Raw genomic sequence first — 139,743 nt, 5'->3', positions numbered from 1 at the left:
TTTTGATTTTGTAGAGACAGGGTTTTGCCATGTTGCCCAGTCTGGTCTCAAACTCCTGAACTCAAAGCAAGCAGCCTGCCTGATCCTCCCACAGTGCTGGGATTATAGGCATGCACCAACGCACCTGACCTCCAACAGTTAATTTTTCTTTTCTTTGAGACGGAGTCTTACACTGTTGCCTGGGCTGGAGTGCAGTGGTGTGATCTTGGCTCACTGCAACCTCCACCTTCCAACTTCAAGCGATTCTCCTGCCTCAGCCTCCCAAGTAGCTGGGATTACAGGCACATGCTACCACGTCCGGCTAATTTTTTTATATTTTTAATAGAGATGGGGTTTCATTATGTTGGCCAGGCTGGCCTTGAACGCCTGACCTCGTGATCCACCTGTCTCAGCCTCCCAAAAGTGCTGGGATTATAGGCGTGCGCCACAGTGCCCAGCCTCCAATAGTTAATTTGTTAATTTTTCAACCCTCACTCCTTTCCCTCCCTCCCACCTTTTGTAGTCTCCACTGTCCATTATTCCAATCTTTGTGTCCATGTATATCTGCTGTTTAGCTTCCACTTATAAGTGAGAATATGTGGTATTTGACTTTCTGTTTCACTTAGGATAATGGCCTCCAGTTCCATCCGTGTTGGTGCAAAAGACATGATTCCATCCTTTTTTATGGCTGTGTACTATTCCATGGTAGATATGTACCACATTTTCTTTTTTTTTTACTGTAAGTTCCAGGGTACATGTGCAGGATGTGCAGGTTTCTTACATAGGTAAACATGTGCCATGGTGGTTTGCTGCACCTATCAACCCATCACCTAGGTAGTAAGCCGAACATGCATTTGCTATTTTTCCTAATGGTCTCCCTTTCCCTACCCACCCCCACAACCCCGCCACAACAGGCCCAGTGTGTGCTGTTCCCCTCCCCATGTCCATGTGTTCTCATTGTGCAGCTCCCATTTATAAGTGAGAACATGTGGTGGTTGGTTTTCTGTTCCTATGTTAGTTTGCTAAGGATAATGGCTTCCAGCGCCATCCATGTCCCTGCAAAGGACATGATCCTGTTCCTTTTTATGGCTGTGTAGTATTCCACGGTGTATATGTACATTTTCTTTATCCAGTCTATCCATGATGGGCATTTGGATTGAGTCCATGTCTTTGCTATTATGAATAGTCCTGCAGTGAACATACACATGCATGTATCTTTGTAATATAACGACTTACATTCTTTTGGGTATATACCCAGTAAGGGATTGCTAGGTCAAATGGTATTTCTGGTTTTAGATCTTTGAGGAATCGTCATACCGTCTTCATAATGGTTCAACTAATTTACATTCCCAATAACAGTGTAAAAGCATTCCTATTTCTCCACAGCCTTGCCTGCATCTATTGTTTCTTGACTTTTTTTTTTTTTTAAGACAGAGTCTCACTCTGTCCTCCAGGCTGGATGGAGTGCAGTGGCACAATCTTGGCTCACTGCAAGCTCTGGCTCCTGGGTTCACACCATTCTCCTGCCTCAGCCTTCTGAGTAGCTGGGACTACAGGTGCTCGCCACCATGCCCGGCTAATTTTTTGTATTTTTAGTAGAGACAGGGTTTCACCTTGTTAGCCAGGATCGTCTCGATCTCCTGACCTTGTGATCCGCCCGCCTCGGCCTCCCAAAGTGCTGATATTACAGGTGTGAGCCACCACGCCCAGCCTCTTGACTTTCTTTGAGACAGAGTCTAACTCTGTTGCCCGGGCTGGAGTGCAGTGGCACGATCTAAGCTCACTGCAACCTCTACCTCCTGGGTTCAAGTGATTCTCCTGCCTCAGCCTCCAGAGTAGCTGGGATTACATGTACCTGCCACCACACCCAGCTAATTTTTGTATTTATTGTAAAGACGGGGTTTCACTGTGTTGGCCAGGCTGGTCTCGAACTCCTGACCTCGTGATCCACCTGCCTCAGCCTCCCAAAGTGCTGGGATTAAAAGAGTGAGCCACTGCGCTTGGCTGTTTCTTGACTTTCTAATAATGGCCATTCTGACTGGTGTGAGATGGTATCTCATTGTTGTTTTGATTTGCATTTCTCAATCATCAGTGATGTTGAGCTTTTTTTTCATATGTTCGTTGGTTACATGAATGTCTTCTTTTGAGAAGTGTCTGTTCATGTCCTTTGTCCACTTTTTAAGGTTTTTTTCCCTGTAAATTTAAGTTCCTTATAGCCTCTGGATGTTAGACTTTTGTCAGATTGATAGATTGCAAAAATGTTCTCCCACTCTGTAGGTTGTCTGTTCACTCTGAGGATAGTTTCTTTGGCTGTGCAGAAGCTCTTTGGTTTAATTAGATCCCATTTGTCAATGTTTGCTTTTGCTGCATTACTTTTGGCAATTTCATGATGAAATTTTTGTAGATATAGACCACATTTTCTTTATCCTCCATTCATCCATGGACACTTAGGTTGATTCCATATCTTTGCTATTGTGAACAGTGCTGCAATAAACATACAAGTGCAGGTGTCTTTTGGATAAAATGATGTCTTTTCCTTTGGGAGGATACTCAGTGGAATCCTGGACTGAATGGTAGTTCTATTTTTAGTTCTTTGAGAAATCTCCATGCTGTTTTCCATACAGGCTGTACTAATTTACATTCCCATCAACAGTGGGTAAGTGGTCCCTTTACTCCGAAACCTCGCCAGCATCTGTTGTTTTTAGACTTTTTAGTAACAGACATTCTGACTGGGGTGAGATGGCACCTCATTGTGGTTTAAATTTACATTTCTCTGATGATTAGTGATGTTGAGCATTTTTTCATATGTTTGTTGGCTGCCTGTATGTCTTCTTTAGAAAAATGTCTCTTCGGGTCCTTTGCTCATTTTTTACATAGGTTTTTTTTTTTTCTTACACTACACAATTCACCCATTTAAGGTATACAATTAAGGCTGGGTGCAGTGGTTCACATCTGTAATTCCAGCACTTTGGGAGACCGAACATGCATTTGCTCAAGGGCCACTTGAGGTCAGGAGTTCAAGACCAGCCTGGCCAACATGATGAAACCCTGTCCCTACTAAAAATATAAAAATTAGCCAGACGTGTTCACTTGACCCCAGGAGGCGGAGGTTGCAGTGAGCCGAGATCACGCCACTGCACTCCAGCTTGGATGACAAAGCGAGACTCTGTCTCAAAAAAAGAAAAAAAGAAATAATTTTTTAAATAAAAAAAAATACAGTACAATTCAGTGGCTTTAAGTATATTTGGAGTTTTACATCTGTTACTATAATCAGTTTTAGGGTATGATTTTTTGAGACAGGATCTCACTCCGTCCAGGCTGGTGGGCAATGGTATGATTTCTGCTCACTGCAAACTCTGTCTCTGGAGCTGAAGTGATCCCCCCACCTCAGCCTCCCAAGTAGCTGAGACTACAGGTGCGAGCCACCAAACCCGGCTAATTTTGTATTTTTTGTAGAGATGGGGATTCACCATGTTGCTTAGGCTGGTCTTAAACTCCTGAGCTCAAGCGATCCACCTGCCTTGGCCTCCCAGATTGTTAGGATTATGAGCATGAGCCACTGCACCTGGCCTGGGCATTTTTCTAATTCCCATAAGTAACCCCTTTACCCATTAAGCAGTCACTTCCCATTCCCCCAGCCACGAATTGACTTTCTGTCTCTGTAGATGTACCTGTTCTGGACATTTCATGTAATAGACTATGTAGCCTTTGTGTCTGGCTTCTTTCACTTGGCATCCTGTTTTCCAGGTTCATCCATCTATAACACGTGTTGGCGCTTCACTCTTCTTTAAGGCTCAATAATATTCCACTGCACGGACGGACCACATTTTGTTTATCCATTCAGCCGCTGATGGGCATTTAGGTTGTTTCGACTTTTTGGCTCTGATGAATAAAGCTGTTGGGATCATGCGAGTTCAAGTTTTCTTTTTTTTTGAGACGGAGTTTCGCTCTGTCGCCCAGGCTGGAGTGCAGTGGCCGGATCTCAGCTCACTGCAAGCTCCGCCTCCCAGCTTTACGCCATTCTCCTGCCTCAGCCTCCCGAGTAGCTGGGACTACAGGCGCCCGCCACCTCGCCCGGCTAGTTTTTTGTATTTTTTAGTAGAGACGGGGTTTCACCGTGTTAGCCAGGATGGTCTGGATCTCCTGACCTTGAGATCCGCCCGTCTAGGCCTCCCAAAGTGCTGGGATTACAGGCTTGAGCCACCGTGCCCGGCCAATTTTTTTTTTTTTTTTTTTTGAGACACAGTCTCGCTCTGTCGCCCAGGCTGGAGTGCTGTGGCGCCATCTAGGCTCACTGCAAGCTCCGCCTCGCGAGTTCGCGCCATTCTCCTGCCTCAGCCTCCTGAGTAGCTGGGACTACAGGTGCTGGCCACCACGCCCGGCTAAGTTTTTGTATTTTTAGTAGAGACGGGGTTTCACCGTGTTAGCCAGGATGGTCTCTATCTCCTGACCTTGTGATGCGCCCGCCTATGTGAGCCACTGCGTGTGGCCCATGTTTTCTCACTTTTAATATAAACAAGAACAAGAACAAATCTTCCTCTGCTCTGCACGGCAGTACAGCATGGCGACTGAGTGGCCCACAGTTCATGGGTTTGAATCCTGGCTCTGCGATCTTGTGCAGGTCACTTAACGTCTCTGTGCCTCAGTTTCCACAGCTGTAAAATGAGGTTAATAATAGTGCCTGTGTCCCAAGGGCTGTTATAAAGATTAAAGAATAGCTGTGGAACACTCAGCATAGGGCCCCAGGAAATGAGAGATCAGTGCTTGCTGAGAAAACACAGGGAGCTCAGTTTAATTACAGGTGGCCTTGGCACTCAGCCTCCAGGCCAGGAAAGGCCCAGGGCACAAGACTCATTTCGAGGGCCAGCGCCACTGCCCAGCTCTGTCTGAGGGAGATGGGCCATGGAAGCAGTGCAAAGGCCCTGGCATCACACACACAGGAACCCCAGGGAAGACCACCCTAATGAGTAAACCTAATGAGCAGTCGCTGGTGGAAGGCAGTCCCCTTGGGTGGGGATAGGCCGAGGATCTTTGGGTAAGAAGTCATCAGTGAATTATAGCAATACAAGAAAGGAAATTAAAAATAAAATAAGGCCAGGTGTGGTGGCTCACCCCTGTAATCCCAGCACTTTGGGAGGCCGAGGCAGGAGGCTCACTTGGGGCCAGGAGTTCGAGACCAGACTGGCCAACACGGCAAAACCCCATTTCTACTAAAAATACAAAAATCAGCTGGGCGTGGTGGCAGGCACCTGTAATCCCAGCTACTCAGGAGGCTAAGGTGGGAGAATCGCTTGAACCCGGGAGGTGGAGGTTGCAGTGAGCTGAGATCATGCCACTGCACTCCAGCCTGGGCAACAGAGCGAGACTCGGTCTCGAAAAAGAAAAAGAAAGAAAGAAAGAAAGAAAGAAGGAAAGAAGGAAAGAAAGGAAAGAAAGGAAAGAAAGGAAAGAAAGGAAAGAAAGAAAGAAAAGAAAAAAAGGCCAGGCACTGTGGCTCATGCCTGTAATCCCAGCACTTTGGGAGGCCGAGGTAGGCGGATCACCTGAGGGCAAGAGTTCAAGACCAGCCTGGCCAACATGGTGAAGCCCCGTCTATACCAAAAATACAAAAATTAGCGGGACGTGGTGGCGGGCCCCTGTATGCCCAGCTACTCGGGAGGCTGAGGAAGGGGAATCGCTTGAACCCAGAGACCTCACCACTGCACTCCAGCGTGGGCAATAGAATGAGACCCTGCCTACCTTAAAAGAAAAAATTTAAATTAAAAAAAGATAATTAAAAAAGAAAAAGCCATCAGCAAAGACCGAAGTGTGACATAAATACATCATCTCCACAGAAGTCCCACAACTCAAACAAACTCAGGTGTGTCACTTGGGGGAAAAATGAGGCTTTTCCAGTCCAGAGGGGCCCACCCCCACCCACCTTGAGAAAAGAAAAATAGCTCAGATCAGTCTGAACTATGCGAAATGTATCAGGCCCAGGGAGACTGTACAGTCAGTAGGGGACTTTGGTCACACACCTCCTCCACCCATGCCCGGGGCAGTGGTTCCTGTCCAGCTGCCTTCCCCATTAGCTTCTCTTTCCTGGAATTTGTGATACAATAGCCAATCAATACCTCCTGTTATCTTTTTTTCAGATCCAGACCTGCAGATACCTTATACTATTTTAATGTAAATTCTTGGTTAACAATTTAGGAACTCTCTCTTCTTTGGTCCTTAAAAATCCACTTGCAGGCTGGGTGTGGTGGCTCATGCCTGTAATCCCAGCACTTTGGGAGGCCGAGGCAGGCAGATTGCCTGAGGTCAGGGGTTTGAGACCAGCCTGGCCAACATGGTGAAATCCCCTCTCTACTAAAAATATAAACATTAGCCGAGCATGGTGGCACATGCCTATAACACCAGCTATTAGGGGGCTGAGGCAGAAGGATCGCTTGAACCTGGGAGGCGGAGTTTGCAGTGAGCAGAGATTGTGCCACTGCACTCCAGCCTGGGCAACAGAGCGAGACTCCATCTCAAAAAAAAACAGCTGGGCAAGGTGGCTAGGGCCTGTAGTCCCAGCTACTAGGGAGGCTGTGGCAGGAGGATCACTCAAGGCCGGGAGCCTGAGAAACTGATGCTGCAGTGAGCCATGATCACACACTGCACTCCAGACTGAGTGACAGAGTGAGACCCTGTCTCACAAAGAAAAAAGTCCACTCGTAATTACAGCTAGTCAAAGGGTTTATTTGGAGCAACTTGAATCCACACTCCCGGGTGGCCATCCTCAAGCTTTAGGCTTCAATAAACTGTGTACTTAATCATATTTTCTGAATCTCATTATTTAAGGCTGACACCCTTTCCAGCGGGCAACCTTGTTTCTAAGCCTAACTTCCTCCATCTATAAAATGGGGATGTTTCAGCCTCCCTCCAGGGTCCCTGTGACAGTTCCATGGAAGGACTTGTCCAAGGGGGATCTTCACGGGGCTTGGCCCAGGTGAGCAGAGCAGTGGCGGTCAGCCTCCTGTTGCAGGCCAGATCTGGCTGTGGCACATGTTTGCTTTGGCCCACAGAGTGTTATTTCAGATGGGAAGTAGTGGCCCACACAGAAGGCCTGGAGATTGCTGTCTAAAGCTCCAGACAGAAGTCCGGATACGTGGCTCCTGGGAGCAACAGCTGGCTGGGGCTGAGGAAGGACACCCCCCCTCCCACAGGGCACTCCCTTCCGGCTCTACTCAAAATACAAAAAGTAACTGGGTGTGGTGACACACACCTGTAATCCCAGCTACTCGGGAGGTTGAGGCAGAGTTATCACCCAGGTGCTGCAACTTATCACCCGCCTGGCCCCCAAAGACACTGAGGTTGGGATCAGGGTGGTTAAGGGCTCTGGCCCCTTCCTAGTTGGGCAAGCAGGGAAGGCCACTCCATGAGGGTCAAGGAAAGCCATTTGGGCCTGTGTGAACTGCAGAGACAGCAAAGTAGGCTGGGGTCGAGGAGGTTAGCTTCCTCTTTGCGGTAAGTGGGAGCCGTTGAGGGTTCTTCAAATGGAGAATGACTTCACTTCTTCCAAAGAGGCCTGAGGGGAAGGTGGTGGGCTGAGCAGAAATAGATGACCAGACAGCAAAATGACACAAAAAAGGTGGCAGTGAAAAGAACAAGAGGTTAAGACTGAGACTGAGTGTTGGGGAGGAAGATAACAGGTCTTAGGATTTTATTTTTTTGAGACAGAGTCTATCTCGCTGTATCACCCAGGCCAGAGCGCAGTGGCACCATCTTGGCTCACTGCAACCTCTGCCTCCCGGGTTGAAGCAATTCTGCCTCAACCTCCCAAGTAGCTGGGATTACAGGCGTGTGTCACCACACTCGGTTAATTTTTGTATTTTGAGTAGAGATGGGGTTTCACCATCTTGGCCAGGCTGGCCTTGAACTCCTGACCTCAGGTGATCCGCCCACCTTAGCCTCCCAAAGTGCTGGGATTACAGGCGTGAGCCACTGTGCCTCACCAGGATTTAAAATTTTAAAATGGAAGGGATTTGGTAGTAGGGAAAGAGGCAGGGATCAGGAAAAGGCAGAACCTGGAAGAAACTGGCCATTCTTTCACATCTTATAGGTCAAATCCAAAAAACAAATAGTTACTCAACAAACAGGTCCTGGGTGCTAGAGGGTCTGCCCTCTCCAGCCCCGAGGTTTGTCTGTGCTATCCCCTACTGTATCCCCAGCACCTACAACAGGGCCTAGCACATAGTAGGTGCTCAATAAACACTGCAAAGTTAATGAATGGCATCTAAGCACTACTGGCTTTGGAGGATTAAAACAAAAAAACCACTTTAGGCTGGGGGCGGTGGCTCATGCCTGTAATCCCAGAACTTTGGGAAATCAAGGTGGGTGGATCACTTGAGGCCAGGAGTTCGAGACCAGCCTGGCCGACATGGTGAAACCCTGTCTCTACTAAATATACAAAAATTAGCTGCATGCCTATAATTCCAGCTACTTTAGGAAGAGTCGCTTGAACTCAGGAGGTGGAGGTTGCAGTGAGCCGAGAATGGGCCACTGCACTGCAGCCTGGGTGACAGAGTGAGGACCCTGTCTCAAACAAACCCACCACTTTTAACTTCTTGTGGGGCACACTCCTTGGAGGGTTCTTTTACCCCCAGATACTCCACCTCAGCTGCCACCTCCTCTCCCTCCCTGGCTGGCTGCTCTTCCGCCCTTTCGCCCTGTTACGTTCTGTCTGCATAGTGCTTCTCACCATCTCACACACTAGATATGTCACATCCTCCTGGAAACCGACTGCCAGTGCCACAAGGGCAGGGATCTTCTGTCTGTTTTGCTCACACCTGTACGTACCCTCAGCATCTGCAAGAGAGATTGGTACCTAGTAGATGTTCAATATTTGCTGAATGAATGAATGAATGAATGAGGCTCTAAAATCCCATTGCTGCCAGGTGCAATGGCTCACGCCTGTAATCCCAGCACTTTGGGAGGCCAAGGCGGGCAGATCACCTAAGGTCAGGAGTTTGAGAACAGCCTGACCAACATGGTGAAACTAAAATACAAAAAATCTACTAAAAATACAAAAATTAGCCGGGCGTGGTGGCGGGCCCCCGTAATCCCAGCTATTCAGGAGGCTGAGGCAGGAGAATTACTTGAACCTAGCAGGCGGAGGCTGTATTGAGCTGAGATTACGGCACTGCACTCCAGCCTGGGGGACAGAGGGCGACTCCGTCTCAAAAAAAAAAAAAAAAAAAAAAAAAAGGGCTGGGTGCAGTGACTCATGCCTGTAATCCCAGCACTTTGGCAGGTCGAGGCGGGTGGATCACAAGGTCAGGAGATTGAGACCATCCTGGCTAACAAGGTGCAAACCCATCTCTATTAAAAATACAAAAATTAGCCGGGTGTGGTGGCGGGCACCTATAGTCCCAGCTACTTGGGAGGCTGAGGTAGGAGAATGGTGTGAACCCGGGAGGCAGAGCTTGCAGTGAGCTGAGATCGCGCCACTGCCTGGGTGACAGAGCAAGATTCCGTCTCAAAAAAAAAAAAAAAAAAAAAAATTCCTATTGCTGTAAGTTCCCCATTCTGAGCTTCTAATTCCAAATGAATGAACAGGATAGTTCAGGCCCTGTGGGGTTAACAGTCCTTTTTTTTTTTTTTTTTTTTTTTTTAAGATAGGATCTCACTCGTTGCTCAGGGTGGAGTGCAGTGGTGTGATCCCAGCTTGCTGAAGCCTCAACCTCCTGGGCTCAAGCAATCCTCCCACCTCAGCCTTCTGAGTAGTTGGGACTACAGGCGGGCACCACCATACTTGACTAATTAAACAAAAATCTATTTTGTAGAATGGGGGTTTCACTGTTTCTTGCCCAGGCTGTTCTCAAACTCCTGGACTCAAGCAATTCCTCTTGCCTTGGCCTCCCAAAGTGCTTGGATTACAGGCGTGAGCCACCGCGTCCTGCCTACAGTCTATTTTTAAGGCATTTTCACCTCTTTCTGTCTCACACAAAACGGACTTGTGATAGATCACAATCAATCTATCAGGAATCCCTGACACCTCCTTTTTTTGAAATTTATCTATTTAGACCACCCCTGATGCCTCCCCAGTCCCTGCCCTAGTCTAATCCACTGCCACTTCCCACCTGGAGGACTGCAGTTGTCCTTGTGGTCTGTTCCTATGCACAGCCAGAGGGATCCCACTGGCAGCAGAACATGCCCTCCCCTGCACAGAGCCCTCAGGAAACAAGCTCAAGTCTTTTCTGTGTTTTTTTTCTTTTTCTTTTCTTTTTTTTGAGACAGAGTCTTGCTCTGTCTGGTCTCCTGCCTCAGCCTCCTGAGTAGCTGGGATTACAGGTGCCCGCTACCATGTCTCAAAAAAAAAAAAAAAGAAAGAAAGAAAGAAAGAAAGAAAAAACCCTCACAGGCCAGGTGCAGTGGCTCACCTGAGCTCAGGAGACCAGCCTGGGCAACATAGTAAAAGCCCGTCTCTACTAAAAATACAAAAATTAGCTGGGCACTGTGACACCAACCTGTAATCCCAACTACTTGGGAGGCTGAGGCACGAGAATCGCTTGAACCCAGGAGGCGGAGGTTGCAGTGAGCTGAGATGGTGTCACTGTACCAGCTTGGATGACAGAGTGAGAGAGTGAGACACTTGCCAGCTTGGGCAACAGAGTGAGACTCTCATCTCAAAAAAAAAGAAAAAGAGCCCTCAGTGGGGCAGGGGTCTGGGGGAAGAGGCGCCAGGATCAGGGTAGGGGCTATGGGGATGGAGGAGGGCTAGATTAGAAACACACTCAGAACTTGGAATGGTAGAGCGGGACCGGCGGTGAGGGTGACAGGGAGAAGCTGGGAGGGTAGGGACTTGGAGGCTGACAGGCTATGGAGGTAAGGGGGACAGGGGTGAGGGCCGCCGCCCAGACGCTCTGCATGTCAGGTGGGGGCAAGGGAGATACAGCCAGGAGGATGGCCGGCCTGAAGTGAGCCCGCACCGTCCAGCACACTGCTAGGCAGGGGCTGTGCCGTGAACTTGGCCAGGACATGGCCAGCACCATAGCTGGGGGACTGTGGCCATGGGAACACCAGCCTCCCTCAGTGTCACTGGGCAAGCCAGACTGGTGACAGCTTCATGAGGTGTGAGCTGGGTCCCCAGACACACTTCCTCTCCCTGTGGACTGCACCTGCAGGCTTCCTGTGGTGGCAGAGTGGAGGCTGTCCAGGGCGTGGTGTGAGCCCATGGGAGAACTATGGGGACAGACACAGCTTGAGACCCTGAGATCCATAGGTGGGTAGGCCAAGACAGTGAGGAGGGTGCAGAGTGACTTATGGAACCCTGGAGGAGAGGCTGGGGGCTTGGATTCCTGGGTCTGAGAAAGGAGGGGGCTGGGCGCCTGGACTCCTGGGTCTGAGGGAGGAAGGATGGAGGCCTGGACTCCTGGGTCTGAGGTGGGAAGGATGGGGCCTGGACTCCTGGTTCTGAGGGAGGAGGGATGGGGGTCTGGACTCCTGGGTCTGAAGGTGGAGGGATGGGGGCCTGGACTCCTGGGTCTGAGGGAGGGGTTGGGGGCCTAGACTCCTGGGTCTGAGAGAGGAGGGGATGGGGACCTGGACTCCTGGGTCTGAGGGAGGAGGGGCTGGGGGCCTGGACTCCTGGGTCTGAGGGCGGAGGGATGGGGGCCTGGACTCCTGGGTCTGAGGGAGGAGGGATGGGGGCCTGGACTCCTGGGTCTGAGGGAGAAGGGATGGGGGTCTGGACTCCTGGGTCTGGGGGAGGAGGGATGGGGGCCTGGACTCCTGGGTCTGAGGGAGGAGGGATGGGGGCGTGGACTCCTGGGTCTGCGGGAGGAGGGGCTGGGACCTGGGCTCCTAGGTCTGAGGGAGGCGGGGCCTGAGGCTGGACACCTGGGTCTATGGGAGGAGAAGTTGGGCTCTTGGACTCCTGCCTGGCTGGCTCCCCAGGGCCTGGCTTCCCCCACAGATCTATAAAGCACAGCGACCCACCCTCCTATGGCAAGGCGCGTCGGGACTAGAGCAGGCCCTTGAAGGCCAGAGGCTTTGAGTACTGGCCTCAGCTGCTGCCTCAGCCACCTTGTTAGTTAATTAATTGCATTAATCACAGTGCCCACCCCCCACAGCGGAAATCCGGGAGCTGGTTTGGGGGGTGAGCAGCGGCTGCAGCAGTCAGGATGTAGGGCTATCTGCGCCTGGATTTCTGCACCTGCCCCCTGGCCTCTAATCTGTGTGTTTTGTTTTGTTTTTTGAGACAGGATCTTGCTTTGTTGCCCAGGGGGGAGTACAGTGGTGTGATCTCAGCTCACTGCAGCCTCAACCTTCCTAGCTCATGCGGATCCTCCCACTTCAGCCTTCCAAGTAGCTGGGACTATAGGTGCACACCATCACCTTTGGCTAATTTTTAAATTTTTTGCAGAGACAGGGTTTCGCCATGTTGCCCAGGCTGGTCTTAAACTCCTGAGCTCAAGTGATCCACCTGCCTGGGCTTCCCAGAGTGCTGGGGTTACAGGCGCGAGCCACCGTGCCCAGCTTCTTGAAAGTCTTTTAGGCCGGGCGCAGTGGCTCAAGCCTGTAATCCCCCCAGCACTTTGGGAGGCCGAGACGGGCGGATCACAAGATCAGGAGATCGAGACCATCCTGGCTAACATGATGAAACCCCGTCTCTGGCCGGGCACGGTGGCTCAAGCCTGTAATCCCAGCACTTTGGGAGGCCGAGGCGGGCGGATCACGAGGTCAGGAGATCGAAACCATCCTGGCTAACATGGTGAAACCCCGTCTCTACTAAAAATACAAAAAACTAGCCGGGCGAGGTAGCGGGCGCCTGTAGTCCCAGCTACTCCGGAGGCTGAGGCAGGAGAATGGCGTGAACCCGGGAGGCGGAGCTTGCGTGAGCTGAGATCCGGCCACTGCACTCCAGCCTGGGTGACAGAGCGAGACTTCGTCTCAAAAAAAAAAAAAAAAGAAAGTCTTTTAATGGTCTCCCTGCTGTCTCTTATCTGTGTCTTCCAGGGTCTCTTCTCTCTCTCTCTGTGTCTAGTTCTTAGGGTCCCTGTCCCTCTGTGTCTCGAATTCCCAGGGTCTCTTTTTGAGACAGCGTCTTGCTCTGTGACCCAGGCTGGAGTGCAGTAGTGCAATCAGGGCTCACGTAGCCTTGAACTCGGTTCAGGGATTCTCCTGTGTCAGCCTCCCAAAGTGCTGGAATTACTGGTATGAGCCACTGTGCCTGGCCTCTGTCACTTTTATCTGTGTCTCCCAGAGTCTCTGGTCTCCGCTCTGTGCCTCTCATATTCTTTGTCTCTTTGTAATGGCTTTATTGAGACATTATTCCCATACCATACGATCTACCCATTTAAAGTGTATAGTTCAGTGGCTTTTGTATATTCAGAGTTGGCCATCCATCACTCGAGCAATTATAGAACATTTTCATTAGCCTGAGAAGATACCCCGTCCCCCTTAGTCACTCTCTTCCTCTTTCCTCTGTATGTCTGACATCTCTGGTCTCTTTCTCCGTCTGGGTCTCCCTATCTCTGGAACCTGGCTCTCTGCCTTGATTCCTGGGGCTCTCCTCTCCCAAGACTTCTGGTCTACGTCTCTAAGGGTGTCTGTTTCTGTCTCTGACCATGGGGTCTCCCTGCCTCCTGGGTCTCCAGTGCCCTGTCTCCCCACACCTTCTCACAGCCTGGCCCATCTCGCTGGGTCCCCACTTCTCCTCCCCCTCCTGCTCCATTTGTCAGCATTGCTGGGACATTAAAAATGTAACAGCATCCCAGGCAGGGGCGGAGGAGCTGGCCCATGTGCCCAGCTCCTTGTCCCCAGCTCCCTGTCTCTCCTGTGTTCATCACTCCCTGTGGCCCACAAATGTCGCTGGCCTTGAGGTCCCCTGTACACTGACCTCCCTGGGTCACAGCACCTCTGCTCTTCCACAGCTGGAGTCTTTGGGGCTCCCTGCCTGTCACCAAACCCCTTTCCTTTTGCTGTCCCTGCCTTCATCTGGTATCTATGTCTATCTCTCTTCCCCCACCCTCCTCTGTCCCAGTCCCATTCCAGTGTCTTTCTGCCTCATCCTGTGATGGTATTTCACCTCCCCTCCATCCTCTGGTTCCATTCCTAGATGTGTCTTTGACCCCATTCCTAAATCTGTGTCTGACCGCTTCCCTCTATTGGCCTCTGTCACCATCCTTGTAGCTCCAGCCTCTCTATATACCCACCCCCCCACTTCTCTGCCCAGTCCCCCTTCCCTAATGAGAGGAGACAGCCAGGCTGCCGTCCCTCTGCTCCCCTCCCCCTCCACTACATGGGGCTGCCTGGCGGACATGGACACATGGATGGGCAGGGAAGAAAGCTGGGGGAGGGGAGCCAGCCCAGCTGGGGGCCCAGGTGGTGCACCCGCATTCCCTGAGGAGGCCAAGCGGTGAAGGCAGTGGAGCTAGAGAGGTATACAGAGAAGGATGGAGAGGAGAGAGAGAGATGGGGAGAGGGGAAGAGAGAAAGAGCTTGGAGAGGGATAGAGAAAGAGAGGGTGAGAAACGAAGAGAGATGAAGAGGGGGAAAGAAAGTGAGGGAATGAGGAAAACAGCGAGGAGGAGGGGAGAGAGAGATTTGGAGTGAGCACATGCCAGGCAGCCAGCCAGTGGACCGCAGAGGCGAAGGATTGGGGTGGGGGGTGGTCAGGAAGGGGGTCGACAGCTCCTTCCCCAGGTGCTGAGAGCTTTCACAGGGAATCAGTGGGGCCTTGGAGCCTTCCGGATGGTCCGCAGGGAAAGGATTGTTATCTCAGTTTTTTTACGAGGGAGGAAATGGAAACTCAGAGGTACTTCCTGGAGCCCACCCAGTAAGGGGCGCTGAAGAACTGGAGCCGGGCTTCCCGGGGACCTGCTGTGAGACCTTGAGAAGGCCGCTTGCCTTTGCTGAGCCTGTTTCCTCATCTGTAAGATGGAAACAAACAGGACCCGTCTCCCAGGGCAAGCTGGAGCCTTGCGTGAGATCATGCACCAAGCCAACAGTAGGCTCAGGGTCTGGTGGGTTCGGAGAATTCACCCAGAGGTGCCAGTTCTGATCTCACCTCTCTATTTCTGCCTGAAGGGAGAGGCAGGGGATTGACGGGGAGTCCCCAGTTCTGGATCAAAGCTGGGAGGCCAGTGAGAGCCATCGTGGGGGAAATGAGGCCAGGGAGGTGGCCGGGGTTCCCCCAAGATCCCCCTGCGCTCTTTTCTGCGGAAACCCTCGGGAAACTCTAGCATCCCAGAGTTTGTCGCTGGGAATACACAGCCGGGTCACCTGCAAGGGGCGGGGCCAGCGCCTCTTTCAAGGGTTCCCTCCCAGCCCCTCCCTCCCCAGGGGGGCCGCTCTCCTCCCCTAGTGGGGTGGATGGAAGGACGCCAGGGGGTCCAAGGCATCCCAATGGGAGGGACGGGGGATAAGGGCGGCGGCTCCACTCGTCCACCTCCTGCTACGGCTCTGAGGACAAAGGCGCCACCAGAGGATAGATAAGGTCCCGAAACCGGGGAGTCCGGAACACCGAGCCGGGAGCGCCCGCCCCGCCCCTCCCTGGCTCAGCGAGAGTGAAACCAGGAAAACTTCCCCGGCGACGTCTCCGTCGCCCTCGACCATTCACAGGGAAAGGGAGGGGGCTTGCAGCCTCTGGGACTCGGGGCCTCCCGTTCTATCCGGGACTCAGGCGACTGAGACTCCAGCCTCAAGACAGAGCCTTCAACCCTTGATCATATCTGGAGCCCAAGAGACGGGGCCAGCAGCTCGCACTTCTATTTGGATCTCAGAAGACGTTCCTCTGCCCACAATTAAGTCTGAAGCCCACGAGATTGAGTCTCCTGTCCCCCCAGTTCTGCCGGGAACCCAGAAGACGAAGCCCCCTGCCCACAATTAAATCCAGAATCTACAAGTTTGATCCTCTCTCGCCCCCAGTTTTACCTATATCCCAGTTAGACGTAGCGCCTAGCCTCCATTCTACCAGGGACCCAGAAGACGGAGCCCCGGCCCCTAATTTTTCTGGAGTCCACGGAGTCAGAGCCTCCAACTCCCTGAGGTTCGGGGTTGGAGCTCCGAGCTCAGGCCCTTCCCCCAAGTCGCCAGAACTCTTATCCTTCGCCCTCCAAGGGACCCGAATCAGGTCCCCTTGTCCTCAGTTCTCTCCGGGCCTCAGACGCCCAAGCGGGGAAGAAGGAAAAATGGGGGAGGGGGTGGTCTCGCCTCTTCCTCCAGATCCTACCGCGGGAGGTGGGGGGAACATTCCCCACATTCCTGAGACGGGTAGAAGAGATAGAGACCCAGATCCGGGTGAACTGCTCGGCGCGGGGTGGGGAGGGGGCGCCAGGCCTTCCTCGGATTTAACCCTTTCGGCGCGGGAATCCGAGAAAGGGGGAGGGGGACAGACAAGCCGGCGTAGGATGGGCAGTTGGATTAAGAAGGATGGGGGTGGTGGTGCGAGAGATGCAGAGAGGAGGGGTCAGAGTCTCCTCGAGAGAATCGGACATGTAGGGGGTCGGAGTCGGGGAGGCCAGTCAGGAAGGGGGCACGCGAGAGGGGACTCGGGGAGCCGGGGGTGGGCGGGGAAGGTGCTTGGTTTCCCCAGTTCGGAAGGTAAGGGAGGAGGGGGTCCGCGCGGGGACAGGGGGCCGTCCGCTCATCTCACCGGTTTTCCGGAGCAGCAGCAGCAGCAGCGGCCACAGCAGCGGCGTCGGCGGAGATCTCGACGGCAGGAGGGCAACGGCCCGGGCCATGGAGGGCCCGGGAGGGGACTGGGCCCTGCTGGAGGCCCGCGGGCCACTCTGTGGGGGCCGATAGGCTGGGCGGGCGAGTAGGTGCCTGTGGGGCTCCGGCTCCGGCTCCGGGCCGGTTCCCGCCGCGCTCTAGCCTCCCTGTTCTGCTCTCCCGGCCCAGCTCTCCCGCCCGGCTCGGCACCCCCGGCCCCTCGCTCAGCTCCGGCGGTTCGAACCCGCTGACGTCACAGGATCCACCCGCTGCTCCCCCGAGCCGAGTCGACCCCGGCTCCGGCCCCGCCCCCTCCTGGCGTTCTGACCCCGCCCCCCGGATTCCACGCCTGCTCCTCCCCGGGATTCCATTCTCGCTCCTCCCCAGGATTCTAAAGTCGCCCCTGCCACAGAATTCTGTCTCCGTCTGCTCCCGGGGCTAAGCCACGCCCCCTAAGGTCTAGCCACGCCCCTCTTAGTAGGTCCCGCGCCCCGCCCCCTGCCCCCAGTCTACAGGCCGCCTCGCCAAGGTCTTGCCACGCCCCCTTAGGACCTTCCAGCCGACTCCGCCTCCCGAGAAGCCCCGCCCCCACCAGCCCCGCCCCTCGCCCTAGCCGTAGTTCGCCCGGTCTCTTAGCTCAGTCCGTCCTGGCCTCAGTTCCGCCCACAGTTCGAATCATGCCCTTCCCTGCCTGCCCGGGTCCTCTCACCACAGTTGCCTGACGGACGTGGGGCCTTACGGTCCTGCCCCCTGCACGTCCTGGTTGTGCGACCTCCCCGCAGGTCGCGCCCATCGCTCTGAGCCTGTCTCCCGTACCCTCGTGCGTTTCTAATCTTTGCCCTGGACTCTAGGTGTCGCTGCACTCGTTTCTTTCTGGATTTCTCTGTCTCTCTTAGGTGTCTTTGTGTCTCTCACTCTCTTTGGGTCTTCCTCTCTGTCCCCTTATTTTTGCCTCTCTTGGTCTTTCGGTCCTCGTGCTTCGGTATCGTTCTGTTTCTGGTCTTCCTTTTTCTTTCTTTCTCTTTCTTTTCTTTCTTTCTTTCTTTCTCTTCCTTTTTTTAAATAAAAGAGAAGGGGCGGGGGGCGGCGGGTGGGTCTCACTGTGTTGCTGAGGCTGGCCTCAAGCGATCCTCCCGTCTCGGCCTCCCAAGATGCTGGGGTTACAGGCATGAGCCACCGCGCCGGCCTGTCTGTCACTGTTTCTGGGTCACTTGGTCCCCATGTCTCTTTCCGTCCTTTGACTCTGTCTCTGTGCCTGTCTCTGTGTGTCTGTCTCTATCTCTGTGTATCTCTGTCTCTGTCGGCCTGTCTCTGTGCTTGTCTCTCTGTCTCTGTGTGCCTCTCTGTCTCTGTGTTTCTCTCTCCGTCTCTATCTCTGCCCCTCTCTATCTCTGTGCTTCTCTGTCTCTGTGTGTCTCTCTCTGTCTCTATCTGCGTCTCTCTGTCCCTGTCTCTGTCTCTGTGTCTCCCTCTCGGCGTCTCTTATCTCTGCGTGCGAGTCTCTCTCGCTGTCTCTCCGTCCCTGCTCTGTTCTCTGCGTCCTTCCCTCCCTACCTCCCTGCACGCCCTGGTCCTCCCCTCCCACACCTGCTCCGCACCGCCTTCTCACCGCAGCCACCCGCCAGGGGGCAGCAGAGCCCGGCCCCCGAGCTGCGGTGGCCCGGCCGGGCTGGGTGGGGCTGGGCTCCAGTCAGGCCTCCGGACCTGGTCCCTCCCCGCGTCCTTGTCCCACTTCCCCTATCTCCCCAGCCTCCTCGCGTCTTTGTGTCTCTCGCTCAGACTCGGGCCCTTTGTCTCTCCCCGGCGGCTCGCCCTCCTCCCTGCCCCCACCTACCTCTTCGCATTCTTTGGGCTGCCCAGGGGGAGCTGGTGAGGCCGCGCCGCGGGGCGGGGTGAGGGCGGGAAGCGGGAGGCCGGGGGAGGGGGTGCCACTGAGCGCCAGCCTGGGCCCAAGTTCCTTCAGGGCCAGTAGGCGCCGAGCTGCTCAGCTGGAGGCAGGTGCTTGGGGGCTTCTTGCCCTAGCAAGAGGACCACCTGGGCTCACCCTCCCTTCTACCTGCCACACACCTGGGCTTTCCTCCCCAGAAGGACTAGGTTTCAAGTATCAGAGGCTGTTATCCCTCCGCGTTCAAGTCTTAGTTATGATACTTTTTATTTTTTTATTTTTTTGAGACGGAGTCTCGCTTTGTCGCCCAGGCTGGAGGGCAGTGGCGCGATCTCGGCTCACTGCAACCTTCGCCTCCTGGGTTCAAGCGATTCTCCCACCTCAGTCTCCTCCTGAGTAGCTGGGATTACAGGCGCGCGCCACCATGTCCGGCTAATTTTTGTATTTTTAGTAGAGACAGGTTTTCACCATGTTGGTCAGGCTGGTCTCAAACTTCTGACCTCGTGATCCACCCGCTTCAGCCTTCCAAAGTGCTGGGATTACAGGCGTGAGCCACCGCGCCTGGCACTTATGATACTATTAATACATGTAGTCAGTGTTTACCATGTGACAGGCACTGATCTAAGTGCACTGCGAATATTGTCTCATATAAGCCATACAGCGCCCTGGGCAATAGGAAACTGAAGCAGAGAGATGAAGTGACTCACTGAGTTACAAAATGGCAGAGCCAGGGCGGGGCGCCGTGGCTGACGCCTGTAATCCCAGCACTTTGGGAGGCGGGGGCCGGTGGATCACTTGAGTTCAGGAGTTCGAGACGAGCCTGGCCAATATAGTGAACCCGTGTCTCTGCTCGGGAGGCGAGGCAGGATAATCGCTTGAACCCAGGAGATGGAGGTTGCAGTGAGCTGAAATCACACGACTGCACTCCAGCCTGGCAACAGAGTGAGACTCCGTCTAAAAAAAATGAAATAAAAATTAAAAATAAATAAAAATAAACAAAATGGCAGAGTCAGAGCTGACTCTTCTAAGCACCTTATTTCTCTTAGTTCCTCACAGGGATCCCATGAAGGGGACACCATGGTGATCCCCACTTCACTGAAAAGTTAACTGAGGCCCAGGGGAGTTATTTGCCCCCAAGCCACCCAGCAAAGATACATAGCAGGCCGGGTGCTTCTTTTGGGCCCGTATGGTCTGTGCTCTTTTTGTTTTTGAGACGGAGTCTGGCTCTGTCGCCCAGGCTGGAGTGCAGTGGTGCAATCAATCTTGGCTCACTGCAACCTCCGTCCCCCAGGTTCAAGTGATTCTCCTGCCTCCGCCTCCTGAGTAGCTGGGATTACAGGTGCGCACCACCACGCCCGGCTAATTTTTGTATTTTTAGTAGATACGGGGTTTCTCCATGTTGGTCAGGCTGGTCTCGAACTCCTGACCTTGTGATCTGCCCGCATTGGCCTCCCAAAGTGCTGGGATTACAGGCATGAGCTACTGCACCTGGCCAGTCTGTGCTCTTAACCTCCATGCCATGTGAGCTCCAGATAGCTTGTGTCTCAGGCTTGGCACAAGCTGGGTGTGAGGATGGCTGGACAAATAGGTGCACACATAATAAATGCATAGCAGCTACTTCTACTTGGGAGGCTGAGGTGGGAGGATCATCTGAGCCCAGGGCGGTTGAGGCTGCAGTGAGCTGTGATTGAGCCACTACACTCCAGCCTGGGAGACAGAGAGTTTGTCTCTAAAATAAATAAATACACAAATAGGCCTGGTGCAGTGGCTCATGTCTGCAATCCCAGCACTTTGGGAGGCCAAGGCTGTCAGATCACTTGAGCTTAGGGGTTTGAGACAAGCCTGGCAGCATGGTAAAACCCCGTCTCTAAAATATATATAATAATAAAATAAAACAGTAAAATAAATAAGCGTGCTTGATTTATGCATTTAATTTTGAGGCAGGGTTGTGCTTTGTCGCCCAGGTTGGAGTGCAGATCTTGGCTCCCTGTAACCTCAAACTTCCCAGCTCAAGGGATCCTCTGCCTCAGCTTCCTGAGTAGCTGGGACTACAGGCATGTGCCACCATGCTTGGTGCATTTTTTTTTTTTTTTTTTTTTTTTGAGACAGAGTCTCTGCTCTGTCGCCCATGCTGGAATGCAGTGGTGCAATCTCGGCTCACTGCAAGCTCTGCCTCCCGGGTTCATGCCATTTTTCTGCCTCAGCCTCCCGAGTAGCTGGGACTACAGGTGCCCGCCACCACACCCAGCTAATTCTTTGTATTTTTAGTAGAGATGAGGTTTCACTGTCTTAGCCAGGATGGTCTCGATCTCCTGACCTCGTGATCCACCCGCCTCGGCCTCCCAAAGTGCTGGGATTACAGGTGTGAGCCACCACGCCTGGCTGCTCAGTGCATTTTTAAATGTTTTGTAGAATTTGATTCTCGCTTTGTTGCCCAGGCTGGTCTTGAACTCCTACCCTCAAGTGATCCTCTCAGCCTCCCAAAGTGCTGGGATTACAGGTGCAAGCCATCGTGCCTGGCAATAAATGTGCTTTAGATCTCTCTGACCTTCTCTCCCCTATCTGAGGCCAGGTTAGTGGGCCAAGACCTCTGGGTTTTAGTGCCAGCCTTGCTACTAACTTGCTTTGCAAAATCCTAGGACCCCTGTTTCTCCATTGAACAAAATAACCAGTCCCCAGGGAATCTTCTTCTAAGAAGTCTCTCCAGCACCTCCTTTCTCCTGGCCTACCAATCAGTGGGTTTAGCTCGCTCCTGCCTGTTCTTTGTGAGCAGGGATGAGCCCAGGAAGAAACCCCCAGGAGGCTGGGCAGGTGGCTCAAGCCTGTAATCCCAGCACTTTGGGAGGCTGAGACAGATGGATCACCTGAGGTCAGGAGTTTGAGACCAGCTTGGCCAACATGGTGAAACCCCGTCTCTACTAAAAATACAAAAAATAGCGGGATGTGGTGGCGGGCGCCTATAATCCCAGCTGCTTGGGAGGCTGAAGCCAGAGAATCGCTTGAACCCGCGAGGCGGAGGTTGCAGTGAGCCAAGACTGCGCCACTGCACTCCAGCCTGGGCGACAGAGCAAGGCGCTGCCAAAAAAATAAAAAAAAAGTCCCAGAGGTGTAGGGTGGAGTTTCACACCCTTGGGTCACAAGCATGAGGCTGAGCACCAAGTTTGTTGACAAATGACTAGGTGGGTTCCACGCCCGCCTGGGGAGTTGACTTTTAGGGTCAAGGAGTCCCAGAGGTGGCACTTCACTGAAGGGCCGTAGCCACTAGGATGTAGGGGCATAGGTAGGACTTCCTGACGGAGCTATGGAGCTGATGTCAAGTATTTTACCTGCCTGGCAACCTCTCCTTTCTTTTAGCAGCAGCAGCCCCCCAACCACTTCCTCCCCTCAGTCTTTTTTTTTTTTTTTTTTTTTTTTTTTTATTAAGACAGGGTCTCACTCTGTCGCTCAGGCTGCAGTGCGGTAACATTACCATGGCTCACGGCAGCCATGACCTCCCTGGCTCGGGATCCTTCCCTGTCAGCTTCCCGAGTAGCTGGGACTACAGGCATGTGCCACTACGCCTGGCTAACTTTTCTATTTTTTTTTGTAGAGATGGGTTTTTGCCTTGTTGCCCAGGCTGGTCTTAAACTCTTGGCCTCAAGCAATTTGCCCGCCTCGGCCTCCCAGAGTGCTGGAATTACAAACATGAGCTACCATACCCGGGTCTTATTCTGAGATAGGGTCACGCTCTGTTGGCCAGACTGCAGTGCAGTGGTGCAACCATGGCTCGTTAAAGCTTCCACCTCCCAGGCTCAAGTGATCCTCCCACTTCACCCTCCCAAGTGGCTGGGACTAGAGGCATTCGCCACTGTGCCAGAATAATCTTTATTTTTATTTTATTTTATGTTTATCTGATACGGAATGTCAATCTGCCCCCCAGGCAGGCTGGAATTCAGTGGTGTGATTTCGGCTCACTGAAACCTCTGCCTTCTGGGTTCAAGTGATTCTGCTGCCTTAGCCTCCCAAGTAGCTGGGACTACAGGTTTGGGCCACGACACCTGGCTATGTTTGCAGTTTTATTAAAGACAGGGTTTCACCATATTGGCCAGGCTGGTCTTGAACTCCTGACCTCAAGTGGTCTGCCCGCCTTAGCCTCCCAAAATGCTGGGATTCCAGTCGTAAGCCACCGCACTCAGCCTCCCAGACTCATCTTTCGACTTTTTTGTAGAGACAGGCTCTCACTAGGTTGCCCAGGCTGGTCTTGAAGTCCTAGGCTCAAGCAATTTTCCTGCCTTGGCCTCCCAAACTGCTGGGATTACAAGCATGAGACATGACTCTTGGCACATATATATATGACTATATATATGAGACTATATATATATAGGCATTTGCAATCAAATATAACCTTATTAATAAAATCTATACTCCCAAAAATCTGTACATGTCTGGGAGATGCACAGAGCTTTGTAAATTTCCAAGGGCAGGGAAAGGAGGTGGTGAAAGCTTTCAGCATTCTTCAGGATGTCCAGGCTTTGAAGAATAGGCAAGTTTTGTCACAGCACAGGATATGGGGAAGGACATTCAAGGTAGGAGGGTGGTGAGAGCAGGAGGGGGGGATGTGTGTGAGGGGCAGTATCTTAGAAGGTCCTGAAGGCCAGCTGAAGGGCGGCTCATGCTCTGGGAACCGCAGAAGGTTAAAGAGTAAGGGTAGTTTACTACCTGCTTGTCTTTACTTCCTGGAACCCCAGATCCTGAGGTTCACTCCTCCCCCTTTCCTATTGCCCTAGGCCTTTGTAATGTAGGCTGGAGTTTCAACCCTTGGGAAGAGGGGTCATACTGAGGTTGGGCCCAGGCTGCCATCTCTATGCAAATTCCCTGGGATGCCATGCAGATGAGGGACCTTATGCAAATGTATGCCCTCCTGGTGGGGCAGGCTGGGACCCTCCACTTATTAACTTGGGGACCAGGTGCTGGATGGAGAACCCTTTCCTCTTCTCTTTCCCTTCCCGCTAACCATCTGTTCACTCGCCATCCAACTACCCAGACCCCAACACCAATGTCTGCCTTTAGAGTGGTATCTCTGTATCTGGTCCCTGCCCTGGACTAAGGGAACATTTGTATTTTATTTTATTTTATTTTATTATTTTATTTTATTTTGTTTTGTTTTTGAGACGGAGTCTCACTCTGTTGCCCAGGCTGGAGTGCAGTGGTGCCATCTCTGCTCACTGCAACCTCCGCCTCCCGGGCTCACGCCATTCTCCTGCCTCAGCCTCCCGAGTAGCTGGAACTACAGGCGTCTGCCACCATGCCAGCTAATTTTTTGTATTTTTAGTAGAGACAGGGTTTCACCATGTTAACCAGGATGGTCTTGATCTCCTGACCTTGTGATCCGCCCGCCTTGGTCTCCCAAAGTGTTGGGATTATAGGCGTGAGCCACTGCGCCCAGCCTATTTATGTATTTATTTAGTTTTGAGACGAAGTCTCGCTCTTGTCCCCCAGGCTAGAGTGCAATGGCACGACCTCGGCTTACTGCAACCTCTGCCTCCCAGGTTCAAGCACTTCTCCTGCCTGAGCCTCCAAAGTAGCTGGGATTACAGGCACCTGCTACCACACCCAGCTAATTTTTGTATTTTTAGTAGAGACGGGGGTTCACCATGTTGGCCAGCCTGGTCTCGAACTCCTCACCTCAGGTGATCTGCCTGCCTCGGCCTCCCAAAGTGCTGGGATTACAGGCGTAAGCCACTGTGCCTGATCTTTATTTGTTTTTTTGAGACAGAGTCTTGCCCTGTCACCTAGGCTGGAATACAGTGGCAGGATCTTGGCTTGCTGCAACCTCCGCCTCCCGGGTTCAAGCAATCCGTGTGTTTCAGCCTCCTGAGTAGCTCGGATTACAGGCGCATGCCACCATGCCTGGCTAATTTTTGTCTTTTTTTTTTTTTTTTTTGGTAGAGATGGGGTTTCGCCATGTTGCCCAGGCTGGTCTTGAACTCCTGACCTCAGGTGATCTTTCTGCCTCGGCCTCCCAAAGTGCTGGGATTACAGGCGTGAGCCACCATACCTGGCCTAAGGCAACCTTTTTGCTTTTCTCTGTGTCTCTTTGTCTTTCCTTAGATAATCACAATAATTAACATGTACTGCACATGGACTCTGTGCCAGGCTTTGTACTAAATACTTCCCTCGTTATCTCGTGAAATTCTCCCCTCCATCCTCTGATCCTCTGTGTGCGTTTGCTGTATATTTTTTTAAGGGAATTTTCAATTCTGCTATATAGGGAACAAGAGCCCTACAAATAAGGACATAGACAGATGAAATGAAGGATGGATATTAAGAGGCAACTCAAGCCGGGCGCGGTGGCTCATGCCTGTAATCCCAGCACTTTGGGAGGCCAAGGCGGGCGGATCATGAGGTCAGGAGATCAAGACCATCCTGGCTAACATGGTGAAACCCTGTCTCTACTAAAAATACAAAAAATCAGCCGGATGTGGTGGCACCTGCCTGTAATCCCAGCTGCTCGGGAGGCTGAGGCAGGAGAATCAGTTGAACTCGGGAGGCAGAGATTGCAGTGAGCCGAGATCGCTCCACTGCACCCCAGCCTGGGCAACTGAGCAAGACTGCCATCTCAAAAAAAAAAAAAAAGGAAGCAACTCATGATACCTGTTAGACATACTAAGAATGTGAACTGAACACAGATGGGAGGGATGCAGGGATCCAGTAAGCTCCAAGCATTCATGTGTCCTGTGGGCAACACCCACTCTGTTCCATGAGTCCTGAGCCCACGACACAGGTAAAAGCTGTGGCTGCCAAGCAGGTGATCAGCCAGCTACAGTCATCTAGCTTCTCATGTTTGCTTTTATTGTTGTTGTTTTGAGCCAGAGTCTCGCCCTGTTGCCCAGGCTGGAGTGCAGTGGCGTGATCTCGGCTCACTGCAACCTCTGCCTCCCGGGTTCAAGCAATTCTCCTGTCTCAGCATCCCCAGTAGCTAGCATTACAGGCATGCCCCCCACCCCCAGCTAATTTTTGTATTTTTAGTAAAGACGGGGTTTCACCATGTTCGCCAGGCTGGTTGAGAACTCCTGACTTCAAGTGATATGCTTGCCTCGACCTCCCAAAGTGCTGGGATTACTGTTTTATTTTATTTTTTGAGATAGGATCTCGCTCTGTCTCCCTGGCTGGAGTGCAGTAGCTGGATCACGGCTCACTGCAGCCTCAACCTCCCGGGCTCAAGGGATTCCCCCACCTCAGCCTCCTGAGTAGCTGGGAATACAGGCGTGTATCACCACATCAGTCTACTTTTTGCATTTTTTGTAGAGACAGGGTCTCCTTTTGTTGCCAGGGCTGGTCTCGAACTCCTGGGCTCAAGTAATCCTCCTGCCTTGGCCTTCCAAAGTGCTGGGATTACAGGCCTGAACCACTATGCCCAGCCTGTTTTATTTTATTTTATTTTTTGAGTTTTGCACGACATCCTTTGTTTTAATGAAATCTCTGTTTTACTCCCATAGATTTGGCTTCTATGCCAAATTTGAAGATCTAGATTCCACGTCCAGAGAAAAAGAGAACCTGCTGAGTCCTGAGAACAAGACCAGGCAGAAGATCTCTGAGCTGGAGTTCAAGGTCACCAGCCCACTTTGGTTAACAAGAGGTGCCTCCTGGCTGTCCAGTGCTTCTTCGTGGAGGAGTCAGCTGCTTCTCTTGGGAGGTGGAGGGTGTTCCCAACCAAGTGCCTCCTCAGGCCCTAGAGAGTCAGGGATTGGTTGCATTTCCTGAAGTCGCTTCCTAGGTCTGTGGACCTTCTAAGGAATTCCACTGGCCGCTTTCCCCACTGGAGTGCAGCAACACCATTAGGATGTGAATTATTATTATTATTTTTTGGAGACAGGGTCTTGCTTCGTCTCCCAGCCTGGAGTGCAGTGATGCCATCATAGCTCGCTGTAGCTTCGACTTTCTGGACTCGAGCGATCCTCCCACTCTGAGTAGTGGGGGCTGCAGGTGTGTGCCATCATGTCTGGCTAATTTTTAAATTTTTTTTTGTAGAGATGGGATCTTGCTGTGTTGCCCAGGTTAGTCTTGAATTCCTGACCTCAAGTGATCCTCCTGCCTTGAGCTCCCAAAGTGTTGGGATTACAGGCATGAACCATTGCACCTGGCGGATTGTGAATTTTGTTCATTGATGTCTCCCCAGTGCCTGGCACATAGTAAACACTCAATACACTTTTTCTTTTTTTGAGATGGAGTCTCGCTCTGTTACCCAGGCTGGAGTGCAGTGACTCGATCTCGGCTCACTGCAACCTCTGCCTCCCAGGTTCAAGTGATTCTCCTGCCTCGGCCTCCTGAGTAGCTGGGACTACAGGCATGCACCATGATGCCTGGCTAATTTTTGTAGTTTTAGTAGAGATGGGGTTTCACCATGTTAGCTAGGCTGGTCTTGAACTCCTGACCTCAGGTGATCAGCCAGCTTTGGCTTCCCAAACTGTTGGGATTACAGGCATGAGCCACCATGCCCGGTCAAACTTTTGTTGAAGGTATGATTGAGTGAATGGAGGAATGAATCCTCAGCTGTGTTTTGCCAGGGGCAGGCCAGGGCATGGCTTTCCCAGTAGGTGCTCTATTGCATTGGAAAGGTGGGACAGGCTTGACTTCCATGTTTGTTAGTATAAACTGGCCTCTTAGGCTTTTCTTTGCTCCAGTCTTTCCTCCTTAGGCATAGATGGTACACAAAATGACACCAACCTCACTAGCAAAGCTCTCATTTCCCTGGGGCCAGAACATGATGCACACAGACACAAATTTAGTGTATTTGGTATCATGATATCATGCCCGCCTGGTGGGGTGAGCTGGGTGGGCTGCCCACCTAGGCCCCAAACCTCTCTCACACTCTTCCTGGGAATCTATCCTTTTGCTGAGACTGCAGGCTATGCCTTTTGGAGATGGTAAACAGAACTTCAGGGGGCAGAGACAGGTACTCGAGGCACCACACAGACCCACTGACCCAGCCTGGCTCCAGGGTTAAGCAGATCTTGAGACAATGAAAATAAACTTAGCAATAATCAAAACTTTAAAGTAAAAGCTTGTATATGTGTGTTTGTGTGTGTATATACACATATAAACGTCTATATATTTATAAATATATGTGTATATATGTATAATAAATATATAACATTAAAGAGATGTGGGAGGCTGGCCGTGAGGTCTCATGCCTGTAATCCTAACACTTTGGGAGGCCAAGGCAGAAGGATGGCTTGAGCTCAGGAGTTCAAGACCAGCATGGGAAACAGTGAGATCCCATCTCTACAAAAATAAAAAATTAGCCTGGCATGGTGGCACATGCCTGTGGTCCCAGCTACTCGGGAGGCTGAGGTAGAAGGACTGCTTAGCTCTGGGAGGTTAAGGTTGCAGTGAGCAGTGATCACACCACTGCACTTCCGCCTGGATGACAGAGCGAGACCTTGTCTCTAAATAAATAAGGCTGGGCGTGGTGGCTCACGCCTGTAATCCCAGCACTTTGGGAGGCCAAGGCAGGTGAATCACGAGGTCAGGAGTTTGAGACCAGCCTGGCCAACATGGTGAAACCTTGTCTCTACTAAAAATACAAAAATCAGCCGATCGTGGTGGTGCACGCCTGTAATCCCCACTACTCAGGAGGCTGAGACAGGAGAATCTAGGAGGTGGAGGTTGCAGTGAGCTGAGATGGTGCCATTGCACTCCAGCCTGGGTGACAGAGCAAGACTCCATCTCAATCGATCAGTAAATGGATGAAGATGCTGGGTGTCACTGCATTGCTTCTTTCTAGACTTTTCTCTGTCTCTCTTAGTGTCTCTTTGTCTGTCACTATCTTTGGGTCTCTTTGTGTTTCTAAATTTCTGTATTTCTGGGTGTTTCGTTCCTTATGCTCAGAATCCCTCTGTGTTTCTGGTCTCTGTTTGTCACCGTTCCCTTTTCTTTTCCCTCTCTCTCTGTGACTCAGGCTGGAGTGCACTGGTCAGATTACGGCTCACTGCAGTCTCGACCTCCCTGGGGCTAGGTGATCCTCCCACCTCACCCTCCGGAGTAGCTGGGACTACAGGCTCGTACCACCATACCTGGCTAATTCTTTTGTATTTTTTGTAGAGATGGGGTTTTGCCACATTTCTCTGGCTGGTCTTCAACTCCTGGGCTCAGGCGATCTGCCCGCCTCTGTCTCCCAAAGTGCTGGGATTACAGGCATGAGTCACCGCAGCCTCCAATTTTAATATATGCTTCTCAAATACTGGTTCCTGTTTATCTGATGTCATTAGTAGGTTAGAAAGTATAATATAGGCTGGGTGCAGTGGCTCATGGCTGTAATTCCCTTCCTTCCATTCCTCCCTTCCTCCTTTCCTCCCTTCTTCCTTTCCTTCCTCCCCCATCCCTCCCTCCCTCCTTCCTTTTCTTTCTTTTCTTTCTTCTTTTTGAGACAGAGTCTGGCTCTATCCCTCAGTCTGGGGTGCAATGGCATGATCTCGGCTCACCACAACCTCCGCCTCCTGGGTTCAAGTGATTCTCCTGCCTCAGCCTCCCCAGTAGCTGGGATTACAGGCACGTGCCACCACACCTGGCTAATTTTTGTATTTTTAGTAGAGCTGGGGTTTCACCATGTTGGCCAGGCTGGTCTCGAACTCCTGACCTCAGGTGATCCACCTGCCTCAGCCTCCCAAAGTGCTGGGATTACAGGCATCAGCCAACATGCAGGGCCATGGACTTTATTTTAAAATGGGATCATATTGGCCAGGCACGGTGGCTCATGCCTGTAATCCCAGCACTTTGGGAGGCTGAGGTGGGTGGATCATGAGGTCAGGAGATCGAGACCACGGTGAAACCCCGTCTCTACTAAAAATACAAGAAATTAGCTAGGTGTGGTGGCGGGCAGCTGTAGTCTCAGCTACTCGGGAGGCTGAGGCAGGAGAATGGCATGAATCTGGGAGGAGGAGGCTGCAGTGAGCTGAGATTGTGCCACTGCACTCCAGCCTGGGTGACAGAGTGAGACTCCATCTTAGAATAGAATAGAATAGAATAGAATAGAATAGAACAGAATAGAATAGAATAGAATAGAATAGATCATATTCTAGATCTACATTACCTATAGAAATTTCTGTACTAATGGAAATGTTTTATATCTGTGCTGTCCAATATAGTAACCACAAGCCACAATTGACTGCTGAGCAGCAGAACTGCGGCTAGTGTCACTGAAGAATGAGGTTCTACATTTTATTTAGTTTTAAGTAGTTTACGTTTCTATAGCCACATGTGACTAGGGATACCATATTAAACATCAAGGATCTAGAAATATGTTCTAAACCATTTCACTCACTCAACATTACATTGGTAGCTTCATTCCGATTTTATTTTATATATTTGTCTATTTTTTTGAGACATGTTCTTGCTGTCATCTAGGTTGGAGTACAGAGGTGCGATCACAGCTCTCTGCAGCCTCCATCTTCCTGCCACAGCCTCCCAAGTAGCTGGGACTACAGGCACCCGCCACCATGCCTGGCAAATTTTTTGTATTTTTAGTAGAGACGGGGTTTCACCATGTTGGCCAGGCTGGTCTCGAACTGCTGATCTCAGGGGATCCACCCGCCTTGGCCTCCCAAAATGCTGGGATTACAGGTGTGAGCCACCGTGCCCGGCCCAAGTTATCTATGTTTTTTTTGAGACAAGTTCTTGCCGTCACTTAGGTTGGAGTACATAGCTCACTGCAACCTCCATCTTCCCGCCACAGCCTCCTGAGTAGCTGGCACTACAGGCTCACGCCACTATACTCAACTAATTAAAAACACTTTTTTTGCTGGGCTCGGTGGCTCACGCCTGTAATTCCAGCACTTTGGGAGGCCAAGGTGGGCAGATCACAAGGTCAGGAGTTTGACACCAGCCTGAACAACATGATGAAACCCTGTCTCTACTAAAAAAAATACAAAAATTAGCCAGGAGTGGTGGTGCACGCCTGTAATCCCAGCTACTCAGGAGGCTGAGGCAGGAGAATCGCTTGAACCTGGGAGGCGGAGTTTGCAGTGAGCTGAGATTGTGCCATTGCACTCCAGCTTGGGCAACAGAGCAAGACTCCGTTTCAAAAGTAAAATAAAATAAAATAAATAAATAAATAAATAAATAAATAAATAAATAAATAAATAAAATAAATAACCAAACCAATCAAACAAACAAAAAACAAAACTTTTTTTTTTTAGAGACAGGGTTTCACTGTGTTCTCCAGGCTAGTCTTGAACACCCAGTTTCAAGCAATCCTGCTTTAGCCTGCCAAAGTGCTAGGATTACAGGCGTAAGCCATCATGTTCGGCCCTCATTCCTATTTTATCTTATTTTTGAGACAGGGTCTCACTCTGTGGCTCAGGCTGGAGTGTACTGACGAGACCACGGCTCACTGCAGTCTTGACCTCCCTAGGGCTATGTGATCCTCCCATCTCACCCTCCAGAGTAGCTGGGACTACAGGCTCGTACCACCACACCTGACTAATTCTTTTGTATTTTTTGTAGAGACGGGGTTTTGCCATGTTGCCCAGGCTGGTCCTGAACTCCTGGGCTCAGGCGATCTGCCCACTTCTGCCTCCCAAAGTGCTGGGATTACAGGCATGAGCCACCACAGCCGGCCTCCAAATTATAATATGTGCTTCTGGAAATACTGGTATCTATTTATTTGTTGTCATTAGTAGGTTAGAAAGTATAGGCCGGGCGTGGTGGCTCATGCCTGTAATCCCAATACTTTGGGAGGCTAAGTTGTGAGGATCACAAGGTCAAGAGATTGAGACCATCCGGGCCAACATGATGAAACTCTGTCTCTACTAAAAATACAAAAATTAGCTAGGCGTGATGGTGCACGCCTGTAATCCCTGCTACTCTGGAGGCTGAGGCAGGAGAATCACTTGAACCTGGGAGGCAGAGGTAGCAGTGAACTGAGATCTCGCCACTGCACTCTAGCCTGGCAACAGACTGAGACTCTGTCTCAAAAAAGAAAGAAAATATAATGTAGGTCGGGTACGGTGGCTCACTCCTGTAATCCCAGCACTTTGGGAGGCCAAGGTGGGCAGATCACCTGAGGTCAGGAGTTTGAAACTAGCCTGGCCAACATGGTGAAACCCCATCTCTACTAAAAGTACAAAATTCAGCCGGGTGTGGTGGTGGGTAGTACCCGCCACCCACAGCAGTTAATCCCAGCTACTCTGGAGGCTGAGGCAGGAGAATCGCTTGAACCCGATGGGTGGAGGTTGCAGTGAGCCGAGATCGCGCCACTGAACTCCAGCCTGGGCGACAGAGTGAGACTTTGTCTCAAAAAAAAAAAAAAAAGAAAGAAAGTATAATGTAAACCATACGCCAATCACAACAGAACCAAAGTTAAACATTAGCATTAAAAATTTTTTTTAGAGATGAGGTCTTGCTGTGTTGCCCAGGCTGATCTCAAACTCCTGACCTCAAGTGATCCTCCTGCCTCAGCCTCCTGAGTAGCTGGGACTAGGCATGAACTACTGTGCCCAGCATTTTTGTTTGTTTGTTTGTTTTTGAGATGGAGTCTCACTCTGTGTTCCAGGCTGGAGTGCAGTGACACAAACTTGGCTCACTATCACTTCCGCCTCCTGGGTTCAAGGGGTGGGCTGGGCGCCCAGCTATTTTAGGATAAATTTTCAAAGAATGTGCATGGCTCAAATGAAGAAACCTAAAATATCTTTCTAAGGTATTTAAAAGATAATATGAATATTAGTAAAAATGGTCTATGCATAGAACCCAGAAACTAGAAAAGAACAAAATCAAGCAAAAGTATTAACACTTAGGATGATGGAACTTGGGTGGGTTTGGGGCAAAGGCTCCTTAAAATAGGAGAGTCTGAAAGACATTTCTGGCTAGGTGCTATTTTGAGCCAGAATCTGCAGTATGAGAATGAATGAATTACGTGAGGATCTGTAGTGAAAGATTTCAGGACAAATGAAGAAGAGTAAGTTCGAGAGTCCTGGCCAGGTGCGGTGCATCATGCCTATAATCCCAGAACTTTGGGAGGCCAAGGCAGGGGGATTGCTTGAAGCTAGGAGTTCAAGACTAGACAACACAGAGAAACCCCATCTGCAAAAAAAATTTTTTAATTAGCCAGGTGTAGTGGTGCATGCCTGCAGTTGCAGCTACTGAGGAGGCTGAGGTGGGAGGACATGCTTGAGCCCCAGGGTTCGAGGCTGCAGTGAGCTATGATCACATCACTGCACTCCAGCCTGGGTGACAGAGCAACAGAATGAGATCCTGTCTCAAAAAAAGAAAAAAAGAGGTAGGAAAGGAACAAAATATTCAAGGGCTGGATAGACACTGTCTGATAGGATGCAGGCAAGAAAAGTGAAGCTAGGTTTGGCAGAGAGAGAGGCGCTATGCATGCAGCCTTTTGTAGGAGTTTGAATTTTATTCTAAGAGAAATGAGAAAACCTGAGTCACAGACAGGCTTCTAATCTGCATTTTATTTATTATTTATTATTTATTCATTTTTGAGATGGAGTTTCACTCTTGTTGCCCAAGCTGGAGTACAATGGCGCGATCTCTGCTCACTGCAGTCTCCACCTCCTGGGTTCAAGTGATTCTCCTGCCTCAGCCTCCCGAGTAGCTGGGATTATAGGTGCGCGCCACCATGCCTGGCTAATTTTTTGTATTTTTAGTAGAAACAGGGTTTCACCATGTTAGCCTGGCTGGTCTCGAACTCCTGACCTCACAGGATCCGCCTGCCTCGGCCTCCCAAAGTGCTGGGATTACAGGCATGAGCCACCGCGCCCAGCCTGCTCTATGTTTTAAAAGAGCATCCATTTCGAGAATACGCAGTACAAGTATGCATTAGGAGGCTCCTGGAACATAACAAAATTATGTTTAAAAGCAATTATAGTCAGGGCGTGGTAGCTCATGTCCGTAATCCCAGTACTTTGGGAGGCTGAGGCGGGCAGATCACCTGAGGCCAGGAGTTTGAGACCAGCCTTGCCAACTTAGTGAAACCCTGTCTCTCTCTTTTTTTTTTTTTTTTTGAGGCGGAGTCTCGCTCTGTCGCCCGGACTGGAGTGCAGTGGCTGGATCTCAGCTCACTGCAAGCTCCGCCTCCCAGGTTTACGCCATTCTCCTGCCTCAGCCTCCCGAGTAGCTGGGACTTGCCCGGCTAGTTTTTGTATTTTTTTTTTTAGTAGAGACGGGGTTTCACCGTGTTAGCCAGGATGGTCTCGATCTCCTGACCTCGTGATCCGCCCGTCTCGGCCTCCCAAAGTGCTGGGATTACCGGCTTGAGCCACCACGCCCGGCTGTGAAACCCTGTCTCTACAAAAAATACAAAAATTAGCTGGTCCTGGTGGCACGCATCTGTAGTACCAGCTACTGGGGAATCTGAGATGGGAGGATCACTTCAGCCCAAGGTTGAGGCTGCAGTGAGTCATGTACTCTAGCCTTGGCGACAGAGCTAGGCCCTGTCTCAAAAACAAACAAGCTAACAAACACACAAACATACATGAGAGCAACGGGTCAGCCTGGGCAATAGAGCAAGACCGCATCTTAAAAAAAAAAAAAAAGGGCCGGGCGTGGTGGCTCACACCTGTAATCCCAGCACTTTGGGAGGCCGAGGTGGGCAGATCATGAGGTCAGGAGATCAAGATCATCCTGGCTAACACAGTGAAACCCTCTCTCTACTTAAAGTACAAAAAATTAGCCGGGCATGATGGCATGCACCTGTAATCCTAGCTATTCAGGAGACTGAGGCAGGAGAATAGCTTGAACCTGGGAGGTGGAGGTTGCAGTGAGCCAAGATTGCACCACTGCACTCCAGCCTGGGCGACAGAGCGAGACTCAGTCTCAAAAAAAAAAAAAAAAAAAAAAAAAAAAAAAAAAAAAAAAAAATTGGCCAAGCACAGTGGCTCACACCTGTAATCCCAGCACTTTGGGTGGCCAACGTGGGCCGATCACCTGAGCTCAGGAGTTCAAGACCATCCTGGCCAACATGGTGGAACCCCGTCTCTACTAAAAAATAAAAAAAATTAGCTGGATGTGCCTGTATTCCCAGTTACTCGGGAGGCTGAGGCAGAAGAATTGCTTGAATCTGGGAGGTGGAGGTTGCAGTGAGCCGAGATCTCACCACTGCATGCCAGCCTGGCGACAGAGTGAGACTCCATCTCAAAAAAAAAAAAAAAAAAGGGAGAGAATTGACAAGCGAAAGTATTGCATGTAAGATAAATGTTAAAGTTATTCTGTATTTTATGGAGCCATATGAACTTGCTGTTTTTTTTTTTTTTAATTTTTACCATTTTAGATTTAGGAATTCCACTTTAAAAGGATGGGAAGGATGACTGAAAGGTAATGTTTAAATTTTTAATTGATATGAGTATTGGAGCCATCAAAGATTGCTGTTGAGCATTTGCTTTTATAAGTGCATTGATCCAGGTGAAAGAAGATGTATGTTTTGACTGATGGCCGTGAAACCATTTGTAGAAAGAGCTAGCTGCAGTTCTATGTCCTGTGGCAGGGTAGAGTTAAAAGGTTTATTGAATATAGGAAGCTGGGGGATAAGTGGTCAGCAAAGAGAGCTGTATGTGAGGGGACCCATGGGATGTGCCTTTGGGTTATGTGAGTGGGAGGTAAAGGAAATGGAGGAATCCAGGATAAATTCTAAGTTTTGGGCTCACCCAGCTGGAGGGCAGGGATACCATTTATGCAATAGGAAAGATTGGAGGTCGATTTGGGACATAATAGGTTTGAGGTATCTATGTGGATATCTATCCATCTCTCTCTCTCTCTCTCTCTATCTAAAGACAGGGTCTCACTGTCACCCAGACTGGAGTGCAGTGGTGCAATCATGGCTCACTGCAGCCTCGAACTCCCAGGCTCAATCAACCCTGCCGCCTCAGCCTCCTGAGTAGCTGAGATCACAGGCATGCACCACCATGTTCGGCTAATTTTTTGTATTTTTAGTAGAGATAGGGTTTCACTATGTTGGCCAGGCTGGTCTGGAACTCCTGGGCTCAAGTGATCCGTCTGCTTTGGTCTCTCAAAGTGCTGGGATTACCGGTGTGTACCACCCTGACTGGATGTTTTTGTATTTTTAGTAGAGACAGGGTTTTGCTATGTTGGCCAGGCTGGTCTTGAACTCCTGGACTCAAGTGATTCACGCACCTCATCCTCCCAAAGTAGTAGGATTACAGGCGTGAGCCACTGCACCTAGCCTGAGATAAAAGCTTTGTAAGATTAGTGGTTAATGGCCAGGTGCAGTGGCTCACGCCTGTAATCCCAGCACTTTGGGAGGCCGAGGCGGATGGATCATGAGGTCAGGAGATCAAGACCATCCTGGCTAACATGGTGAAACCCTGTCTCTACTAAAAATACAAAAAACTAGCCGGGTGTGGTGGCGGGCACCTGTGGTCCCAGCTACTCGGGAGGCTGAGGCGGCAGAATGGCGTGAACCCGGGAGGCAGAGCTTGCAGTCAGCTGAGATCACGCCACTGCACTCCAGCCTAGGCGACAGAGTGAGACTCTGTCTCAAAAAAGAAAAAGAAAGATTAGAGGTTAATATTCCTGGTGTGTAGAGAGATCCTACAAATTAATAAGAAAAGGTAAAAAAACCAAAGAGAAAAGTAGGCAAGAGTATACTACAGTTCACAAACAAGAAAAGCAAATGGCCAATGAACATACAGAGAAACACCATTTTCACGCTAGAGGTCACAGAAATTCAAATGAAAACAAAATTAATATGCCATTGTGGTGAATCTGTATAATCGTATATTGTCTTAGCATCCATTCTGAATATGTTTAACTTTCTCATGCCAAAATCTGGGCTTAGTTACCCTTGACACAGTTTCCAGCCCTACACCTCCTCCCAGTCCTTCCTCCCTCCCTCCCTCCTTCCCTCCCTCCCTACCTCCCCTTCTTCTCTCTCTCTCTCTGTTTTTCTGTTTTAGAGACAGGGTCTCATTATGTTGTCCAGGCTGGTCTCAAAATCCTGGCCTCAAGCAATCCTCCTGCCTTAGCCTCTCAAAGCGCTGGGTTTATAGGTGTGAGCCATCATGCCCAGCTCTCCTCCCAGTTTTTTACTGGAGTTGATCAAGGTTATCAGCTTTATCTAACCTCCTCCTGGTGACCATCTCTGTATGGCACAGCTAGACAGATACAAACTACTTGACCCATGCTACTGATCCCCACACCTCTGATGAATGGACTGTGCAGATATGACAACCTCCGTCACAGCGTGTCTCTATGGAACTCTTGTTCTAAACCCATCAGTTAGAACTCTCCTGGGGAACTCCGTCTCTGCCATGCCCTGGACCCCAATAAAGGCTTTGGGGGATCTCTCTCCACCTGCTGGTTGAGGCTGCATGTCTCAGGCAGCTGCCCCCTTCCCACTGGTCCAGGGAAGTGTGCTGCTCTTTTCTCTCTGGGATCCTTAAGTAATAAACTGCTTCTGTTATATCTTTCCTTCTCCTTCTTTTTATTTTTAAATAGAGACAGGGTTTCGCTGTGTTGCACAGGCTGGTCTCGAACTCCTGAGTTCAACTGATTCCCCTGCCTCAGCCTACCAGAGTGCCAGGATTACAGGTGTGAGCCACCGTGCCCGGCCTCTGCTTCTGTTATTTCTTCTTCTTTTATTTTTTTGAGACAGAGTCTCCCTCTGTCACCCAGGCTGGAGTGCAGTGGCGTGATCTTGGCTCACTGCAACTTCCACCTCCTGGGTTCAAGTGGTTCTCCTGCCTCAGCCTCCTGAGTAGCTGGGACTGCAGGTGCACACCACCGTGCCCGGCTAATTTTTATATTTTTATAGAGACAGGGTTTCGCCACGTTGGCCAGGCTGGCCTCAGACTCCTGGCCTCAAGTGATCCTCCTGCCTTGGCCTCCTGAAGAGCTAGGATTATAGGCATGATCCACTGCACCCTGCCTCTTTCTAATATTTCATGTGTTTTGTTGAGTTGCCTCCTTTTGTCTCACTTGACTGACACACCTGAACCTAATCTCTTTCCTGGTCAGGAATAAACTGGGCACAGGTCAGATAAGAGCCACAAGGATCTTGGCCAGTATAAACACATTTCCTGTGACAGGGACACCTGTGTACAAGTCAGACACTTAGGCATTGGGCTGCCTGCCAGGATAAAGGAAAATCTGCTGAAAAGCACGTTGTAAACACTTATGATCTAATCCCCTGAAGCCCAGGCAGGGCAAAGCCAGAGTCTATGGCCATGCTCATGAAAGAGACCTCAACACCAAATTATTGGCCAGGCACAGTGGCTCACACCTGTAATCCCAGCACTTTTGGAGGCTGAGGCGAGTGGACCACCTGAGGTCGGGAGTTTAAGACCAGACTAACCAACATGGTAAAACCCCGTCTCTACTAAAAATACAAAAATTAGGCTGGGCACAGTGGCTCACGCCTGTAATCCCATCACTTTGAGAGGCCGAGGTGGGTGAATCACGAGGTCAGGAGTTCAAGACCTGCCTGGCCAACATGGTGAAACCCCCGTCTCAACTAAAAATACAAAAAAATTAGTTGGGCGTAGTTTCGGGTGCCTGTAATCCCAGCTACTCAGGAGGCTGAGGCAGGAGAATTGCTTGAACCCAGAAGGCAGAGGTTGCAGTGAGCCGAGATCACACCACTGCACTCCAGCCCGGGCAACAGAGTGAGACTTCATGTAAAACAAAAACAAAAACAAAAACAAAAATTAGTCGGGCGTGGTGGCAGGCGCCTGTAATCCCAGATACTCAGGAGGCTGAGGCAGGAGAATTCCTTGAACCCAGGAAGCGGAAGTTGCAGTGAGCCAAGATTGTGCCATTGCACTCCAGCCTGAGCAACAGGAGTCTCAAAAAAAAAAAAAAAAAAAAAATTAAGAAACAAATAAGAAAGCCATTTTGTTATCCATCAAGTAGGCAAAAATTTAGAGGATAATTGCAAGTACCGGCCAAAGTATGGAGTAAGGGCACCTCACACACATTGACAGGAGTGTGAACTGCAGGTTTTTTGGGGGAAGTTGTTAATACAAAGTTTTTTAGAGGCCTGGCTCAGTGACTCAGGCCTGTAATCCCAGCACTTTGGGATGCCAAGGCAAGCAGATCATTTTGAGCTCAACAGTTCAAGACCAGTCTGGGCAACATGGTGAAACCCCATCTCAACAAAAAACACAAAAATTAGCCAGGAGTTGGTGGCTCATGCCTGTAGACACAGCTACTCAGGAGGCTGAGGCTGGAGAATCGCTTGAGACTGGGAAGTGGAGGTTGCAGTGAGCTGAGATCTCACCACTGAACTCCAGCCTGGGTGACAGAGTGAGACCCTGTCTCAAAAAAAATTAAAAAACAATGTTTTTTAGGCTAGGTATGGTGGCTCATACCTAACACTTTGTGCAGGAGGATTGCTTGAGGTTAGGAGCTTGAGACCTCATCTCTACAAAAAATGAAAATAAAAATTTAGCTGGGTGTGACAGCATGTACCTGTGATTCTAGCTGCAGAGCAAGTTGAGGCAGGAGGACCAGTTGAGCCCAGGAGTTTGAGGTGGTGAGCTATGATTTTGCCACTGCACTCCACCGAAAAAAAAAAAAAAAAAAAAAAAAAGAATGACAAAAGAAAAGCCAATTTTTTTGTGAATCAGTGAGAGAAAGCTGTCATAGTAGTGGTGGGTGAAATCAAAGAGTAAATTATTGCCATGGGAAAACCGTCAGGAGCACTTCCTACCACCACACAGTTGAAAAACAAACAATAACCTTGTGTTTGTTTTAAACGAATTCAATAAACCATGGAATCTGAGCATCTTAATGTGGCCCATGAGCTCTTTTGCTTGGGGGAGGCTGCTTGGTTACCTACCAGGAAGGAGGCTTCTGTAGCATCCCAACAATTTCCCATGGCGACAGATCCCACTCTGTCCACTTCGTGGCTGAGCTGACTGAGAGCAGAAAGTGGAGTTGCGTGCCTGAGATTTGAGGAGGCAATGCTAGGAGGCCCTGGGTGGTATGTGAGTGCAGCGCTCCCATCGCCCCACATGGCTGTAAGATGACACTGACACACCTCACAGCAGCCTGCCGTGGCCAAAGTGCAATTGATTCCCATTCGATGCACAAGAAAGGCTCAGAGAGGTGAGGTTGCCAGCCAGTCACCCGTGCTGGCCTCCCGGTCTACCCTCCTCTGTGCGTCTAGGCTGCTGCTTGCATTTCCTCTGTCCCTTTCCGACTGCAATGATCTCTCTGAACCCCAGTTCTTCTTTCTCTGTATTTCTCTTAAGAAAAAGTTATGTAGAGATGTGGTCTCGCTACGTTGCGCAGGCTGGTCTTGAACTGCTGGGCTCAAGTGAACCTCCTGCCTTGGTCATCCAAAGTGCGGGGACCACAGGTGTTTGCCGTCATGCCCGGGTAATTTTTTATTTTTTTGTAGAGATGGGGTCTCACGATGTTGCCCAGGCTGGTCTTGAGCTGCTGGCCTCAAGTGATCCTCTTGCCTGTGCTGAGGACTGCAGCTGTGTGCTACCATACCTGGCTAATTTTTTATTTTTTGTAGAGATGGGGTCTTGCTATGTTGCTCAGGCTGGTCTCAAACCCCTGGCCTCAAGAGATCCTCCTGCCTCAGCCTCCCAAAGTGCTGGGATTGTAGGTATGAGCCACCAGACCTGGCCCACTACTCTTTTTGTCTCTCTGTCTCCCCAAATGTATTTTTGTCTCTTACTCTGGGACTCTCTCGGAGCTTCCCAACCCATCCCTCCTGCCTCCCCCTAAATCTTTCCATCCCTTTCTCACGTCACTCTTTCTTGGCCTTGTAATGTTTCTGTGTCCTCTCTGCCCCAGGCCCCCTTTTCTCTGGATTCCTCCCAGCTCCGCCCTCTTTCCCAAGGGACTCCTCCCCAGAGGAGCTGGCTCCATCCCTCATTCCATCGACTCTACAGTTGAGAGGGAGCTTTTCCTCGCCCAGCTTCAATTCCCTCTGGGGCTCTGGCAAAACTGACTGGGAACTTTTACTTAAGGGGACAGCACCCCACCTCCAGGCAGGCGATGGTCCTCGGGGACCAAGCCCAGTGCCCTCAGGACTCGGTGTCTTTCCCTCCACCCTCGGCCAGCTAAGTTGCCCTCTGGGTGCTCACCCACTCTCATGCTGTCATTTCTTTCTCTTCTTTTCACGGAGTGTCTCGTTCTGTTGCCCAGGCTGGAGTGCAGTGGCGCGATATCAGCTCACTGCAACCTCTGCCTCCTGGGTTCAAGCGATTCTCCTGCCTCAGTTTCCCAAATAGCTGAGATTACAGGCTGGCGCCACCATGCCCAGCTAATTTTTTTGTATTTTTAATAGAGACGGGGTTTCACCATGTTGGCCAGGCTGGTCTCAAACTCCTGACCTAAAGTGATCCGTCTACCTTGGTCTCCCAAAGTGCTGGGATTACAGGTGTGAGCCACCGAGATTGGCCTGTTTTTCTTTTCTTCTTTTTTTTTTTTTTTGAGACGAAGTCTCGCTCTGCCGCCCAGGCTGGAGTGCAGTGGCCAGATCTCAGCTCACTGCAAGCTCCGCCTCCCGGGTTCACGCCATTCTCCTGCCTCAGCCTCCCGAGTAGCTGGGACTACAGGCGCCCGCCACGTCGCCCGGCTAGTTTTTTGTATTTTTAGTAGAGACGGGGTTTCACCATGTTAGCCAGGATGGTCTCGATCTCCTGACCTCGTGATCCGCCCGTCTCGGCCTCCCAAAGTGCTGGGATTACAGGCTTGAGCCACCGCGCCCAGCCTCTTTTCTTCTTTTTTTAGAGATGAAGTCTCACTTTGTCGCCCAGGCTGGAGTGCAATGGCGTAATCATAGCTCACTGTAGCCTCGTACTCCTGGGCTCAAGGAATCCTCCCACCTTAGCCTCCTGAATAGCTGGGACTATAGGCACACCTGGCTAATTTTTGTATTATTAGTATTGTTATTTGTAGCAATGGGGTCTCGATATGTTGCCCAGGCTGGTCTTGAACTCCTGGCCTGAAGTCACCCTCCAGTGTCAGCCTCTTAAAGTACTGGGATTACGGACGTGAGCCACCACCACTGAGATTACAAGAATGAACCATGGTGCCCAACCCTGTCTCATTTCTTTCTCCATGACATCAGACTTCTTCCAAGGTCTTGCAAGGGGGTGGACGTGGGGGCAGCTGAGAGGGGGGAATCACCTGCATCGCTCTTCCCTTCCCTACTCCCAGAGGAAGCTCTGGCCACAGGATAGTGTTGATGTGACAAACAGCATTTATTCCAGACTCCAGTGTCCACAGATGATGGGGTGGGGTGGAGGTAGGGCGGGGGCAGGAGCGGGACCAGGGGCGGGGTGCGGGGGGATCCAGTGTCAGACTCTGCAGCAAGACGTCAGGTGGGAGGACCAGCAAGGGAGGCGGGAGGTAAAAATAGCCCCGGCCAGCCGACCCTCGGAGCCTTGTCCCAGGCCTGGCCCTGGGCTTGGGTCCAGGAGCTATTCTGGGGCCTGGGAGAGTCACATTCCCTGGAGGAAGGCCCCCTCCCACCCACCCACCCTCCCTCTCCTTCCCTCCCAGAGGCAGGCAGCCGCTGTGAGTCCCTGCTTTGCCGGCAGAGGAAGGAAGGGAGGGCTGGGCAGGGAGAGGGAAGAGGGAAGGCGGGGGCGGGTGCGGCGTGAGCAGGGCTGGTTCTCTGATGCCTGCAGCTCCAGGTCCAGGGACAGCCTCTAGGAGGTTCTTGGCTCAGCACTGGGGAGCGGATGGAGAGGTCAGCCTGTGCCCACGGGCATGCTCCACTGCCCAGCAGGTCCCTCTCACCAGGCTGCCCAGGCCCTCACCCACCTCGTCTCTGAAGCCCCCGCTGCCACCCCTGGCTCCTCCAGAGGCACCTCCCATGAGAAGGCCGGTCTGCTCTGGCCGCTCCGACCCTGAGTGGCTCAGCTCTGGCTCCCCTGGCGGCCTGCGGGGAAGAGGCATCGGGTGGAGGCGTCGTGTTGGAGGTGCACACGGCAGGGGGAAGAACTGAGGATGGGGGTGGGTGGGGCTGGGATGTGGCTGGGGATGGAGGTGAGGATGGGGGTGTGCTGGGTGGAGATGGCATGGGGATGCGGTAGGGGCTGATAATGGCACTGGGGTTAGGGTTGGGCATGGGGATGCAGATGCTATTAGGGTTGGAGATGGGAATGGAGCTGGAGTTGGTTTTAGGATCAGTCTGGGATGGTTACGGATTGGAGGTGAAGATGGCCATGTGGTTAGGGCTGGAGACAAGGTTAGATGAGGAGGGGCTTGAGGAGGCTTAGGGGTTGGATTTGGAGTCAGGAATGGGGACAAGAGTGATTGGGGATGGGGACATGGGTGAAGTTGGCTTCGGGATGGTGGGGGACTAGGGTTGGGAAGTGGCTAGGTGAGGGCTGGATGGTGAGAGATGGGATTGGAGGAGAAACTGGAGTTAAGGGTGAGCTCAGGGGGATGGGTGTTGGGGCTGGAGGTTGGGGAGGATGGGGATGTGGCCAGGGCTGGAGAGGAGTTTAGATGGGGATGATTTGAAGGGGGTTATGGACTGGAGCTGAGGAGAGATTGGGGGTAGGGTTGGGATTGGAGACAGGGATAGAGTTGGGGATGAGACTGAACTAGGGGCAGGAGAGGAGATTAGGGAGGGGATGGTGTTGATTTTGGCTTGGGGATGGATTTGGGAATGGCTCTAGGTTGGGTTTGGGGCTGTAGTTGGGGATGGCTGTGGATTAGTCTGGGGATGGATTTGGGGCTGTAGCTGGGGATGAGGATGGAGTCAGGGATGGCTGTGGATTAGTCTGGGTTGGGTTTAGGGCTGTAGTTGGGGATGAGGATGGGTTGAGGATGGCTGTGGATTAGTCTGGGTTGGGTTTGGGGCTGTAGTTGGGGATGAGGATGGGTTGAGGATGGCTGTGGATTAGTCTGGGATTGGGTTTGGGGCTGTAGTTGGGGATGAGGATGGGATGAGGATGGCTGTGGATTAGTCTGGGGTTGGGTTTGGGGCTGTAGTTGGGGATAAGGATGGGTTGAGGATGGCTGTGGATTAGTCTGGGATTGGGTTTGGGGCTGTAGTTGGGGATGAGAATGGGATGAGGATGGCTGTGGATTAGTCTGGGGTTGGGTTTGGGGCTGTAGTTGGGGATGAGGATGGGTTGAGGATGGCTGTGGATTAGTCTGGGATTGGGTTTGGGGCTGTACCTGGGGATGAGGATGGAGTCAGGGATGGCTGTGGATTAGTCTGGGTTGGGTTTGGGGCTGTAGCTGGGGATGAGGATGGAGTCAGGGATGGCTGTGGATTAGTCTGGGGTTAGGTTTGGGGCTGTAGCTGGGGATGAGGATGGAGTCAGGGATGGCTGTGGATTAGTCTGGGGTTGGGTTTGGGGCTGTAGCTGGGGATGAGGATGGAGTCAGGGATGGCTGTGGATTAGTCTGGGTTGGGTTTGGGGCTGTAGTTGGGGATGAGGATGGAGTCAGGGATGGCTGTGGATTAGTCTGGGTTGGGTTTGGGGCTGTAGTTGGGGATGAGGATGGGTTGAGGATGGTTGTGGATTAGTCTGGGTTGGGTTTGGGGCTGTAGTTGGGGATGAGGATGGAGTCAGGGATGGCTGTGGATTAGTCTGGGTTGGGTTTGGGGCTGTAGCTGGGGATGAGGATGGGTTGAGGATGGCTGTGGATTAGTCTGGGTTGGGTTTGGGGCTGTAGCTGGGGATGAGGATGGGTTGAGGATGGCTGTGGATTAGTCTGGGTTGGGTTTGGGGCTGTAGTTGGGGATGAGGATGGGTTGAGGATGGCTGTGGATTAGTCTGGGTTGGGTTTGGGGCTGTAGCTGGGGATGAGGATGGGTTGAGGATGGCTGTGGATTAGTCTGGGATTGGGTTTGGGGCTGTAGCTGGGGATGAGGATGGGTTGAGGATGGCTGTGGATTAGTCTGGGTTGGGTTTGGGGCTATAGCTGGGGATGAGGATAGCTTGGGGATGGAGGTGGATGTGGTGGGATGTAGGGTGGAGGATAAGATGTGGTTGAGGTTGGTTATGGGTTGAGCTTGGGGTTGAGGGTAGGGATGGGGTTAAGCTATGGTGGTCATTGCAGATAGCACGCCACTCACGGAGCCCCCTTCTCCCGCCGCCGGCGGCAGCCGGGGCCTCCTTTGCGTCTCATGCAGTAGAAGACAGCAACAACAAGGAGCAGGAGGCCCACGCTGACGGCCACGGCCATGACGGCCACTCCAGCCTGGGAGGTCTGGGGGCTCACTGCAGGGACAGGATAGAGAGAGGCACGAGTCAGGCAGTGAGCTCTGTCTGCCCCACACCTGGCTCCTCTGCCACCACCTCAGTCACTCACCGGTGCCGAAGTGGAACACATGGCGCTTGTTCCCGTGGGGGTTGGAGGCTTCACAGGAGATGCCATCGCGGCTCAGGGCACTGGTCACTTTCAGGGTCAGAGAGCTGCTCACCCAACCCTGCTGTCCGGGGATTGGCTCTGCGGGCTGTGGAGGCTCCGATCAGGCCCCAGCTGGTGGGGTCAAGGGGTGGGGGTGAGGGCAGAGGTGAAAGACGTCCAGTCTTCCAGGAAGTGGAAAGGAGGATGCGATACTTGGATGAGTGAGAGGGGGCTCAGGGTGGAGAAGAAGGTCCCTTACGCTGCCCCCCAGTTGGCTCCAGCTGAGTTTGGGCTCTGGATGGCCGCGGGCGGAGCAGATGAGTGTGACTTCGTCTCCTTCCCTCCAGCTGCCGTCTGCCTTGGGCTCTACTTCCGCTGCCCTTAGCTCTGGCGAGCCTGTGGGTGGTGGGGATGGAAAGAAAGTGAAGGGAGAGGAGGGAGAGAGAGAAGAGAGGAATCGAGCAGAAGACGGAGACCCCAGCCAAGGACTCAGGGACTCGTCCTGTTTGTCCAGGTCCCACACCCCACACTGTCCCCATCCAAGCCCACCCCCTCCCTGCCCCCTGAACCTTGGACCAGCAGCGTGAAGTTCTGGGTGCGGCTGAGGACCGGGACTGTGGGCAGGGAGGCCTCACATATGTAGGTGCCATTGAAATCGAAGGTGATAGAACTGAGTGACAGCATGGGGCCATCGCCCAGGGTAGTGGAGTCCTGGGGAGGGCAGAGGAGGAGGAGGACTCTGTGAGAGGGCGAGGAGCGAGGGGAGAGAGGAGGGTGCGAGTGCGGGGCCTGAGGGGGCTCCTTTCCCTCTCACCTTGGTCCAGCGCAGGGCAGGGGTGGGCAGGCCGTGCACAGAGCAGTTCACGACTGCACTGCTGTTTAGAGGTAAGGAAAGCACCTTCCCCTCGCTGAGCTCCAGGGGGTCCAGATCTGCAGTGGGGGACAGTCTGTCACTCTTCCCAGACCCCCACCCACTCAATTAGGGGCTCTCCAGGGGCCACTGCGGGTGCAAACATGAATGAACAGTTGGAAGCAGAGAACAGCAAGTATTCCTCCTAGCTTACCCCATCTCCATGAAATCTCCATTCTCCCATCTAGACTCTCCAACCAACAATCTAGCAGTCTAACCCCAAAATACATGCCCAAGTCAATTACTTTTCTTCAGAGCTGACATCTGAGCCCAAGGTTAATGAATAACCTTAGGTGTGGAAGGTGTCCCTTCTGTGTCTTTAGCACCCAAACTTTTTGCTCAAACCCCAACCCTTGGGGTCACCTCCCTGTTACCCCCAAACATCTTTTCTGCAAAGTTTTGTCCATCCTCTGTTCTGTTTTTGAATAGAGGCAAGGTGTTGCTATGTTGGCCAGGCTGGTCTCAAACTCCTGGCCTCAAGTGATCCTCTGTCTTGACCTCCCAAAGCGCTGGGATCACAGATGTGAGCCCCTGCTCCTGGTCTCACAGGTCTTTATCTAGTCTGCTCTCAGGACGGATCCTCTTGCTTCCTTCCATCTCTGGCCCCAGGTTTGACTGTCCCGACCACCTCTTCACTAGCCTGCTCCTCCCTCTTGTTCATCCTCCACTGAGCAGCCAGAGGGATCTCTTTAAAACACCTACTGGTCAGGCTGGGCGCGGTGGCTCACACTTGTAATCCCAGCACTTTGGGAGGTCAAGATGGGTGCATCACCTGATGTCAGGAGTTCGAGACCAGCCTGGTCAACATGGTGAAACCCCCGTCTCTACTAAAAATCAAAGTTAGCTGAGCATGGTGGCGCGTGCCTGTAGTCCCAGCTACTGGGGAGGCTGAGGCAGGAGAATTGCTTGAACCTGGGAGGTGGAGGTTGCAGTGAGCCGAGATTGTGCCACTGCACTCCAGCCTGGGTGACAGAGGGAGACTCTGACTCAAAAAACAAACAAACAAACAAACAAACAAACAAAAAAACCCGCTGGTCATCCCTCCCCTCTGCATAAAACTCTGCAGTGGCTCCCCAATACTCTTGGCATCCAGGTCAAACTTCTTGAGGGTGCCTAAAAGATGCTGCCTGGTCTGGCCCTCACCCACCTCTTGAACCATCTCCCACTCTCCCCTACTCCTGTGCTCCCAGCTACCCTGTTGTCTTGCTGTTTTTCTTGAGCAGACCAAACTGGGGCCTGCCCCAGGGCCTTTGCACTTGCTCACTCTGTCTGCAGTGTTCTTCTTGTAGCTCTCTGCGTTTCTTTTCTTTTTTCTTTTTTTCTTTTTTCTTTGAGACAGAATCTTGCTCTGTCACCCAGGCTGAAGTTCAGTGGCACAATCTCAGCTCACTGCAAACTCCGCCTCCCGGATTCTCCTGCCTCAGTCTCCTGGGTAGCTGGGATTACAGGCGCCAGCCACCATGCCTGGCTAATTTTTGTGTTTTTAGTAGAGCCGGGTTTCACCATGTTGGCCAGGCTGGTCTCAAACTCTTGACCTCAGATGATCCACCTGCCTTGGCCTCCCAAAGTGCTGGGATTACAAGTGTGAGCCACCGTGCCTGGCCGCTCTGCGTTTCTGAGTCCACTCTGGTTTCTCACTCAAATATCTCTTCTCAGAGGCTTCCCTGACCTACCCTATTGTGGACACCCAGATCTTTCCTACAGCATGGAAGGACTTATTCCACCAGCTGCTGAGAAGGATGGCAGCTGTCAGCCCGCAGCTGTCAGCCCTCTCTGGGAACTGCCTCAGCTGCTGAGAGCCCCTTGCCTAAGGCTAGCACACCTCTGAGGACTGGTTGATGTAGGGGCGATTAAGGCCCAGCCCCCCTCACCCCAACTGGGGACAACTGTGAAGGGCCATTCTGGATTCCAAGTGCCCTGTGGGGCTGACCGAGGGCCCTCTTTCTTTCTTTATTTTTTTTGAGACAGAGTCTCACTGTCACCCAGGCTGGAGTGCAATGGCATGATCTCGGTTCACTGCAACCTCTGCCTCCTGGGTTCAAGTGATTCTCCTGCCTCAGGCTCCTGAGAAGCTGGGATTACAGGCGCCTGCCACCATACCCGGCTAACTTTTGGTAGAGAGGGGGTTTCACCATGTTGGCCAGGCTGGTCTCTAACTCCTGACCTCAGGTGATCCACTCACCTCGGCCTCCTAAAGTGTCGGGATTACGGGCATGAGCCACGGCGCCCGGCCTACTTTTTTATTTTTATTTTTCCAGAGACGGGGTCTTTCTCTATCGCTCAGGCTGGAGTGCAGTGGCACAATCTTGGCTTACTGCAATCTCAACCTCCCAGACTCAAGTGATCCTCCCACCTGGGCGTCTGAGTAGCTGGGACTACAGGAGTGTGCCGCTATGCCTGGCTCATTTTAAATTTTTTTTTTTTTTGTACAAATGGGGTCTCCCTCTGTTGCCCAGGCTGGCCTCGAACTCCTGGGCTCAAATAATTCTCCTGCCTCAGCCTCTCAAAGTGCTGGAATTACAGGCATGAGCCACTGCACCCAGCCCGAGGCCTTCTTTAGACTTCAGTCCAACTTCTAAATCTTGCTAAATCTTGCTTCCTTTACCTCCCTAGATCCAAGAGGTGTGGATCCCGGGGTACTTCCCATAAACTTCTTGCCTGAAAACATCCAAATCAGAATGTGCTTCCCAGGAAAGCAGACTGTAACACCCATCACCTAAAATAATCCCCTCTCCCGCTCTCTCTCACTGGTGGTATCACCTGTAGATACACTATTGTTACTGAAAGGGATCTGTTAGCATTTACCATCTGTCTTCCCTACTGAAATAACAGGGGTGGCCTGTCTTGTTCACAGATGTGTTTCCAGCGTCTGGTGCAGGGTCTACCCCAGGAAGGGATATGCAAGAAGTGCTAAGGGAGAATACAGCCTTTTCCCAGGGTCTGGATAAAAGTGAACTGAAAAGTGTTCTTAGAAGCCTGGGATTCAAGGGATTGGTTAGAAACAGACGGTAGGGGAGGATGGGCAGTGAAGGTGGGAACCAGAGGAGCCTGGGGGGTGATGAGGAGATAGCCTTGACTGGGGAGAAGGATCAGCTAATGGCGAAGCTGGCCAGGTGGGCCTCGAAGGCTGTGGTGAGACACCTGGGCTCTCTCCCAAGGGTACTGGGGAGCCATGACAGATTCTGAGCAGAGGAGGGTCAGGTTTGTGCTATGGAAAGAGCTCTTGACCAGATGTGGTGGCTCACTCCTGTAATCCTAGCACTTTGGGAGAGCAAGGCAGGAGGATCGCATGAGGAGTTCGAGACCAGCCTGGGTAACACAGCAAGCCAGGTCCTGTCTCTGAAAAAAAAAAAAAAAAAAAATTTTAGCCAGGTGTGGTGGAGCACCTGTGGTGTCAGCTACTTGGGAGGCTGAGGCGGGAGGATCACTTGAGCCCAGGAGGTCAAGGCTGCGGTGAGCTGTGATCATGGCACTGCACTCGCGCCTGGACAACAGAGCGAGATCCTATTTCTAAAAAAAAAATATTAGAAGAAATGAAAAAAGAGAGCTCTCTGGTCTCTCTGGCTGCCTTGTGTAGGACAGATTAGAGGGGATGGAGGCAGATATTCAGAGAACCAGGACAAATACCACAGAAATGCAGAGAAAGGCCGGGTGCAGTGGTTCACACCTGTAATCCCAGCGCTTTGGGAGGCTGAGGCGGGTGGATCACCTGAGGCCCGGAGTTCAAGACCAGCCTGACCAACATGGTGAAACCCCGTCTCTACTAAGTACAAAAAATTAGCTGGGTGTGGTAGCACATGCCTGTAGTCCCAGCTACTTGGGAGGCTGAATCAGGAGAATCGCTTGAACCTGGGAGGTGGAGGTTGCAGTGAGCCAAGATTGCGCCATTGCACTCCAGCCTAGGCGGCAAAAGCGAGACTCCATCTGAAAAAACAAAACAAAACAAAACCCCAAAACACAAGAAATGCAGAGAAAGGGTTGAAGGCAGACCGTTTGGGATGACAGAGCAACTTCAGGGCTGTGGGGAGGAGGGTGCAGAGGCACTGATGCCAGGGCCCCTCCTGCCTGCCCCTTCCCCCAGGGCTCTCACAGGCCACGCGCAGCTCCAGCGTCTTGGAGAGCTGCACGTCATCTGCTGCGTCGTAATCCTCCACTCTGCAGCCGTAGGTCCCGCTCTGGCCCCTGGTCACTCCCTCCAGGGTCAAGTTCCCCTCGAGATTCATATTCAGCACTTCCTCCTGCTCGTCCTGGGAGACAGGAGACGAGGAACCAGGCTCAGAAGCCACCCTAGTTCAGCGGGCTTATGCTAGGTCAGAAGCCACTAGGTTAATGTCATGCTAAGCCAGAATCAGTGGTCAGGGTTTGTCAAGTCAGGTGGCATGCTAAGTCCTGACTCTCTCAAATCAGGGGTCAGAGGTCCTTTTAGTTCGTGGGCCACCAGATCAGGTGGTGACTAAGCCAGGGGCCTCCCAGGTCCCACATTAGAAGTTATGCAGGTTAGTAGGTCACAGAGGTCAGGGGCTGGGGGGTGGATCCCAGAGGGATCCTTGGGTGGGTCACCTGAAGGCGGAAAAGCGTATACTCCGGGCTGGGGCTGCCGTCCCCTCGGCAGAGCAGCTGGACAGTGTCACCCTCGCGTACCCAGCCTGCCGGAGTGGATGGGCTGTCCACCCAGAACTCCACATGCTCCGTTGGATCTAAGGGAAGGGCAAGGAGATGGGAATCGTGACCAGGGGAAGGGTCAAGGCCAGAGGACAGGCGATGGGTCAGTCCTGCATCCCAGTAGAGGGCTATGGCAGGTCAAAGGTTAGGGGTCATAGGTTTCAAGCCTCAGGTTCACACTTATTCTGAGGCAAAGTGCCAGAGTTCAGAGGTTGAAATAAACTGTGAGTATAGGTCAAGGGTCAGAGGTCCGTACAGGCGACGGGTCAGTGTGAGACTTGGAGCCAGATGTCACAGGGGGAACTGATTCAGTGTGAGAGAGTGTAAAGCACCATTTAGTCATAAACTCCACGGGGTCCAGGGTGCTAAGTGGAGGTCGAAGGTCAGAGGTCATGATGGCGCTTGTGTGACCAATTGAGGTCAGAGGTCAGCGGCCAGCACTAGCACATTTTTTAGCATGAAGTAGGGAGGTGGAGGGTCACAGGGGAGTGTGAGGCCACCAGGTGGAGGGTCAGGCCTCATGAGGTGTGGAGCCTGAGGTCAGAGGTCAAAGGCCAGCACAGACTCACAGTGCAGGGTGAGGTGGAAGGTGGGGCTGTCCAGGCGGCCGTGGCGGCCCTCGGGCAGGCTGTAGTGGGCAGCACAGTGGAAGCTGGCATCTCGGTCATCCTTGCGGAGCCGCAGGTAGAGAGTGCTGGTGAGGGACAGCAGGCCCGAGGCCTCCCGGACCGTGCGGCTGGTCATGTAGCCCTCTGGGAGAGATTAGGGGAGGAGGCAGTCAGCCAGGCCCCAGTCCCGCCACCCACCCCAGCTCACATCCCGCCGAGCTCCTGCGCTGCTCACCTGGGTTCATCTCTACGGGCACCTCCAGGCGCTGCCCGTTGCGATACCACGTGATCTTGGGGACCGGGTTCCCATTCCGGCTGTTGCAAGTGGCGATCTGAGGCAGACACAGGCGTGGCCATGGGTTTGGAGCTAGGACTCTGAAGTCGGGGCTCCTCTCTCAGCAGTTCTTGCCACTCAGACTCAGGAGCCGGGCTCCTAACTCCTGACTCTCCCAGGACCCAGGAGTCTGAATTCCTAGTCCCTGACTCCTCAGACTAAAGAGCCCAGGCCTCCAGCACCATCCTCCAGGGACTAAGGATTCTGGGTCCCCCAGCTCTCTCCTTCCCAGGACACAGGAGTCTTCCTCCTCTGCCCCTCCTTTTTTTTTTTTTTCCTTTTCTTTTCTTTTTTTTTTTTTTTGAGACGGAGTCTTGCTCTGTGGCCCAGGCTGGAGTGCAGTGGTGTGATCTTAGCTCACTGTAGCCTCTGCCTTCCGGGTTCAAGTGATTCTCATGCCTCAGCCTCCCGAGTAGCTGGGATTACAGTTGCACACCACCGTGCCTGGCTAACTTTTGTATCTTTAGTAGAAACGGGGTTTCGTTATGTTGGCCAGGCTGGTCTGGAACTCCTGACCTCAGGTGATCTGCCCGCCTCCGCCTCCCAAAATGCTGGGATGAGAGGCATGAGCCACCTCGCCGGGCCTTGCCCCTCATCCTTCATTACCAAGGGGTCCCCAGCCCCTCCTCCTCAGACCTAGGAGTCCAGGGTCCTGTTCCCTCCTCCTCCAGGACCCCGGGACCAAGGTTCACCCGAGAGGTACCTCCTGGGCAGAGTCCTCCATCACAGATAGTGTCCCTTTGTTGGGGGAGACCTCAGTGGCCTCTGGCTTTGCTGTGAAAAAGACGTTCACGTCAGAAGCCCCTGCCCTGTGCCCCTCCCTGCCTGCCTCCCTTCGGCGGATGTCTGTGGACACTTACCAAACACGCTGAGCCGTGCGGTGGCCTCAGCAGTGCCTGCCGCCCCTGCCCTCACCACGCACACGTAGTCTCGCTCGTCGCCCACCTGGGCTTCAGCCAGTACCAGGCGCCCCTGGGAGTCCAGCTGGTATGGGGGACTGCGGCCCCGGGTGTCGTGCATTGTGACCTGGAGCTCAGAGCCCTGCATCTCGGCGGAGGCCAGGCGGGGGCGGGCTCCCGAGCGGTCGGTCTGAGGGCACAGGGGAGGCTCTCAGCTCCGGGTGTCCCAGTGCTCCTCAGTCTCTCTCTCTCTCTGGGCCCTTTCTCTCTGCAGCTCCTGGCTCTGCCTCTTTTTCTCTTGTTATAGATCTCCCTGGTCCCTCTGTCCCTCTATCCCTCTCCACCTTCTGCCCCCATTCCCTATCAGTTCTTGATTTTTCCTGTCTCCTTTTCTCCATCTCATTCCGGTCCCATCCCTCTTCCTCTCCGTCTCTCCCTCTCCGCTTGTCTCTCAAGCAGAGAGAGACAAGTCACCTGGCTGGAGAGCAGTGGCTCAATCTCGGCTCACTGCAACCTCCGCCTCCCAGGTTCAAGGGATTCTCCTGCCTCAGCCTCCCGAGTAGCTGGGACTACAGGCACGCACCACCATGCCCAGCTAATTTTTGTATTTTTAGTACAGACAGGGTTTCACCATGTTGGTCAGGACGGTCTTGATCTCTTGACCTCGTGATCCACCCACCAAGGCCTCCCAAAGTGCTGGGATTACAGGTGTGAGCCACCGTGCCTAGCCTTCTCTCCTCGTTAGTCCTCCCTGACCCCTCAAGTCTCCTGCTTTCTTTTTTTCTTTCTTTTTCTTTTTGAGATGGAGTTTTGCTCTTTTTGCCCAGGGTGGAGTGCAGTGGCACGATCTTGGCTCACTGCAACCTCCGCCTCCCAAGTTCAAGCAGTTCTCCTACCTCAGCCTCCCGGGTAGCTGGGACTACCGTATTTTTTATTGTATTTTTGTAGAGACGGGGTTTTGCCATGTTGGCCAAACTGGTCTCAAACTCCTGATCTCAGGTGATCCACCCGCCTGGGCCCCCTAAAGTGCTGGGATTACGGGCATGAGCCACCGCACCCAGCCTCTCCTGCTTTCTTGGTGTCTGTCCCTGTTCTCTCTCTCAAGAGCCCACAGTCCAGAGCAGGTCAACGTCATTCTAGACTCAGCTGTGCCCAGACACGGGGCACCTTGCAAATCCCTTCTCCTCAGTGGGACTCAGTGACCCCATCTGTAATAAGGAATGTGGCTTGGTGGATCTCTACAGATCTTAGGCACTGATGAGAGAATGAACCTTTGCTGCCCTGCTGTGCCCTGACTCCAGGCCCCCCAGCCCCAAGCACTCACAAGGAACCATTCCAGCATATAATGGTCATGGGCTCCCGTAGGGGTGCAGTCCAGAATGACAGACTTTCCTCGCATCACCTCCACCAGTGGTGGCACAGACAAGCGCACCTCCGCCTGGGCATCTGCAAGAGGGCAACTGAGCTATTGTCCACCACACCAACAGGAAGAGCCCTCCAGACAGGGTCCTCTCTCCCCCAGGACCCAAGCGTTCAGGTCCCAGCCCCTCCTCCCTCAGACCCAGGAGTCCAGGTTTCAGCTCCTCCTTCCTCAGATCCAGGAGTCTGGGCCCCTGTCCCCTCCTCCCTCAGACCCAGGAGTCTAGTCCCCCAGCTCCTCCTCCCTCAGATCCAGGAGTCCAGGCCCCCAGCCCCTCTTCCCTCAGACCCTGGAGTCCAGGTTCCCAGCCCCTCCTCCCTCAGACCCAGGAGTCCAGGCCCCCAGCCCCTCCTCCCTAAGATCCTTTCACCCTCCATCCCTTCTCCCTGCATCTCTGGGTCTCAAATCCAGCCCTCCCTGTACTTGCAGAGCTCAGGGCTCCTCCTCTGGGCTGCACAGGGCTCTGGGGTAATACTGCACCGACCCTTGCTTCTCCCAAGAGAGCACATGCCACCCCCCCAGGGCAGGGCCAGGCCTGGCTCAGTCATTTGCCTCCAGCACCCTGGGCAGGTCCACCTCCATGATGATGGATAAATGTCTCTCTCCATCCCTGTCTCCACCTCTTGGGTGTCTCTCCTCTTGGGTCTTCATCTCTGTCCCTGTCTCTGCCTCTCTCTCTGCACCTGCACCGTTCAGTCCCTGGGTCTCTTCCTCTCTCCCATGAGTGAGGGGCTGGGGTGTGGGCTGCGGCTGGGCCCGGAGCTTAGGCGGGATAGGTGTGTGGGGGTGGTGAGGGGGGACAGGGCTGGGCAGGTTTCAGGAATGTGGGAGGGACAGGCTGGCTGAGACCTGCCCGGCCTGGAGCCAGAGCCCCCAACCGCCTCTTGGCCCCCCTCTCCGTTTGATACAACAGCAAATGGGACATAAGGTGAGTCATCTCGCAACAGGATAAGGTTGAGGCCCAGGATCTTGGGAAGCTGAGTGCCTGGACTCCTGGGATCAGAGGGAAGAGGAGGCTGGGGCCTGGTGGAGTAGTTCTTGTAGGAAAACCACCACCCTCCCTCACCCTCTGGTCTGGCATCCTGGCATCAGCTCTCAGTGCTTCTTAGATACTCCCTTCCCTTCTCCGCTCAGTCTGGCCCAGCCCCACCCCTGGGGACCCACTACTGACCATGAGTGTGCCACGGGCCTGGATTCCCAGGCACTCACCTCTGGCCCCAGCTTGTCCCCAGGGAGGGGTGATGGGGGCCAGGCTGGTGCCTAAGGCTGGGTCTGAGCTGCAGACAGCAAGTGGAGGCAGAGAGGTCCTCTCTCTTCCCCAATCTCTCTCATCTCTCTGTCCCTGTGTCCCCAGCCCCCCACCCAGGGCCTCCTCTCCTTCTATCGCCATGCCCATGCAGGTGTGTAAATGTAGCTGAGGCCCCAGAAAGGGGGCCTGTCACTTGGAAACACTTTGTTCCACTGTCACTGCCCGGGGCTGGTGCTCCAGCCTTTTCCTGAGGGAGGCGGGTTCTTTATACTGGACTCTGGAAACTCCTAAATATGTACGGATCGCTGGTGTGGGGAAACATGGTCCTCGCTTCTCTAAGGGGTCCCTGGACCTCTTAGAATTTGAGAACCTTTGAGGGAGGAAGCCCTGGGGTTTTGATCCTCTGTGCCCTGGGGGAAGCCATTCTAGCCACGGGAGGCCTGGACTCCTGGGTCTGAGGAAAGAGGGGCTGGGGGCCCAAATTCCAGGGTCTGAGGAAGGAGACAGGTGGCACGCAGATTCCAGGGTGCTGAGTGGGAAGGGGGCTGACTTCTCTAGTTGTCTCTGATCCACCGCCTGGGTATCCCCAGCTCTCTTGCCCGGCTGTCCCCAGATCTCTCACTGGAAGGTGTACCTTCCAACACTCCCATATCCCTCCTTCTTGGGGTCCCCACATTTTGCTTCCTGGGGTCAGGGTAAAGCCCTTTCTCCTTGCTTTCCCGGGGTCCCCAGGGGCCTCCCCCGAGTCCCACCTTGCCCTCAGCCCGAGCCATACCTGGGTGCGCAGCCAGCAGGACTGCGAGCAACAGCAGCCGCGGGGCCCCGCGCGTCCGGGCCGGTGCGTCCGGGGGCTCCATGTTCACGGCGGCGGCGGCGACTGAGTCCCGGCTGCAGCTCGGCCGCTGCGGGGCTGGGAGCTAGAGGCCCCGCCCCCGGCAGCCCCGCCCCGCCCTCCAGGCCCCCCTTGTCCCCATCAAGCCCGGGCGCGGGGCCAGGACCTCCCACTGCCCGGAGGGGACCTCCCAGTGCACGGGGCCAGGCTCGGGGCTCCTCCGCCCCCAAGCCCAGGACTGTCCAGGCTTACTGACCAGCGCCCGCAGAGGGGAGGCCTGATGGACCAGTGTAGCCAGTGACCCGAGCTGGGCTCTCACCAGGCAATCCCGGACCCTCTCCCCGTTATTCTGACCACGGGCCCTGGGGACTCGTCCCCACTGTGACCAGCAGCCTAGGCTGGCATTGTCGATTTTAACCAGCCGACCCCACTGCAACCGGTGGCCTGCGATGGCCTCTCCCAGTGTAACTAATGGCCCCAAGCGTGCCGTCTGAGTGGCCTGCACTGGCCTCTCCCAGTCCAACCAGTGACCCCCGCAGCCTGACCAGTGGCCCCCAGCAGCTGTTCCCAGTATGCCCGGAGATCTTTTCCCCTGTGGTCAGTGCTCTGGGCTGCTTTCCTCGTCTGACCAGTAGCCTGGAGTCAACCAGTTTAATCTTTTATCTTCAATGGTCTTCAAATCCAGTTCCTCCTAGACGGCTTTGATAATGGGGCTGGGGGTGGGGTACGGGGTGCTCTCTCGCTTGCTTACCCATGGAAGGCCCTCCCACTCTTCCCCCTATCCAGGGAATCCCAGGAATGCCACCCTCCCTTCCTCCTTCCTGCTCTCTCCTTCATTCCCTCCCAACCTTGTGGGTAGGGGAGGAGTCAGGCTGGCCGGAGCAGGTGAGGAGGGCAGGGGAAGAGGCCAGGGCACCTGCGGGAAGGGGGAGGAGTCCAGCTACTGCTAGGAAGGGTGGGTCCCAGGTCCGACCGCCCAAGGCCCCTACAGGCCAGGTCAGACTGGGACAAAACCCCCCACTAGATGTCACTAGTTGCCCGGGACAGTGGTCAGAACGTGGGAGGTTGGAGGGTCATTGGCCACACTGGGAGAGGTTCCCCAGGCTTCTCATCAGCCTGGGGGTTGGGGTAACCCTGGATCTGGGCTTTGCCTGCTCTGACACACAGAGAAGGCTTGGATTACAGGTCAGCCTGGGAGTTATTAGATTGGTCAAGGTTACTTTATGTATTGGTCACACAGGAGAGCAACGTGTTTTGTTTTTCTGTTTTTTTTGAGAGGGTCTCGCTCTGTCACCCAGGCTGGAGTGCAGTGGCGCAATCATAGCTCACTGAAACCTCGACCGCCTTGGCTCAAGCGATCCTTCCACTTCAGCCTCCCAAGTAGCTGGGACTACAGGCTTGTGCTACCATGTCCAGCTAATTTTTGTATTATTATTATTATTATTTTTTGTAATAGAAACAGGGTATTACTATGTTGCCCAGGCTGGTCTCCAACTCTTGGGCTCAAGTGATCCTCCTGCCTTCTAAAGTGCTGAGATTACAGGCATGAGCCACTGCGTCCATCCTAGAGAGCAACTGTTACATCGGAAAAGATTACCTTTAGGATTAGCTGTACCATCCCCTCCTCCAGGAAGTCCCCTCTGCCTTCCCTGGCTGGGTCAGATTCCCCCTCTGGGCTCTCCAACCTCAGCCCTGCACACTCTGAGGGTCCCTGGCTGGGGACTGTGAGCCTGTGAGTGCAGGACCAGGGATGTCTTGATCACTGTGGTGAGCTAAGGGCCCCTCCCCTGGGTATCCCGCCCAGCACAAGACCAGACACAGTGCAGGTGCTCAGGGAAGGTTCGCAAGGCACACAAGCTCACGTGCAGATTCCACCCAGACTGGAGCATCCCAGGGTACATAATACAAGCTCACTCATGGGGAATGCGGCAGCGCTCCAAGACAGTCCCAGCTGCTGTCAAGCTCACACACCGTGAGCACCGACACACACTCCTTAGCTCTTCTGTCCCCGGCCTGTGCACCTTCTGTTTGGGCTGGACCCTGGTACATGCCCTCTCAGCAGCCACCCCCCTCTTCCACCTCCCTCAAGAACCCAGCCAGCTGAGGTTGCGCGCAGTGGCTCACGCCTGTAATCCCAGTACTTTGGGAGGCCGAGGTGGGTGGATCACCTGAGGTCAGGAGTTCGAGACCAGCCTGACCAACATGGTGAAACCACCTCTCTACTAAAAATACAAAATTAGCCAGGTGTGGTGGCGTGCGCCTGTAATCTCAGCTACTCGGGAGGTTGAGGCAGGAGAATGACTTGAATCCGGGAGGTGGAGGTTGCAGTGAGCTGATCTCTTGCCACTGCACTCTAGCCTGGGCAACAAGAGTGAAATTCTGTCTCAAAAAAAAAAAAAGAAAAAGAAAAAAGAAAGAAAGAAGGAAGGAAGGAAGGAAGGAAAGAAAGAAAAGAAAGAAAAGAAAGGAAGGAAGAAAGAAAGAAAGAAACGTAACCATCTGAGGTTCTAGGTGAGGAAGGAGAACTCTATGGCACGTGTATGAAGGAGAAAAGTCAGAAACACCCAAACAGCAGCCATGGCCCTTGGAGACTTGCAGAAACTAGTCTTGTACCATCATCTGCCTTTGTCGCCTGTAATTTATTCTCACAAAACAGCCTGAGGGATTCCTTTTAAATATGAGTCAACTCATGTCACTCTTCCGCCCCAGGGTCCTCCCATGACTTCTGCCTCACTTAGGGTAAAAGCTGAGGTCCAGGTCAGCCGCAGGGACTCATGTCTGTAATCCCAGCAATTTGGGAGCCTGAGGCGGGACGACTGCTTGAGCCCGGGAGTTTGAGACCAGTCTGGGCAACATAGCGAAACCCCGTCTCTACAAAAAATACAAAAATGGCCGGGCATGGTGGCTCACGCTTGTAATCCCAGCACTCTGGGAGGCCGAGGTGGGTGGATCACCTGAGGTCAGGAGTTTGAGATCAACCTGGCCAACATGGTGAAACCCCCTCTCTACTTAAAATACAAAAATTAACCAGCCGTTGTGGCAGGTGCCTGTAATCCCAGTTACTCGGGAGGTTGAGGCAGGAGAATTGCTTGAACCTGGGAGGTGGAGGTTGTAGTGAGCTTAGATTGCGCCACTGCACCCCAGCCTGGGTGACAGAGCGAGACTAGGTCTCAAAAAAAAAAAAAGGCCAGGTGCGGTGGCTCATGCCTGTAATCCCAGCATTTTGGGAGGCCGAGGCGGGTGGATCACGAAGTCAGGAGATCAAGACCATCCTGGCTAACACGGTGAAACCCCGTCTCTATAAAAATACAAGAAATTAGCTGGGTGTGGTGGCGGGCGCCTGTAGTCCCAGCTACTCAGGAGGCTGAGGCAGGAGAATGGCGTGAACCCGGCCACTGCACTCCAGCCTGGGCAACGAGAGAGACTCTGTCTCAAAAAAAAAAGAAAAAAGAAAAAAAAGTTCTAATTCCATCCATGCTGTCACAGGTGTATATCCTCATATATTTTAAGTAACAAGGCTTATCTTTTCTGAAACTCTGGGCTCAAGCGATCCTCCTGCCTCGGCCTCCCAGAGTGCTGGGATTACAGGTGTGGGCCACCACGGTTGGCCAGACTTACCTTTTCATTGTTTTTGAGTTTCACTCTTGTTGCCCAGGCTGGAGTGCAATGGCACGATCTCGGCTCATGGCAACCTCCACCTCCCAGGTTCAAGCAATTCTCCTGCCTCAGCCTCCCAAGTAGCTGGGATTACAAGCATACACCACCATGCCTGGCTAATTTTGTATTTTTAGTAGAGTTCCGCCATGTTGGCCAGGCTGGTTTCGAACCCCTGACCTCAGATGATCCACCAGTCTCAGCCTCCCAAAATGCTGGGATTACAGGCGGGAGCCACAGTGCCCAGCTGACTTATCTTTTCTTGACCTTTTTCCCATTATTTTTCGCACAGTGTGTGACGATTAACTTTAAAACTAGCTCACAGCTTGTGGAATGTGGGGAGAATGACATATTTGGAGGGGAACGTTTCTTCCCTGATTCCAGTCTCAGATCTGGAAAATGGAACTATTGAAATTTTTTGTCTTGGGTGGCAGCGTGAATGCGTTTTTGATTGTACAACGAGAGATGGTTGTGCAGGGAGAGTTTCGATAAGAACTTCTGCAAAGGGTCTATTGATATTGAACATTCAAAGCCAGGTAAAGTGGCTCATACCTGCAATCCCAGCACTCTAGGAGGCTGAGGCAGGCGGATCGCTTGAATCCAGGAATTTGGGACCAGCCTGGACAACGTGGCGAAACCCCGTATCTACAAAAAATACGTATTAACAGGGTGTGGTTGTGTGTGCCTGTAGTCCCAGCTACTTGGGAGGCTGAGGTGGTATGATCGCTTGAATTGGGGAGGTCAAGGCTGCAATGAACCAAGATTGTGCTACTGCACTCCAGCCTGGGTGAAAGAGTGAGACCTTGTCTCAAAAACACAACACAACAACAACGACAACAAAAAACCAAAGGAGTAGGCTATAGTAGATATTTTGGGGGAAGGATCACCTAGCATCTGCAGCCCTTTCCCACATTTAAGGAAATTCCTACTGTCTGAAAGCCTCTGTGGCCCTCTGTTGAAGTCAACAAGAATGGATGTTTGCTTTCCTGCATCTGTTGGAGCTAAGGTGACTTTAGCTTGGCAAATCCTTCCACACTTGGCAAATCCTTCCACACTTTTGAATATCAGGAATTGGCCATCTCTTCCAGCCACACATGGCAGCTGGGACAGATTCTATTTTCCAAAGAGGGCTACAACAATCTCTTTCTTTTTTCTTTTTGAGACAGGGTCTTGCTCTGTCACCCAGGTTGGAGTGCAATGGCATGATCATGGCTCACTGCAGCTTCGTCCTCCAGGGCTCAAGTGATCCTCTCACCTCAGCCTCCTGGGTAGCTGTGAGTACAGGTGTGCACCACCACTCCTAGTTAATTTTTTTTTTTTTTTGTAGAAATGGGGTTTCACCATGTTGCAACAGTCTCTTTCATCCCACATGTGTTTCTACAATCAGAGCTTGATACTCTTTCCATCAAGAGGTGGGGTCTATGGCACCCTCCTCTCAAATCTGTGTAGTCTGGTGACTTGCATGCAACCAACGGAATTCAGCTGAAGTGAAGTTGCGGAACTCCCAAAATGAGCTAGAAAAGGCCATGCAGCTTCTGCCTAGGTCTTCAGTGGCCATATAAAGTCTGACTACCTTGAGGCAGCCATGCTGTGTGGAAGCCCAACCTGGCCAGTGCAGAGACCACATGGTGGGGGAGGCCCTAAGACCACAGAGAGATGCCCACCTGTCCAGCACCCCCAGCTACCCTGCGGCCAGCATCACTGATTGCACCATTTGTTTGCATCCTGAGCCAAAACAAACCAGCCACGCCTTTCTTCAAATCCCAGCCCACAACGACCATGAGACTTAATGCAATGATTGCTGTCATTTGCGGCTAAGTTGTTAAGTGATTTATTACCAGCAACAGCGAATGAGAAGAGCAGCCATATCCTATTTCTGGGGCAGCAGAGGCAGCGAGACAACTAGTGTCCAGTGGCCATCACCACCATGGCCTCATCAGACCGGTTCTGTGGTGTCACTGTGGCTGGGTTACCATTGCTGGCCAGCTGCCAGGATCCTTCCTGCTCACTTTCCAATCCTGATTCCCCAGTTCACTCCTGGGATTCTGTAAGCGACCCCATATCCTCTCAATAAATTCCCTTTCTGTCCCTGAGGTGGCATCTGTTGCTTGGAACTAAATCTGTGATAATTCTTTCTTTCTTTCTCTCTCACAATCTCTCTCTCTCTCCCTTCCTCCCTCCCTCCTTTCCTCCCTTCCTTCCTTCCTTTCCTTCCCTTCCTTCTTTTTTTTTTTTTTCAGTGTTTCGCTCTTGTTGCCCAGGCTGGAGTGCAGTGGTGTGATCTCAGCTCACTGCAACCTTCATCTCCCGGGTTCAAGTGATTCTCTTGCCTCAGTGTCTGGAGTAGCTGGGATTACAGCTGCCTGTCACCATGCCTGGCTAATTTTTGTATTTTTAGTAGAGACGGGGTTTCACCATGTCGGCCAGGCTGGTCTCGAACTCCTGACTTCAGATGATCCGCCCGCCTCGGCCTCCCAAAGTGCTGGGATTACAGGTGTGAGTCACCGTGCCCGACCCTGATACATTCTTTCAAGCCTCCTGTCCATTAGAATACTTTTTCATCATTTAAAAAATTTTCTTTTCTTTTTTGAGATAGGGTCTTGCCCTGTTGCCCAGGCTGGAGTGCAGTGGTGCAATCTTGGCTCACTGCAGCCTTGACCTCTCGGGCTCAAGCCATCCTCCCACCTCAGCCTCCCGAGTAGCTAGGACTTACAGGCATGTGCCACCATGCCTGGCGAATTTTTCCAAAATTTTTTGTAGAGATGGAGTTTCATCATGTTGCTCAGGCTGGTCTTGAACTTCTGAGCTCAAGCAACCCGCCTGCCTTAGCCTCCCAAAGTGCTGGGATTATAGCCACGAGCCACCACGTCTGGCCTCATCATCTTTTAAGTCTCAGCTCAGACATCGCCTCCTCCTGGAAGCACTCCCTGACCTCCCAGGCTGAGTGAGGTGCCCACTCTGGGTTCCTGTAGCCCCCTGGGATTCCCTACCCCAGCCATGCCCACTCTGGGTCATCACTATCTAGGGACAGATCTCTTTCCTCTACTGGAAGGTGAGCCCTTGTGGGGCAGTGATCACTGCTTCCTGGTCAGCATTGCTCAGCCCAGGGCTGGGCACAGGGCAAGGTCTCCGGGAATGGGGCATTTTAAACAAGGTGGAGGGAGGCTCGGGTCAATCCAAGATGAATCATGAGGTGGTATTTCTTCTTCCTCAGCAAGACTTAGACTGGAAGTTAGCAGTTACTCTGGGAGAAAGATGTCAGAGAGGAATGAAGGACAGAGAGAGGGATGAGAACAGACCGTGGCAAGGCAAGGTGGATAGCCATCGGGGAAATGTGTGGTCTTTTGACCAGGGACTTAATCTGGATATCAGGGTCTGGGTGCAGGGATTTTTTTCGCCATGATGAAGGAGAGGGCTGGATGCCTGGTTCTCTGAGAACTTGGGATTCTGGACTTCTAAATCCTGAGAGCAGGACTCCTGGGTATCACAAACAAGGCTGGGGGCCCAGTTTCTTTTTTTTTCATTTTTTTTTTAAAGACAGGGTCTCGGTCTGTCACCCAGGCTGGATTTCCATAGCAGAATCACAGCTCCCTGCAACCTCGGCTTCCTAGGCTCCATCTTTCCCACTTGGCCTCCCAAAGCCTTGGAATTACAAACGTGTACCACCGTGCCTGGTCCCAGATTCCATTTGAAGATCTGAGGGTGGAGAGGGCTGGGGGCCTGGACTCCTGGGTCTGAGGGAGGAGGGGCTGGGGTCTGAACTCTTGGGTCCGAGGGAGGAGGGTCTAAGATCTGGACTCTTGAGTCCAAGGAAGGAGGGACTAGGGGTCTGGACTCCTGGGTCTGAGGGAGGAGGGACTAGGGTCTGAGGGAGGAGGGACTGGGGGGGTCTGGACTCCTGGGTCTGAGGGAGGAGGGGCTGGGGCCTGGATTCCTGGGTCTGAGGGAGGAGGGGTTGGGGGTCTGAATTCTTGGGTCCAAGGGAGGACGGTCTAGGGTCTGGACTCCTGAGTGCAAGGAAGGAGGGACTGGAGGTCTGAACTCCTGGGTCTGAGGGAGGAGGCAATGGGGGTCTGGACTTCTGGGTCTGAGGGAGGAGGGGCTGGGGCCTGGATTCCTGGGTCTGACGGAGGAGTTGGGGGTCTGAACTCCTCGGTCTGAGGGAGGAGGGGCTGGAATATGGACTCCTGGGTCTGAGGGAGGAGGGGCTGGAGTATGGACTCCTGGGTCTGAGGGAGGAGGGGCTGGGGCCTGGACTCCTGTTGTTCAGGTGGGGAGCAGGCCTGGGGACTGCTCTTTCCCTGGGCCCGCTGCCCCCTGCTGCCCCCTGCTGGCCACTGCACTCTTCCTTCGCACCCTGGAGGACAGACAAGGCTTGGCAGTTTATTTTGGTTTCACAACCCCCTTCCAGCCCTTGGGGCTCCCTTTAGCAGCACATCTCGGTGCCCTGCAGGTGGAGAGAGGGGTGGGTTAGATGAGGTCACCTCCAGGTGGAGAAGGGTGGAGTGGGGTGGAGTGGGCCAGAGAGGGTTAGGGAGTGGACTCACCTGACCTTCAGGCCGGGGCAGGGTCGTGGGGTCCCAGGGCAGCTGGAGGGAGTTCCCCTTTAGGAGTCTCTGCAATGGAGAGATTTTGAGAGGGTGGTTGATTCCCGGCATCCAACCTTTCCCTCTGCTCCTCTTCCCTGTCCCCTTTGTCTTAGACCTGGGAGTCCCAGACCACCCTCCAGTCCCTTCCACTTACTCTATGGCCCCCTCCCTGGCCTGGGGGCTGGAGGTGGCTTCCTGCGCGGTTGAGGCCACAGCCTTAATTCTTGGCAAGATAAGAGGGGCCTGAAGTCTGGGGAGGGCCAGAAGTGCCTGGGAGGAGGAGATTAAGAAATGTCTCTGCTAAGCTGCAGCTTGGGTGGACGTCCTTTCACAGGTCCTGGACAGGGGTGACAGTGGTGGCTGCCACCGTCTGACAGGACCTTTGGCCTTGTCCCTAGTCCACGCTGCCTTTTCCCTCTCACCTCTAACTCGTGTAGGAAGAAGTTTTAGTTTGTCTGTCCGCCTGTCCATCCATGTGTCCAGCCCTTCTGCTCACTCATGCGCCCCACAGACAGTTCCCAAGCGTCTCCAGTGGGTCAGTCCCTTTCTTTCTTTCTTTTCTTTTCTTTTCCTTTTCTCTCTTTTCTTTTTACTTTTCTTTCTCTCTCCTTCCTTCCTTCCCTCCCTCCATTTCTTTCCTTTCTCCCTCTCTCTCCCTCCTTCTCTCTTTCTCTCTCTCCCTTTATTTCTTTCTCGCTTTCTTTCTCTTTCTCCTTCCTTCCTTCCTTCCTTCCTTCCTTCCTTCCTTCCTTCCTTCCTTCCTTCCTTCCTTCCTCCCTCCCTCCCTCCCTCCCTCCCTCCCTTCCTTCCTTTCCTTTTCTTTCTTTCTCTCTCTCTTTCCTTTTCTTTAAAAAAAAAGAAAAAGAAAACACAAAAAAACAGGGGCCAGGCGCGGTGGCTCACACCTGTAATCCCAGCACTTTGGGAGGCTGAGGTGGGTGGATCATGTGAGGTCAGGAGTTTGAGACCAGGCTGGCCAACATGGTGAAACCCCGTCTCTACGAAAAATACAAAATTAGCCAATCGTGGTGACATATTCCTGTAATTCCAGCTATTTGGGAGGCTGAGGCAGGAGAATCGTTTGAACCCAGGAGGTGGGGATTGCCATAAGCCAAGGTTGCACCACTGCACTCCAGCCTGGGCAACAAGAGCTAAACTCTGTTTCAAAGCAAAACAAAGCAATACAGGGTCTCACTCTGTTGCTTAGTCTGGAGTGCAGCAATATGACCATAGCTCACTGCAGCTTTGACTTCCTGGGCTCAAACCTTCCTCCTGCCTCAGCCTCCCAAAGTGCTGGGATTACAGGCATGAACCACTGTGCCAGGCCAAGGCCTTGTTTTTCGCTCTGATAAGACAGCCGTGAACAAGACAGAAAACTATCTCTGTCCTAGTGGAGCTGATGCTCTACTGAGCCCGAGGCTTGCAGTGACTGATCAGCTCCTGAAAAAGGAAATGTCTCAGAGCATGTTCTGTCTCCTTCAAAGTGCCTGGGAGAGAGAAGATGCCGGGGAGGCCTCTGGGAGATGGGAATGACCCAGCTGATGCCTGAGTGCAGGAAGGATCCAGACAGAGGCTTCAAGTGGGTGGGGTCTTGCTGGCAAGTTAGAAGAGCAGCAAGGGTACAATGTTGCTGGAAAGGAGGTGGAGTGGGGGAAATCAGAGAGGTGGGGAAGGGTTAGATCCCCAGCCCCAGGTCTTTGGGCAGTGGAGAGGACTTTGGCTTGAGTTCTTGGAGCCCTGAGGAGCCAGTGGGGGATTTCTTTCTTTCTTTCTTTTTTTTTTTTTTTAGATGGAGTCTTGCTCTGTTGCCCAGGCTGGAGTGCAGTGGCGGGATCTCAGTTCACTGCAAGCTCCACCTCCCAGGTTCACACCATTCTCCTGCTTCAGCCTCCCGAGTAGCTGGGACTACAGGAGCCCTCCACCACACCCAGCTAATTTTTTGGATTTTTATATATACAAAATGTATTTTTACATCCTGTTAGCCAGGATGGTCTCGATCTCCTGACCTTCTGACCTCATGATCCGCCTGCCTCGGCCTCCCAAAGTGCTGGAATTATAGGTGTCAGCCACCGTGCCCGGCCTTTTTTTTTTTTTTTTTTTTTTTTTTTGAGACGGGAGTTTTTGCTCTGTCACCCAGGCTGGAGTGCAGTGGCACGTTCTCGGCTCACTGCAACTTCCGCCTCCTGAGTTCAAGCGATTCTCCCACCTCAGCCTCCCGAGTAGGTGGGATTACGGGTGCCTGTCACCATGCCTGGCTAATTTTTGTATTTTTTTTAGTAGAGACAGGGTTTCACCATGTTGGCCAGACTGGTCCTGAACTCCTGACCTCAAGCGATTTGCCCACCTCGGCCTCCCAAAGTGCTGAGATTACAGGTGTGAGCCACCATGCTCGGCCGCCAGTGGAGATTTCTGAGAGGTGAGGGAGAGGATATGACTCAGGTTACAGGTGACTGAGCTTACTGGCTTCATCAAAACTCATGGGGAGGCTAGAGGAAGTGGCTAATGCCAGTAATCCCAGCGTTTTGGGAGGCCGAGACAGGAGGATCACTTGAGCCCAGGAGTTAGAGACCAACTTGGGCAACACGGTGAGACTGTGTCTCTAATTAAATTAAAAAATTAAAACAAAACAAAAAAAACCCAGCCCGTGGGGCTTGTGTCAGGCTGGTCCCCATTTTCCCCAAGAAAACACTGAGGGTCAGAGAGTTCCCCAGTGTTCAGTGGGGTGATGAGATCCAGCTCAATGGCAGTGTCGTCCCCTAAAGGTAGGTTTCTCAGATGGAGAACAGCAGTGTGCAGAGAGCAACCCCAGGGGCCACAGCACCATACACAGATCACAACCACAGTGACACTGACCACTGACACAGTCCCAAGTCCCATCACATCCAGTGTCCACAGCAGCCCCACCCTCACCTCTGCAAAAAAATTTAAAAATGAACCGGGTGTGGAGACATGCACCTGTAGTCCCAGCTACTCTGGGGGCTAAGGAGGGAGGATCACTTGAGCCCAGGAGATTGAGGCTATAGTGAGCTGTGATTGCACCACTGCACTCCAGCCTGGGTAACAGAGATCCCATTTTTCTTTCTTTTTTTTTTTTTTTTTTTTTTTTTTTGAGACAGAGTCTCACTCTGTCGCCCAGGCTGGAGTGCAATGGCACCATCTCGGCTCACTGCAACCTCTGCCTCCTGGGTTCAAGCGACTTTCCTGCCTCAGCCTCCTGATTAGCTGGGATTACAGGAGCCCGGCACCACGCAAGGCTAGACAAAGACCCCATCTTAAAAAAAAAAAAGCAATGCCGGGCACATAGCAAAAGTTATGACAGGCGGGGCCCACGCCTGTAATCCCAGCACTTTAGAAGGCCGAGGTGGGCAGACGACCGGAGATAAGGAGTTCAAGACCAGCCTGGCCAACATAATGAAACCCTGTCTCTACTAAAAATACAACAATTAGCAGGGCGTGGTGGCGTGCACCTGTAACCCCAGCTACTCGGGAGGCTGAGGCAGGAGAATTGCTTGAACCTGGGAGGCGGAGGTTGCAATGAGCCAAGATCGTGCCACTGCGCTCCAGCCTGGGCAACAAAGCTCAAAAAAAAAAAAAAAAAAAAAGTTATGACAGTTGGCTTGCTGAGAAGTAGCAAACCCAAGGCTGTCTCTTCCATGGTATGTTTTGAAGAATGAAAGAGTAGGTGGGAGTGGACTGGAATTTTAATCAGGCAGGGTTTGGGGAGAGGAGGAAAGGGCGGGCAAGGCGGAGGGTACGGCCTAGGCAAAGGTGTCATCATCAGGCCCGAGGTCCCTGTCAGTCTGCCATCCTGGCTGTGTGTCCCCCATCACTGTCCTCAGGGAGCCGGCTGAGTGCCTCCTAATGTTTCCATTTGCTTTTGGCGGCAGGTTGGATCTGTTTTTAGCTTCCCTGGCTGGTTTCACCGCCACCCCCCGCTTCCTGCTGGCTCTCTTGTTTGCTGTGGTTGAATAATGTTCCCGGACTTCCTGAGCTGTTTGTTTGAAGACAGCTGAGTATTGATCGAAGCCTGTGTGTACTCAGCCAGAGATGCTAACAGATCTGCTTCTCCCCAGCAATCCAGGGTCCCAAAAACCCTGGGGTGGTGGCATGGGGAGAAAAGAAAGCCAGGACAGGGCTCATGAAAAAATAAGTAGGCCGGGCGCGGTGGCTCACACCTGTAATCCCAGCACTGTGGGGAGCCGAGGCAGGTGGATCACCTGAGCTTGGGAGTTGAGACCAGCCTGACCAACATGGAGAAACCCCATCTCTACTAAAAAATACAAAATTTGCCAGGTGTGGTGGCGCATGCCTGTAATCCCAGTTACTCGGGAGGCTGAGGCAGGAGAATTCGCTTGAACCCCAGAAGCAGAGGTTGCAGTGAGCCGAGATCATACTATTGCACTCTAGCCTGGGCAACAAGAGTGAAACTCCATCTCAAAAGAAAAACAAACAAAGAAAACAACAACAACAAAAAAGTAGATGGTTTGGGGGCCTTAAAGACTCCAACACTGGCTTCTCCTGTCTCAGGCTGTGTGGTTTTGGGCAAGTACTGTCACCTTTCTGAATTTTTTTCCTCCAGAAAATGGGGAGAGGAACATTTGTTTGTTTTTTTGAGACAGGGTCTCACTCTGTCATCCAGGCTGGAGTGCAGTGGCACGATCTTGGCTCACTGCACCCTCCAGCTCCTGGGTTCAAGCGATTCTCCTGCCACAGTCTTCCAAGTAGCTGGGATTACAGGCGTGCACCACCACACCCAGCTAATTTTTGTATTTTTAGTAGAGACGGGGGTTTCACCATGTTGGTCAGGCTGGTCTCGAACTCCTGAACTCAGTGATCCACCTGCCTCAGCCTCCCAAAGTGCTGGGATTACAGGCATGAGCCACCGCAGCTGGCCGGGAGAGGAACATTTTTGACTTCATAGTGCTGTTGGGAAGACTCACTTCAGTGTATTCATTTGGCATCTATTTATTGAGCACCTATGATGTGTGTGTGTGGTAGGCACTGTTCTGGACTCTGGAGATATGATGGAGAAGACAACAAAGGCCTTACCTGCAGGAAGGTTGCAACCTGACGGTGATAAAAGCCAACAAAGCCAGCCCTAAACTCTGCCAGGTGGTGAAAGATCTTTGAACATACAGCAGAGCAGGGGCCTGAGGGACAGCGGTGCTGTTTTCACCCTTTCCTTTTTTTTCTTTTTAGAGAACGGGGTCCCACTATATTGCCCAGAAAGGTCTTGAAATCCTGGGCTCAAGCTTTCCTCCTGCCTCTGCCTCCCTAAGGGCTGGGATTACAGACTCTTTTTTTTTCTTTATTGGTTTAGAGACAGGGTCTCATTCTGTTGCCCAGGCTGGAGTGCAGTGGTGTAATCATGCCTCACTGGAGCTACCAACTCCTGGGATCAAGGGACCCTCCCACCTCAGCCTCCCGAGCAGCTGGGACTACGGGTGTGTGCCACCACTTTGGGCTAATTTTAAAATTTTTTTGTAGTGTTGGGGTAAAATAGTTTTGCAGTGTTGCCCAGGCTGGTCTCAAATGCCTGGGCTCAAACCATCCTCCTGCCTTGGACTCCCAAAGTGTTGGGATTGCAGGCCGGGCATGGTGGCTCATGCCTGTAATCCCAGCACTTTGGGAGGCCAACACGGGTGGATCAACTGAGGGCAGGAGTTCAAGACCAGCCTGGCCAACATGGCAAAACCTCGTCTCTACTAAAAATCCAAAAATTATCCGGGCATGGTGGCACGTGCCTGTAGTCTCAGCTACTTAGGAGGCTGAGGCAGGAGCATTGCTTGAACCTGGGAGGCAGAGGTTGCAGTGAGCTGAGATTATTCCACCGTACTGCAGCCTGGGCTACAGGGTGAGACTCTTACTCAAAAAAAAAGAAGTATTGGGATTGCAGGCATGAGCCACCACCCCAGCTGGGGGTACTATCTTGAACAGAGTGGTCAGGGAAGGCCTCCCTGAGAAGGGATGGGAAGGCGAGCCTCAGGAAAGGCCGTGCAGGCCAAGGGAACAGCTTGTGAGAAGGCCCTGAGGTAGGACACATCTGGAATGCTGGAAGGAGAGCAGGAAAGTCCTTGAGGCCGGGCACAGTGGCTCACTCCTGTAATCCCAGCACTTTGGGAGGCCGAAGGGGACAGATCACGAGGTCAGGAGTTTGAGACCAGCCTGACCAACATGGTGAAATTCTGTCTTTACTAAAAATACAAAAATTAGTGGGGCATGGTGGTGGGCGCCTGTAATCCCAGCTACTCAGGAGACTGAGGCAGGAGAATTGCTTGAACCCAGGAGGCGGAGGTTGCAGTGAGCCGAGATTGCACCACTGCACTCCAGCCTGGGCGACAGAGCAAGATTCTGTTTCAAAAAAAAAAGAAAGTCCTTGAGGGGGAATGAGCCAGGAAGAAAACAAGGGATGAGGTCACAGCGGGGATGGGTGCCTTGGAAATGGGTGCCAAAGATGAGTCCCTTCCCTGGCACCCCTGAGTGCACAGGTGAACCAGGGACCCTGGAGGTGAAGGAGACCCCAGCCCCCAACCTCAGACCAGTGCCTGACTCACCACCTTCGGCCGGGCATTTCTGGGTTTCCTGGGGGGCAGATCTGGCCGTGGGGGCAACTGAGGAGCCGAAACGGGTGCCTGGAGGGGACAGAGGAAGGAGAGTGGACTTGTGAGCTGCCGTTTTCTTCTCACTTCCATGTTCTCCTGCCTGAGCCCCAGCATTCAGGCACTGTTCTAGACTCAGGCTATAACAGAGACCAAGACAACGTACCAACACTTAGGAGGGTTACAGCCAAGGAAAGCCACAGCCCCAGCCCTTGGGGAAGCAAAAGACTAGTTCCCTAGGACCTGAGAATCTTGTTATCAGCGCCCTCCTCTTCTAGAACCCAGCAGTGCCGTCCCTGAGCTCTTCCTCCCTCAGACCCAGGAGTCCAGGACCCGCAATCCTCCTCCCTTAGACTCAGGAGTACAGGCTCCAACCCCTCCTCCCTCAGACCCAGGAGTCCAGTTCCCCAGTCTTTCCTCCCTTAGACCCAGGAGTCCAGACCCCAGCCCTTCCGCCCTCAGACCCAGGAGTCCAGACCCCAGCCCTTCCACCCTCAGACCCAGGAGTCCAGACCCAGCCCTTCAGCCCTCAGACCCAGGAGTCCAGGCCCAGCCCTTCCTCCCTCAGACCCAGGAGTCCAGGCCCCAATCCCTCCTCCCTCAGACCCAGGAGTCCAGGACCCAGCCCTTCCTCCCTCAGACCCAGGAGTCCAGACCCCAGCCCCTCCTCCCTCAGACCCAGGAGTCCAGGCCCAGCCATTTCTCCGTCAGACCCAGGAGTCCAGGACCCCCAGCCCTCCTCCCTTAGACTCAGGAGTACAGGCTCCAACCCCTCCTCCCTCAGACCCAGGAGTCCAGTCCCCCAGTCTCTCCTCCCTCAGACCCAGGAGTCCAGACTCCAGCCCTTCCTCCCTCAGACCCAGGTGTCCAGGCCCAGCCCTTCCACCCTCAGACCCAGGAGTCCAGGCCCAGCCCTTCCTCCCTCAGACCCAGGAGTCCAGGCCCAGCCCTTCCTCCCTCAGACCCAGGAGTCCAGACCCCAGCCCCTCCTCCCTCAGACCCAGGAGTCCAGGCCCAGCCATTTCTCCGTCAGACCCAGGAGTCCAGGACCCCCAGCCCTCCTCCCTTAGACTCAGGAGTACAGGCTCCAACCCCTCCTCCCTCAGACCCAGGAGTCCAGTCCCCCAGTCTCTCCTCCCTCAGACCCAGGAGTCCAGACTCCAGCCCTTCCTCCCTCAGACCCAGGTGTCCAGCCTCAGGCCCCGCCTCCCTCAGACCCAGGAGTCCAGGCCCCAGCCTTCCTCCCTCAGGCCTAGGAGTCCAGACCCCAGCCCCTCCTCCCTCAGACCCAGGAGTCCAGACCCCAGCCTTCCTCCCTCAGACCCAGGAGTCCAGGCCCCAGCCTTCCTTCCTCAGACCCAGGAATCCAGGCCCCAGCCTTCCTCCCTCAGACCCAGGAGTCCAGACCCAGCCCTTCTGTCCTCAGACCCAGGAGTCCAGACCCCAGCCCCTCCTCCCTCAAACCCAGGAGTCCAGGCCCAGCCCTTCCTCCCTCAGACACAGGAGTCCAGACCCAGCCCTTCCTCCCTCAGACCCAGGAGTCCAGGCCCAGCCCTTCCTCCCTCAGACCCAGGAGTCCAGACCCCAGCCCCTCCTCCCTCAGACCCAGGAGTCCAGACCCCAGCCCCTCCTCCCTCAGACCCAGGAGTCCAGACCCCAGCCCCTCCTCCCTCAGACCCAGGAGTCCAGACCCCAGCCCCTCCTCCCTCAAACCCAGGAGTCCAGGCCCAGCCCTTCCTCCCTCAGACACAGGAGTCCAGACCCAGCCCTTCCTCCCTCAGACCCAGAAGTCCAGGCTCCAGTCCTTCCTCCCTCAGACCCAGGAGTCCAGGCCACTAGCCCCTCCTCCCTCAGACTCAGGAGTCCAGACCCTGCCCTTCCTCCCTCAGACCCAGGAGTCCAGGCTCCAGTCCCTCCTCCCTCAGGCCTCAGGAATGTGGATTCCAGCTCCCGAATGGCCCTGCTCACCTGCTCCAGGCTCCAACTCTCTGCCTTCCTGGTCACTGCCGTCCTCTGAGTCCTCAGCAGTAGCCTGATCATGGAACTGGTAGATACTCACAGCCTCCCAGCCCTTGATCTCGCAGCGGCAGAAGGGGCAGGTCTGGCTGTCCGAGTGCTGGGGGAGGTCGGGAGGGAAAGGGTCAGTGCCCCCCTGCTCTCCATACTGTCCCTTGGGCCAACAAGGAGTTCCCTGCCCAAAAGATTGATGTGGGGCAGACAGACAGAGGAAGGGAGACGGAAGGAGAGAAGAGGAGTCATGGAGAGCAAGGGAATGTGGAGGGAAACCTGGGAGGGAAGGTGAGAGAGGAACGGAACCACAGTCAAGGTCAGGAGGGGGCACACAGGCCAGGGATCCCCATGGAGCCGTGGCCGCAGTTTCTGGGCCAGGCCCTTCCAGGCTCAGATCCTCACTGTGGCCCTTGTTTTTTTTTTTTTTTTTTAATTTTTATTTTTTATTTTTTTCTTTCTTTTTTTTTTTTTTTTTGAGATGGAGTCTGGCTTTGTCGCCCAGGCTGGAGCGCAGTGGCTGGATCTCAGCTCACTGCAAACTCCGCCTCCCAGGTTCATGCCATTCTCCTGCCTCAGCCTCCTGAGTAGCTGGGATTACAGGCGCCCGCCACCTCACCCGGCTAGTTTTTTGTATTTTTTAGTAGAGACGGGGTTTCACCATGTTAGCCAGCATGGTCTCGATCTCCTGACCTCGTGATCCACCCGTCTCGGCCTCCCAAAGTGCTGAGATTACAGGCTTGAGCCACCGCGCCCGGCCTGTTTTTTTTTTTTTTTTTAACAGAGTCTCGCTCTGTCACCTAGGCAGGAGTGCAAGTGGTGCGATCTCTGCTCACTGCAACATCTGTCTCCCGGGTTCAAGCGATTCTCATGTCTCAGCCTCACGAGCAGCTGGGATTACAGGCACCCAACACCACACCCGTCTAATTTTTGTATTTTTTTTTTTTTTTTTAGTAGACATGGGGTTTCACCATATTGGCCAGGTTGGTCTCAAACTCCTGACCTCAAGTGATCCACCCACCCTGGCCTCCCAAAGTGCTGGGATTACAGACGTGAGCCACCATGCCCAGCCTCATTGTAGCCCTTGGGAAGTCACTATTCTCAGCCCTGTCCTCCAGGGGACGAGGCTAAGGCTCAGAGAGGTGAAGCCACTAGCTGGGGATCACCCAGGCAGGGAAGGAAGGAGAGCTTTCCACTGATAACATTGCCGGAGAGGCAGAAACAGAGGCAGCGTGTGCAGAGTGGGGTGGAACCAGAGGCCCGGGGAAAGACAGCCGGCCTCCTGAGTGGTCGCCCGCAGCTCTCTGCCCTCTCTGGACTTTGGTTTCCCCATACGATCAATGAGGCATAGAGGAGATCCTCTTGGGGCTTTTCCTGTAGAGAGGGGGAGACCAGCCAGGAAGGCGGCGTGGGGGTCAGACCCACCTGCCAGGTAGCCAGGCAGCGGCTGCAGAGCAGGTGCCCACACGGCTTGATCTTCACATCCTTGTTGCTCTCAGCACAGATCTTACAGAGCTCAAATGTGGAGTCCATGGCCCAGTAGAGCTGCAGCTGCTCCTGGCAGGTGAGAGGATAGAAAAGACAGCGAGGGGCATGTGTCAGCCACGACGACACCACTTGGGCCACAGGAAGAAAATCCCAAACCTCAGCTGGTTGTGGTGGCTCAAGCCTGTAATCCCAGCACTTTGGAGGCCGAGGCGGGGGGGATCGCCTGAGGTCAGGAGTTCGAGACCAATCTTGTCAACTATGTTGAAGCCCTGTCTCTACTAAAAATACAAAAATTAGCCGGGGCATGGTGGTGCATGCCTGTAGTCCCAGCTACTCGGGAGGCTGAGGCAGGAGAATCACTTGAACTTGGGAGATGGAGGTGGCAGTGAGCTGAGATTGCGCCATTGCACTCCAGCCTGGGCAACAAGAGCAAAACAAGAAAGACAGAAAGACAGAAAGAAAGAAGGGAGGGAGGGAGGGAGGAAGGAAAGAAGGAAGGAAGGAAGGAAGGAAGGAAGGAAGGAAGGAAGGAAGGAAGGAAGGAAGGAAGGAAGGAAGGAAGGAAGGAAGGAAGGAAGGAAAGAGAAAATCCGAAACCTCTGTCTTGGCGCTATGGCTCATGCCTGTAATCTTAGCATTTCTGGCGGCCAAGGCCGGTGGAATGCTTGAGCCCAGGAGTTCTGGACCAGCCTGGGAAGCATAGCAAGACCCCATTTCTATTTAAAAAAAAAAAACTAAACTTCTGTGCCAGACCTGAACCCTCTCCTAAGTCCAAGGTTGGCATGCCCAACGGCCTCCTACATGTCTTCACTCATTTTTTGTGTGTGTTTTTAAAATTTATTTATTTATTTTTATTTTTATTTTTATTTTTGAGATGGAGTCTTGCTCTGTTGCCCAGGCTGGAGTGCAGTGGCGTGATCTTGGCTCACTGCAACCTTTGCCTCCAGGTTCAAGCGATTCTTGTGCCTCAGCCTCCTGAGTAGCTGGGACTACAGGCATGAACCACCATACGTGGCTAATTTTTGTATTTTTAGTAGAGATGGGGTTTCACCATGTTGGCTAGGCTAGTCTCGAACTCCTGACCTCAAGTGATCTGCTTGCCTTGGCCTCCCAAAGTGTTAGAATTATAGGTGTGAGCCACCTTGCCCGGCCATGTCTTCACTCCTTGTTATGAGATTTCTTCTCCCCAGTTGTCTACACCCAGTGGTGCCAGATTTAGCAAATAAAAGTACTGGATGCTGCTAAATTTGAATTTCATTTTTTTTTTCTTTTCTTTTTTTTTGGTGAGACAGGGCCCCACTCTGTTACCTAGGTTGAAGTACAGGGTCGCGATCTTGGCCTACTGCAACCTCCAACTCCCAGGCTCAAGTGATCCTCCCACCTCAGTCTCCCAAGTAGGTGGGCTAATTTTTTGCATTTTTTGTAGAGATGGGGTTTCGTCATGTTGCCCAGGTTCATCTTGAACTCCTGAGCTCAAGTGATCCACCAGCCTCAGCCTCCCAAAATACTGGGATTACAGGCATGAACCACTGCACCTAACCTAAATTTGAATTTCTTTTTTTTTTTCTTGAGACCAAGCCTTATTCTGTTGCCCAGGCTGGAGCGCAGTGGTGTGATCTCAGCTCACTGCAACCTCCGCCTCCTGGGTTCAAGTGATTCTTGTGCTTCTGCCTCCCAACTCTAGTGCCTCAGCTGGGACTACAGGTGTGAGCCACCACACCCGGCTAATTTTTGTATTTTTGGTAGAGATGGGTTTCACTATGTTGGCCAGGCTGGTCTTGAACTCCTGACCTCAGGTGATCTGCCTGCCTCGGCCTACCAAAGTGCTGGGATTACGGGCGCGGTGGCACCTGGCCTCTAAATTTGAATTTCATGTAAACAGTGAATACAGTTTGAAGTATAAAGATGTCCCAAATATTGCAAGGGATATATTTATACTAAAAAAATGTAGGGCCAGGTACAGTGGCTCATGCCTATAATCCCAGCACTTTGGGAGGTGGAGGTGGGAGGATCGCTGGAGCCCAGGAGTTCAAAACCAGCTTGGGCAACATGGCGAAACCCCATCTCTACATAGAAATAAAAAAATTAGCTGGGTGCAGTGGCTCACACCTGTACTCCCAGCTGCTTGGGAGGCTGAGGTGGGAGGATCGCTTGAGCCCGGAGGTCGAAGCTGCAGTGAACCATGATCGCACCACTGCACTCCAGCCTGGGTGACAGAAGAGATCCTGTCTCTAAAAATAAAAATAAATAAAATATAAATTATGTATTTATTATTATTGTTTTTCTCTCACTCGTGGGGTGGCTGTGAAGATTAGGAGCTGGCACAGGGCCATCGCTGGCAAATGCCTAAATGCATTAGCTGTCCTGATGATCTCAGCAGCATCAGTTCCTTATTTATCCCCGTGATCACCCCTGGGAAAGAGCCAGGAGGAGCCGTATTCTCCGGGAGAATAACTGAGCCTCAGAGAGGTCAAGTGATTTACCCAAGGTCACACAGCCACCAGGCCAACACTCCAACCCCAGGCCTCTGAGCCAAGGCAACGTGGGGGTGGCAGGGTCAGGGAATGGGACTGCGGGTGCAGGCACGGGTCTCACCTCTGATACGTGGATGCGCTGCTGGGGTTCTGCCTGGTCGAGCTCAGTCAGGTCTGGGTTGTGGTTCTTTCCATCTGGGTAGAGGTAGCTGGGGGAAGGGAAGAGAGGGGGACGGGAGGGCCATCCAGTATCTCCCACCCCCAGATGAACAAGGACCTTTATCCCCTGCAGGGCCCATATCTCCCTGAGATGAGGATTTGTCCCCAATCCATTGCTGGCCTGGGGCTATTTTCCCTCTGCCCTCCTCTAGTTGGGACTGCATCTTCTCAGATACCCCAGGGCAGGGCTATGCCCCCTCAGACTCCCAAGGTAGGGCACACAAAACCTCAGTGACTCAAACTCCAGAAACAAGGATGAGATAGAATAAGAACCAGAAAACGGGATGAAAATTTCCGGCTTAGGGCAGGCGCGATGACTCACGCCTGTAATCCCAACACTCTGTGAGGCCGAGGTGGGTGGATCACCTGAGGTCGGGAGTTCAAGACCAGCTTGGCCAACGTGGTGGAACCCTGTCTCTACTAAAAATATAAAAATTAGCCGGGCGTGGTGGTGCATGCCTGTAATCCTAGCTACTCAGGAGGCTGAGTCAGGAGAATTGCTAGAACCTAGGAAGCACAGGTTGCAGTGAGCCGAGATCGTGCCATTGCATTGTAGCTTGGGCGACAGAGTGAGACTCTGTTTCAAAAAAAAAAAAAAAAAGAAAAAAAAGAAAAATCGCTGGCTTAGCTCTTCTAGAACCTCATCCTTCTCCTCCATGCCCAAGCATAACAGATTTTAGCGTCACAGATCATGAAAGTGACCAAATCCTAGAATTTGAGAATATCAGGATGGGAAAGATCCTCTGAGAACACCTGTACCACTGCTTCTCTCACAGACAGTGACCCAAGGCTCAGGGTGGGAAAGGCACCTACCCAAGGTCACACAGCAAGGACCAGAGAGACTCAGAACCAGGGTTGTAGGCGAGATCTCAGCACTGGGCTCCAGGACACCGAAGAAGCAAGCGTTGGACTCCCTGGGTCTCCCACTGGATCATTTCCTCAGCCTATCTGGCATGCCTCAACGCTACTCCAATTATCCCCACATGTATACCACATGAAATACTGAACCCTCAGACCCACAGGGGGTCATGAGTCCTTGAGGCTAGTGGCCCTGCCTGGCCTGTCATGTGGAGCAGTGCAGGATCCCTGACCTGGGCCCCACAGTGGCTGTCCCACTAACACACTGTATGACTTGGCTGGGGCCACTCTACCTTTCTGGCCTCAGTTTCCTCTTCTGTAACATGGACATGATCATGCCTGAGGCAAAGATTTGTGATGAGTATTAAATAAGACAGTGCTGGTCAGGCGCGGTGGCTCACACCTGTAATCCCAGCACTTTGGGAGGCCGAGGTAGGCAGATCATTTGAGGTCAGGAGTTTGAGACCAGCCTGGTCAACATGGTGAAACCCCGTTTCTACTAAAAATTGCAAAATAAATAAATAAACAAATAAAATAATAATTAGCCAGGCATGGAGGTGCGTGTCTGTAATCACAGCTACTCGGGAGGCTGAGGCAGGAGAATTTCATGAACCCAGGAGGCAGAGATTGTAGTGAATGAATACCGCACCACTGCACTTCAGCCTGGGCAACACAGCAAGACTCTGTCTCAAAAAAAACTTTTTGAAAATAAATAAATAAATAAATAAAAAAGAAAGACAGTGCTTATAAAACATGCAGCCCTGGCTGGGAGCAGTGGCTCATGTCTGAATCCCAGCACTTTGAGAGGCTAAGGCAGGAGGATTGCTTGAGCCCGGGGGTTTGAGACCAGCCTGGGCAACACAGAAAGACCCTATGTCTAAAAAAAAAAATAATTAAAAATATTAGCTGGGCATGGGTGGCATGTGCCTGTGGTCTCAGCTACTCAGGAGAGGCTGAAGTGGGAGAATCACCTGAGCCTGGGAGGTCGAGGCTGCAGCAGTGAGCTGTGGTCATGTCACTGCACTCCAGCCTGGGTGACAGTGAGAACCTGTCACAAAAAAAAAAAAAAAGAAAGAAACACCAAAAAAACATGCAGCACTGGCCAGGTGCAGTGGTTAACACCTGTAACCCCAGCACTTTAGGAGGCCGAGGAGGGAGGGTCACTTGAGCCCAGCAGTTTGAGACCAGCCTGGACAACATAGTGATATCTTGTCTCTATCTAATTTTTTTTCTTTTTATTCAGAAGGGGGCTCACTATGTTGTCCAGGTTGGTCTCAAACTCTTGGGCTCCAGTGATCCTCCTACCTCAGCCTCCCAAAGTTCTAGGATTTCAGGCATGAGCCACCATGCCTGGAGAATATTTTTTTTTTTTTTTGAGATGAAGTCTCACTCTTGTCCCCCAGGCTGGAGTGCAATGGCACGATCTCAGCTCACTGCAACCTCCACCTCCCGGGTTCAAGCAATTCTCTTGCCTCAGCCTCCCAAGTAGCTGGAATTACAGTCACCTGTCACCATGCCTGGCTACTTTTTGTATTTTTAGTAGAGACAGGGTTTCACCTTGTTGGCCAGGCTGGTCTCGAACTCCTGACCTCAGGTGATCTGCCTGCCTCGGCCTCCCCAAAGTGGCAGGATTACAAGCGTGAGTCACTGAGCCTGGCGCGAATAAATTTTTTAAATTAAATGTATATATATTTTTTAATGCAGCATCCTCCTGTGTGCAAAAACACTCAATAAGAAGGAACTTCTATGATTGACTTTATTTTTATGTTTTTGAGATGGAATCTCTGTCACCCAAGCTGGAATGCAGAGGCACGATCTTGGCTCACTGCAGCCTCAACCTCCCGGGTTCAAGCGATTCTGCTGTCTCAGCCTCCCAAGTAGCTGGGACTATAAGCACACACCACCACACCTGGCTAGAGACGGGGTTTCACCATGTTGGCCAGGCTGGTCTTGAACTCCTGACCTCAAGTGAGCTGCTTGCCTCCGTCTCCCAAAGTGCTGGGATTACAGGCATGAGCCACCATGCCCGGCCTCTGATTTTTCTGCTTTAAATGGTCCCCAAGAGTAGCTGAAGTGTTGTCTCTTGTTCCTAAGTGAAAGAAGGTTGTGATGTGTCTTATGGAGAAAACGTGTGTGTTGTATAAGCTTCCTTGAGACACAAGTTATAGTGCTGTTGGTTGTAAGTTCAATGTTAATGAACCAATGATAGGTACTGAATAAAGTGTCCTTTTTTTTTTTTTGAGACGAAATCTCGCTCTGTCACCCAGGCTGGAGTGCAGTAGTGTGATCTCAGCTCACTGCAACCTCTGCCTCCCAGGTTCATGCCATTCTTCTGCCTCAGCCTCCTGAGTAGCTGGGACCACAGGTGCCCGTCACCACGCCCGGCTAATTTTTTTTTTTTTTTTGTATTTTTAGTAGAGACTGGGTTTCACCATGTTAGGCAGGATGGTCTCGATCTCCTGACCTCATGATCTGCCCGCCTCGGCCTTCCAAAGTGTTGGGATTACAGGCGTGAGCCACCGCGCCCGGCCTTGAATAAAGTGTCTTTAAACAAAAACATACATAAAGTTTACTATGTTGTGATTGGTTGACAAAAATGTCGGGACCCAGCCAGGCGTGGTGGCGTGCACCTGTAGTCCTAGCTACTCAGGATCCAGGAATGTATTTCCCCTGGGAGCAACAGCTTGGTATTCAATAATTCAGGGTGTGTGGTGATTTTACAGAAGATAATTACTGCAAATTGGCCAGGCGTGTGGCTCACACCTGTAATCCTAACTACTCTGGAGGCTGAGGTGGGCAGATTGCTTGAGTTTAGGAGTTCGAGACCAGCCTAGGCAACATGGTGAGACCCCCCCCCCCCCCATCTCTACCAAAAATACAATAAAAATGTTTTCTTTGTTTGTTTGTTTTGTTTTTTCAGATGGAGTCTCCCTCTGTCACCCAGGCTGGAGTGCAGCGGTGTGATCTCAGCTCACTGAAACCTCCACCTGCCAGATTCAAGCAATTCTACCTCAGCCTCCAGAGTAGTTAGGATTACAGGTGCCCACCACAGCACCCAGCTAATTTTTAAAAAAATATTTAGTAGAGATGGGGTTTTGCCATGTTGACCAGGCTGGTCTGAGGTGATCACCTGGTCACCTTAAGTGATCCGCCCACCTTGGCCTCCCAAAGTGCTGGGATTACAGGCGTGAACCACCGTGCCCCCACCAAAAATGTCAGAAAAAATTATATATTAAAAAATTAATAATTACTGCAAATAATCTATCCTATCTATCTATCTATCTATCTATCTATCTATCTATCTATCTATCTACCTTCCTATCTCCTCTCTTGTATGTCAGTAGTCATATAGATATGACTGATAAGAAATTTCTGGCCAAAGGTGAAACTCTGAAAAGAAACCTGCCTTCTTGGCTGGGTGCGGTGGCTCACACTTGTAATCTCAGCACTTTGGCAGTCCGAGGAGGGAGCATCACTGGACGTCAGGAGTTTGAGACCAGCCTGGCCAACATGGCGAAACTCCATCTCCACTAAAAATCCAGAAATTAGGGCTGGGCGTGGTGGCTCATGCCTGTAATCTCAGCACTTTGGGGGGCCGAGGTGGGTAAATCACGAGGTCAGGAGTTTGAGACCAGCCTGACCTACATGCTGAAATCCTGTCTCTACTAAAAATACAAAACAAAACAAACAAAAAAACTAGCTGGGTGTGGTGGTGCGCACCTGTAATTCCAGTTACTCAGGAGGCTGAGGCAGGAGAATCGCTTGAACCTGGAAGGTGGAGGTTACAGTGAGCCAAGATCACGCCATTGCACTCCAGCAAAGGTGACAGAACGAGATTACATCTCAAAAAAAAAAGAAAAAAAGGAGATGGGCGGATCACGAGGTCAGGAGATCGAGACCATCCTGGCTAACATGGTGAAACCCCGTCTCTACTAAAAAAATACAAAAAACGGCCGGGCACGGTGGCTCAAGCCTGTAATCCCAGCACTTTGGGAGGCCGAGATGGGTGGATCACGAGGTCAGGAGATCGAGACCATCCTGGAACCAGAACCCATCCTACTAAAAGTACAAAAAACTAGCGGGCGGGTGGCGGGCGCCTTGTATTCCAGCTACTCGGGAGGTGAGGAGGAGCAGGGAGAATGGCGTCAAACCGGGAGGGCGCTTGAGGAGATGGCAGATAGAGCCACTGAGATCCGGCCACTGCACTCCACTGGGCGACAGAGCGAGCACTCCGTCTCCAAAAAAAAAAAAAAAAAAAAAAAAAAAAAAAAAAAAAGAAAAAAAAGAAAACCACCAGTCTAGTAAGTTCTCCAGTTCTGTTTCTGTGCCATCAATCTAGATTCTAGAGCAGGATCTGATATCTAGAAGCAAAAGCTGGCCAGGCACGGTGGCTCATACCTGTCATTTCAACACTTTGGGAGGCCGAGATGGGCAGATCGCTTGAGCCCAGGAGTTCGAGACCAGCCTGGGTAACATGGCGAAAACCCATCTCATTTTAAAAAAATTAACTAAAATAAAAGAGAAAGAAAATAGAATCAAACGCTCTGGAGCTCAGTTCCAAGGAATGCAGCCCCTGCGGTTGTGGCCAACGCCTCACACACTTCTTGGAGCTGTGGCTGGGCCCTATTTATGGCCCCTTTGTGCCAACCTCAGAGGCGCCCCTTCCTCAAGACCTTTGACTGCCACCTGCTGGATTCTTGTAGTACTGCAAGATTTGAGATGTCCGCTATGTGAATGTTTGCAACCTCAAACGTGGTGGCTACTGGCAGTGCTCAACATGCAAGATATTTCGAACCAGATTTTGCTGACACCCTCCTCCTACCAGGATGGAGACTCACAAGCCATCCTTCTGTCCCTCCAGGAGCACCTGGGACAAGGGTTTGTTGGCAGGAATGGTCTGCAGGATGCTGCCATCTGAGCTCACGTAGCCGATGGCCCACTGCCCCAGGCGAGTACAGCTGGGCCGGAAGATGTAGCTGGAAGAAGAGGTAGGTAGGATGGGGTGAGGCAGTGGTCACCGCAGTCCCTTTTGCGAACTCCTAGTCCCCCGCCCTGTTGGGAATCCAAGTGTCTAAGTCCTCACCCCCAGTTTCCCATTCTTTAGGCAACGGCATGTGCTAGATCCCTGCCTGCCTCTTGCCTGCTTGGCTCTTTTATGATAAAAACAGCTCTGTTTGTATTTGGAGATCTCTCCCTGCTTCACTGGAGTTTAAACAAGGCTGGGCTGACCAATCAGCGCATTTCAGGACCCCTGACCACAGTGATGGGAGTCTGTTCTGGGACTTTTGCTGGAAGCGTCAGAGCAAGGTGCCCCCTTTCTTACAGAGGTAGCTAAGAAGGTAGGGTACACAGCTGGGACTTCTAGAAGTCATTTGCCACCATGAGGAGAAACCATGTTTGAGAATGACGCAAACAGAGGAAAGCAGAGAAAGGGGATGAACAGGAAATGATTCCTGACAGTAGCCATTGAGCACCTGGATCTAGCCATGCCTGAAACCCACACCCTGGCCTTCTTTTCTTTCCTTCATGGTTTTTTTTGTTTGTTTGTTTTGTTTTTGTTTTTTTTGAGACAGAGTCTTGCTCTGTTGCCTAGGCTGAAGTGCAGTGGCAGGATCCTGGCTCACTGCAACCTCTGCCTTTCGAGTTCAAGTGATTCTTGTGCCTCAACCTCCCAAGTAGATGGGACTACAGGCACACATCACCATGCCACGCTAATTTTTGTTTGTTTGTTTGTTTTTTTGAGACGGAGTCTTGCTCTGTCACCCAGGCTGGAGTGCAGTGGCGCAATCTTGGCTCACTGCAAGCTCTGCCTTCTGGGTTCATGCCATTCTCCTGCCTCAGCCTCCCAAGTAGCTGGGACTACAGGTGCCCGCCACCACGCCCGACTAATTCGTTTTGTATTTTTAGTAGAGACAAGGTTTCACCCTGTTAGCCAGTATGGTCTTGATCTCCTGACCTCGTGATCTGCCTGCTTTGGCCTCCCAAAGTGCTAGGACTACAGACATGAGCCACCGCGCCTGACTGTATTTTTTTTTTTTTTTTTTTTTTTTTTTGAGACAGAATCTAGCTCTTATAGCCCAGGCTGGAGTCCAACGGCATGATCTTGGCTCACTGTAACCTCTGCCTCCCGGGTTCAAGCAATTCTCCTGCCTCAGCCTCCCGAGTAGCTGGGATTACAGGCGCACGCCTGGCTAATTTTTTGTATTTTTAGTAGAGATGAGGTTTCGCCATGTTGGCCAGGCTGGTCTCGAACTCCTGACCTCAAGTGATTTGTCTGCCTCGGCCTCCCAAAGTGCTGGGATTACAGGTGTGAGCCACCGTGCCAGGCCTAATTTTTGTATTTTTAGTAGAGATGGGGTTTCACCATGTTGGCCAGGCTGGTCTCGAACTCCTGACCTCAAGTGATTTGTCTGCCTCGGCCTCCCAAAGTGCTGGGATTACAGGTGTGAGCCACTGGGCCAGGCCTGGCCTTTTCAATTATAGGAATTTATTATTTCCTTTTTCCCTTCCCTTAAATCAGTTTGAAGTGTAACTGGAAGAATGCTAATGCACTCACCTTCCTACTCCTGCACCTCAGCCCTGCAGAGACTCACAAACCTGACCTCCTATTCTCTTGGTATTCTAGACAGCTCAATTCTCAGCCCTCTGAGAATTGTTGGGCGGTGGGGGGGGGACCCAAGAGCTCAAAACTCCTGACTTGAAATAATTTAAGGACTCACACATCTTGTTTTTCAGTCTCCTATGCCAATAGGTGGGAAAGTCACCCTCCAAATATTGAACAGATGGTGCAACATGGCTCTGACCTACCAGAAATGGACGTTACCCTGAAGCAGGGTCTCCGGGCTCCTTGCTACAGAGGGCACTGTCCCTTAGCTGCAGGATTATGGGACAGTACAGGAGGTCTCGAGAGAAGAGACGGGCTGGGAGGGGCACTCAGTGTCCTGCCTCTGAGTTATCAACTCTCTGGGGTCCCGGGTACCTCTGTTCCCACTCTTGGAAGGACATCTGGGCTCCACCATGCACCAGCCCAGAGCCTAGATCCCTGAGCCCCGCAGCCTTGTTCTCCCAAGCCCTGTACCCTTTACCTTCCTGGCTTGTCCCTGCAGGCCTGCAGACGCTCTTGGACCTCATCATAGGTGAGGAAGGCCATGTAGCCTGGGTGGTTGACTGCCAGGAGCTGCCAGTTCTTGAGGAGTGTTGGCCATGGCTGGGGTGGGGTAGAGTTCGGATCAGAGAGAGACCAGGAAAGCAGTCACATCCCTAAGTAGTCCCCAGGGGCCCGAGAATCCAGCCACCTCCTTCACACCCATGGTGAGCCTCAGGCATATCCCTTTTACAAGACCCCAAGCTCTTCTTTCTCCAGGACTCAAGAGTTTGGGACCTTAGCTTCCTCGTTCCTCAGACCCAAGAGTCCAGGCCCCCAGCCCTCTCCTCCCTCAGACCCTGCAGTGCAGGCCTCCAGCCCCCTCCTCCCTCAGACCCAGGAGTCCAGGCCCCAGGCCCTCCTCCATCAGACCCAGGAGTCCAGGCCCTAGCCCCTCCTCCCTCAGACCCAGGAATCCAGGTTACAGCCCTCTTCTTCCTCCTGGACCCAAGTCTGGCTCCCAGCCTTAGCCTTCCCTGACCTGGAAGAGCCTGGTGAAGATGTCGAACTCGAAGATGGACACGTGCCCGCTGCAGGTGAGGTCGATGGTGGTGCGCAAGGCCAGGGCTGTGCAGCCTGGTTCCACAGGGTGGCAGGTGCCCAGGAGGGACTCAAACTCAGCCCAGGGCAGCACGCACCTGGGTGGGAGAGGGGTGGGGGAGACACCGCTGAGGCCTCTTGGAGCCTATGATGGGAGGCTCTGCAGGAGGGAAGCAGCTGTGAGCCTGGACTCCTGGGTCCCTGGGCCAGGGCGGGATGGGGCTTCGGGAGCTGAGGGTCCCTGAGGACAAGGGCTTGCTCACCGGGCTCCACAACGCTCCCTCCAGAAGATGTGGGCTGGGGCCTTGGTGAGCTGGTACACGTGTCCGCAGTACTTTCCTCCGGGGAAGAGTGCGTGCAGCTCTGCGTGCATGTGGCTGAAGATGATGGCCAGCTTGGCCAGCTGTCGCCTGTGGGGATGGGCAAGGACTCTGGCTATCCTTGAGGCTCCCACTGACACCCTCTTCCTCCCGTCACGGGGAACACCCGCAGGGACAAGGCTGTGGACTCTATCTCGTCAGTGTAAGGTAAGAGTCCATTCCTGCTGGGCGTGGTGGCTCACGCCTGTAATCCCAGCACTTTGGGAGGCCAAGGTGGGTGGATCACTTGAAGTCAGGAGTTCATGACTAGCCTGGCCAACATGGTAAAACCCTGTCTCTACTGAAAATACAAAAACTAGCCTGGCATGGTGGCATCCACCTGTAATCCCAGCTACCCAAGAGGCTGAGGCAGGAGAATTGCTGAAACCCAGGAGGTGGAGGTGGCAGTGAGCTGAGATCGTGCCACTGCACTCCAGCCTGGGTGACACAGCAAGACTCCGTCTCAAAAAAAAAAAAAAAAAAAAAATTAAAAACTATATATATGCCTTTTATTAGATTTGGCCAGACGCAGTGGCTCATGCCTGTAATCCCAGCACTTTGGGAGACTGAGGTGGGTGGATCACTTGAGGTCAGGAGTTTGAGAATAGCCTGGCCAACATGGTGAAACCCTGTCTGTAATAAAAACTACAAAAACTATCACTGCGTGGTGGTGGGTGCCTGTAATCCTAGCTACTCAGGAGGCTGAGGCAGGATAATTACTTGAATCCGGGAGGCGGGGGCTGCAGTGAGTCAAAATCACACCACTGCATTCCAGCCTGGGCAACAGAGTGAGACCATGTCTAAAAAAAAAAAATTATGCTGAATTTTGCAGAAATCCAGCTTTCCTATATATTAAGGGAAGACGATTTGATTCTATATGATGGTGGTTCTACCTACAGGTACGAGTGTCTGACTAGTCAACTCTACCTTCCAAGAATGATTGTGCCTTGGCATTTTCATTTAAAACATAGATAATATTTATGAAAAAAATTCCTTTTATCACTCTCATAATTTGGGCATTATAGTGATTAAAAAACTATAGGTGGGGCCGGGCGCGATGGCTCAAGCCTGTAATCCCAGCACTTTGGGAGGCCGAGACGGGCGGATCACGAGGTCAGGAGATCGAGACCATCCTAGCTAACATGGTGAAACCCTGTCTCTACTAAAAATACAAAAAACTAGCCGGGCGAGGTGGCGGCACCTGTAGTCCCAGCTACTCGGGAGGCTGAGGCAGGAGAATGGCGTGAACCCGGGAGGCGGAGCTTGCAGTGAGCTGAGATCCGGCCACTGCACTCCAGCCTGGGTGGCAGAGCGAAACTCTGTCTCAAAAAACAAACAAACAAAAAAAAACTATAGGTGGGTAGGTTGTTAAACCTCTGTATGTCATTTCAGGATGAATTAAGGAAACACTTGTCTGGACATGGTGGCTCTTGCCTGTAATCTCAGCACTGCGGGAGGCTGAGATGGGAAGATCGCATAAGGCCAGGAGTTTGAGACCAGCCTAGCCAACATAGCAAGACCTCCTCTCTACCAAAAAATAAAAAGATTAGCCTGGCATGGTGGTATATGCCTGTGGTCCCGGCTCCATGGGAGGCTGAGGTGGGAGGATCACTTGAGCCCACGAGTTTGAGGCTGCAGTGAGCCATGATGGTGCCACTGCACTCCAGTCTGGGTGACAGAGCAAGACCTTGTGTCCCAAAAACCAAAAAAATAGAGACACTACAAAATATTTGATATAAAGAAGTGGCATGGGTCACTGAACTAGACCTTGTTCTGGGCTCTGGGCCCCAAACCTCGTCTGCCCTGTCACTCTGAGGTTCCTTCCTCTGTGCAGTACAGCAGAGGTGGCCTCCAGGCAGGTCTTGGGTCTGGAGCCAGCTGTTCCTCAGGAACTAAAGACCAAGTGGGTAGTCCAGGCAGAAACCGTGACGGGGACCTAATGATCAGTCTCTTTGGGTGTGTCCATCTACCTCTCCTCAACCTAGGAGCCCATGGGGTCTCCACATTCTGAGGCCTGATCCTCCCAGCTGGGCCTCCCAAAGAGCTGGGATTACAGGTGTGAGCCACTGTACCTGGCCAGACCAGGCCAAGTTCTGATCACAAATGTGCACACATCTAGAGAACTTTGAATTAGATAATAATAGTAATAGCTAACTTTTATTTTATCCTCAACATAGCAAGCCCCATAGGGTCCCTGAATTCTGAGATAGTGGGATAGTGGGAACCAGAATCGGGCTGCTGGGTAACCGAGGAAAAGGCAAAATGGGGCTGAGAGCGTGGGCGCCCAAGGAAGGAGAAAACTGGGTGGCCCATTTTCCAGGTTCCAGTAGGAAGGAGGGGCTGGGTCTGGACCCCTGGGTCTGAGGGAGGAGGGGCTGGGGCCTGGATCCCTGAGTCTGAGGGAGGAGGGGCTGGGGCCTGGACTCCTGGGTCTGAGGGAGGAGGGGCTGGGGGCCTGACTCCTGGGTCTGAGGGAGGATGGGCTGGGGGCCTGGACTCCTGAGTTTGAGGGAGGAGGGGCTGGGGCCTGGATCCCTGAGTCTGAGGGAGGATGGGCTGGGGGCCTGGACTCCTGGGTCTGAGGGAGGAGGTGCTGGGGGCCTGGACTCCTGGGTCTGAGGGAGGAGGTGCTGGGGGCCTGACTCCTGGGTCTGAGGGAGGATGGGCTGGGAGCCTGGACTCCTGAGTTTGAGGGAGGAGGGGCTGGGGCCTGGATCCCTGAGTCTGAGGGAGGATGGGCTGGGGGCCTGGACTCCTGGGTCTGAGGGAGGAGGTGCTGGGGGCCTGGACTCCTGGGTCTGAGGGAGGAGGTGCTGGGGGCCTGGACTCCTGGGTCTGAGGGAGGATGGGCTGGGAGCCTGGACTCCTGAGTTTGAGGGAGGAGGGGCTGGGGCCTGGATCCCTGAGTCTGAGGGAGGATGGGCTGGGGGCCTGGACTCCTGGGTCTGAGGAAGGAGGGGCTGGGGGCCTGGATCCCTGAGTCTGAGGGAGGATGGGCTGGGGACTGGACTCCTGGGTCTGGGGGAGGAGGGGCTGGGGGCCTGGACTTCTGAGTCTGAGGGAGGAGGTGCTGGGGGCCTGACTCCTGAGTCTGAGGAAGGAGGGGTTGGGGGCTGGACCCCTGGGTCTGAGGGAAAAGGGACTAGAGCCTGAACCCTTGAGTCTGAGGGAGAAGAGGATGGGGCCTGAGTTACTAGGTCTGAGGAAGGAGGGGCTGGGGGCCTGGATTCCTGGGTCTGAGGGAGGAGGGGGCTGGGAGCAAGACCTGGGCCTCACCCCTGAGGACTTTGTTCTGGGGCGAAGGCTCACCTGAGTCTGGAGCCCGCCCGGAAGAGCTCGTCGTTGGCACCCCTTCGGCCCCGGGGCGGCAGCAGCGCGCCCACCTGCCTGCTCTTGGCCTCCAGATTGGCCAGGTAGACGAGGAGAAAGTCCCTGGAGCCGCCGGGACCCCCGGGGCCACCTCCGCCGGCCGCCCGCCCAGCACGGGCCACCTCTCGAAGCAGCTGCGCTGTGCGGGGCAGCAGGTCCCGCAGCGAAGGGGGACTGATGGACAGCCGAGGGTCGCCGCATTGCTCTTCTAGGCGCTGCAGCATCCTCACTGCCCGGCCCAGGGCGCGGGCCTCTTCCCACTGTCGCCCCCACGGGGCCACCGCCACAGCCATGGGAGCCTCGCGTAAGCCGGGAAAGACCGGGGTAGGCGCCGCGTCGCCCAGAGTGAAAGGAGAGGGCGGGCCCTAGAGAACCGGGGAGGGGCCTGCAGGTACCAGTGTCTCCAAAGCGGGCGGGGGCTGGAGGATCTGGCACGTGCGTCTTCAAGAGGTGGGGTTTGGAGGCTGGGAGCGGTGGCTCATGCTTGTAATCCCAGCATTTTGGGTGGCCGAGGTGGGAGGATTTTTTTTTTTTTTTTTTTTTTTTTTTTGAGACGGAGTCTTGCTCTGCCGCCCAGGCTGGAGTGCAGTGGCCGGCTCTCAGCTCTCTGCAAGCTCCGCCTCCCGGGTTCACGCCATTCTCCTGTCTCAGCCTCCCGAGTAGCTGGGACTACAGGCGCCCGCCTCGTCGCCCGGCTAGTTTTTTGTATTTTTTAGTAGAGACGGGGTTTCACCGTATTAGCCAGGATGGTCTCGATCTCCTGACCTCGTGATCCGCCCGTCTCGGCCTCCCAAAGTGCTGGGATTACAGGCTTGAGCCACCGCGCCCGGCCGGTGGGAGGATTACGTGAGCCCAGGAGTTCAAGACCAGCCTGGGCAACATAATGAGGCTCCATCTCTAAAAAATTTATTAAAAATAAAATAAAATTTGACCGGCCGCGATGGCTCACATCTGTAATCCCAGCATTTTGGGAGGCTGAGGCAGGCGATGAGGCAGGCAGATCACCTGAGGTCAGGAGTTCCAGACCAGCCTGGCCAACATGGTGAAACCCCGTCTCTACTAAAAATACAAAAAAGAAAAAACAATTAGCTGATGCGGTTTGAGTTTGATTCTCAAAAAGAAGCAGGGTGGGGTGGCTGTGGTGGGTAGCGATAGGAGGGGCTTCTCAATGGGTGGGTGGGAAGTGCAGGTAGGATGTCTGGGTCCCTTCAGAGGCGGGCAAGGTGCTAGGGGAGGCCTGGGACTTTTTATCTTATTTTATTTTATTTTATTTTTAAAATAGAGTCTTGCTTTGTCGCCCAGGCTGGAGTGCAGTGGTGAGATTTTAGCTCATTGCAACTTCTGTCTCCCAGACTCAAGTGATCCTCCCACCTCACCCTCCCGAGTAGCTGGGGCCACAGGTGCGCATCCCCAGTCCTGGCTATTTTTATTTTTTGTATTTTTAGTAGAGACAGGGTCTCACTATGTTGCCCAGGATGGTCTTGAACTTTTGAGCTCAAGTGATCCGTCCACTTCAGCCTCCTAAAGTGCTGGGATTATAGGTGTGAGCCACTTTGCCCTGCCACAGGACTCTTCTTGGAGAGGGGATGGGAAGGGCCGGGAGCTACCGGGAGGTGGAACTTGGACACAGCACCTTGTCGAAGGTCTGGGTCTTTGGTCATGGCATGGGGTTAAAGGTCGGATAACTGAGATTTCAACGGGGAACCGGTCAGGGAGGCATTGCTATCTCTTTGTCTCCGAGGAAGGAGGCACAGAGCCACGAGGCCTGTGGGTTCCCTAGAAGCAAGGGTTGGCAAGTGGGTGTCTGAGGGGGCAGGTATTTGGCAACAAGATTTCTGGGTCCTAATAATGGTGTGGCATGGGAGAAATCAGGCCAGAGTTAAGATACTCCTGAGTCTGGAAGAAGCCAGGCGGGAGGATGGGGTTCAAGACTGTCGGGGCGGGGAGCAACTTGTTTGTGTAGGGGTGGCTGGGTGTGGCTTTCACCCAACCTGTAGAACCTGTAACATCAACCTTCGCTCGGCAGCCATCAGGGCGGGCGCTGTGGGCCTCGCACCTAAGCAAGGCATTCTGGCCACGCCCCATCCCAGGCCAAGCCAAGTTCTGTTTTTTTTTTTTTTTTTCCTGTGATACAGGGTCTTGCTCGGTCTTGCTCTGTTACTCAGGCTGGAGTGCAGTGATAGTGGACTGATCATAGCTCACTGCAGCCTGGATCTCCTGGGCTCAATCAATCCTGCCTGCTCAGCATCCCAAAGAGCTAGGATTACAGGCGTGAGCCGCATGCCTGGTCAGGACAGGCCAACTTCTGATCGCAAATGTGCACATATCTAGAGAACTTCGAATCAGAGAATAATAGTAATAACTAACTTTTACTTTATTTTATTTTTTCGAGACAGGGTCTTGCTCTGTCTCCTAGGCTGGAGTGCAGTGGTTTGATCACCACTCATTGCAGCCTTGACCTCCGGGGTTCAAGTGATCCTCCTGTCTCAGCCTCCCTAGTAATTAGGACTACAGGCATGCACTGCCATGTTGGCTATTTTTTTTTTATTTTTATTTTTAATAGAAACAATGTCTCGCTATGTTGCACAGGCTGGTCTCGAACTCCTGAGCTCAGGCGATCCTCCAGCCTGGGTCTCCCACAATGCTGGGATTACAGGTGTGAGCCACTACACCCGCCATAGCTAGCATTTATTGAATACCTGCTGTCTGTCAGGCCCTGTGTGTAATGCTTTGCAAACATTTGCACACTGAATTCTTAAGAGCCCTTTGAGGTCATAGGGCAGGGGGCTTAGGATGAGAGTCAAACCTCCCAATGCACCCTGAGCCCCTCCTTAGCCCCACCACTATCTTGTAGGAATTGAAAATCTTAAAATTTTTCTTTAAATTAAAAAAAGACCAAAAAAAAAAAAAAAAAAAAAAGAGATCGAGCCGGTTGCGGTGGCTCATACCTATAATCCCGGCACTTTAGGAGGCCAAGGCAGGCGGATCACTTGAGGTCAGAAGTTTGAGACCAGCCTGGCCAACATGGTGAAACTCCATCTCTGCCAAAAATACAAAAATTAGGCTGGGCGCAGTCGCTCATGCCTGTAATCCCAGCACTTTCGGAGGCCCAGGTAGGTGGATCACTTGAGGTCAGGAGTTCGAGACTAGCCTGGCCAACATGGCAAAACCCCCTCTCTATCAAAATACAAAAATTAGCCGGGCATGGTGTTGTGCGACTATAGTCCCAGCTACTCAGGAGGCTGAGGCAGGAGAATTGCTTGAACCCAGGAGGCAGAGTCTGTAGTGAGCCAACACTGTGGCACTGCACTCCAGCCTGGGTGACAGCGTGAGACTCCATCTCAAAATAAATAAATAAATAAATAATAAAAAATAAATAATAAAAATAAAAATACAAAAGTTAGCTGGGCATGCTGGTATGACTATAATCCCAGTTACTTGGGAGGCAGAGGCAGGAGAATCGCTTGAACCTGGGAGGCAGAGGTTGCAGGGAGCTGAGATCATGTTACTGCACTCCAGCCTGGGCGACAGAGTGAGACTCTGTCTCAAAAAACAAAACCAAACAGGTTGAAAACCCATTAGCCTGACAAAAGTTCAAAGTGTTGACTATGCAAGTGTTGGCAAGGAGCTGCTATGAATGCAGATGAACAAACATTGGAGAGCAATTTAGCAGCATCCACAAGACCTTTGGACAAATGGACAGGTCGTTTGCCCAGCTACCTCCTTCAGAGCTGTGGCTTATAAACACTTCTGCTGGACATTAACACAGCTATAGACACCTGAAGCAAAAGTTTCACAGATGAGCTGTCACTCGGACTATAAGCATGCACTCTAATAGCTTCTATTTAATTCCATTTCATTAAAGGAAAAATTGTGTATAACCCACCAAATTGATTTCACAACCCACTAATGGATCTTGTTTGGCCGTTTGAAAAATACTGCCCTAAGAAACACCAAGAGACATGTTCAGGGATGTTAATTGCATTCTTGTCGGAAGTGGAGGAAAGTAGCAACAAGATGGGTATTCACCACCAGCAGCCTGACGTAAATTGTGGTGTATTCTCACAATAAACTCTTGTGCAGCAATTAAGGTGAATAAACTGAACACAAATACCAGCAGTGTATGTCATAAACACATAATGATGAGTAGCCTGGGTGGAATCATTTCCTTCCCCACCAAGTTCATGTTCACTGGAACTTATGAATGTGACCCTATATGGAAATAAGGTCTTTGCAAATGTAATCAGATTTGGATAAGGTTCTATTGGATCAGGGTAGGTCCTAGATCTGACTGATGTCCTTATGAAAAGGAGATTTGGATACAGTTACAGGTACACACACACACACAACATATGATGATGGCGGCAGAGAGATTGGAGTGATGCATCTATAAGTCAAATAACACCAAAGATTACTAGTGAACACCACAAGCTGGAAGAGGTGTGCTGCTCACGGCTGTAATCCTGTCACTTTGGGAGGCTGATGTGGGAGGATCGGTTGAAGCCAGGAGTTTGAGACTAACAAGTTGGGCACAGTGGCTCATGCCTGTAATCCCAGCACTTTGGGAGGCCAAGGCAGGCGGATCACAAGCTCAGGGTTCGAGACCAGCCTGACCAACATGGTGAAACCCCGTCTCTACTAAAAATACAAAAAGTAGCCAGGTGTGGTGGCACGCGCCTGTAATCGCAGCTACTCAGGAAGCCAAGGCAGGAGAATCGCTTGAACCCAGGAGTCGGAGGCTTCAGTGAGCCAAGATCATGCCACTACACTCCAGGCTGGGCGACGGGGTGAGACTCCGTCTCAAACAAACAAACAAACAAACAAAACAACAACAACAAAAAAACTGGGCGTGGTGGGATGCTGCCTGTGGTCCCAGCTACTGGGGAGGCTGAGGCTGAGGTGGGAGGATTGCTGGAGCCTGGGAGTTTGAGGCTTAATGAGCTATGATTGTGTTGCTGTACTCCAGCTTGGATGACCCAGTGAGATCTTGTCTAAAAAAGAAAAAAAAAAAAAAAAAAATCTGCGACTATATGAACTCTTTTCCCAGATTTGACAGGTTTTTTGTATCCACTTTGTAACTATATGAATTCTTTTTCCAGATTTGCCTCAAAGTGGATACAAATGAAGTGAATGACAGGAAAAGACGCTCCACAATATGATCCATTAGGGAAATGAACATGAAAATCACAGTGAATGCGGCTTCACACCCACTACGATGGCTGTCATAAACAAGACAGACAATCACAAGTGTTGGCAAGGATATGGAGAAATTGGAACCCTCTACACTGATGGTGAGAATGTAAAATAGTGCAGCTGCTTTGGAGAATAGTTTGGCAGTTCCCCAAAATGTTAAACATAGGGCTAGAGCATTCCTACGTGTATATATATATCCCAGAGAACTGGAAGCATATATCTACCCAAAGACTTGTGGAAACAACCCCAAAGTCCATCAGTTGAAGAATGGATAAACAAAATGTGGTCTACTCATACAACGGAAAATTCTTCGGTCATTAAAAGGAATGATTTTTTGTTTGTTTGTTTTGAGATAGGGTCTTGCGCTGTCTCCCAGAGTGGAGTGCAGTGGCACGATCTCAACTCACTGCAGCCTCGATCTTCCAGGCTCAAGCAATCCTCCTGCCTCAGCCTCCCGAGTAGCGGGGACCACAGGTGCACGTCACCCCCCGCTAATAGGAATGAAGTATTGATACATACTGCAATATGGATGAACCTTGAAAACATAATGCTAAGTGAAAAAAGCCAGTCACTGGCCAGCCTGGGCAGATCACAGCTGTAATTCCAGCACTTTGGGAGGCCAAGGCAGGCAGATCACCTGAGGTCAGGAGTTCGAGACTAGCCTGGGCAACATGGTGAAACCCCCTGTCTACTAAAAAACAAAAATTAGCCAGCCGTGGTGAGATGCGCCTGTAATCCCAGCTACTCAGGAGGCTGAAGCAGGAGAATCTCTTGAACCCGGGAAGTGGAGGTTGCAGTGAGCTGAGATAGTGCCATTGCACTCCAACTTGGGTGACATAGACTTCATTTCAAAAAAAAGAAAAAAGAATCTGGTGATAATTGCACAATTCTGTGAATATACCAAGTCAGTGAATTGTATACTTTTTACAATTTTATTTTAATTTTTTTAGAGACAAGATCTCACTGTGTTGCCTGGGCTGGTCTTGAACTCCTGAGTTCAAGTAATTCTCCTGCCTCACCCTCCCAAAGTGGTGGGATTACAGGCGTGAGCCACCGTGTCCGGCCAGAATTGTACACATTAAAGAGGTAAATTGTATGGTATACACATTATATCTCAATAAAACAGTTAGGCTGGATCAGAAAGGCAAATACTGCTCATTTTCACTTGTAAGTGGGAGCTAAACGTTGAGTACTCAGGGACATAAAGACGGCAACAATAGAAACTGGGGACTTCTAAAGGGGGGAGGGAAGAAGGGAGGGGGAAAGGGCTGAAAAACTGTTGGGTACTATGCTTACTACCTGGGTGATGGGATCAGTCGTACCCCAAACCTCAGCATCATGCAATATACCCAGGTAACAAACCTGCACATGTACCCCCTGAATCTAAAATGAAAGTTGAAAAAAATAAAACGAAATAAAGCTATTAAATAAAAAGTGGAGACCTGAGTATAGCCACAAGAGGGCGCTCTGAGCACAGGGTTACCGCCTCCCTTGGGAACGGAGTTTCTCGGCCACGCCTCAAACTATGGCCACACCTTTGAGGCCCTGGCCTCGCCTCTTGGCCTGTGGTCACACCCCCAAGGCCCTAGCCCCACCCCTAGACCTTAACCACACCCTAAGGTCCGGGTCACACCCTCAAAGCAGTGTCTAAAGCAGCTCATTTACGCCCCCAACTCCCCAGACTCTGACCACAAATGCATGCACAGACTTAGAGATCCTCGGAAACATAGAACCTTAAACCATAGACTTTTCTTTCTTTTTTTCTTTCTCTCTCTCTTTTTTTTTTTTTTGAGACGGAATTCCGCTCTGTCGCCCAGGCTGGAGTGCAGTGGCGCCAACTGCTCACTGCAACCTCCGTCTCCCGGGTTCAATCGGTTCTCGTGCCTCACGCTCCCTAGTAGCTGGGATTACAGGCTCATCTCACCACACCCGGCTAATTTTTTGTATTTTCAGTAGAAACGGGGTTTCACCATGTTGGCCAGGCTGTCTCGAACTCCTGACCTCAAGTGATCTGCCTGCCTCGGCCTCCTGAAGTGCTGGGATTACAGGCGAGAGCCTCCACGCCCGGTCAAACCCACAGATTCTTAAACCATGACTTTTACTTTGAAATCATTTGCTTTTCTTTTGAAATCATTTTAAAGTTATAGAGAAGTTCCATGAATAGTTTCAGACATTATGTCCCTTTGCTTCTAAATGCTTCAGTTGTATTTCCAAGTGTAAGGACATTCTCTTACACCACCAAAGTACAGAGGAGCAGTGTCCATTTCTCAGTGACACTAATATCTAACAGTGCAGCCTGTATGCAAATTGCCAGCTATCCCCAAACTGTCATAGCAAAAAGTTTTCATCTCTTCAATTTCCTTCAGTCTGGCACAGTTCCTTAGCCTTTCTTTGTTTTTCATGGAATTGACATTTTTTAAGATTATAGGCTAGTTCTTTTGGAGAAGTTCTCCTTGATTTGGGTTTGTGTGATGTTTCCTGGCCAATCCACCCACCTTGGCCTTCCAAAGTGCTGGGATTACAGGTGTGAGCCACGATGCCCTGACTGTGTGTGTGTGTGTGTGTGTGTGTGTGTGTGGTGTGTGAGGCAAACTCTCACGCTGTCACTCAGGCTGGAGTGCAGTGGCATGGTCACAGCTCACTGCAGCCTCGAGCTCCTGGGCTCAAGCAATCCTCCCACCTCAGCCTTCTGAGTATCTGGGACTGCAGGCACGTGCCACCATGTTTGGGGTTAGAGCCGGGGTCTACCTATGTTGTCCAGGATGGTCTTGAACTCCAGGGCTCAATCTGTCCTCCCACCTCAGCCTCCCAAGGGGTTGGGATTACAGGTGTGAGCCACTGTGCCCGGCCAATGCTCTTAAAGTCATTTTTTGGAATGTCACAGGCATTTAGAATTTGGCAGATTTCATGCACACATCTAGGAGAGATGTCCTCTGCCTTCCTGGGTTTACTCGATGTGAGAACAAGTGACTGGGGCCCTGAGAGATACATTGAAGGTATGACTTCTGGCGTTAGAGCTGTCCCCGGAATGCTAGGACTGTCACCCATGAGGAACTTTGGAAGTTGAGGGGTGAGTGCTTAATTTTTTTTTTTTTTTTTCTGTCACTCAGGCTGAAGTGCAGTGGCACGATCTTGGCTCACTGCAACCTCCGCCTCCTGGGTTCAAGCAATCCTCCCACTTCAGCCTCCCTAGTAGCTGGGACTACAGATGTGTACCACCATATCCAGCACATTTTTGTATTTTTAGTACAGACGGGGTTTCACCATGTTGGCCAGGCTATGAGTGCTTTTCTGTGAAGGCTGGGAGGCTGGAGGCCCCAAGCAGGAGCCTTCCCCCATCTTTGGAGTCTGCCTTTCTCCAGCGGAAGGGGAAGAGTGTGGAAGGACACATGCCCAGTCCCAAGGTCTAGGAGGCTGAGAGGGGATTTCCGTGTGTACACAGGCCAGATCCCTTGTTTTAGAGAAGTTACTTACAAAGTTCAGTGCTGGGTTCAGCTCTCAGGCCCAGGGACAGTTTCTCATACACAAAAAGCCACATCACCCACAGCCTAGACCCACAAGCACAAGAGGACTTCCAACACAGTCCAGGCTGCTGATGGGGCAGGTCCTGTGCCAAGTGCCTGACACCCACGCTCTCATTAAATGCCCAATAGCCCATCAACCCCGAGGGGTGGAGGGGACTCCCGTTTGACAGGCGAGGAAACTGAGGCTCAGTGTGGTGAAGTCACTTCACCTTGAGTCATTTAGTCATTTGGTGGCAGAGCCCTGGTTGTGACAGATACACGTGTGGTCCCTCAATAACCATTCTCTCCTCTTCCTTTTGTAACAGAACCCCTGAATTTTGGCTGGGTACATGCCGCCCAGATAAAACCATATTTCCCAGCCTCTGTTGTGATAGGTGTGGTCATGTGACTGAATTCTGGCCAAATAGGATGTGATGTGTATGTGTATGACTTCTGGGATGTAGCTTTAAAGGGTAGGGGCATACAATAGGCTTTTGTTTCTTCTTCCCAATGGTTGGACTGTGGATGTGATGGTAGGAGCTGGAGCAGCCATTTTGGACCACACAATGGAAGTGTGAGATAAGGGCAGCAGAACAAGCAGGTAGAAGGAGCCTCGATTTCTGACATCCTTGGCTACTATTCTAGATGCAGGTTTTCACTGGGTTTACATGAGAGAAAAATAGACACTCATCTTATTTAAGCGACTATAGGCTGGACATGGTGGCTCATTCCTGTAATCCCAGCACTTTGGGAGGCCGAGGTGGTTGGATCACCTGAGGTCGGGAGTTCAAGACTAGCCTGACCAATATGGCGAAACCCCATCACTACTAAAAATACAAAAATTAGCCTGGCGTGGTGGCGCACACCTGTAATCCCAGCTCCTCGGGAGGCTCAGGCAGGAGAATGACTTGAACCTGGGAGGCAGAGGTTGCAGTGAACTGAGATTGTGCCACTGAACTCCAGCCTGGGTGATAGAGCAAGACTCTGTCTCAAAAAAAAAAAGTAAAATAAAATAAAGAAAAAATAAAAATAAAAAAGCTACTATATTTCTTCTTTTATTTATTATATTTTTTAAGACAGGGTCTCACTCTGTCACCCAGGCTGGAGCATAGTGGTGCAATCATAGGTCACTGTAACCCTGATCGCTCAGTGTCAAGTGGTCCTCCCACCTCAGCTTCCTGAGTAGCTGGGACTATAGATGCACGCTCCCATGCCTGGTTAATTTTTGTGTGTGTGTGTGTTTTTTTTTTTTTTTTTAGAGATGGGTTTTGCCATGTTACCCAGGCTTTGGCCATGTTAGTCAAGCCCTTTATTTTATATGTTTTTTAAAGATAGGGTCTGTCTCTGTTGTCTAGGCTGGAGTGCAGTGGTGCAATCATAGCTCATTGCAGCTTTAAGCTCCTCTTTTTTTTTTTGAGATGGAGTCTCGCTGTGTTGCCCAGGTTGGAGTGCAGTGGCGTGATCTCGGCTGACTGCAAGCTCCGCCTCCCGGGTTCACCCCCTTCTCCCGCCTCAGCCTCCCGAGTAGCTGGGACTACAGGCGCCCGCCACTACGCCCAGCTAATTTTGCTTTTGTATTTTTAGTAGAGTTGGGGTTTCATCCTGTTAGCCAGGATGGTCTTGATCTCCTGACCTTGTGATCCACCCTCCTCGGCCTCTCAAACTGCTGGGATTACAGGCGTGAGCCACTGTGCCCTGCCTCAACCTTTGAATAGCTAGGACCACAGGCACCTAATATAAATTTTTTTTTTTGTAGAGACAGGCTCTTGCTATGTTGCCCAGGCTGATCTCAAACTCCTGGGCTCAATCAGTTCTCCTGCCTTGGCCTCCACAAGTGCTGGAATTACAGATGTGAGCCACTTCAGTCTTTTAAGAGATGGGGTCTCACTATGTTGCCCAGGCTGGTCTAAAACCCTTGGGTTCAAGTGATCCTCATGCCACAGCCTTCCGAGTAGCTATGACTACAGGTGTGTGCCACCATGCCCAGCTATATTCTTTAATTTGGTTACAACTGTGGAATAAAAAATGTAGCTAAAGGCCGGGCGCGGTGGCTCAAGCCTGTAATCCCAGCACTTTGGGAGGCCGAGACGGGCGGATCACGAGGTCAGGAGATCGAGACCATCCTGGCTAACACGGTGAAACCCCGTCTCTACTAAAAAATACAAAAAACTAGCCGGGCGAGGTGGCGGGCGCCTGTAGTCCCAGCTACTCGGGAGGCTGAGGCAGGAGAATGGCGTAAACCCGGGAGGCGGAGCTTGCAGTGAGCTGAGATCCGGCCACTGCACTCCAGCCCGGGCGACAGAGCGAGACTCCGTCTCAAAAAAAAAAAAAAAAAAAAAAAAATGTAGCTAAAACACACATTTAGGCTATGACCTCATTGTTCCATTTTTCCACCAGGACAAATAATAGGTCTCATCATCTCTACTTTTTTTCCTCTGACATCAAAACTATCAAAAATTCTTAGATGATGGCAACAGCAATTCCCATTTATGAAGCTTTTACTCAGCGCCATGGCCTATAATAAGTACTGCACATAATTTATTCCCCCCCCCTTTTTTTTTTGAGACAGAGTCTCTCTCTCTGTCACCCAGGCTGGAATGCAGTGGCTCAATCTTGGTTCACTGTGGCCTTGACCTCTTGGGCTCAAGTGATCCTCCCACCTCAGCCTCCTGAGTGGGTGGGACTACAGGCGTGCACCACCACTCCGGCTAATTTTTGTTTTTCCTTTGATCTTTTTTTTTTTTTTTTTCTGGAGAGACAGGGTTTCACCATATTGCCCACGCTAGTCTTGAACTCCTGGGCTCAATCGATCTGCCCACCTCCAGCTCCCCAAGTGCTAGGATTATAGGCATGAGCCACTGTGCCCCGTTCATTTTTTTTTTTTTTATCAGTTTGGACAGGAAGCAGGATTTATTGGTGGGTGTGAGTAAGCAGGGCTCGCCACTATTCCAGGGGCCCATGATTGGGGGTGTACCTGATGCCACAGCCATCCGAGATGAGCTGCTTTTCAGCCACCGTGTCTTCAAATTGATCTGCACCAAACTTGGTAAAGTCCCACCTCCTTGAGATGCGGATCTTCTGGTGGCCAGGGAACTTGAACTTGGCCCTGGGTAGGGCCTCGATCACATGTTCCATGTTCTGCAGCTTGGTGCAGATGGACGTGATGCCTTAGCCAATGTGAACCCTGGTCACCACACCCTGGGGCTTTCCAAAGGCGCCTTGCATACCTGTCTGGAGTCTAGACTGGGGTGAGGTCAAAGTCGGAAACATGAACATACATTGGAAAGGGCTATCTCCAAGGTCCCTTAAGGCCACCCCTACATGCAGCAGGCTGTGTATACTACCGAGGGCACTGCTGTTTTCGGCCACTGCCTACGAGGAGGGGAGCACAATTAGCTTGACTGATATTCATGTTTAAACCTTGGAGCAAACCTGCAAGTTGCTCTAAGGATTAAACATAAATATTGGCTGGGTGCGGTGGCTCACGCCTGTAATCCCTGCACTTTGAGGGGCCGAGGTGGGCGAATCACCTGGGGTCGGGAGTTTGAGACCAGTCTGATCAACATAGTGAAACCCTGTCTCTACTAAAAATACAAAAAAATTGGCCGGGCGCAGTGGCTCAAGCCTGTAATCCCAGCACTTTGGGAGGCCGAGACGGGCGGATCACGAGGTCAGGAGATCGAGACCATCCTGGCTAATACGGTGAAACCCCGTCTCTACTAAAAAAATACAAAAAAAAAACTAGCCGGGCGCGGTGGCGGGCGCCTATAGTCCCAGCTACTCGGGAGGCTGAGGCAGGAGAATGGCGGGAACCCGGGAGGCGGAGCTTGCAGTGAGCTGAGATCCGGCCACTGCACTCCAGACTCCAGCCTGGGCAACAGAGCGAGACTCCGTCTCAAAAAAAAAAAAAAAAAATTAACTGGGCGTGATGGTGCATGCCTGTAATTCCAGCTACTTGGGAGGCTGAGGCAGGAGACTCGCTTGAACCTGGGAGACAGAGGTTGTGGTGAGCCGAGATTGCACCACTGCACTCCTCCAGCCTCTGCAACAGAGTGAGACTTGGTAACAACAAAACAAAACAAAAAAGAGAGACAGGATCTCCCTCTGGCATCAGGCTGGAATGCAGTGGTGTGATCGTAGTTCACTGCAGCCTTGACACGCTGGGCTCAAGTGATGCTTGAACCTCAGCCTTCTAAGTAGCTGGGACTGCAGGCACACACCACCATGCTCAGCCAATACATTTTTTCATCTTTTGTAGAGACAGCGTCTCACTATGGTGACCAGGAAACAGAAAGACTGTTTCTTTCTCTCTCTCTCTCCTTTCTGCCTTCCTTCCTTCCCTCCTTCCCTCCTTCCTTCCTTCCCTCCCTCCCTCCTCCCTTCCTTCCTTCCTTTCTTCCACTCTCTCTTTCCTCCCCTCCCCTTCCCTTTGAGCCAGGGTGTTGCTATGTTGCCTGGGCTGGTCTTGAACTCCTGGCCTCAGGTGATCCTCCCACCTTGCCTTCCCCAAAGTGCTGGGATTACAGGTGTGAGCCATTGTGCCTGGCCAGCAAAGGACGTTCACATACCCTTCAAGTCTGGCAGCTTCAGAGATACCGGAGCCCAGGGTCTGAGTCAGAAACACTGAAACACGGTTGCAAACAGAAAGACGCATGGATGTCCCGGTCAGGAGGGCCAGGCACACACAAGTCACCCAGTCAGTGCTCACACAGGCCATCCAGAAGTGCGTGTGCACGAGTGTTTGTGTGCACACACACAGCCATTCACGGACCCCAGCAATGACATCCAGGAAATTGTTAAGGCAGTTGGCCCCATAGATGCAACTGCATTACAGAGTGATGGTGATTAAATGTTCACTATCAGCAATTCACCTGACGACCCAGAGAACCCCCACAGATTAAACAAACAAGCAAACAAAAAAACCCCACAAAAAACAAACAGAAAACACCTCCATGCTGTGGTTTGAATATTTTTTCCTTCGAAACCTCATGTTGAAATCTGATCCCCTCACTGGAGCCCAGGTAGAGGTTGCAGTGAGCTAGGATCTCCTGCTGCACCCCAGCCTGAGTGATAGAGTGAGACTCTGTATCAAAAAAAAAAATGAAGAAATTTGGACCAGGCGCAGTGGCTCACACCTGTAATCCCAGCACTTTGGGAGGCTGAGGCGGGCAGATCATTTGAGGTCAGGAGTTCGAGACCAGCCTGGTCAACATGGTGAAACCTCGTCTCCACTAAAAATACAAAAATTAATTGGGCATGGTGGTGCATGCTTGTAATTCCAGCTACTCGGGAGGCTGAGGCTGGATAATTGCTTGAACCTTGGAGGCAAAGGCTGCAGTGAGCCGAGATTAGGCCTCTGCACTCCAGCCTGGGCGACAGAGCGAGGCTCCGTCTCAAAAAAATAAAACAAAAAACTTTGATTCCCAAGATTGGAGGTGGGCCTAATGTGAGGTGTGTTTGGGTCACAGGGGCAGATCCCTCATGAACAGATTAATGCCCTCCCTGGAAGGTGAATGAGTTCTCCCCATTAACGCCCATGAGAGATGTATGTTAAAAGGAGCCTGGGGCTTTTCTCTCTCTCTCGCTCTCTCCTGCCACGTGATCCCTGCACACGTGTGGTTCCCTTGGCCTTCTGCCATGAGTAGAAGCAGCCTGAAGCCTTCACCACAAGAAGCAGATGCTAACACCATGGTTCTTTAATTTATTTATTTTTTGAGACAGGGCCTCACTCTGTTGCCCAGGCTGGAGTCAGTGGTGCGATCATAGCTCACTGCAGCCTCGAACTCACAGACTCAAGCTATCCTCCCACCTCAGTCTTCTGAGTAGGTGGGACTACAGGTGCCTGCCACCTTGCCTGGCTATTTTTTTTTTTTTTTGTACAGACAGGGTCTCACTATATTGCCCAGGCTGGTCTCAAACTCCTGGTCTCAAGGGATCCTCCTGCCTCAGTCTCCCAAAGTGCTGGGATTACAGGTGTGAACCTCCATGCTTGGCCTCGATTTTGGACTTCTTATGCCCAGAACTGTAAGAGAATAAATTAGCATTCTTTGACTGTCACGGTGGCTCACACCTTTTGTAATCCCAGCACTTTGGGAGGCTGAGGTGGGTGGATCACCTGAGGTCAGGAGTTCCAGATCAGCCTGGCCAACCTGTCGAAATCCTGTGTCCACTAAAAATACAAAAAACTAACCGGGTGTGGTGGTGCAGGCCTGTAGTCCCAGCTACTTGGGAGGCTGAGGTAGGAGAATGGCTTGAACCAGGGAAGTGGAGTTTGTCGTGAGCTGAGATTGTGCCACTGCACTCCAGCCTGGGCGACAGAGTGAGACTCTGTCTCAAAAAAAAAAAAAAAAGTTAGCATCATTTCAAGTCACTGAATTTGTGATTTGTTATAGTGGCAACAGGAAACCATTACAAACCCCAACTGACACACAGAGACATACCCCAGAGTCAAAGTACAGATGTGTGGCTGGGCATGGTGACTCAGGCCTGTAATCCCAGCACTTTGGGAGGCGAAGGCAGGCGGATCGCCTGAGGTCAGGAGTTTGAGACCAGCCTGGCCAATGTGGCAAAACCCCGTCTCTACTAAAAACACAAAAATTAGCCAGGCGTGCTGGTGCGTGCCTGTAATCCCAGTTACTCAGGGGGCTGGGGCAGGAGAATCTCTTGAACCCAGGAGGTGGAGGTTGCAGTGAGCCGAGATCACGCCGTTGCACTCTAGCCTGGGCGACAGAGTGAGACTCCGTCTCAAAACAAAAAAACAACAAAAAACCACAGATGTGGTCCATTAGAGAGGCCCTGTGGAACCACTGAGTAAAAGTGCCTCACGCCATGAGAGGCAGTCACACCGCAACAATCACAGCATCACCCCAGATTCAATATTAGGAACACTCCCAAACACCACACACTCGGCCAGCCAGAGACGACTGGGGCTGAAGTCAGCTGTGGGTTATCACCGGGACCCCTACACTACAGAAACACATATGCCCGGGCTCACTACGGAATCCAACAGGGTGCCCTGGAAAGATATCACACACTGGCCAGGTGCGGTGGCTCACGTCTGTAATCCCAGCACTTTGGGAGGCCGACATGGGAGGATCATGAGGTCAGGAGTTCGAGACCAGCCTGACCAACATGGTGAAACCCCGTCTCTACTAAAAATACAAAAATTAGCCGGGCGTGGTGGCACGTGCCTGTAATCCCAGCTACTCAGGAGGCTGAGGCAGGAGAATCGCTTGAACTCGGGAGGCGGAGGTTGCAGTGAGCCGAGATCGTGCCACTGCACTCCAGCTTGGGTGACAGAGCAAGACTCTGTCTTGGGGAAAAAAAAAAAAAGATATCACACACCATGTTCTCCTTAGAAACAATGGCACAGTGACAATGATGGCAACATTTACAAACACACCAGAAGTCCCAGAATGATACATAGGAGATTGTCTGAGACTCACAACATCACTCTGGGAGTCAACTGGATTCAGTGCATGGGTGTGCACACACACGAAGACACTTCTGCCAGCTCCATCTCATGAAAGAGGCCCATGCACCCAAGGGATATGGTACAAAAATAGTTTATTACAAAAGAAATCCAACCAAAATGCTTAATAATTTACATCGTGATCCGTGCCCGTTACAGCCCACCTCTCCCCTCCTCAGTTGTCTGGTAGAGTGTGGAGGGGAGTGGCTGTTCCCTGGGTCCACCAGCTCTGGGAGGGGACACGGAAATGGAAGATGTGGGTGACATTACGGACAGGGACTGGTGCCTGAGAATACTGGGGTCAGAGTCCTGGGCAGGGAGCGAGATGGGGGAACTGTGCTCAGAAGAGGGGCTGTATGGGTAGGTGCATGTGCTTCTGTGCAAATCCTGGTCCCGAAGATGCGGGGGGGGGGGCAGAGTGAGATCTTCACAGTTTCCAGAAGGGTTGACCCCACAGGGCAGGGGGCCCCTCCTCATGAGTCCAAGATCTGCCCCCCCATCCCCCTCAGCTGCCTCCTGGAGCTGGGGAGGAGGGCACCGGCCGGCCAGGGCCTCGGAGGACCCCGGCAAAGGGCAGGAAGGCAGGTGGAGATGGGGAAGGAAGGAAGAAATTGGGAGGAGCCATGGGGAATCCAGGGGGGTCCTTGGGGGGAGACCGGGAGGGTGAGGAGGACGGTGATGCAGAGAGAAGACCTGAGGAAGGAAGAGAGACAGAGGGGGAGGGTGGTGAGAGGCTAGACCCAGAGAGCAGGGGCTGGGGCCTGAGATCTGGGTCTAAGGGAGGAGGGACTGGGGGTCTGAAGGAGGAGGGGCTGGGGGTCTGGACTCTTGGATCTGAGGAAGGAGGGGCAGGAGGTCTGAGGGACGAGGGGCTAGGGGTTTAAGTCCTGGGTCTGAGGAAAGAGGCATTGGGGACCTAGACTCCTGGGTCTGAAGGAGGAGGGGCTGGGGTCTGAGGGAGAAGAGGCCAGGGGTGTGGACTCCTGGGTCTGAGGGAGGAGGGGCTGGGAATCTGGATTCCTGGGTCTGAGGGAGGAGGGGCTGAGGTTTGAGAGAAGAGGGACTGGGGGGGTCTGATGGAGGAGGGGCTGCGGTCTGAAGGAGGAGGGGCCAGGGGTCTGGACTCCTGGGTCTGAGAGAGGAGGCTAGGGGCCTGGAATCTTGGGACTGAGGAAGGAGGGGGTACGGTTTGGGATTCCTGTGTCTGAGAGAGGAGGCCAGGGGCCTGGACTCCTGGATCTGAGGGAGGAGGGGCTGTGGGTTGGGATTCCTGGGTCTGAGGGAGGAGGCGCCAGGGCTGGAGGTTGGGAGCGGTTTCTCACCATTGGAGCTGAGGCGGCTGCTGCTCTCGGGGGAGGTGTTGGCGCTCCGGTCAGGGGAGGGTTCTGGCTGGGAGGTGGAAGCAGGCCGGGCGGCCTTCCCCCTCAGGATGTCGATGACCTGTAGGAAGATGGGCGTCACCATAGAGCCACCCCTGCCTGACAGCCCTCTCTCCTTCTATCCCTCCTAGCTCACGGGATCCAGATGGTGGCCTCTCCATCCCTCAGTAGGAAAAGATGGGCAAGGCACTTCTTTTCTTGGTGCCAGTCTCTCCTCATTTCTGGAACTCACACCCTCGCTCTCAGAGACTCACCCACTCCCCACCACGCAGCGGCACAGACACCCTCACACCTCTGCGCTCTGGCACACTCTCCTGCCACCAGCCCGCGGACACACGTGTGCAAGGGCCATGCCCACAGCCGCCCCGGCTCACCCTGCGGCTGCGCGCCACCATCAGCGGCGTGTCGTTGTGGCAGTTCTTGAGGCTGCTGTCAGCGCCGCTGCGGACCAGTGTGCGCACCAGCGGGAGGAGCCCGCGGCCGGACGCTGAGTGCAGCGCGGAGCTGCCGGAGTACATTTGTGCGTTCACGTTGGCGCCGTGCTGCGGAGCGGGAGGGCCGGGTCAGGAGGGCGCGCGGGTCACCCGGGCAAGGGAACAGAGGCTGGAGGCCTGGGTAGGTGGCCGGCACGTTGGGCGGCACCGGATGGGGTGGGGTCACAGGAAGGTAGGAGCCACAGCCAAGGGCGAGCCAAGCGGGACTGCGCTGGCGGCGCTGAATGAACCGGAGCTGGACACCGAGGCCCGCGCCCCAAGGAGTCGGGGGGGCTGGAAGGGGGAAGGACAATGCGTGGACAGGGCCTAGCTGGAAGGCGGGGTCGGCCAGGCCATCGCAGGGCGGGGCCTAGGCCGTTGAGGGGGCAGGGGAGGAATGGGACATGTTCATAGCCAGGGGCGTGGAGCCCGAGGGTTGAGAGAACTAGGCCTTAAAGGAAGGGTCAGAGCTGGACGCGGAGCAGGAGCAAGAGCCAGAACTGGAAGGCGGGGCCAGAGCTAGAGGCTGGGGCCAAAGCCGGGTTGCGGTCAGAGGACAGGGTGGGCGTGAGGCTCAGGGGGCGCTGTACGCACCTGCAGCAGCAGCTGCACCATGCTAAGGCTGTTGTTTTCCACGGCGTGGATGAGCGGGGAGCGGCCGCTCTTAATGTCCTGCGGCGGGGAGGGAAGGTCTTTGAGTTTCTCCAAACTCTGCTCCAGCAGCCGGCGACCCTCATCTCGACCGCATCCCATTCGTGGGTTCCAGCCTCTCTCGGGTCAGATACTCCAAGCCCCGCCCCACGCGGGCGCTCTCCCACGCCAGCCCCACACTGGCCCCGCCCCCGACAAGACCCCGCCCCTACTAAGGCCCGGCTCCCTCCCAGCTCCTAATGCGCGCTCACCACTGCGTCGATGTCGGCACCGCGCTCCAGTAAGAGCTGCACGGTTTCTTGGCACTCGGTGTTCACTGCCACGTGCAGGGCAGTGAGCCCTGAGGGAGGGGAAGGTTTGGTGAAACCTAGGCCTGGGGCTTTGCGGCCGCTGATGGACTCCAGGTCCGCTGGACAGCCCAGCCGTGCCCCGCGGTAGACACTTACCGTCGTAATTGCGAGCCTCCAGGTCCAACGTGCCAGGAGCTGCGCTGTCCAGCAGGGCTCGCAGGCAGGTTGGGCTGCGGTGCTCGCACGCCAGGTGGGCGGCCGTCTGGCCATGGCGGTCCAGCGCCATGGGGCTGGCACCAGCTGTCACCAGGAGCCGGACCACAGACGGTAATGTGGTGATTACAGCCAGGTGGAGCGGTGTCTGGGGAACAGTGACTGTGAGGGACCTGTGTCCAGCCCTGCTCTCTAGTCCTGCCTCCCTCAGGTTTTCTGAACCCTTACTCCTCATCCTGCAGTCTTCCCCAGGAACAGAAACCTGAGACACCTCCTGTCTCAGATTCAAGAGTGGGGGACCCATGCTCCTCCTTCCCCAGGACCCAGAAGACTGGGCCTCCAACCTCCTCTTTCCCTAGTACCGAGATTCTGGGTCCCCAGCCCCCTCCCTCCTCACCTAGGAGGTCTTTAGGCCCCTCCCTCTCAGGAACAAGGAGTCCAAGGCCCCAGAGCCCTTCTTCGCCAGGAACCAGGAGCCCGGAGCACCTCCCTACTTAGAGTCCAGACCCCCAGCCCTCCTCCCTCAGACCCAGGAGCCCAAGCCCCCAGCCCTCCTCCCTCAGACCCAGGAGCCCAAGCCCCCAGCCCTCCTCCCTCAGACTCAGGAGCCCAGGCCCCAGCTCTCTTTCCTCAGACCCAAGAGCCCAGGCCTGCAGCCCTCCTCCATCAGACCCAGGAGTCAAGGCACCAATCCCTCCTCCCTCAGACCCAGGGATCCAGGCCCCAGCCCCTCCTCCCTCAGACCCAGGAGTTCAGGCCCCCCACCCCTCCTCCTTCAGACCCAGGGGTCCAGGTCCCCAGACCCTCCTCCCTCAGACCCAGGAGTCCAGGCCCCAGCCCTCCTCCCTCAGACCCAGGCTCACCTGCCGTAGGTTGTTGTAGATGTCCAGCTCCCGGCCCCCCTGCTGGAAGAGGTTGACCAGCCGGTGCACAGCTGGCAGGTTACCCTGCACCACAGCAATATGGAGAGGCCTGGGGGTGGGGGAGTGAAAGAATCACAGGCATTAGGAGCTAGCTGTTCACCTCTCACCCTCATGCTGTTGGCAATGCTAACTCCAATGTGTTGAATGCTTTGGAAATGTCCCCAGTATCCAAACACTTCTCCCCACCCACTCCTTCCATCCTGATTTACCACTCACTCCCTCCATCCTGCTTTAGCCACCACTGGCTCCCTGCTGGTCTAGCACAGTTCCATCCTCATGGTTTTCCTGCTTCCACCTATGCTCTACTGTCTGTCCCCCACACAACAGCTAGAGGGACCCTTTTATTTTATTTTATTTGTTTGAGGTGGAGTCTTGCTCTGTCGCCTAGGCTGGAGTGCAGTGGTGCTATCTCACGCTCACTGCAATCTCTGCCTCCCGGGTTCAAATGATCATCCAACCTCAGCCTCCCGAGTAGCTGGGATTACAGGCATGCGCCATCACGCCCAGCTAATTTTTGTATTTTTAGTAGAGAGAGGGTTTCACCATGTTGGCCAGGCTGGTCTCTAACTGCTGGGTTCAAGTGATCCTCCTATTTCAGCCTCCCGAAGTGCTGGGATTACAGGCATGAGCCACCATGCCCAGTCTGGAACAAAAGTTTTGACTAAAAGGGAGATAAGGACAAACTGGGATGGGGCCATTGTTCTGGAGGCTGTACAGCCCAGAACCCCCTTCCAGACTGAAGGATTTACTCCCTCAGCTTCTGGGAAGATCATCAACTTTCAGACCATTTGGGAATTACCCTCAGCTGAAGAGAGCTGCTTGCCCAAGGTCATGCCCCATGTGAATCAAGAGCAGTTGCCCTTCAATGGCATCCAGTCACTGGTTAATGCCAGTGTAGAAGGCCTAGCCTCCTGACCCCAATGCTGAAGGCCATTCTAGCTTCAATATTCCCTGTGGGATGGCTGAGGCCGCGTGGAGGCGACACAGCAGCTCAACTTCTCCTTCTGCCCAGATGGGCTTCCTTCATCCCACAGGTGTTGATGGAGAGCATTCAGGGAACTTCCTGCTCAGTTTCCAGAGACCCCAACCTGGAAAAGCTATTTGGAGACTGATGTGTGTGTGTGTGCGCGCGCGTGTGCGTGTGCACACCTGTGCATGTTTGCATGGGATGGGGGACAGAGTGGAGGACCCAAGGAGGACTGTGTGTACACAGTGGGTGGCAGGATCTTTATTTAAAGTCTGTTTACTGAGTAATTCCTTTCTCACCACCACTCATCTCTCTTGTGGAATGTGTCTGTAGAATCCAGTTTAAACCAGCCTCCCAGGTGGTTCTGATGGAAATGCAGAAATCCTGGGGCCAGAGTTGCAAATTGGGCCACAACCCCTCCTAGCCTAGCCATGTGCTAGGGCAAAGCCATGGCGGCCTTTTGGAGCCTCAGTTTACTCTTAGGTAAAGTACAGCGCCCACATGCCAGGGTGAGATCACGCAGGTGAATTGCTGAACCTGACTCCTAATTCGTGAAAGCCAAATTTAAAAATAAAATGTTGAGGGAGGGGCCGGTGTCCCTGGGAAGGCTCCTCGCTTCTCTGCGTCTCCCAGGACGCCTGGCCTAGGTCCCTCTCGGGGCGGCCAGGGTTAAGTGAGGGCAGACGGAGCGAATGATTTCAGAGAAACCGTCCAGGCCTGAGTTCCCATAAACGCGCGGGCCGCAGGGGGTGGGGCGGGGCTGGAGGAAGTGGGGACGGGAGGGGCGACCCAGCCCTCGGACTTCCAGTAACAGGTCTGCTGGGCGGGGCTCCGCTTCCTGCTCCCGGGGGAGGGAAGCCTGTCCCGCCGGGGATCTACCCTGGCCACCCCCGGCACCCCAACTTCCATCCTCGAGTGGGGCGGGGGATAGGGGAGCCCAGCCAAAGAAGACCTAGCTCCCTTGAGGTGTGTGTGTTGGGGGGGCATATAATCCCGAGTCCTCCAGCCTGGGGGACCCTCTGGAACTCCACCCGTTAGGGTTCAGACTCCAGCTGGCTGCAAGTCCTCCTTATCCCGGCATCCACTCCCAACATCTCTCTGGGAGCCAGAAATAGCCCTAACTCTTCTTTAAGAATAAGGACTTCCCCCCTCCTTCGGAGCTCCAGGATCCCAAACTACCTTGCCTGTCCTTGTCCCCTCAGAGACCCAGAAATACAGCGCCTCAATCCCTGCCCCTTTGGGGACAGAGACTTTCAGGCCCCTCGGCGTGAGCATTTTCATCCGCCCAGCGCTTAGAATGTCCTGCTGCCGCTGTCGTGAAATTCTTAAGTTTTGAGCAAGGGACTCTGCAAATTTCTGTATCTAGTGCTGCCCCTGAAGTCCCTCTGAGTGCCAGGTCTCCAAGCTGCCAAGCTGCTCCTCATCCCCTCGGAGATTAAGGAATACAGTTTCCCAACTTCTGCCTTCTGAGACTCAGAACATCACCCCCACCCCGCCCCCCGTCATCCCGCCCCCTCCCTAGGTTTCTAGCTGCCCAGTCCCTAACCTCTTGGGGGTCCAAATGCCCCAAGGCTCGTACCCGCCTGTTAGAAGATGCAAGCCCAGCCTCCCAACCTTTTGGCTTCTGCGGGGACCCAGACTTAGCGTCCCCCGCCCTCCTCGCCCCCACTGCCCGCCCCCGCGGGTGTGAAGTGGAGCCGGTGGCGCAGGCTGGGGCCGGGCCGCTGCCCGTTCCGGTAAAGTCTCAGCCCCAGCGGAAGGGGTTAAGGGTTGGAGGAAGCGCCAGGAGGGGGGAGGCTGCGAGTGAGTGACGGGTGCTGACGTGGGGGAGGCAGAGCAGCTGGGTTGCGGTCAAGTTCTGCGGGAAGGGATTTCCCCCAGCAGGCAGCTGAGGCAGAAGTGTTTGCCTTGGGGGAGAGTCGGGGAGGCAAGGTGGGGGGAGGGCCCGGGACTGGAGACTGATGGGCCGAGCGGCCTCTAGCAAGCACACTGCTTTTCAACGGCATGGAGAGTTCACCCCTGGGGGCAGAGACTAAGTCCACTTCATAGATGACCCCCCAGAGGTACCCAGAAGGGAAGGGAACTAGGTTTTATTAGCTCTTTATAATCTCGGTCACTTTCTCCTGCTAGGGCTCTGGAGATGGCCTGCAACCTACCCTGGGAGCTCTGCTCAAACACTACCCATTTCCATGCATTGAGCACTTACTCTTTGCCCAGCCCTGTTCTGTGCACTGTATTAAAACATGTGTACAAGATCTCACTGAATCCTAATTGTGATAGGTGCTATTATGAGACCCAGTTTCCAAATAGGGAAACTGAGACTCAGTGACATGAAATCACTCAGTGGGCCAGTGGCGGAGCAGCCCCCCTGCTACTTCTCTGCAGAAGTAGGCCTGTTCATCTCCACCTGTGGTTTCCAGGCCCCAGACTAATTCTCACATAAGCGCTTTGTATAAATCATATCATTTCTTCCTCCCGGAGACCCTCACACGTGTTGGTTCCTGTTTTTACAGAGAGGGAAACTGAGGCATAGAGGGAGGAGAAAGTGGCCATGCTGAGATTCAAACCCAGGTCGATAGAATAATAAGAATCATGATGATCAATTGTAGTGAGTGCTTACTATGTGCTAGGCACAGACTAAACCCTCCCGTGCAACACTTCTCAACAGCCTCACAAACATGTTCTTCAAACTGCAGGTGATAAACCGTGGGGGTTGTGAAATCAATTTAGGGGATCTTCAAATTAATGTAGTGGGCTGTGACCACAAAACAATGAAGTCAACTAGAATAGAAAATGGCAAAGTAAAGCTGTAAAGCTGGGCTCAGTGGCTCTCACCTGTAATCTCAGCACTTTGGGAGGCTGAGGTGGGAACATGACTTGAGCCCAGGAGTTTGAGACCAGTCTGGGCAACATAGCAAGACCACCATGTCTCTACAAAAAAAAAAAAAAAAAAAAAAACAAAAATTAGCCAGGTGTGGGAGGAGTGCCTGCGGTCCCAGTTACTCAGGAGGCTGAGGTGGGAGGATCACTTGAGCCCAAGAGATCAAGGCTACAGTGAGCTATGATTGCACCACTGCACTCCAGCCTGGGTGACAGATCGAGACCCTGTCTCAGAAAAAAAAATAGGAAAAAAAAAAAAAAAAGAAAATGTCAAAGTAGAACCCACATAGTAAGGGTGAGTATTGTTTCATTTTGTGCAATTTTAATTTCAAGTTTGTGTGTGTGTGTGTGTGTGTGTGTGCTGGGTTTGAGATAAAGTAATAGTAATATTAACAAACACTTACTCAACATTTATGCTAGGTCCAGTGATAGGAGTTTTACATGTATAATTCATATAGTAAGTTAATCGATGAACTGTCTTTCTTGTTTTTAAGTTGCGATAAAAAATCTGAAGACCACTGTTCCAAAAATAGTGTTCTAGGGGTGGGCTTGGGGCTCATGCCTGTAATCCCAGCACTTTGGGAGGCCAAGGTGAGTGGATCACTGGAGGTCAGGAGTCGGAGACCAGTCTGGCCAACATGGTGAAACCCTGTCTCTATCAAAAAATACAAAACTTAGCTGGGTGTGGCAGTGGGCACCTGTAGTCTCAGCTACTCGGGAGGTTGAGGCACGAGACTTGCTTGAACCTGGGAGGTGAGGTTGCAGTGAGCCGAGATCATGCCACTGCACTCCAGCCTGGGCGACAGAGTGAGACCCTGTCTCAAAAAAACAAAAACAAAAACCAAACAAAAATAGTGTCCTAGGAGGTAAATGCTCTCAGGGTGCCCATTATTCAGAGAAGGAAACTGAGGCTCAGAGAGGGGAAGGGCCTTATTCAAGGTCACACAGCCTGCGGTGGAGACTGAGTTCTGACTCAGGTCCACGGGAGCTGAGTGGCCCTGTGTTATGGACAGCTGGTCTTCCCAACCACCCCTCCCCTTAACAGGGGACTGTCACTCACGTGTCTCCGTCCTCATCTGCACGGGTGGCCATGGCGATGTCAGCAGAAAGGGGGTGTTCCATGGGGCACATCATGGGGTACAGGGGTGTAGGCAGGTTCACCAGAGGAAACGGGGAGCCCATGGTCCGAGTGGGGTACAAAGGCAGTAAGGCTCCTAGGCAATGGAGGACAGAGGAGGGACGCGGGTGAGGCCACACCCACAGACCCTCAACCCGCTCCCCACTTCCAGATCTTTGATCCTGCAGTGTCACCTACCTTTTCTCCCAGGTCCCTTTTGTATCCCATACTGGGTCCTCAGGGCCTAAAACAAACCCCCTTCCACATCCCTCCTCTGGGCTCCAGCAGCTTCCTCTCCCTCCACGGCTGGTCACCCTCATTGTCACTTATCTTCTGACCCCAATCTCCAGTCAGACAAAGGGTCCCTTAAGAACAGAGGGCGCACCCATCATCACCTAGCAGGGAACCCGAGGGACTGTCTGCGGAGTGATTTTGTGGCTGATGAACAGCTGGGTGCAGGGTGTGGGATAAATGTAGAGTGGATTTGGAGAGAGTGGAGGGAGAGAGGAGGTGTCACCAGAAGCTTGTTCAAACTGTTTTTGAGATGGAGTCTTGCTCTGTTGCCCAGACTGGAGTGCAGTGGCACGATCTTGCCTCACTGCAACCTCCGCCTCCCAGGTTCAAGCAATTCTCCTGCCTCAGCCTCCCAGGTAGCTGGGATTACAGATGCTCACCACCACGCGTGGGTAATTTTAGATCAAACTGTTAAAAAAAGGGGCCATGGCAGGCCGGGCGCAGTGGCTCATGCCTCTAACACCAATACTTTGGGCGGCCAAGGCGGGTGGATCACCTGAGCTCAGGAGTTCAATACTAGTCGGGGCAACATGGTGAAACCCTGTCTCTACTAAAAATACAAAAATTAGCCAGGTGTGGTGGTGCATGCCTGTAATCCCAGCTACTCTGGAGGCCGAGGCACAAGAATCATTTGAACTTGGGAGGCGGAGGTTGCAGTGAGCCGAGATCACGCCAATGCACTCCAGCCTGGGTGACAGAGCAAAACTCTGTCTCAAAAAAACAAAACAAAACAAAACAAAAACAAAAGGTGGGGGACCACAGCAGCAGGCAAATCTATACCAACCCATCACACAGACGGGGAAAACTGAGGCCTGCGTTCTTACTCTTGGAATGGGAAAGCTGGGAGGCCGTGGCAGAATTCCTGACGCATATAGCTTGAGGCTCTCCAGCTGTCACACTGATGGGGTGGAAGGTGCAGAAACTACCTAAAGTCTTGGGGCTCTGGAGAAGGGCTCTCTGCAGCTTTGGGGGTCAATTGGGGATGGTGACATGGCTACAGCTGTGGTAGGGGACACCCCTTCTTGAGATCAGGGATGGAGATGAGTTGGAGAGAAGAGTGTGTAGTCTTTGTCCTCTGCTGATCCTTATGGGTCCTCTGTTCTTGAACTCCTAAGTTTCCAGGTTCCCGTATCTCCAATACCAGGCCTTGGGGCCCTGAGGCTTTCTGTCTGGAGACCCCTGAATCTTTCATCCTGCCTCTAAATTACCCAGAGTCTCAGAATTACCCAATCTTAGGATCTTCAGTCCCCTGATCCCCTCCACCCCACCTGATCTTGACCTCAAATCGGACCCTGATCGCTTGTGGTCCCACACAACTGAGTACCCAGAACCCCGGGTCTCTGTTCCCCTGGGTCCTCAACACCCCCTGGTATCTGGGTCCCTGGAGCTCTGGTTCATTTCCTTGGATCCTTGTGATCCCAGGTATTGGGGTGCTCAGAACCCCATCTCTGTTTTCATAATGCCCATGTCTCCAGATATCTTGGGTTCCTGAGATTGTGACATCCTGAGATCCTCAGTATCTGTCTCCTTAGAACCCCAGTCTCTGTTACCCTGACTTCCTTTGATTCTAATATCAGGATACAAGGAACCCCAGTTTCTCCAGCCCAGCTCAGCTTCCTCATAACCCTACACATCTGGTTTAAGAGCTTGTACTTTTTTGTCCCCAGGACACCAGGCTTTGTGTCCTGATTCCCTGACACCCCCATATTTGTACCAGTGGGCATTGTCCCTGGCCCCCCCATGTCACTCAGCCCCTGGGCTCTGCCCCCCAGGGTCCCCAAACCCCCAGATCCCTGTGTCCCAAGGCACAGCTTACTGGCTTCCTGATGATCTCCTATCTGTATCCCTGGAACCTGGGGTTATATCCTCTTGTCCCCCAGGTTCCTGGAGAGACACGGGTTTGTGCCTCGAGCTGTGTCTCCTGGCTCTGGTGACCCTATGCTCTGTGTGGCTCCCACCAGGCCCAGACCCTCGGGGGGCCACTCACCCGGGTAGTACAGCGCCTCCGGCCTGGCCAGGCTGTGGGGGGGCCCGGGGACCGCCGGCAGGTCGCAGCCGCCGCGCAGAGGGTCCAGGGGGACGACAAGGCCTGCAGCGCCGCGGGGAGCGGCGGGCTCCGGGGAGGGCGCGCGCAGCGGGCGCTTGCGGAGCGGCAGTGCGGCGCCCGGGAGTCCGGCGGCCTTGGGTCGGGTGCGCAGGTCCACGGGCCCCTCGTCCATGGCCCCCGCGGGGCATCGGGGCATGGGGCCGCCGGGGACGGCGGCCGGAGAGCGGCTGGGCTCGGCTGCACGGGAGGGTGGTTTCGCCGGGCGCCGGGACTTCCCCTGCAGCCGGCTGAACTGAAGGGACTTTTGTCGGCCGGGGCGGTGCCGGCCGCCCGCCTCCCCGCCCCCGGCCCCCCCCGGGGCCACCCGTACGCCCCAGGGGTTTCCTGGACCCGCCGCTGCTCCCGCCGCTCTGTGGTGCAGCCTGCTGTGCGCCCCGCCCGCGCCGCGCCCCGCTTGCCCCCTCCCGGCCCGCGGCGCCCTGGGCAGCCAGGCCTTGGCGGGGGAGCGGGAGGAAAGGAGGGGTGGGGGGAGAGGAGGCGGGGTCGGAGGGTGGGGGGGTGTCCCCAGCCCTGCTGCCAAGGGCCGCTCTCAGTCTCTCTGCCTCTGTTTTTGTGTTTCTGGCTCTATCTCTCAGCCTCTCTATCGCTGAGTCTGTAACTGTCTCTCTGGTTCTTCTGTCTGAGTAGGTGTTTCTCTCCGCACCCCCGCGTTTGTCTCTGTGTGCTCTGTTCGGTCTCTGTCTCTCTCTTTTGTCTCTTTACGTCTGTCACCATCTGTCTGTCTCTCAGTTGCTGTCTGCTTCTCTGCCTCTCAGGAGGCCTTGGCATCTCTGGGACGCAGGTTCGAATCTCGGTTCCCACTTCCTCGCTGGGTGACCTTGGTCAAACACTTCCCCTCTCTGAGCCGTTTCCTCTCTAGTGGGAGTGAAGAGACGCACCCGGGGCAAGGACTGGCACTCAGCAGGCGGCCAGGAACGATTCCTCTCCCTCCTCTCTTTCATTTCTGCCACTCCACGTGTCTCTTCAGCTGTGGGTCTAAAGGGGCTGGGGGTGGGGTGAGGGTGGGGAGCGCTCCACTGATTGTATCTTTGCCCGCGTTGGGGGTCCTGCACCCAGCCAGGGCCCACAGGGCACAGGGGTGGGTGCTCGGAAAATCCTAGGTGCACAGAAAGAGACATGGAGACAGGCGCAGAGATCTTGAGAGAAAGAGAGATAGCAAGAGACACAGACGCCAGGCCAGAGTCAGCGCAACCGAGGCCGGTGCTGCAGGAGAGGGGAGCAGTTTGGCTTCCCCCCTACTTCCCCTCCCACCGCGAAGAGGGGTTGATGGGTGGGGAACAAGCCAGGCGGGTTGGGGGCATGACTCAGGCAGGAGATGGGAGGGAAGGAGGGAGGAGGCGGGACTCTTCCCAGTCTCCTCCCCTTCTGTGCCTCTCCCCGCCCCGGGGTGGGGCCCCGAAGGTCCGGGGCTTTCCCGGATTTCCCTGGGGGCGGGGCAGCCGCTGGGGTTGAGTCCGGGTCACTGAGTCACAGGAGGTGGAGAGGGAGGCTTTGGGCACACAGAAGGCGGGGCATGGCAGCTGCACCCCGGACCTGCCCAGGGGGCATGCGGCGTCTCTCTGGTTCTCTCCCCCGGTCTCCTTCTGTCTTCGCAACTCGCCTGACCTCCTTCTGGTTGTCTCCCGCCCCGCCCTCTGTCTCCCCATCTCTATTGCTATCGTTATGTCCCCTGGAACCTTGAAAGTGGGTGTTGGGGCCCAGGGAAGGGACTTTGGCCGGACTCAGGCCCCACCCGAGTGGATCGTTAACCCAGGATATGAGAAGTGGCTGTGGGGAGAGACCTCATCCCTTCCCTCCGTGATCCTTTCTGCCTACCCCTCTTCATGCTGAAACATCCCGATCACAGACCTGTGTTCAAATTCTACCTCTACCCCTTGCTCCCGGTGGGACCTTAGACGAGCCATTCCATCTGGAGACTCAGTTTGTTCTTCTGGAAAATGGGACCAATGGCAACCCCTGCCTGCTGGTGTTGCAGGGGCCACAGCAAAGGAAGAGAGGGGAGGAATTGGGTTGGATAGGCTGAGTGCTGTGTTCCCTGCCCACCCAACCCCACTCCTGGGGACCCTCAGAAACAGAAGAGGGGTGTGGAGCACTACCCCACTGCACAGAAAGGAAAGCTGAGGTTTGAAGGGGTGAGGCTTAGGGTGGGGACCCTCAGAGGTAGGGTCGGAAGGACACCCAAGCCTGTCCCACTCCTGGCATCTCGGGGCAGGTGGTGCAGTGGTTCCAACCTAGCAGGACTGGAGAGGGGAGAAGATGTGATGGGTCCTGTGGGGGCTTTGAAGGGCTGGGAGAGAGCTTCCTGCTGGGAGAGAGGGTGCTGCTGGGAGAGAGGGTGCTGAAAGTTCTCTGAGGTTGGATGAGGGATAATAGGGTCTGAAAGATGAGGATCTGAAGAAGGAAGACAGGTCTGAGAAAGAAATAGATGGGTTAGTGGGAGAGGGGGAGAGGATCTGAAGGAGGAGATAAGAGTCTGAGGAAGGAGGCGAGGGTTTGAGAGAGGAGGTGAGGGTCTGAAGGAGGAGGTAAGAGTCTGAAGGTGGAGGTAAGGTTGGGGGGAGGAGGTGAGGGGCTAAGGGAGGAGGTGAGGGTCTGAGAGAGGAGGTGAGGGTCTGAAGGAGGAGGTGGGGGTCTGAGGGAGGAGGTGAGGGTCTGAAGGAGGAGGTGGGGGTCTGAGGGAGGAGGTGAGGGTCTGAAGGAGGAGGTGGGGGTCTGAGGGAGGAGGTGAGGGGCTAAGGGAGGAGGTGACGATCTGAAGGAGGAGGTGGGGGTCTGAGGGAGGAGGTGGGGGTCTGAGGGAGGAGGTGAGGGTCTGAAGGAGGAGATAAGCATCTGAGGAAGGAGGCGAGGGTTTGAGAGAGGAGGTGAGGGTCTAAAGGAGGAGGTAAGGGTCTGCGAGAGGAGGTGAGGGAAGGGGAGAGTATCTGAGGGAGAAGGCACAGTCTGAGGAGTCTGAGAAGCACTAAGTGAGGAGACGCAGCTCTGAGGGAGGAGGAGAGAGTTGGAGGGGAAAGAGGAGTCTGAGGGAAGAAGATTTGGAGAGAGTCTAAGGGTAGAGGCCAGATCTGAGGGAGGAGAAAGAGGTTGGGGGAACAGATCTGAGGATGGAAGGTATGGACTAGGGGAGGAGGAGCTCATGGGGTGGAGGGGTAGAGAGGCCTGCCTCCCGAGCCAGCGGGGACCAAGGGGAGGGAAGGGAAGGGAGGCTGGGAGGCAGCCCCGCCCTGCAGCTGTCTCTAATTTCCCAGAATCTTCTGCTCTCAGGAAAGTCCCAGCTCCCATAGCAGCCTCCCTCCAATGTCGGGAACGGAGGACGCGGAACCAGGATGGCCGCCCCCACTGTTCCCCCCCGCTCCTTGCACCCCAGACGGAAAGGACTAGGGTCTCCTTTCTCTGGGCCTTGGCCTCTGGAGGGCCCCCACCCGCAGGGGCAGCCCCTGGATAAGTCTCAGAAACTTCCCAGAGGAGGCCCGGAAGTTCTCCTTGGTGTCTAACCACTTTCCCCTCATCCAGGCCGCGCTTTGTACCTGTTCAGATCTCCTGCCCAGCTGCTGCTTCTTTTCCCCGAACCCATCCTGGGAGAGGAAAGGCCAGGAATTTACCTGCTCAAAGTCCTGAGAGGGAAACGAAATTCCATCTGGAAGTCTGTAGGTTTGAGGCAGCTTTCTTGCTCTTAGGGGCCTCAATTTCTCTTTCTAAGAGGAGAGAGTAGGGCTGGTCAGGGCCTAAGTTCCCATCTGGCTCAATTATTGGGTCTTGTCCTGCTTTTTTTTTGAGACAAGATCTGGCTCTGTCTCCCAGGCTGAAGTGCAGTGGTGGGATCATAGCTCACTGTAGCCTTGAACTCCTGAACTCAAGTGATCTTCCTGCCTTAACCTCCCAAGTAGCTGGGACTACAGGCATGTGCCACAATGACTGGCTAATAAAAAAAAAAATTGTAGAGTCAGGGGTCTCACTGTGTTGCCCAGGCTGGTCTCGAGCTCCTGGGCTCAAACGATCCTCCTGCCTTGGTCTCCCAAAGTGCTGGGATTACAGGCATGACCACCACATCTGGCCTCCTTTGTTTTGAATTGAGGCCTGGGTGCAAGTCCTGTCTCCTGATCCTTAGCTTTGTGACTTCCGGGTGGTTACTTAACCTCGTGGAGCCTCAGCTTCCTCATCGGCAGAGTGGATCACATCAAGAAAATGTGACTCTGTCCTATGGAGCCTGATGTATAGAAAGCTCTCAATGCAATTTAGCTGCTATTAGTTTTATAATAATAATAATAATATAATATTATATATTATATTGTCCTCATCAAATATCCTATGTTTTCTTTCTTTTTTTTTTTTTTTTGAGACGGAGTCTTGCTCTGTCACCCAGGCTGGAGTGCAGTGGCCGGATCTCAGCTCACTGCAAGCTCCGCCTCCCGGGTTTACGCCATTCTCCTGCCTCAGCCTCCGGAGTAGCTGGGACTACAGGCGCCCGCCACCTCGCCCAGCTAGTTTCTTGTGTTTTTTAGTAGAGACGGGGTTTCACCGTGTTCGCCAGGATGGTCTCGATCTCCTGACCTCGTGATCCGCCCGTCTCGGCCTCCCAAAGTGCTGGGATTACAGGCTTGAGCCAGCGTGCCCAGCCCTATGTTTTCAATAGCAGGACCTGCTTCACTGGGGAAAATAGGATTCAACATGCTGGGCTTAGAGACATAGTTTTGAGCCCTGGCTCTTTCATGTGCCAGTTGTGTGACCTTAGGCAGGTGGCTTTCCCTCTCTGTGCCTTCCTTGTGTCTTTATTATTTTTTAGTTTTTATTTTTTGAGATACAGTCTCGCTCTGTCACCCAGGCTGGAGTGCAGTGGCATGATCTTGGCTCACTGCAATCTCCGCCTCCCTGGTTCAAGCAATTCTGCCTCAGCTTCCCGAGTAGCTGGAATTACAGGTGTGAGCCACTGTGCCCAGCCCCTTGTGACTTTAATAATGGGGAATGGGGCTGGGCGTGCGGTGTGCTCCTGTAGTCCCAGTACTTTGGGAGGCCAAGGTAGAAGGAAGAATGCCTTGAAACCAGGAGTTCAAGATCAGACTGGGCAACAAGGTGACACCCTGTCTCTACATTTTTTTTTTTTTTTTTTTTTTTTTGAGATGGAGTTTTGCTCTTATTGACCAAGCTGGAGTGCAATGGTGCACTCTTGGCTCACTGCAACCTCCACCTCTCGGGTTCAAGTGATTCTTCTGCCTTAGCCTCCTGAGTAGCTGGGATTACAGGCTCACGCCACCACGCCCAGCTAATTTTTGTATTTTCAGTAGAGATGAGGTTTTACCGTATTGGCTGGGCTGGGCTCGAACTCCTGACTTTGTGATTCACCCACCCCGGTCTCCCAAAGTGCTGGGATTACAGGCGTGAGCCACCACGCCAGACTTACAAAAAATTTTTAAAAATTAGCTGGGCTCGGAGGGCACCTGCAGTCCTAGCTACTTGGGAGGGTGAGATGGAAGGATCGCTTGAGGTGTAGGGCTGCAGTGAGCTATGATCATGCCATTGAACTCCATCCTGGTTGACAGAGTGAGACTCTGTCTCAAAATAATGGTAATAGTAATAATAACAGGATGATAACAGATCCTGTTTCACAGGCTTATTGAGCAGATTAAATAAGAAAAGTGTGTGGAATAAATTAATGAATAATGTTTATTTCTGTCTCCACACTGCTGGCCTTAACCCTTACCCTATCCAGCAGACCAGGGCCTCCTTCTCACCCTTTTCTACACACAGAGGAGACGAGACAGAAACATTCACTCTGGGCTGAGCTGCAACTAAGAATTGGCCCACGTAATCCTCTCAACACCTTGTAAGAAAATTCAGCTAAAAACCCCATTTTATAGAGGAGGAAACAGGCACAGAGAAGTGAACGCACTGCCCGGGTCACATGGTGAGGAACTGGGGAGAGCTGAAATTTCAAGCCAGGTCCCTGTGACCCCAGCACGCTTCTGACCTGGGAGAAGTGGTCATGAGTCTCGGAGACTGCAGGCGCACCCTTCCAGTTTGATTCTAGACCCCTTCTCCCTGGGAAGAAATGGTTTAGATGGGGAAACTGAGGCATGGAGAGGGAAAGTCACGTGCCCGAGGACACCCATGGAGATCCACACCCTGGAGCTCTTCTCTGCTGCCTCTTGGTATGGGGAGGGTCCGTGGGTGGAGAGAGGATGGCATTGCAGCAGGAGGGAATAGAGTTAGACTTAAGGGACCAGGCATGGTGACTCACGCCTGTAATCCCAGCACTCTGAGAGGCCGAGACTGGAGGATCCACCTGAGGTCAGGAGTTCAAGACCAGCCTGGCCAACGTGGCGAAACCCCGTCTCTACTAAAAATACAAAACTTAGCTGGGCGTGGTGGCGGGCGCCTGTAATCCCAGCTACACGGGAGGCTGAGGCAGGAGAATCGCTTGAACCCAGGAGGCGGAGGTTGCAGTGAGCTGAGATCACGCCACTGCACTCCAGCCTGGGCAACAGAGCAAGACCCTGCCTCAAACAAAAAAGAAAAAAAAAACTAGAGATAGACTTAGGGGTCGCTTGAGGAGTAACAGCTACTGGAGTCTCTAGGGAGGCTCAGGGACAGCAAGTGAAATCTGCAGACAGAGGGATACAGAGATTCTAGGCCCGGATGGGGAGGGACATGCCCAAGGTCAGGCTGCCTCCAGTCTGGGCCCTGGGCTGGAAGTCTGCACGGCTCCCTGAGGCTGCTCTGCCCCACCCCCACGGGTGAATGCAGGCCAGCTTCCTGGAGCATGGCCTGCACCTCCTGGTTCCTCCCCACCCTGGAGCCTTGGCAGCTGTGGGAGCTCCTGGCATTGAGCAGAATCAGCCCATCTGGGGCCTAAGCCAAGACTTAATCTTCCCCTTTCTGCCTTTTGCAGGGTCTGCACGCACGACGCTGAGTCAGAGGATTGCGACATCCTCTCTTGGCAGGCCAGGAAGACTAGGCGCTCTCGCCCACCCCTCCGCCGTCCCTGCCAGCTGCCTTGATCACAGCGGGGTGATTCGGTGGGGGAGTGTGGAGATCAGTATCTGCCCTGGGTGGGTGGATGGGGGTCTGGGAAGGTGGGGTGTAGGAAGGAAGGTCCCAGTGGTCTCAGCGAGGTGACAGTAGACAATCGGGTACTAGTGGGCTAGTGTCCTCATCCGTGAATGGGGCCCTGTCTAATTGTTTGGGTTCGAATCCCAGTTCTGTCACTTACCAGCTGTGTGATCCTGGGCAAGTGATTTATTTACCCTCTTGGAGCCCCAGTTTCCTCATCTATAAAACGAGGGTAAAAACAGTGCATGCCTTCCGGCAGTGTTGTGAGAGTCAAATGAATTCACACACGTCAGCACAGGCCTGGCACAGAGGAAAGTCTCAGTAAATGGAAGATATTATTTTAGAATGATTGCTCTTATTCATATAGGTATGGGAGTGGCAGCCACAGAGACAGGCAGCTCACATCCCCCTTCAAGAAAAAACCTGTTGGCTGGGTGTGGCGGCGCATCTCTCTAATCCCAGTTCTTTGGGAGGCCAGGATGGGAGAATCTCCAGGGCCCAGGAGTTCGGGACTAGCCTGGGCAACAGAGCAAGACCCCATCTCTACAAAAAATACACTTTTTTTTTTTTGAGACAGAGTCTTGTTCTGTTGCCCAGGCTGGAGTGCAGTGGTGCGATCTTGACTCACTGCACCCTCCACCTCCCAGGCTCAAGAGATTCTCCTGGCTCAGACTTCCAAGTAGCTGGGACTACAGGCACACACGACCATGCCCAGCAAAAAAAATTTTTTTTTTTTTTTTTGAGACAAAGTTTCACTTTGTCATCCAGGCTGGAGTGTAGTGGCGGGTGTGGCAACCTCTGCCTCCTGGGTTCAAGTGATTTCTCCTGCCTCAGCCTCTCAAGTAGCTGGGACTACAGGCATGTGCCACCAATCCTGGATAATTTTTGTATTTTTGGTAGAGATGGGGTTTCGTCATGTTGGCCAGTCTGGTCTCAAACTCCTGACCTTAAGTGATCCTCCTGCCTCGGCCTCCCAAAGTGCTGGGATTACAGGCATGAGCCACCATTCCTGGCCTCTACAAAAAAATACAAAACTTAGCCCGGCATGGTGGTGGTATGCCTGTGGTCCCAGCTACTTGGGAGGCTGAGGTGGGAGGATCGTCTGAGCCTGGGGGGCTGAGGCTGCAGTGAGCTATGATCATGCCACTGCACTCCGCCCCGGGTAACAGAGTGAGACCCTGTCTCAGAAATTAAAAAAAAAAAACAAACGGACTTTTGATCTTGCTGCCAGGCATGCAGAGATAGCCGACAGCCTCTGACGTTGGCAGTTGGCTTCTTTGAGGTCTGCCTCAGCTTACCAGCCAGGGCATGGTCTCCTGGGCAGTCTCCAGCCAATCACAGGTGGGGTTCAGAGGTGCTAGCCATTTCTGACCAGTGTAGGACTTCTCTAATGAAAAAGCCTTTCTGTGGGGGGGCATTACAACGTGATGGTCCCCCTTGCTCACTCCTCTTGCTTCCCCCTTTCCTTTCTGAGGTGCTGTGCCCTGCATATATATATATATATATATATATATATATATACACACACATATATACATATATAATATATATATGTATATATATTATATATGTATATGTGTGTGTGTATATATATATGTATTTAAGAGATATATATGTATGTAAGAGACAGGATCTCACTCTGCTGCCCAGGCTGAGGTGCAGTGGTGCAATCATTGCTCATTGCAGCCTTAACCTCCTGGCTCAAGCGATTCTCCCACCTCAGTCTCCCAAATAGCTAGGGCCACAGGCGCAATGCTCCCACCTCAGTCTCCTTTAGCCTGGCTAATTTCTTTTTCTTTTTTTTTTTTGAGATGGGGTTTCTCTCTTGTTGCCCAGGCTGGAGTGCAATGGCAGGATCTCAGCTCACTGCAACCTCTGCCTCTTGGGTTAAGTGACTCTCCTGCCTCAGCCTTCCGAGTAGCTGGGATTACAGGCATGTGCCACCACGCCTGGCTAATTTTGTATTTTTAGTAGAGATGGGGTTTCTCCATGTTGGTCAGGCTGGTCTCGAACTCCTGACCTCAAGTGATCTGCCCGCCTTGGCCTCCCAAAGTGCTGGGATTACAGGTGTGAGCCACCGTGCCCAGCCACGCCTGGCTAATTTCTAAAATTTCTGCAGAAATGGGATCTTGCTATGTTGCCCAGGCTGGTCCATAAATCTTTTGCATGCCCAATTCCCTATAAACGTCTGTCTTCTGGGGGAGCTGAGCTGTGACAATGGCACTGGAGTCAGACAACCTGACTGTGAGTACTGGCTCTGCTACATACTCATCTAATCTCTTTGGGCCTCAGTTTCCCTGTCTGAGTCACAGAATAATGACAATGAGAATAACAACACCATGGCTGAGAAGATCTAGTGAGTCAGCAATACAGCCCTTGGCAGGGTTGCCTGGCAGAAAGTGAGGACTGTATACATACATCATCCTCATCTTTGTTCCTAAAGAGCCGGGGCTCTGGAGTCAGACCTATTTGGGTCTGTTCCCCAGTCTGCCAGTTTCTGGCTGTGTGGCCTCTGGCAAGTGCCATGCCTTCTAAGCTTTGTTTGTAAAGTGAGGAGAGACTCCTCCTTCTCAGGGTAGGGTACTGGCGAGGTCAGGCATGGAAAGCCCCAGTGGGGCCTGGGATGCTGTGGACATGCAATAACCAGGGTATCATGGGGGCTGGGTGATAGGTAAGCCGTGATCTGCAGGGTAGGCATGTCTGGCCCCCCAGTGAGGCCCCGGGCTTGGGCTGACGGATAAAGGGAAGTCCCAGGGCTGGGGAACCATGGTGTCCTCCTGCAGAAGTTCCCTGATTCTAGGATTCACCAGGGAGATGGGGAGGGGAAGCCCCCTGCCGTGCTCATTCAGGCAGCCAGAGGCCAGGGAGAAGGTAAGGGAAAGAAGGCGCTGACATGGTGGGGGAGTGCCTCCCCCATTGGACTAGAGCTTCCCAAGGATGGGAGGAAGACCTCTGCCACCAGACTTGGAGGCCCCCAAGGTGGGGACATGTTTCCCGTCAGTGTAAGAGTTCCTTGAGGGTTTGGATTGCATTCTTCCTCCTCCATCAGATCAGAATCTCCCCGAGAATGAAAGTGTGACTTCTTCACAGATTAGATATCTCTAAAAGTGGATTTTGCCTCTCCCATCAGTTCCCTGAAGATGCATGGGGCATCTGGGTTCAGGACTAGATCTAAAAGGAAAAATAAAATAAGGTGGGGCAGCATGCCTGCTAGATTCTCAATTGAGGGGAGCAATTTTGCCCCTCTTCCCCCGAGGACATTTGGATGAATGTCAGACTAGACTAGAGTTTCCTGAAGATAATGGACATGCCTCCACCCTCATAGGAAACCTCCCTGAGGGTGGGTTTGGGTCCTGCCTCCTCCGTCAGACTAGAGCTCACTACGCTGTAAAGCTTGAATCCTTCCTGGGACTAGGAGTGCTGTCCAAGTAAAATTAAGTTTTGTCCCTCAAACTAGACTAGGAAATATAAATTTCCCCAGGAGGGAGCTGGTATGTACCTCCTCCACCAGATTTGTGGTTCCTTCTTGACTTGAGTTGGGGGAAATCATGCCTCCCCTATCAGCCTAGCCACTCCCTGAGTAGGGGCAAGCCCTCCCATTGAATTAGAAGCCCCTCTTCTCAAGCCCACCCCGGCAGGGTGGAGCATGGTGCCCATCCAGGAGGAAGGGACAGTCCCTTTCGTCAAACTCCAGCCTTTTCCCTGGAAGTCGGTGCCTCCCCTACTCAAGGCCACAACCTGCCCTGTGGCCACCAGGGTTTAAAAATACAGAGGCAAAAGTCCCTCAGGCTCCTGGGAAAGCGGAGTCACACTGGGCCCTTCCTCATTTGAGCCGGGGACATGGTACACTCACCTCCCTTGTTCCCAACTGTCATCCCAGTGTCCCGGTCTGGGCCACCCTACCCTCCAACACATTCCCAGGATACTGAGGATGGGGCAGGGCTGTCTCTACTGCCTCATCCCTGCGGAGTCAGGTGGTCACAAGCCAGGAGCAAATGCCGACACCGCAGCCTGTCAGCCAAGCGATCCTGGGCAGGCTTAATTTCCACATCCAAAAAGAACGGGACTGGCCCAGGATTGTTGAGGTTGCACCTCCTCCCAGGGACAGCCAGGCTCTGGGTGGCTGGTGGGAAGAGAAATAGATGACCACTCTTACTGACGTCACGCTCTGCAGGAGGTGGGGTGGGGGCGGGGAGGCGCTGGCTTGTGGCCTCTGCTTAGCCCACTGTGGTCACACAGAGTCACAGTACATTTGCTCACTTCTGGGAAAATCAGATTGTATTTGGTGTTCTGGATCCCAAATTCTCCTGTGGGTTCCCAGTGTACCCTCGGATCTCCGTGCCAGGGCTCAGAACTTTTGCCCACTGCCCCCTGGAAAGCTACGTCATTTGAGGAACAGAGATTTGGAATCGTGTGATTAAAAAAAAAAATCCCTGAAAATTATGAAATATAACATGGGGAGAATTGCGTACAATTAAAATACACTGTTCTGTTTCAGAGACTTTTGTAAAGGAAACAGTTAGGTTAAGAAATAGTGTTGCTGGGCCAGGCACGGTGGCTTCATGCCTCTAATCCTAGCACTTTGGGAGTCTGAGGTGGGCGGATCACCTGAGGTTAGGAGTTCGAGAGCAGCCTGGGCAACATGGCAAAACCCTATCTCTACTAAAAATACGAAAATTAGCGGGGTGTGGTGGTGCTCGCCTTGTGGTTCCAGGCACTCCAGAGGCTGAGGCGGGAGAATCGCTTGAACTGAGGAGGTGGAGGTTGCAGTGAGCTGAGATTGCGCTAATGCACTCGAGCCTGGGTGACAGAGTAGGACTCTGTCTCAAAAAAAAAAAAAAAAAACCCAAAAAGAACAAAAGAACAAAAAACATAAATAGTGTCACTAGTTGCTCAGAAGTTCCTTCATGCCTCTTCATGCCTCACAGCTCCCTCCCTCCTGGAAAGGTAACCTGTATTCTGACTTTTATGGTATAATTTCCTTGCTTTTCTTATATTTTTGCTACCTACGACCACTACGGTTTTGAATTTTTAATAAAGGAATTTTTTTTTTTTTTTTTTAAGATGGGGTCTCACTTTGTCATCCAGGCTAGAGTGCGGTGGGTGCGATGTAAGTCACTGGAGACTCGAACTCCTGGCCTCAGCCAATCTTCCCGCCTCAGCCTCCCGAGTAGCTGGGACCCCAGGTGCATGCCACCATGCTTGGCTAATTTATTTTTATTTTTATTTTTTTGAGACAGAGTTTTCCTATCGTAGCCCAGACTGGAGTGCAATGGCGCTATCTTGGCTCACTGCAACCTCCACCTCCCAGGTTCAAGCGACTCTCCTGCCTCAGCCTCCTGAAGTAGATGGGATTACAGGTACCCACCATTATGCCCAGCTAATTTTTTTTTTTTTTTTTTTTTGGTATTTTTAGTTGAGACGAAGTTTCACCATGTTGGCCAGGCTGGTCTTGAACTCCTGACTTCAGGTGATCCACCTGCCTCGGCCTCCCAAAGTGCTGGGATTATAGGCAGGAGCCAACGTACCTGGCTGCTTGGCTAATTTTTAACAAAACTTTTTATAGAGATGGATTCTCGCTAGCTGCCCAGTCTGGTCTCTAATTCCTGGCCTCAAGGGATCCTCCTGCCTTGGCTTCCCACAGTGCTGGGATTACAGGTGTGAGCCACCATGTCAGGCCAATAAAGGGAACCTTTTTTTCTTTTTTGAGACACAGTTTTACTCTTGCTGCCCAGGATGGAGTGCAATCACACGATCTCAGCTCACCGCAACCTCTGCCTCCTGGGTTCAAGCGATTCTCTTGCCTCAGCCTCCTGAGTAGCTGGGACTATAGGCATGTGCCACCACGCCAGGCTAATTTTGTATTTTTAGTAGAGGCAGGGGCTTCTCCATGTTGGCCAGGCTGGTCCTGAACTCCTGGCCTCAAATGATCCACCTGCCTCAGCCTCCCAAAGTATTGGGATTACAGGCTTGAGCCAGTGCGCCCGCCTATATAGCACAATTTATGAATTTGTTGATGGGCAGAAGTTTGGTTTCTACTTTCTGACTGTTTTGGCCAATACTGCTCATGCTCGTGAGCATGTGTTTTTCTGCATTCTCCAGGACTAGAATTGTTAGGCTATAGGGTTTCCCCATGTAGAAGACATGGCCAGACGCTTTTCCCACATGGTTATGCCAATTCTCACTCCTATCTTCAATGTCTGTTGTGAGTTTTCCTTGCCCCACATCTTTTCCGGTACTGGATCTACCAGATTTAAAAACATGAGTCATCCTGGTATGTGTATGTGTGGATTGGAATCTCAGGGTGGTTCTAATTTGCATTTCCTGGATCAATAATGAGATTCAGCACTTTTTCCTATATCCATTGTTCACTTGAATTCAAGCATAAGTGAATCTTAAGGACAAAGAATTCTAGACCCCTACAATCTTAGGTGCAAAGAATTCTAGGCTGGGCACAGTGACTCATGCCTGCAATCCCAGCACTTTGGGAGGCTGAAACAGGAGGATCACTTGAGCCCAGGAGTTTGGGACCAGCCTGGGCAACAAAGTGAGACCCTACCTGTGGTCCCAGCTACTTACGAGGCTGAGGCGGGAGAATCTCTTGAGCTTGGGAGATTGAGGCTATAGTGAGCTATGATCATGCCACTGCACTCTAGCCTGGGCAACATAGTGAGACTCTGTCTCAAAAAGAAGAAGAAGAAGAAGAGGAAGAGGGAGAGGAAGAATTCTAGAATCCTAGACTTTTAGGAACAAGGGATTCCAGAACCCCATGCCTCAGTTTCCCCCCTTTGGTAGAAGTCTCTAACTCATCATGTAGGTAATGTTGTATGTGTACACCTGGCATGAAACTTGGCACATAGTGAGTGCTCGGTAAATGTGATTTCTCTCATGGCAAGAATTTTATACATTTTGTTCTTCCTTGAATCCTTGGGACCTAGGGCAGAATAGAGGCCCAGTAAGTATTTACTGAATGAATGAATCTTAGTATCAAAGGATCAAATAAACCTGCAATTACAGAAATTTAGGAGCAAAAATGGGTAGGATTTAAGAAATTAGGCCAGGCGCGGTGGCTCACACCTATAATCCCAGCACTTTGGGAGGCTGAGGCAGATCACCTGAGGTTAGGAGTTCAAGACCAGCCTGACCAATGTGGAGAAACTCCATCTCTACTAAAAATACAACATTAGCTGGGTGTGGTGGTGCATGCCTGTGATCCTAGCTACTCGGGAGGCTGAGGCAGGAGAATCACTTGAACCCAGGAGGAGGAGGTTGCAGTGGGCTGGGATTGCACCATTGCACTCCAGCGTGGGCAACAAGAGCAAAATTCTGTCTCAAAATAAATAAATAAATAAATAAATAAATAAATAAAATAAAAATAACAATTAAGAATGATCAGAGTAATGGATAAAGAAAAATGTGGTACATATACACCATGGAATACTATGCAGCCATAAAAAGGAATGAGATCATGGGCTTTGCAGGGATACAGATGGAGCTGGAAGCCGTTTATCCTCAGCAAACTAATTCAGGAATAGAAAACCAAACACCGCATGTTCTCACTTGTAAGTGGGAGCTGAATGATGAGAGCACATGGACACAGGGAGAGGAACAACACACACTGAGGCCTGTTGGGATGGGGAAGGGTGCAGAGGGAGGGAGAATATCAGTAAGAATAGCTAATGCATGCCGGACTTCTTACCTAGGTGATGGGTTGATAGGTGCAGCAGACCACCGTGGCACACCTTTACCTGTGTAACAAACCCGCACATCCTGCACATATACCCTGGAACTTAAAAAAAAAAAAAAAAGAAGAAGAATGATCAGAGTCTTAAGAACTAAAGAAAGGTAAAAATGCATCCTTGGCAAACTTAAGATTCACTATTTATTTATTTATTTATTTATTTACTTTTATTGAGATGCAGTCTCACTCTGCACTCTAGGCTGGGGTGCAGTGGTGCGGTCTTGGCTCATGCCAACCTCTGTCCCCCGGGTTCAAGTGCTTCTCATGCCTCAGCCTCCTGAGTAGCTGGGACTACAGGTGCGTGCTAGCACGCCCAGCTAATTTTTTTGTGCTTTTTAGTAGAGACAGGGTTTCGCCATGTTGGCCAGGCTGTTCTCGAACTCCTGACCTCAGGTGATCCTCCCACCTCAGCCTCCCAAAGTGCTGGGATTACAGGCATGAGCCACTGTGCATGGCCAGATTCACTATCTTAAATTTATATTTATTATTCATTAGTATTATTACTTTTAGATATGGGGTCTTGCTCTGTCACCCAGGCTGGAGTGCAGTGATGTGATCATAGCTCACTACAGCTCCAAACAGGAGGCTCAAGTGACCCACCTGCCTGGGCCTCCCAAAGCACCGGGACTACAGGCAGGCACCACCTCGCCAGCCCTCTATCTTAAACTCTTAGAAACGAGGAAGCTGTCCGGCCAATGCCGTCTGGCTCAGAGTGAGAACAGAGAAGAGAAAGGAGTGGGGGCCCAGGTCTTCTCACCCTCCCTGTGTCCCCTCCCCCAGGTGTCTCTTATAGCCCCTCCTCATTTCCATGGCCTTTCCTTGGCCTCCCCACCTCCTTCTGCCTGGTCCTCCCTTTGCACAGGATGAAACTTGAGGAAGCTGCTCTTTCCTGAGACCCATCGTTGGGAGAAAGTCCAAGACTCTGCCGCAGAGGACCCACGCCAGGTACCACATCCCTTCAGCCTTATCCCTCTGGCTCTGTCCCACCCACGGCCCTTTCTGCCTCTTAGCCAAGGCCTCTCCCCCACCATCCTCCTTCCATACATACCCCTTTCACTTCAACCTCAAAACTATGCCTCTTTCTTAGAGATCCAAACCAGGTCACACGGTAAGTGCTCAATAAACACATCAGGCTCCAGCTCTGACAGCCTTTCCTCCAGGAAGCCCTCCCTGATTTTTCTTTCCAGTCTGAGTCAGGAGCCCCCTGACCCTGCCAGCCCCAACATTCTGGGATGCGACTGTCTGTGGAGGGATGGACCAGTCTTCCCCGTGTGTGAGCCTGTGAGGGCAGGCCTGGGGCTGTCACTGCTGTGTGTATCCAGCACTGCCCCAAACAGCAGAGGCCTCTGGGCACGGGCTGTGAAGCCCGTCTGACTGTTTACAAGGCTACTCTTAATTGTGTGCCCTCAAAGCCATTCCTCTGGGACCCCAGGATGGCTCTACTCACTTTTCCAGGTCAGCAAAGGAGTGCCCGATGGTTCAAAGGGATGCAGGTGAGGTCCTGACAGTGCTCAGCCCACCGCCTGCCCTCCTGAGACACAGAAGCCATTGTCAGCTGCTCAGGTCTTCGTCTCCAGTTCCACTCTAAAAGCTCATAAAGCCCCTCTGTTTCAATTGTAAACGTTTCTTGCATCATGAATCCACAGTGAGACCTGAGACCTTAGCACCTGCCCTCAGTGATCATTCCCTCCTCCCCAACTCCCTCATCCTTTACCCAGGCACAGAGAAGTTAGGAGCTTTGTCTAAGGTCACACAGCCAATAAGGGGGAAGAGGAGCTGTGTGTGTGTGTGTGTGTGTGTGTGTGTGTGTGTGTATGTGTGTGTTTTGAGACAGAATCTGGCTCTGTCGCCCAGGCTGGAGTGCAGGGGCGCGATCTCGGCTCACTGCAAGCTCCGCCTCCTGGGTTCACGCCATTCTCCTGCTTCAGCCTCCCTAGTAGCTGGGACTACAGGCGGCTGACACCATGCCTGGCTAATTTTTTATATTTTTAGTAGAGACAGGGTTTCACCATGTTAGCCAGGATGGTCTCGATCTCCTGACCTCGTGATCCGCGTGCCTCGGCCTCCCAAAGTGCTGGGATTACAGGCGTGAGCCACTGTGCCCGGCATTTGTTTGTTTTTTGAGACAGGGTCTCACTCTGTCACCCAGGCTGGAGTGCAGTGGTGCAGTCACGACTCACTGTAGCCTCCACCTCCTGGGTATCAGGTGATCCTTCCACCTCAGCCTTCTGAGTAGCTGGGACTACAGGCGTGTGCCACCATGCCCTGCTAGTTTTTGCATTTTTTTTTTTTTTTTTTTTTTGTAGAGACAGGGTCTTGCCAGGCAGCCCAGACTGGTCTTGAACTCCTGGGCTCCAGTGATCCTTCTGCCTCAGTCTCCCAAAGTGCTGGGATTACGGTCCTGAGCCACCGCACCTGGCCAGTAATTTAGATTTTGAAAATCAACTGTATTGAGGTATAATTTACATACACCTGTTTCAACTGTGTGTGTTTGGCCGGGCGTGGTGACTCATGCCTGTAATCCCAGCACTTTGGAGGCCAAGGCAGGCAGATCACTTGAGCCCAGGAGTTTGAGACCAGCCTGGGCAACATGGCGAGACCCCATCTCTACAAAAAATAAAAAAAATTAGCTGGGCGTGGTGGCGCATGCCTATAATCCCAGCTACTTGGAGGCTGAGGCACAAGAATCACTTGAACCCAGGAGGTGGAGATCGTAGTGAGCTGTGATCTTGCCACTGCACTCCAGCCTGGGTGACAGAGCAAGACTCTCAAAAATAAATCAATTAGATTAATTAAAATTAAATTAAAGAAGTATGTTAGATGAGTTCTGATAAACATGTACAATCATTTAATCATATGCTGATCAAGATGTAGAACATTTCTAGCGCCCAGAAAAGGTCCCCTGTGCCGTCCCTGCAGTCATCTCCTCCTGTTGTCCTCAGACCCTGGCAGCCACCAGTCTGCTTTTTCTTTTCTTTTCTTTCTTCCCTCCCCCTCTTTTTTTTGAGATGGAGTCTCCCTCTATTGCCAGGCTGGAGGGCAGTGGCGTGATCTCTGCTCACTGCAACCTCTGCCTCCTGGGTTCAAGCTATTCTCCTGCCTCAGCCTCCCAAGTAGCTGGGACTACAGGTGCCTGCCACCACAGCTAATTTTTGAATTTTTTGTAGAGATGGAGTTTCACCATGTTAGCCAGGATGGTCTCAATCTCTTGACCTTGTGATCTGCCCGCCTCAGCCTCCCAAAGTGCTGGGATTACAGGCATGAGCCACTGCACCTGGCCTCTTTTCTTTTCTTTTTTCTTTTTTCTTTTTCTTTTTCTTTTTTTGAGACAGAGTTTTGCTCTGTCACCCAGGCTGGAGTGCAGGGGCGCAATCTTGGCTTGCTGCAGCCTCTGCCTCTGAGGTTAAGTGATTTTCCTGCTTCAGCTTCCCCAGTAGCTGGGGTTACAGGCGGACGCCACCGTGTCTGGTTAATTTTTGTATTTTTAGTAGAGATGGGGTTTCACCATGTTGGCCAGGCTGGTCTCGAATTCCTGACCTTAAGTGATCTACCTGCCTGAGCCTCCCAAAGTTCTGGGATTATAGGCATGAGCCACCGTGCCCAGCTACATCTGCCTTTTTTTTTTTTTTTTTTTTTTTTTTGAGGTGGAGTCTTGCTCTGTCACCCAGGCTAGAGTGCAGTGGCACGATCTCAGCTTACTGCAACCTCCACCTCCTGGGTTCCAGTGATTCTCCTGCCTCGGCCTCCTGAGTAGCTGGTATTACAGGTGCCGGCCACCACGCCTGGCTAATTTTTGTATTTTTAGTAGAGATGGGGTTTCACCATGTTGACCAGGCTGGTCTCAAACTCCTGACCTCAAGTGATCCACCTGCCTTAGCCTCCCAAAGTACTGGGATTACAGGCATGAGCCGCCACATCTGGCTGCTTTTTATCCCTATAACTTTGCTTTTCCAGGATGACATGTAAATGGGATTACAGAATACGTAATCCTTTAAAAACAAAAAATCATTAACAAATTTACCTACAGTAAAATCCACTCTTTTCAGCGTGCAATTTTTTTTTTTTTCTGAGGAAGGGTCTCACTCTGTCACCCAGGCTGGAGTGCAGTGGTGCTATCACCAATCACCGCAGCCTCGACCTCTCAGGCTCTAGCGAGTATCCTGCCTCAGTTTCCTCATTAGCTGGAACTACAAGTGCATGCCACCACGCCCAGCTAATTTTTGTATTTTTGGTGGAGATGGGGTCTCACTGTGTTGCCCAGGCTGGTCTTCAACTCCTGGCCTCTTGCTTTGGCCTCCCGAAATGCCTGTGGGGCATGCAGTTCTTTAAGCTTTGACAGGCTCATGTGGTTATGTAGTCACCAACAGAATCAAAATATGGATACGTCCAACCACTCCTAAAACCCCTCATTTGCCCTTTTGGGGTCATGCCCATCCCCCACCCCACCCCTGGCAACCACAGGTCTGTTTTCTGTCCCTATAGTTTTGCCTTTTCCAGATGTCTTGTAAATGGAGTAATGTAGTTATTATCAGTATAATCATCGTCATCATCATCATCATCATTATTTTTATAAAGATGGGGTCTCACCATGTTGCCCAGGCTGGTCTCAAACTCCTGGGCTCAAGCAATTCTCCCACCTTGGCCTCCCAAAGTGCTGAGATTACAGGCGTGAGCCACCGCACCCGGCTGAATACTGTAATTTTTGAGCCTAGCTTCTTTCACTCAGCATAACGCAGTTGAGGTCCATCCATGTTGTGTGTATCGATAGCAGTTCCTCTTCATTGTCGAGTGATATTCCACTCTGTGGATGGACCACAGCTCGCTTACCCACGTACAAGCTGAAGGACATTTGGGTTGTTTACAGTTGTTGGCAATTATGAACAGAGCTGCTGTGAGTGTGTGCATACAGTTTTTTGTGTGTGTGAAAATAGGTTTTCATTTATCTCGGGTCAATACCAAGGAATAAAATTGTTGGGTCCTATGGGAAGTGTATATTTAATCTTGCGGGAAGTTGGCAAATCATTTTCCAAAGTGGCTGCTCGGGGCTTGCATGCCACCAGCAGCCTGTAGGAGTTCTGGCTGTAGAGCTACGACATGAGTCCGGGTCTGAGAGATGATGCTGAGCTCCTAGGCATCAAGCCACACCAGTCCCGAAATATAATAACAATTGCGGCAAGAGCTCTCTTCTGTCCACCAGTCGACACTGTGCGTGCAACTATTAAAAAAAAAGGAGGAAGCTTTTCTGGTGCTGATGCGGTGTGATCTTCCAGATGTATTGCTGTATTGCTAGGGGAAAACGCAGGCCACAGCAAGACCATGTGCAATTTGCATAAAGAGGGAAGTACACATGGATTACAGGGGAAGTGGCTCCCGCCTGTAATCCCAGCACTTTGCGAGGGCAAGATGGATGGATCACTTGAGCCCAGGAGTTCGAGATCAGCCAGGGCAACATGGTGAAACCCCGTCTCTACCAAAAATACAAAAATTAGTTGGGCATGGTGGTGCATGCTTGTGGTCCCAGCTACGAGGGCCACTGAGGTGGGAGGGTCATTTGAGTCCAGAAGGTTGAGGCTGCAGTGAGCTATGCTGGCACCACTGGAAAAAAAAAAAAAAAAAGAAAAAGGAAAAGAAAAAGAACGGAAACTGGGAGGTGAGAAGGGGACTGGGGAGGGGTCGGGCAGAGTCGTGGTAGGCAAGCGACTGCTCACTGCCATTTGGTCCTTTTTGAATTTTGGAACTTGTGAACGCCTTACCTTTTCAAAACAAACACATACGATTCATTCACTCTGCTAACAGGTTTTTCAGGCCATGCCCCGGTGCTGAACAAATAAGATTCCTGTCCTTGGGAAGTCACAGACTCTTCCATCCATCCAGGAGACAGTCGACAAGACAAGGAAAATACAGCCAATGGCAGGTATTTGCTATGGAGAAAAATAAAGCTGGTGAGGGAATGAGGGAGATGGAGAGTAGGAAGTCGAAGCTGTTATTTAAATCCAGCGGCCAAGGGAGGCCCTCCAAGGAATGACGTTTGGGGCTAAGACTTGAGGGAGGGGAGGGAATGAACCATGTGGACATCTGGGGGAAGAGCGTTCTAGGCAGAGGGAACAGCAAGTGCCAAGGCCCAGAGGTGGGTCGGAACGGCTATTTGAGGCCAGTGTAGCTGGAGCAGAATGAGCTGGGGGAGAGTGGAAGGGAAGATGGGGAGGTGGGGATGGTGGCAAGGAGATGGATCAGGATCTTATGAGCCACTGTAGGGACATAGGCTTTTACTCAGAGGGAGATGGGAGCCATGGAGGGTTCTGGGCAGGGGAGGGATAATCTGACTTTTTTTTTTTTTTTTTTTTTGAGACGGAGTCTTGCTCTGCCGCCCAGGCTGGAGTGCAGTGGCCGGCTCTCAGCTCACTGCAAGCTCCGCCTCCCGGGTTCAAGCCATTCTCCTGTCTCAGCCTCCCGAGTAGCTGGGACTACAGGCGCCCGCCTCGTCGCCCGGCTAGTTTTTTGTATTTTTTAGTAGAGACGGGGTTTCACCATATTAGCCAGGATGGTCTCGATCTCCTGACCTCGTGATCCGCCCGTCTCGGCCTCCCAAAGTGCTGGGATTATAGGCTTGAGCCACCGCGCCCGGCCTTTTTTTTTTTTTTTTAAGATGGAGTCTCACTCTGTTGCCCAGACTGGAGTGCACTGACGCCATCTCGGCTCACTGCAACCTCCGCCTCCCAGGTTCAAGCGATTCTCCTGCCTCAGCCTCCTGAGTAGCTGGAATTACAGGCATGCGCCACCACGCCCAGCTAATTTTTATATTTTTAAAGTAGAGACAGGGTTTCGCCATGTTGGCCACGTACCATGTTGGCCAACTCCTGGCCTCAGGTGATCTACCTGCCTCGGCCTCCCAAAGTGCTGGAATTACAGGCATGAGCCACCACGCCCAGGCCAGGTTTCAATTTAATTTAATTTGTTATTATTATTATTGTTTAGAGACAGGGTCTTACTCTGTTGCCCAGCCTGGAGTACAGTGGTGCCATCTTGGCTCACTGCAGCCTCGACCTCCTGGGCTCAAGCAATCCTCCCGCCTTAGCCTCCTGATGACTTAGGTGTTAACAGGATCCCTGTGGCTGCATGTGGGGGAAAGACAGGTTCTTGCGGGCACGCAGCAAGGACCCAGGCAGGGAGCCCCGTGAGGAGGTGACTGCATGGTCCAGGCCATCTGTGATGGTGGCTGGACCAGAGTGGGGACTGTTTTTTTTTTTTTTTTTTTTTTTTTGAGAGAGAATCTTGCATTGTCACACAGGCTGGAGTGCAGTCGCATGATCTTGACTCACTGCAGCCTCCACCTCCCGGATTTAAGTGATTCTCATGCCTCAGCTTCCTGAGTAGCTGGGATTACAGGTGCATTCCACCACACCCAGCTAATTTTTGTATTCTTTAGTAGAGGCACCACCATGCCCAGCTAATTTTTGTATTTTTTGCAGAGATGGTGTTTTCACCATGTTGCCCAGGCTGGGTCGAACTCCTGGGCTCAAGTAATCTGCCTGCCTTGGCCTCCCAGAGTGCTGGATTACAGGCATAAGCCACCTTGCCCGGCCAATTTTTTTTTTTTTTTTTTGAGGTGGAGTCTGTCTGTCGCCCAGGCTGGAGTACAGTGGTGCAATCTCAGCTCACTGCAATGTCTGCCTCTGGGGTTCAATCAATTCTTGTGACCTCAGGTGATCCACTTACCTCAGCCTCCCAGAGTGCTGGGAATTACAGGTGTGGGCCACCACGCCTGGCCCCACATCTTTACTTCTTTCGGTGGTGGGGGCTTTTGGAGAGGTACAGGGAACCAGGAGAGGGAGGACAGAGAGGACCAAGGGGACTGGGCCTGGCCTGTTTGAGCTGAGACCTGAAGAGTATGGGGAAGTGTTTGAAGGAGTTGAACAAAAGGCTTTATTAGGAAACCAGAAAGGAGGCTGGGCGCGGCGGTGCATACCTGTAGTCCCAGCATTTTGGGAAGCTGAGACGAGAGGATCGCTTAAGCCCAGAAGTTTAAGACCAGCCTGGGCAATGAGTGAGACCCTATCTCTAAAAAAAAATTTTAAAAATTTACCCAGGTGTGGTGGCATGTGCCTGTAGTCTCAGCTACTCAGGAGGCTGAGGTGAGAGGATCGCTTGAACCCAGGAGGTCGAGGCTGCAGTGGGCTAAGATGGCGCCACTGCACTCCAGCCTGGGGCCAGAGCAAGACCCTGTCTTAAAAAAAAAAAAAAGAGGCCGGGCGCGGTGGCTCAAGCCTGTAATCCCAGCACTTTGGGAGGCCGAGACGGGCGGATCACGAGGTCAGGAGATCGAGACCATCCTGGCTAATACGGTGAAACCCCGTCTCTACTAAAAAATACAAAAAACTAGCCGGGCGACGAGGCGGGCGCCTGTAGTCCCAGCTACTCGGGAGGCTGAGACAGGAGAATGGCGTGAACCCGGGAGG

At 52.5% G+C, this 139,743-nt stretch overlaps 4 protein-coding genes and 1 pseudogene across 4 annotated transcripts in view; all 5 read right to left on the bottom strand.

Annotated features, from left to right (window-relative positions):
• NECTIN2 (nectin cell adhesion molecule 2) overlaps positions 1-17,071 on the bottom strand; it is a 23,476-nt gene extending 6,405 nt beyond the window's left edge. The window contains exon 1 of the mRNA XM_030942345.1: positions 16,601-17,071. Coding sequence (XP_030798205.1) covers positions 16,601-16,688 — 88 coding nt within the window. The 5' untranslated portion in view covers positions 16,689-17,071. The remainder of the gene's footprint in view (positions 1-16,600) is intronic.
• Positions 17,072-41,687: 24,616 nt separating this feature from the next.
• BCAM (basal cell adhesion molecule (Lutheran blood group)) lies at positions 41,688-55,833 on the bottom strand. The gene is made up of 15 exons (XM_010377516.2): positions 55,682-55,833; positions 53,562-53,683; positions 52,199-52,427; positions 52,042-52,112; positions 51,240-51,336; positions 50,966-51,148; positions 50,295-50,431; positions 49,825-49,981; positions 45,639-45,754; positions 45,394-45,535; positions 45,084-45,220; positions 44,786-44,930; positions 44,550-44,694; positions 42,275-42,392; positions 41,688-42,181 (listed from the first exon to the last, which is right to left on the bottom strand). The coding sequence occupies exons 1-15, from the start codon at positions 55,761-55,763 to the stop codon at positions 42,176-42,178; spliced, it is 1,887 nt and encodes a 628-aa protein (XP_010375818.1). The 5' UTR covers positions 55,764-55,833; the 3' UTR covers positions 41,688-42,175.
• Positions 55,834-63,946: 8,113 nt separating this feature from the next.
• On the bottom strand, positions 63,947-89,377 carry CBLC (Cbl proto-oncogene C). Its single transcript, XM_030941735.1, is given in 11 exon segments — positions 63,947-63,990; positions 63,993-64,008; positions 70,536-70,617; positions 72,554-72,696; positions 74,013-74,144; positions 76,671-76,758; positions 82,465-82,602; positions 84,712-84,833; positions 85,252-85,408; positions 85,574-85,720; positions 88,979-89,377. Coding segments are annotated over 11 exon segments (1,422 nt in total). The 5' UTR covers positions 89,332-89,377.
• An 11,644-nt stretch (positions 89,378-101,021) lies between these two features.
• Positions 101,022-101,124, bottom strand: LOC115892540 (annotated as a pseudogene).
• Positions 101,125-105,283: 4,159 nt separating this feature from the next.
• Positions 105,284-116,877, bottom strand: BCL3 (BCL3 transcription coactivator). Its single transcript, XM_010377519.2, has 9 exons — positions 116,380-116,877; positions 114,042-114,195; positions 109,075-109,183; positions 108,155-108,359; positions 107,960-108,048; positions 107,652-107,729; positions 106,959-107,126; positions 106,528-106,645; positions 105,284-105,898 (listed from the first exon to the last, which is right to left on the bottom strand). The coding sequence occupies exons 1-9, from the start codon at positions 116,633-116,635 to the stop codon at positions 105,711-105,713; spliced, it is 1,365 nt and encodes a 454-aa protein (XP_010375821.1). The 5' UTR covers positions 116,636-116,877; the 3' UTR covers positions 105,284-105,710.
• Positions 116,878-139,743: the final 22,866 nt, after the last annotated feature.

Source organism: Rhinopithecus roxellana, chromosome 12, assembly GCF_007565055.1.
Source record: "Rhinopithecus roxellana isolate Shanxi Qingling chromosome 12, ASM756505v1, whole genome shotgun sequence".
Taxonomy (NCBI): Eukaryota; Metazoa; Chordata; class Mammalia; order Primates; family Cercopithecidae; genus Rhinopithecus; species Rhinopithecus roxellana.
This window is presented reverse-complemented; position numbering and strand designations above follow the sequence as displayed.

Bases quoted from the DNA above. Each gene is read 5' to 3' on its own strand.
- BCAM (XM_010377516.2), bottom strand. From the start codon at position 55,763: ATGGAGCCCCCGGACGCACCGGCCCGGACGCGCGGGGCCCCGCGGCTG. The intron at 44,931-45,083 runs GTAAGGGACCTT...GAGCCTCCACAG, and splicing joins GGAGCCAACTGGGGGGCAGC to CCCGCAGAGCCAATCCCCGG. The intron at 44,695-44,785 runs GTGAGTGACTGA...CTGTCCCTGCAG, and splicing joins TGTGTTCCACTTCGGCACCG to TGAGCCCCCAGACCTCCCAG.
- BCL3 (XM_010377519.2), bottom strand. From the start codon at position 116,635: ATGCCCCGATGCCCCGCGGGGGCCATGGACGAGGGGCCCGTGGACCTG. The intron at 108,360-109,074 runs GTGAGCCTGGGT...ACTGTTCCCCAG, and splicing joins TCTACAACAACCTACGGCAG to ACACCGCTCCACCTGGCTGT. The intron at 108,049-108,154 runs GTAAGTGTCTAC...CCCCTCCCTCAG, and splicing joins GGAGGCTCGCAATTACGACG to GGCTCACTGCCCTGCACGTG.